Source organism: Silurus aristotelis (genome assembly GCF_946808225.1).
Source record: "Silurus aristotelis genome assembly, chromosome: 11".
Taxonomy (NCBI): Eukaryota; Metazoa; Chordata; class Actinopteri; order Siluriformes; family Siluridae; genus Silurus; species Silurus aristotelis.
In genome coordinates, this window is record NC_139584.1 from 9,404,337 (window position 1) to 9,548,515 (window position 144,179).

At 36.6% G+C, this 144,179-nt stretch overlaps 6 protein-coding genes and 1 long non-coding RNA gene across 12 annotated transcripts; 1 reads left to right on the forward strand and 6 right to left on the reverse strand.

The window, feature by feature from the left end:
* Window positions 1–28,292: 28,292 nt before the first annotated feature.
* On the reverse strand, window positions 28,293–35,030 carry LOC310732962 (thyrotropin-releasing hormone receptor). 2 transcript variants are annotated; one of them, XR_014535594.1, is made up of 4 exons: window positions 34,617–34,849; window positions 33,592–34,469; window positions 30,187–32,260; window positions 28,293–29,694 (listed from the first exon to the last, which is right to left on the reverse strand). XR_014535594.1 is itself a non-coding variant. In XM_083553739.1 (3 exons), exons 2-3 carry the CDS (start codon window positions 34,378–34,380, stop codon window positions 31,844–31,846), a joined length of 1,206 nt encoding a protein of 401 aa, XP_083409865.1. In that variant the 5' UTR covers window positions 34,381–34,469; window positions 34,617–35,030; the 3' UTR covers window positions 28,293–31,843. The 2 variants fall into 2 exon arrangements, 1 of the variants encoding a protein (XP_083409865.1); XM_083553739.1 differs by having other exon boundaries at window positions 28,293–32,260; window positions 34,617–35,030.
* Window positions 35,031–39,814: 4,784 nt separating this feature from the next.
* On the reverse strand, window positions 39,815–43,430 carry ocstamp (osteoclast stimulatory transmembrane protein). Its single transcript, XM_083553363.1, has 3 exons — window positions 43,291–43,430; window positions 40,736–41,744; window positions 39,815–40,467 (listed from the first exon to the last, which is right to left on the reverse strand). Exons 1-3 carry the CDS (start codon window positions 43,320–43,322, stop codon window positions 40,012–40,014), a joined length of 1,497 nt encoding a protein of 498 aa, XP_083409489.1. The 5' UTR covers window positions 43,323–43,430; the 3' UTR covers window positions 39,815–40,011.
* A 2,640-nt stretch (window positions 43,431–46,070) lies between these two features.
* slc13a3 (solute carrier family 13 member 3) lies at window positions 46,071–70,115 on the reverse strand. Its single transcript, XM_083555373.1, has 13 exons — window positions 69,212–70,115; window positions 67,566–67,831; window positions 65,037–65,200; window positions 63,820–63,883; window positions 62,350–62,529; window positions 60,553–60,678; window positions 60,121–60,213; window positions 56,724–56,828; window positions 52,528–52,625; window positions 50,561–50,673; window positions 49,984–50,145; window positions 49,251–49,388; window positions 46,071–48,704 (listed from the first exon to the last, which is right to left on the reverse strand). The coding sequence occupies exons 1-13, from the start codon at window positions 69,317–69,319 to the stop codon at window positions 48,543–48,545; spliced, it is 1,779 nt and encodes a 592-aa protein (XP_083411499.1). The 5' UTR covers window positions 69,320–70,115; the 3' UTR covers window positions 46,071–48,542.
* Window positions 70,116–86,269: 16,154 nt separating this feature from the next.
* mc3r (melanocortin 3 receptor) lies at window positions 86,270–88,912 on the forward strand. Its single transcript, XM_083555429.1, has one exon. The coding sequence runs from the start codon at window positions 86,551–86,553 to the stop codon at window positions 87,646–87,648; it is 1,098 nt and encodes a 365-aa protein (XP_083411555.1). The 5' UTR covers window positions 86,270–86,550; the 3' UTR covers window positions 87,649–88,912.
* A 1,791-nt stretch (window positions 88,913–90,703) lies between these two features.
* On the reverse strand, window positions 90,704–111,106 carry LOC310733936 (uncharacterized protein). Of its 5 annotated transcripts, none has more exons than XR_014535909.1 (12): window positions 110,985–111,079; window positions 108,530–108,871; window positions 108,022–108,164; window positions 105,327–107,142; window positions 100,887–100,978; window positions 100,505–100,620; window positions 99,589–99,811; window positions 96,456–97,346; window positions 95,763–95,908; window positions 95,340–95,559; window positions 93,591–93,775; window positions 90,704–92,319 (listed from the first exon to the last, which is right to left on the reverse strand). XR_014535909.1 is itself a non-coding variant. In XM_083555464.1 (12 exons), exons 8-12 carry the CDS (start codon window positions 96,484–96,486, stop codon window positions 92,272–92,274), a joined length of 630 nt encoding a protein of 209 aa, XP_083411590.1. In that variant the 5' UTR covers window positions 96,487–97,346; window positions 99,589–99,811; window positions 100,505–100,620; window positions 100,887–100,978; window positions 105,327–107,690; window positions 108,022–108,164; window positions 108,530–108,871; window positions 110,888–111,106; the 3' UTR covers window positions 90,704–92,271. The 5 variants fall into 5 exon arrangements, 4 of the variants coding, with proteins under 4 accessions (XP_083411590.1, XP_083411589.1, XP_083411592.1 ...); XM_083555464.1 differs by having other exon boundaries at window positions 105,327–107,690; window positions 110,888–111,106; XM_083555463.1 differs by having other exon boundaries at window positions 110,888–111,095.
* Window positions 111,107–114,192: 3,086 nt separating this feature from the next.
* LOC310733954 lies at window positions 114,193–117,435 on the reverse strand. The gene is made up of 4 exons (XR_014535918.1): window positions 117,224–117,435; window positions 115,465–115,571; window positions 115,152–115,374; window positions 114,193–114,489 (listed from the first exon to the last, which is right to left on the reverse strand). It is a non-coding gene; the product is annotated as an uncharacterized lncRNA (long non-coding RNA).
* Window positions 117,436–133,165: 15,730 nt separating this feature from the next.
* On the reverse strand, window positions 133,166–134,832 carry tcf15 (transcription factor 15). Its single transcript, XM_083555176.1, has 2 exons — window positions 134,133–134,832; window positions 133,166–133,592 (listed from the first exon to the last, which is right to left on the reverse strand). Exons 1-2 carry the CDS (start codon window positions 134,616–134,618, stop codon window positions 133,527–133,529), a joined length of 552 nt encoding a protein of 183 aa, XP_083411302.1. The 5' UTR covers window positions 134,619–134,832; the 3' UTR covers window positions 133,166–133,526.
* Window positions 134,833–144,179: the final 9,347 nt, after the last annotated feature.

The following is a 144,179-nucleotide window of genomic DNA, read 5'->3' on the forward strand; positions in this document are numbered from 1 at the left end:
TAAACTTTTTTAAAAGTAGGTGCTTTGGAGAAGGGATATGCATTTTATTTATATGGGAAACAAATGAACAGTGTCATACATGCACTGTGTGTGGGCTTACATATGTCTTCCAGTGTCTCCAGAAATCTATAAAAAAAAAACATTTGTGTGTGTTTTCTAGTGTTATATGACATTGTGGTAGTAGTAGAAACCACACAAGACAGACCCAGTATCTGGACTCTTAGCAAGAAGAGGATAGGTTTACTTTTGAGTTTAGTTCCACTAAAGGTTACTTTCTCATGTCATTTCAGGGAAAAAGGGTGTATAGTCAGCAAAAGGAGACCACACTGATGTCGGGTGAATGTATCTGTGGTAGTTAACGGCCATGTTTGCTGGCCATGCTGTATTCTAGTAGCTATTGTTTGATGCTGATATAGCATGACAAATATTTTTAACTACAAAAATACAAAGCATTGTTCTTTACTTTTTGCAGTACAAAAAAGTCTTACAGTAAGAGTAAAGGTTAATTATCGACACAGATGTTGGTGAGTAATTTCACTAGATTTACAGTATTAGCCAGATGCCCTTATCCAGAGTGACTTCAAATGATCTTGTTTTTACCACAGAGCAAGGTTTAGTAGTGGCAGTTTGGTAGTTTGAACTCATGACTGTCTGCTCACTTACCCACTGACCTAACACTGGTTGCATGCACACATACAAAAGAGAGTATTTTACCAAAGACAAAATAATAGTGATTTTTTTTTTTTTTTATAAATTGTTTCTTTTGGCAAAACAAAATCCAGAATCAGAACAAAGATCCTCTACTTCTTTTTCTGTCTGATATTATGCAAATCCTATAGCAGACGTGTTATAATTAGATGAAGCCTGAAAAAAATGTATTACTCATAATAATCACATTAGCTTCATAATCTAACCATTATAAACAGCTGCAATCAATGGGGCTATGACGCTAGTGTGTGACATTAAGGACAATTTTGATGTCTAGACATCCATGTGATGCTTGGTTTCTTAGACAAAAATCAAAATAAAATCCCATCTCAAGCAGTTAGATGTTATGGAAGACTCAGATCGTAAAGGACAAGACTAATCAGCTTTAATAACTGCTGATGGCGTGACTAACAGCACTTAGAGACTCATACAATTACAAATAGTGGCTGAGTTGAGGATCACAGATTAACACTGAAAATCTTACTGAGCACAATCATTGAGCTCCCTTTTAATTTCTATACATACATACATACAATAAATCTTTACAAATGTCAAATTGTAATTTATTACAATGAATTTAAAAAATAAATAAAAACATTTAGTGCATTTATTGCCTGCCACTATTTGCTGAAATGATTGATGTCAAGTATATAAAACAATAAAGCTCTAAATTCTCTGCGGTCTTCCCTCTTTTGTGATAATATATTGCGGAAGGCTGACTGGTTCTGCAGAAGGTAGATAAGACTGATGCTTCTCGAGAAGGCGTAAGAAAACAGCAATCAATCCTAATGTGCATAAAAATCAATTTGGGCTGCCAAATGCGAAGCTGAAGCAAATGAAAGAATTTGTGTAAGTCTTGAAATAGCAGTTAAACAGGCCGTCCAACTAACTGTCAACAGTGAAACTGCTGACCTTAAGGAATTTCCTATAGTGTAATAACTATCGCTCTCCCTTTTGGTTATTAAATCCAAAAATCTTATGTGATCTAAATAAAACACTTAAACACAGTCTATTGTATATGATTTTCTGTGTGTTTCGTTTCCCCAAAAAATAAAGTTTACTGTAGAAATTTAACTGAACATATATATACCTTATTTAGACTTGTCAGATACTGTTCACTAAATAGATACAAATACATATACAAATAGGAGGCTCAATATTATTTTTTTCCCCTCTGAAATCTTGCCTAGACTAGAGGTGTTTGTCTGGACGTTTATGATGATATATCAAATACGCTGATATTAATCACAGGACAAAGAAAAGTTCTGTTTATTATAAACATGCAGAGGTTCTTATTAACAGTTTGGTCAGGATTGCAGTGGTTTAAATTAGGAAAAAATAATTAATAGTTAACTAAACATTGCAGGCAGGTACAGTACAAAAACAATTATTTCATTGCAAGTATAAATAATTCAGCAGTCTGTTGGGACCAATTTATGAACTTCAGCAATGTAGCTGAGATTGAGAAAATGTTAAGCTGCATTCACACATGTAGCAACAAAGCAACTGGAGACAATTTAGATAACAGATATAAGATATATGCATGTCCAGTGACATGACAAAGTTGAGAAAAGTTTAACTCTATGCAGATATGGAGCAAATTTCAAGAGACTTCCAATCAGAGTGTTTTTTACATTTGCGCCATTTAACTTTGTCATGTCACTGGACATGCATATATCTAATATTTGTTTTCTAATACTCCTTTCCTGATTTGTGGAATTATAGATAGTTTTGTTAGGGTTGTAAATGATGAGTAATGAAAAATCCACTGGAATTCATGATCACCTGAAAATTATTTTGAGCTATGACTAAACTCCCTTTGTCCCTATCATAATGAAACAAAGCCATGTTTTTCTTCTGCTTCTTCATCTTCTTCTTCTTTGTTACATTTACTGTTTACCTGCATAAGGTATATCTCTTTGCCAACAGAGAATACATCATGAAATAAAATTAAGAGCACCCTTGTGAGACATTTATTATTGACATAATGGTTACTTTGGTTATGCTGACCCAATAGACAGTTGATTACTTTTATCAATCAAGCAGTATCTTAATCATAGGAACAAACACAATCATAATATTTTGCTGAGAGAAAAGCATATTCTATATTTACTGTACTCTGTCTGTGTGTGTGTGTGTGTGTGTGTGTGTGTGTGTGTGAGGATGAACACCTCATTACGATCTCAAATGAAACCAGTCAAAACTTTGCAAGATTCTTTTTAATTAAACATATTGCTTCCTTCATCATCTTTCCAAACACTTCTCAAAGTTGAACAGATTTTGCTGGAAATTTTAATACATTGTTGTGACAGGATCCTCTTTTTTGATGTTTTATTAAGGTATTGTGCACTTGCTTCTGGTGTCTAATTTGCTGTGCTTTGACTTCAATCAGCTCCAATCACAACACTGAACTACAACAGACAATATTTTGGCTGCACCGTTAATTGCTGCTACGCTTCAGTAGGGTCTATTGTAAAGTGCTTTTAAAGCTGTTTCAACATAATGAGCAGTAGCTGAATTAATGATTATTGCTGATATGGTGCAAGCACATGGCAATGTTCTGGCTGGTCAGAATCCAGGGAATATCTTCTTTATCATAGCAAACATGCAATCTGTGGACTCCATGCAATCCGTGGACTCCATGCAATCATGTAACTACTGTCATCTATTATTGTGCATGTACACATATTTCTTCTTCTTCTTCTTTCGGCTGCTCCCATTAGGGGTCGCCACAGCGGATCATCCGTCTCCATACCACCCTGTCCTGTCATCTGCCTCTTTCACACCAACTACCTGCATGTCTTCCCTCACCACATCCATGAACCTCCTCCTTGGCCTTCCTCTTTTTCTCCTACCTGGTGGCTCCATCTTCAGCATTTTTCTACCAATATAATTCATGTCCCTTCTCTGCACATGTCCAAACCATCTCAATCTCACCTCCCTCACCTTGTCACCAAAACATCCTACATGTGCTGTCCCTCTAATAAACTCATTTCTAATCTTGTCCATCCTCGTCACTCCCAACGAAAACCTTAACATCTTCAGCTCTGCTACCTCCAGCTGCACCTCCTGTCTTTTACTCAATGCCACTGTCTCTAATCCATACAACATCGCAGTTCTCACCACAGTCCTATAAACTTTCCCTTTCATTCTTGCAGATACCCTACTATCACAAATCACTCCTGTCACTCTTCTCCACCCACTCCACCCTGCCTGCACTCTTTTCTTTACTTCTCTAACACACTCTCCATTACTTTGCACTGTTGACCCCAGGTACCTGAACTCCTCCACCTTCTCCACCTCTTCTCCCTGCAACCGCATCACTCCACTGCTCTCCCTCTCATTCACACACATGTACTCTGTCTTACTCCTACTGACTTTCATTCCCCTTCTCTCCAGCGCATATTTCCACCTCTCCAGGCTCTTCTCAACCTGCTCTCTACTCTAACCACAAATCACAATATCATCTGCAAACATCATAGTCCAGGGAGACTCCTGTCTGACCTCGTCCGTCAACCTGTCCATCACCACTGCAAACAGGAAAGGGCTCAGGGCCGATCCTTGATGCAGTCCAACCTTCACCCTGAACCAGTCTGTCGTACCTACTGCACACTTCACTGCCATCACACTGTCCTCATACATGTCCTGCACCACCCTCACATACTTCTCTGACACACCTGACTTCCTCATACAATACCACAACTCCTCTCTCGGCACCCTGTCGTACGCTTTCTCTAAATCCACAAACACACAATGCAATTCCTTCTGTCCTTCTCTATACTTCTCCATCAACATCCTCAAAGCAAATAAGGCATCTGTGGTGCTCTTCCTCGGCATGAAACCATACTGTTGCTCACAGATGGTCACCTCTTCTCTCAGCCTGGCTTCCACTACTCTTTCCCATAACTTCATGGTGTGACTGATCAACTTCATTCCCCTGTAGTTACTGCAGGTCTGCACATCTCCCTTATGCTTAAAGATCGGTACCAGCACACTCCTTCTCCATTCCTCAGGCATTCTCTCCCCTTCCAGAATCCTGTTAAACAATCTGGTTAAAAACTCCACTGCCATCTCTCCTAAACATCTCCACGCTTCTACCGGTATGTCACCTGGTCCAACCGACTTTCCATTCTTCATCCTCTTAATCGCTGCTCTTACTTCCTCCTTACTAATCCTATCTACATTCTGCTTCACCAACTCCACATCCTCCAACCTTCTCTCTCTCTGATTTTCTTCATTCATCAGCTGCTCAAAATACTCCCTCCATCTTCTCAACACACTCTCCTCACTAGTCAACACATTTCCCTCTCCATCCTTTATTGCTCTAACTTGCAGTTCATCCTTCCCAGCTCGGTCCCTCTGCCTGGCCAATCGGTATAAATCCTTTTCTCCTTCCTTAGTGTCCAACCTCTTATACAGCTCCTCATATGCCTTTTCCTTGGCTTTCGCCACATCCCTTTTTACCTGCTGCCGCATCTCGTTGTACTCCTGCCTACTTTTCTCATCACTCTGTCGATCCCACTTCTGTTTTGCCAACCTCTTTCCCCTAATGCTCTCCTGCACTTCCTCATTCCACCACCACGTCTCCTTGTATTGCTTTTTATTTCCAGATGTCACACCAAGTACTTTTCTAGCTGCCTCCCTTATCACTCCTGCAGTAGTTGCCCAATCATCCGGCACCTCTTCACCACCACCAAGCCCCTGTCTGACCTCTTCCCTGAACCTCACACTTTACTCTTCCTCCTTCAGTTTCCACCATCTTATTCTTCTTTCAATCCTTACTTTCCTCCTCTTCTTCTTCGCCTCCAAAACCATCCTACAGACCACTATCCGATGCTGTCTAGCTACACTGTCCCCCGCCAACACCTTACAGTCTCCAATCTCCTTCAGGTTGCATCTCCTACACAGAACATAATCCACCTGTGTGCACCTTCCTCCACTCTTATACGTCACCCAATGATCCTCCTTCTTCTTAAAATACGTGTTCACCACTGCCATTTCCATCCTTTTAGCAAAATCTACCACCATCTTCCCTTCCACATTCCTCTCCTTAAAACCATACCTACCCATCACCTCCTCATCACCTCTGTTCCCTTCACCTACATGCCCATTAAAGTCTGCCCCAATCACCAATCGTTCTTTCCTAGGTACACCATCTACCACTTCATCTAATTCACTCCAGAATCTTTCCTTCTCCTCCATCTCACAGCCAACTTGTGGAGCATAGGCACTGATGACATTTATCATCATCCCTTCAACTTCCACCTTCACGATCATCACCCTATCAGAAACTCTCTTCACCTCCACTACACTCTTACTGTACTCTTCCTTCAGAATCACCCCTACACCATTTCTCTTCCCATCCACACCATGATAAAACAGTTTAAACCCACCTCCAATGTTCCTGGCCTTACTCCCTTTCCACTTGGTCTCCTGAACACACAGCATATCTACCTTTCTCCTCTCCATCATATCAGCTACCTCTCTCCCTTTACCTGTCATAGTACCAACATTTAAAGTACCAACCCGAACCTCTACTCTCCTACACTGCTCCTTTTCCTGCCGTCTCTGTAGACGTCTTCCTCCTCTCCTTCTCCTCCTTCGGCCAACAGTAGCCCAATTTCCACCGGTACCCTGTCGGCTAACGATACCTGTGGTGGTCGTTGTTAACCCGGGCCTCGACCGATCCAGTATGAAATTCTCATTTGTGATCCGCATATTTGATTTGGCACATGTTTTACGCTGGATGCCCTTCCTAACGCAACCCTCCCCATTTACTCGGGCTTGGGACTGGCACTAAGAGTGCACTGGCTTGTGCCCCCCTAATGGATGGGTTCATGTACACATATTTATAGGTGTATTAAGGAAAGTTTTCCTGAAAAATTACACACATGCACGCACACACACACACACACACACACACACACACACACACACACACACACACACACACACACACAAGCCAACTGCTCTAAACCAATGCTCTGCAAAACTTTCTTTTATACCTGCACTGCTTTGAATTGTGCAGTGAGAATAAGATTCCCCAGTGCACACATTTAGATCAAATATGCAAAAACAAACTTTATTTCATCTTTATCTTTATTTCAGTATTTATTATCACTCACACAGATTTAATTTTTTTTGTACCTGTCAAAAATATTTTCTCAAAGCCTACACAACCTAGTAGGCTGATGCAAACTCCCATGATCCTGACTAAGTGGATAGGAAGGATGAATGAATGAAGACTGTGGGCTCATTTTAATCAACATTATTTTTGCTTGACCCATGAATGTAATGTCTAACCCCTCACTTGCCTGAATGCCAGTAAAACCTTTTACTTGTGTAATGTTTTTTGCAGTAAACACAAGTTTGCATACCTACAGCTTCTGGTTAGGAAAACACGTGAAATGCTTTCCTAACCAGAAGCCGTGGATGAACTCTGAAGTCCCTCTCCTGTTGAAAGCAAGAGATGCTGCCTTTAAATCTGGCAGTGCAGAGGACTACAACAGAGCCAGGGCCAACCTGAAAAGGGGCATCAGGAAAGCAAAGCTCACATTCAAACTCCACATAGAAGAGCACTTCCACAACTCTGACCCCAGACGCATGTGGAAAGGCATCCAGTCAATCACAGACTACAAACCTACAGCTCAACCAACCAGTAGTGCCTTCCAACCGAACAAACTTAATCACTTTTTTGCTCGTTTTGACCAAAGAACAGGACATTTTACACCAACCACGGACTCTGCTACTGCTTACAGCCCACTTTCAATCTCAACAACGGACGTCTATTTAGTGTTTAGCAGAGTGGACGTGTTCTCAGAGCATGCGCTGGACAACTGGCACAGGTTTTTACTGACATTTTCAACCTGTCACTGGCCCAAGCCACGGTACCAACATGCCTGAAGACCACTACTATCCTAAGTAGTGCCTAAGCACTCAGCTGCTAAATGCCTGAATGACTTTCACCCGGTTGCACTCACCCCCATTGCTATGAAGTGCTTTGAGAAACTGGTAATGAATCATCTCACTGCGGGCCTACCACCTACACTGGACCCATACCAGTTTGCCTATCGCCCGAACAGGTCAACAGAGGATGCAGTTTCCACAGCTCTTTATTAAGCGCTCACCCACCTGGATAAAAGCAACACGTACATCAGAATGCTGTTCATTGACTTTAGCTCTGCATTCAACACTGTACTGATCACTAAGCTCAGTGAACTGGGTATCTGCACCTCCACTTGCAGATGGATTCTGGACTTTCTCACCAACAGACCTCAATCTGTCAGGTTGGGAAACCAGGTATCCTCAACTCTCATTTTGAACACTGGCATACCGCAGGGCTGTGTTCTGAGCCCACTGCTCTACTCCCTGTTCACCCACAAATGTGCTCCTCTATATAACTCCAACATCTTCATCAAGTATGCAGATGACACCACCGTGGTCGGCCAGATCGAAAACAACGATGAATCGGCCTACAGGGAAGAGATCCGTAATCTGGCAGCATGGTGTGCCACCAACAACCTGTCCCTCAACGCCACAAAGACCAAAGAGCTCATTGTGGACTTCCGGAAATCCAACAGCGGGAGACATCTACCAGTCAACATCAATGGAACTGAGGTAGAGCGAGTCTCCAGCTTTAAGTTCCTGGGAGTTCACATCTCTGAGGATGTGTCCTGGCAGCAGAACACGTCAGCTCTGGTAAAAAAAAAGCACAACAATGCCTGTACTTCTTGAGAAGTCTCGAGAAATCTCATCTGTCCCCGGGGATTTTAACGAGTTTCTACCGCTGCATCATTGAGAGCATCCTGACCAACTCCATCACTGTATGGTATGGAGGCTCCACTGTGTGTGAACGTAAAGCACTGCAAAGGGTGGTCAAAACCGCCCAATGCATCACTGGCACCCAACTACCTGCCATTGAACACCTTCACCACAGCAGATGTCTGCGCAGAGCTCATAACATCATCAAGGACTCTTCACATCCCAGTCATAAACTGTTTAACCTCCTTCCATCACGAAGGAAATACAGGAACTTACGCACCAGAACCAGCAGGTTCAGGGACAGCTTTTTTCCATCCACCATCACATTACTGAACTCTACACTATACCGCTAAATCACTACAAAACAAACACAAACAAGAGACTGTATATAACCTCTGTACAATACATGTACATACTACGTATTATATCTTTTTCACTCCTCATTACATCTGCACTTTTATATCTGTATGTATCTTTATCATTACTGTACATTCTGCCCAACATTTCACATTAATTTGTGTATATAATGTATGTGTATATATATATATATATATATATATATATATATATATATATATATATATATATATATATATATTTTTTTTTTTTTTTTTTATATATAGTAGACTGTTTATTCAGCTTGCTACTCCTTAAATGCCATAATCTTGTGATCTGTAACCTTTCATTTCTGCACATTTTTCCTAATTACTGTACGCCTTCATATTTATTCACTGTACTCCTGAATGTCCACACATCTCTGCACTGAAATAGCCTTTATATTTATTCACTGTATATACTTTCATATATACCACTTGCTGTAAATATGCTAGATAGTTATCTGCACTGTAAATATGATAGATATTTATCTGCACTTTTGCACGACTGCTACATTTTGCACTTCTGGTAGATGCCAAACTGCATTTTGTTGCTGTGTACCTGTACTATGCAATGAGAATAAAGTCCTACCTACCTACCTACCTACCTACCTACCTACCTACCTACCTACCTACCTACCTACCTACCTACCTACCTACCTACCTACCTACCTACCTACCTACCTACCTACCTACCTACCTACCTACCTACCTACCTACCTACCTACCTACCTACCTACCTACCTACCTACCTACCTACCTACCTACCTACCTACCTACCTACCTACCTACCTACCTACCTACCTACCTACCTACCTACCTACCTACCTACCTACCTACCTACCTACCTACCTACCTACCTACCTACCTACCTACCTACCTACCTACCTACCTACCTACCTACCTACCTACCTACCTACCTACCTACCTACCTACCTACCTACCTACCTACCTACCTACCTACCTACCTACCTACCTACCTACCTACCTACCTACCTACCTACCTACCTACCTACCTACCTACCTACCTACCTACCTACCTACCTACCTACCTACCTACCTACCTACCTACCTACCTACCTACCTACCTACCTACCTACCTACCTACCTACCTACCTACCTACCTACCTACCTACCTACCTACCTACCTACCTACCTACCTACCTACCTACCTACCTACCTACCTACCTACCTACCTACCTACCTACCTACCTACCTACCTACCTACCTACCTACCTACCTACCTACCTACCTACCTACCTACCTACCTACCTACCTACCTACCTACCTACCTACCTACCTACCTACCTACCTACCTACCTGGTATATGCATCTAGTCTCAGCCAATTTCCCTGTAAACTTTTACACCAAGTTTTCTGGAAAAAAAAAAGAAAATTTGGTCACCATTCTGTCCATATTGCTTTTGATGATCAATTATAAGTTGGTGGGCTACCTTTTGCTTACTGCATAAGACTGTCTAACAAGCTAAAAAAAAAATACAAAAACGCATTCTAGCAAAATCTATTATGTAAAAAAACTCTACATTTAGATATGTGTGCAAGATCAGAATATCTACCAATCCTGCCTGATCTTGGCAAATGCATGCATTCAGAGGTCTAGAAAACAAAATCTAAAAAGCTTCATTAATTAATAATACTTTGCGAATTTGGACAAAATTGATCAGATATAGAATCAGGAAGTGTAGACATCATTGAAATCACCCTTTGATGATGGTTAGATTTGTAGGTCAATAAAATATAGCTGTCTATCAAAAAGTAGGACAAGCATTTGTGCTAAAACAACATTGAAAGAGTTTTTCAAGGTGAAAGCTGACATGAGATCTAACAGGGATGTGCATTGTGTAAACTAACTCTCCTACCATCAGATAGTTCGGCTGAGACTCATATCTCATTAAATCTGCCAAACAGCTCTTTATAACTGACAACCCATTACCTAAAGCTGAATCCAAGACTGTGATGAGACATTTTTCTGCAAAGGCAATCCAACACTTTGACAATGCAGCCTCTTCTACCACTAACTGAACATCTTGGATTTAAATATAAGTAACTTCAGTGTAACTCCGAACCCTTGGTATGTTCATCATAGTGGCATATCTAGGAGTTAGTAAATCTGGATTCATTTGAAAGTGATCTTTGCAGCTAGATAGCATGGATTGCTTGCAGTAAAACCCATTTGTACCTTTATAACCCCTGTCACAAGGACAAGACAGCCTAAAAAATGATGTCTAAATAACACATAAAAAAATAGTGGAATTTATTTATAAAGACCATTATTTCTAGTCAGGTATTTCTTTTCGAGCTACTTTACAGTTATGATTGGTGAGTGCTGTGTGGCTGCCTCATCTAATTTGCATAAATTAGCTCAATATTTCTCACAGTGATATGAGTGAGGTTCTTGCCTCTAGACATTACACAATCCTTTGCCATTTTTCCTTTAAGTCCCTGTTGATAAATCTGTCATTTCACCCTGTACAGATTATCCTGTATAGACCACTATCTGGGTCAGCAGTAATGGAGACTGAATTCAGACAGACCTTATTAACGAGTACTTAGTAAATACACCATCATGACCTGCCAGTTACATTAACAACTCAAACATGGCAAACTGCCAACCAACGAAAAACTCAAGAAAATATTAATATTCTGCATTAAGCATTAAAAAGAACCAAATTTTTATACAGTTTGCAATAGTTGTAGAACCATACTGATAAACAGATCTCAAAAAGGAACAATTTAGCAGTTAGTGCCATTGCATATACACTGGGTGGTCTGTGTGCTAGATATACTGCAAGTATAATTTGTCTTTTTAGAAATTGTTCAGAAAATATCTGCATGCAGCAATATTGTGCACTATATCTTAAACAGGGAAACAAAGTTAAAAGAGCACTCCTTTATGTGCTAAATGATAGCATTGGCTTTTCCTGGCTGCTTGGATCAGTTTTATCCTGTTCTTTGCTTCCAAAATCACAAACAGTTCAGAGTAATGATGTATTTTCCAAAAACAGAACAAAACACTTTTGCAAGCCACATAACATAATGCATATGAGTGTTTGCCAAAAAGTCAGTGAAGTGCCTATACAGTGTGACAGCCTGACATTACTGACACTAATTATTAAATCTGCTTCATTTGGAGCACTCAATCATCCAAGATTTCATATTCTCTTTGAAGAATGTTGACACTTCACATAGACTGAAAAAATGTATGAAAACAACCAGCTTGGCTGAGCACAGTAGGCCTTAAATCATATATTTAAGGCCTGTCAAACTCACATTTGGCCCGAAGTATAATTATATCTTGCCTGCAAGATCATTTTATATAGATCTATTATTATTTTGTTTTATTAATGGCTCGGTGATATGAAGCGCTGATAACGCACAAACTACAGATCCCATAATGCAGCATCAACCAAGTCAAGCTTCTGTTGATGTATTTAACGCTATTGCGTTCGCCTCACAATGGCGAAGAGAAAAGTTAGGAGGCTGAGTATATGTTTACTGACATTGCCGGTAAACCTATGTGTCTTATTTGTGGAGCTAATGTGGCTGTAATTAAGGACTTTAATCTAAGATGGCACTACAAGACATAACATCTGGATAAGCTGAAAAAGCTGAATGATACAGAAAGTAAAAGAGTTAAAGAAGACGTTTTTCACCAGAGCAAAATTACAAAGTGAAGCTGCTGTGAAAGCAAGTTTTATTGTGGCAGAGGAGAAATCAGAGCCAAATCAGCCCAGCCATTTACAGAGGGAGAGTTTCTGAAGAGCTGCATGATGAAGGTGTGCGACGTCTTGTGTTTGACAGGAGATATTTTTATGGAGAGCAAAATATTTTAAGTTATTTAAAGTTTTTATATATTTTTAATGGCATAAGAGCAAATAAATGTGACTGTTTTGATTTGTTGTTATTTTAACGTTTACTTTTAAAAGCACAGTTTTTATTTATTTATTCAGGGTTTTTTTTCGCAGCATGTTCATATTTCTAACTTGTATAATTTTGACAGGAGATAATTTTATGGAGAGCAAAATATTTTTATTTATTTGAAGTTTTAATTGATTTATATAATTTCTGGAATAATATTTCTGTCTTCGTTTAATTCATATTTATGTTCAAAAAACATTTAGTTTTAGTGTGTTTATCCTGTTCGGCCCGCAACCTAAAGTGTGCTTTAAGTTTTGGCCCCCTGTGCAATTGAGTTTGACACCCCTGCCTTAAATGGTCAGGACCAGCAGCTTTCTTCTTACTTCCCTTTTGGAAGACATATTTAATAACATCTTCTGTGACAAGGACAAAGGATGACAGAGAGGAAGTCAGAAGCCATGGGGCTAATGATGAAGTTAAATTATTAAAGCATCCGTCGGACTCATTAAGTTTGATATGTTATCAGCAGGATAAAAGGAAACAGAGCACAGTCTTTCCTCTAACATTTAGTTTTCATTTTTTCCTAATTCATTTTGAATCCATGTTATTGTACTGTCTCTTGACTTTCCTCTTGCACTGGCGCAGGTACCAATATTTTTTCCCCAGTTCTTTTTCCGAATCCTATTCATTTCCTTCAGTTATATGGCTGTTCTCAATGAAACTGTGTGAGAAGCTTTAGTTTAAAACACAGTATGCACAGACACTTTTCTCAGCCTCATCAGCCCTAATTCAAGAGCACTGGTGTAGATTTTAATATTAATAATTAACCTCTCAGCAAGCTCTGCTCTCAGTTTTCCTTTTTTTTTTTTTTGTAGTCAAGTTTCTTTGTATCACTGACTAATTCTACTTTATATCCTCCTCAGAAAAGAGGAGGATTTGTTCAGCTTGTTTATTAGCATCACAATGGTAAGATAATAGGGGAGCTAAAAGAGGCTGTTGCTACGAGACGGCTGACGGGGACTGTCACCAGGGCGGAGGTTTATCTCGTGTTCAGCGGCCAAGGCGCGGGTGGAGAAGGACGTTCTGGCCTTCTCCAACAGGAGATGAGCGAGACATTTGGGCTATTAGTCACTGAGGACCACTACTGCTCCCCTGAAACCTATTCACACATAGCGGGGTGCTGAAAGGAGATACATGAGCACATACTTAAGCCTTTGTTACACATATGACAGGAAAATAGACATACGCGTATTATACGCTGTTAATATATTCCTGTACCTCCATGAATGGAACACATTAAGGGGAACAAAGCAGAAAACATGTACAGTATATGCAAAAATGCTGCAGCACTGTCCATGCCCATTTATATATGAAAGTCACATAATGATTATTTTAGATAATGCCAATAAAGTCAACAATATGAAACAATATGACTGAAAAAAGTCCTTCTACATGTCAAACTCTTAATGGAAACTTGATCTCATGCAAAATGTATTAACTTTTAAACAATTGTAAGTGAATGAAGACAAAATTGTGACCACTGGCCCTGGCCCTGACCTTATCCTTATTAATATTCACCAACTGTCATGAATTATTTATTAACTATAGTGAAACCATTTGAAACGATGTGCAGGTTCAAGAGAGAGTAATGAAAGAGTTTTCAAAAAGCTGAGCACATGTTGGAGACGAGTTTACTTAATAGACATGTGCTTTAGGGTGTTGCCAAGTTTCCAGTCTTTTGCTTCAGGCATGTCTGGACCAGGTCTCCCTGTTGTATATAATGCTGATGGATGGAATCTGCCACCCAGTTTTTCCTGAAATTGATCATTTTATTTCACCTCGTCATCTTATCATAAACCATTTGCACATTGTGTGAACATGAAATAATACCCCCATGCCCCACAACTAGCAATGCTTTACTATGTTTACTATAATTTGAGCACCAAAATAAAAGAAATTTAGCTGTGCATCGTACTGAATTGCACATTGAATTCATGTTCTTTCTAGTGGTGGAAACATTACTGACTGTAACAAAGCAATGACACTTGAAACTCCATATGTCCATAATGTAAATGCAATTATAAACATCCACAAGACTAAGTGAAGCACCCACTATACAGGTTTGTGATTGAGTTTCTAATAGATAACTAGTGCAAGCTCTCATTATGAAATTTCAATCACCACCTTATAAGGAATAAGATTTAAACTATTCAACATTGTAAAACAGCAATAGATAGAAACTGATATTTGGTCCTTGTTATCAGGTAATTTTTTGCACTTAACTGAACCGTAACAGAACAGAATTTTTCAAAAAAACAAGTCTGTGCTTTACTGTAAGTCATAAGTGTACAGAGACTAATACTCCTCAGTTAAGATCACAGTGTGAATAAGAAAGAAAGCATGCAATTGCATCATAAATGCATTGACCTTAATGTAAGAACTAACTAATTGTAAATGTAGACCTACTAGTTAATCACAGGGTCATGATTTGAGTCATCTTTGTATATACAATAAGGGAACTGATAGCGTGAACCTAAAGACTATTAACCCATAGGTGCTTAGAGATAGAGACAGCAGCAACAGTGCACACATTTAGATCAATATCTCCAAAACAAACTAATGCCTCCATTTTTATCTATTTCAGTATTTATTATCACTCACATAGATGTTATTTTCTGTACCAATTCACAGTAACTTACAGACTGTTAACACTTAGATGTTTTGTTGGATAGAGATAGGGATTGCAGCAATTGCAGTTATAGCACACCACACAGAATAAATTAAGTAACAAGTAATGCAGTCAGTGATCTTTTAGAAAGAACAATATTACAACAAATATATGTGGACCAATTGTCTATAAAAAATAATACTTATGTTGCATCTCAATTAATAGGGACCTATTATGGTCAATACGAAGGGAATAAAACATCGTGGGAGGTATTGTTATAGAAAATATAAGCACCACTAGGATTGTGGGCTCTGGCCCAGCACAATGTGGAATGACCCTTTTCAGAAGTACAGTAGTATTTTCATAAGACAGCGCTTGCTGATTTATTCTTTGTATACCATTTGCCAATCTATGCAATTTTTTTATGTATTAAATGAATTCCACATCATACTTCTGCCATTTATAGTAATGTTTAATGATGTGGAACATCCCCAAGACTGTTACTGTGAAAAAATAAATCAAAAAGGAAAACTTACTTAGAGTTACAAAGCTCTGGAAACTCTTTCTATAAAGGTTCAACAAATATTTCTTTTACAGAAAGCTTTGCAATGTTAATTAATATCTGGCACTACTGCCAAAACCAAAACCAAACCAATACAATTTTTTGAGAACACACCAGTGCTGTGGCATAATAAATAATAATTATACAGTAATGTAATGACAGGACAAATCATACACATTGACATGACATGGTAATGTTCGTTCTTCTACACCAATTACTACTGTGCACCTGTGCCTAAAAAAGGGAGCTAAAAGTAGGCCACAAAGATAAACATTAAATCAAAAGCACACACACACAACATGGTGTATGTGAAAGCTCACTACTCACTAGCTCACAACTCAGCTGAATTCAAATGTCTTTTGTACTGAAGCCTACATAAAATATTTGTGTGTGCATCACAACAGTATAGTGATGTAGCTACACACATTGCTTTAAAACGTGAATGTAAATTTAATGAAACTTTGATTCAGGCAATTTTTTTGAGGTTTGGTTTAGATATGTGATGAAAAATCCACAATTGTTACAACACTGTATATCCTTTTTTAACATACATTACAGTGAATATAGAAATAATATTAATTGTCTATACATTTGTATATATTCCAGCCTACATACATACACATACCCAGACTAAATATTTAAAATAAATAAACAAATAACTGGAATAAATACTCATTTATAATTATTTATTTAACCTAAGTTTTTAAGTAGCTGCAAAAGTGCACTTCCCCCTTTACATCCTTTAGTTGTAGTTGTGCTACTTTCCTGTCACTAATTAGCAAATACTTCTTGTGGAAAACATCCAGACTAGGGAAAGTCAGTATTGGTGTTGGCATGCACTAAACTTGGCATAATAAAGAAGGCCATATGGAACAGTCTGCCAACAAACATGAAGGAAAACAAGCACAGGGTCACTTATGCTTTCAAGCATTTCCTGTCAACATGCTCTTGCTTGTCTTGGACTATGGAGGAATTTGTATGCAGACTTTGTATACAGAGAATCTTTGCAATGACTCTGTTGAGGGTGATCAATAATTCCCTTAGAAATCAAATAGATTAATTCCACAATATCTCACTGCAACCAAAACCAATATTATTAGAGCTGGATGACATGGGCCAGCACAAGAAGCTTCTGTGGACAGACATGTCTAAAACTCCAGACATTATGAAGGAGAAACCTGCATGACCAAGTCATGGTAACAACATGAGCTGAGAAGAGAGAGTTGTTGCATTTATCAGATGTATTTATCAAGAGCAACTTAGAAAAGTGTTATTAATCCTTTTCAAAAGCACTTATCTTATGCCCTGAGAGAGAGAGAGAGAGAGAGAGAGAGAGAGAGAGAGAGAGAGAGAGAGAGAGAGAGAGGATCAAGCGCTAATAGAGATTCTGATGGTGTACAATGCAGTGCAATGTGCAAATTTTTTTTTTAAGGCACGCTTTAGTGTTTTAATGTGTAGTTGCAAAGCCAAGTTATTCAGATACATTTTGGATTAGTCACAGAGGTTGGATAGTGTTTAGGGGCCGATCTGCCAAGACTGAGTGCAATTGTCAACAAGTTGGCCATGGGACTGAACAAGCTCCTAAATGGGCTCTGTGGGTAGAAATGGCAACATCAAGGAATCCTCTTAGAGTTGTAATGGAGAAACTCTGGAGCTGTGATATGTAATGCCACCTGTTGTACCAATACCAATCTTCAGTTTGCTTTTACCAACTTTAGAGAACATCCTTCCTACAACTTAATTTGTATAAAATCTACAAAATGTAACCCAGTGGCCATCATTATTTAAAATGTCCTGCATGTCTACAGCTTTTTTTTTTTTTTTTTTTACAAGGAAACTTGTTAGAATAAAAAAGCTGCCAAGATTCTGCCTTGGCCATTAATAGTTAAGTCTTAGATATTCTGGTTAATCAATGCCATCTTAGCCCTACAATGATCATCAGCCCTAATCATGACAAGCATTCCCACCAGACAGTTTGTGGTTTTGATCTCTTCCTAGAAAAGATGAACAGATCAGCTGTTTCAGCCCAGCTGAAGGGCTCTCCATCAACAAACAGCCACAGTGAGGTTCCTCTTCACCAAACCCTTAGCGCTGGCACTGTCCCTGTTCTCACTTTGTATGCTAACACCACTGGCCACACAGTAAAAAAAAAAACAAGCAAATGCATATTAATGAGAGATGGTTGGGGGCACTTGTCTAGCACTTCAAAAACTCTCTCCTCATTCTAAATAACAGCATGATGTAAAGGGCTGTTAGTCTAAGTCTAAAACACAGAGTTGCCATCTTTATGTCTGTGAACTTAGCAGAGATACAGGAATTTAAAGCTTATTATCTTTGGCTAAAGCAAGGTTTATGTAAAGCTTTCTCAGGTTGAACCTAGATTTTAAAATTTTACTTTTAAATATAAAGTAAAGATATAGTATAAAAGATCAGCTCAATTAAGTGTACATAAAAGCAATAATAATAATCAATTATCACTTCTTAAGCAATAAATGCTCTTAACATTATTCGAATTATAACAAATCTTGTGAAAAATATTTTATGAAAAAACAATTGAATTGAAGAAAATATTCTAACCTCATTCTCACCACTGACCTTCTGCTTTGCAATTTTAAACACCATGGTTACTAATTGCAGTTCATAGGCTCTATGTAAATGCAAATCTTCTGGACAATCCTGCCATGTTTTTGATTGGATTTGTAAAAAGCCATTGTTATGTGATTGAGTCGTGTTATTTTTGTGGTAATAAATACATTTGCTGTATTAAATCAATTCGAGTGGTGCAAGAGAGTGTGTGACATTCAAAATCTGCACACACAATTGTCTTTTCAAACAGAGTTTGATCCATATATGAGCATGCACTAGGCTACCATTGTTCAAACATCCCCCTACACAGATGGTGGGATAAACCAGAATTTTCCTGAGTACTAAGTGCAATAAAACTTTGCCTTTTGGCTAAATATTTACTATAATCACCCATCTCCAGTTTAAATACTCAAAGATTATTTGAGTTTATATTATATTATATTATATTATATTATATTATATTATATTATATTATATTATATTATATTATATTAAAAATATTAGTTCATGCGCAAAAAAGGGACATACGGTACATCGAAGAATGTTGAAAATGGAGCAAGCAGGAGGAAAAAGCAGAAGACCATATATATGGTATATGGATCTCTTGAGACATGCAGTTGGTTGGTTTAAAAGAGGCATTTGCAGAGAATGATTTGGAACAGCCGAAATAATAAGAAAAAGAAGAAGATATTTTATACTTATATTAAGATTATATTATACTGTATTATAGAATATATCATATCAAAAATCATTAATAAGGACCAAACTTTGATATAATTAATAAACAATAATATCACTCCATTAAAACATAAAATTTATAATCACTGAAAAATTCATCAATCCTGTATATTCCTAGGCATATATAGATATTACTTATGTAAACAAGTATACTGTATATAAAAAAATTATAAAACAACACAAACAAGAAACCCATAACCTCAGTATGAAGATGAGGAAAAAGAGTCCTGATTCTGACTATATAACAGTGTAAGATTTGATCGGTTATTTTTCTGTAATATTCCGTAAGGAAAGCACACACAAACAGGAAACAAATATGGGCTGTGCAAGTCAATTAAATTAGTCAGTAAATAAAGAAATGGGTAAAAAGAGGTCATTATTATAATTATTATTATTATTATTATTATTATTATAATTATTTGTCTTATTATTATTGTTATTGTTATTATTATTATTATTATTATTATTATTATTATTATTATTATTATTATTAATAATGATAAGAATCTAATGGGCAGCCATTTTTTATACATGTGCTTAATACTATACCCACCTGTTTTAAATCTTTGGTCAACTCAAGTGAACAAATTGTACAGCAATTATGGAGGTAAGGCCTCAGAATCGATGTGCCCTGCTTTTATCATTCTCTCATGCCAAAACACAGATGGATGGACACAACCCTCAGAGGAGATTAGACCTGAGGTTTGACATTTACGTGCTTCGGTGGATCACAGAGCTGTGAGAGGGGGCAGAAATACATAAAGCCAGTCTTGAGTGAAGTGGATCATAGTCATGGCAAAAAAGATGACTCCTAAATGCCATTCTGATTCTTATCCTATTTCTTTCTCTTATCCATAAGGTCATAGTAGTCATTTGGGTGGACACCAGTCTGAACTAATGTGTTTCTGATGCTGTAATCTGCACTGACTTCCAGCAGCACTTTGATGGGTTTAAAGAGAAAGAGACAGGGATCACATGGGATTTATTTTATTCAGGGAACATCTGTGTCCCTCGTATACAACCAACAACCACACACACACACACACACACACACACACACACACACACACACACACACACCAGTAATTTGTTTACTTGTTACTGCCATGACATGTTCAGATATTTATTATTTTAAAATTGTATATATACATATATAGATTTTATATTCACATTTGCCATCACAAATGTCAAAGCAGTTTCTTTACATAAATAATCATCACCTAATCAGATTTAAGAATGTAATGGTGTTGGGCTCTATGTAGTGCTATAAGATGTGCACAGTACAAGCAGGTACAGACATATGCTACCTGGGAACCCTTGTTCAGGTGTTAGCCTAATTACCTGTAAATGTAATTTTCCAGTCTGGCTTGTGTTTTTTTAGAGGTTTTTTTTTTTTGGTTCAGGCAAAAGCCAGGCCTCTTCATGACCATAAATACATTTACAGAGGCTCATCACTGTGGATGTAATAAGTCTGAAAACATTTTATTTTCAAGTACTTCATCTTTTTCACATCAGTCTTCTCATAGCTCTCACCTGCAGTCCTGAGGGATCCATGTTTACTTTCTCTAACAGCTGCTTTACCTAATAAAGGCTTCCTAATTAGTTGCTGAGCTGAATCAGATGTCTAGAGGAAAGAAATGAAATGCATGATGTATGATAGATTGGACAGGACTTTATTAAGAGAAGCACAGTTAAGTGATAAGGTTTGCTGTTCTGCCATGCTAGCAAAGGTTAATAATAAACATGTAAATGTACTCATTGTAAAGTATTGATAACACTGTCATTAGTTTTCTGTTTTCTTTGGTGTGTGTGTAGCAGGTGGGATTATGATTTGCTATAGTTCCGCATCATAATGGAGATGTGATATGTGTGTGTGTGTGTGTGTGTGTGTGTGTGTGTGTGTGTGTGTGTGTGTGTGTGTGTGTGTTTGTGTTTTTCGAATGCATGACTGGGTTTTATTTGTTATGTGTTATCAACTTAAATCCCCCAGTGGTCAGTGATATTTTATCAGTCAACACTTTGGTATATCTGGCAGTCTTTTTGTTCATTATTGTTGGTGGGGTTTTTTTATTCTTCAGCTGCTGTCAATACATTTTTTGTTCAGTGGAAAGAGAACCTTAAGTCTCAGTAGTAACCAAGACTGATGGTGTAAATAACGAATATCTAACCAATCAATAAAAGAAAGTCTAATGTCTAGTCCATTATGTTGCATGCAAACTTTGGCATGTGTGAACTCTTTAGGCAGTCTAGATAATCTTAAGCTTCAACCCTTCTAGCTTTAACTAGATCTACTGACTACAATGCTAGCAATAAATTCTGTTTTACGGTTTAGGGTTATCATAGCATTTTTAATGCTTAGATGTAAACGACAGCTCTGACAACGCGCCAGCTCACAGCACCTCTATTTAATGATCTTGCAGGATAATCTAATGCCAAAAGAATGTAACTCTAAAACTAAAATGACAGTTGCACAATGGAAACTCCCTTTATTAGCTGTTAAATACCTTAGTTATTGTTAATTATACTGACAGTAGTAAGCTCATGGTTCCAGCTGTGACTAACTGGGAGAGCAGATGCATTGTATGTCAGATATAAAATTTCAATTTTATTAAATGCCATTTTAATTTAACATAATGAATTATTTTATTTGAATTAACTCTTAACTTACCCTGGTCAGTGTGAAATCAAAGTTGATGCTCAGAACATGGTGCTTGAAGCTTGAATACACCTGTGATGAGACACCGGTTAATTTCACCCATGAGACTTCTTCCAATATCACTGACAATCAGGTGCAAATTTATAAGTAAGCTCTTCAGACCCAATACAATAAATCTATACTCTTTTCTGGTATTTATTTTTTATTATACAAACATTTTTATGGAAAAGTGTGCAATATGGAATTTTTTTGCGCACTCAATGCTATGCATAATAGCCGTGTAGGATGCACACAGGACTCGGCTCAAAGCCAACATGCAGCCAAAAGAGCTCTTGAGGCTTTTTAGCATCTTCATAGGAAATACAAACACACATGCACGCAATCACTTTGAACTGCCAGTAGAGAGAACCTGAAGGAGTACTTGGGGACTGGGGATGCATTCAATGCATTTGTTTCACAGCAAATTATGCGCAAAGTACTTCAAGGAAGCTGCGCTAACATTTCTCCAACCCCTTCCTTCCCTCATTCCATTTGTCCAATCCTGACTGTCTTGTTTTGTCTCATTCTCCAAGACAGACATCTACAATTTTTATCTGCCTCTCTAGTCATATTGTATCGGAAACATATATTTTATGAGGAGCATGATCATCAATATTCATCCAGTGGCTGTTGAGGCATTAATATTCATGGTGGTTGTCCTTCTTCACAGATTCACCCAGCAACTAGGATTACTGTAGGAGGGAGAGTGGGTCACACACGGGCATTCAGACCACTCTTCATTAGAAGTCCTGTGCAGGCGAGTATAAGCAAGCAAAACCTCCTGCAGTGGCAACCGCTATTTACTCTGTACCACTTTTCTGGCAGATGCACACGGAGAGACATACAAGGAGAGAAACAGCGAGTGGTTAGGGCTGTCCAAAGTGGTAACAATTCAAGAGATGCAAACACTCATTGTGTGCCAAGTTATATAAAATAGACATGATTAGGAGTTTCATGAAACACTACAGATTTTAGTAAACAGACGTTCATACCGTATTCACTTCTACAGCCACTGCGGACGTTATGTTTTTTGTTGTGTGAAATGAAATCTTTTGTCATCATGGTTTTGACTGTTATTTGTGAAAAAATATTCTCTCAGACAAGATCCACTACATGATAAATACTTATCAAGATAAAAAAGGACTATATATTTTTAACTATGTATTAATTATAGCTAATTGTTACAAAAAAACAAAAATTTTCTGTTCAAGCGTGACTGTGTGGGTGAGATAATGACGACTAGTCATGATATTAGAAGTGAGCTCTTATCAGTTGCTTGACAATGGAACAGTTAGGCTTGGGCAATGCATTATCTGAAGAGGTTTCATTGACGGCATAATAATAATGATGTGAGGCAAACACACACACACACACACACACACACACACACACACACACACACACACACACACACACACACACACACACAATACTGGCCCTGTGCTCTTTTTCCTCTGAGGACCAATATGACAAGCAGGACTTGTAACCCTTTCATTGAAACTAAAACCCTAAAAACTCTAAAAACTTAATTACCAGTTCAGATATCTGCCCTTGTGAATACGTACATAGACTGAACAAAGTATATTTCCTTTCTAGGCATAAAAGGAACAAGATTGAGATCAAATGTATACTGTATAATTGGTATGAGTACAAATGTCAGTGATCTGACACTGAATCTACAGCTAGAAAGAAACTAGCCCCCAAAAAAGATAATTAAACAAAAAGAGGGTTAGATCTGCAAAAAAATGTACCATTTATGTCATGAATCTGTTTAATAAAGGGCTAGGGACTATGCACATTTTCATTACATTCAAGTAGCAGCCATATACTGTATAAAGATCCAAATAAAGCAAGTCTCTTTGTATATAAGATTGGACACCTCTGTTGTGAGTTGTTACACCTTGGTGTAATCTTTCCAGGTAAAAAAAAATAATGTAGACAGAATTAGACAGCAGGGAACGAAAAAGTTGAGCTGGTCTGAGTGCTATGCAGATTATCAGATGTATTGCTAGCCAAGTCACATCAGAGTAGAAGCAACACAATTAGTGTTACTGCCATGAAATGCTCCCGGTTAACTGCCTATTACCATACTGCTGGCTCTGCTATAGCTATAGGCAAACTAACCCACACTAGTGCTTTTGCAGCAGTAGGCATAAATTAAAATGGCTATTACATAACATTATTACCTTCATACACTCTAGTCTCTCTGATGATACTTGTTAATTTGTCACCTGCTACTTGCTCTGACAATTTGTAGCTCCTTCACTACTGTTTAATGGATTTTCAGTCACACCAGCTGATTCACGAAGAGCTGACTAATCAGAAACAGAAATAAGTATAGAGCTGACTTACATTGTAATTTTACTAATTATATTAGTAAAGACATTGTCACTCTTGGCTGGACCACTCGAGTGTGTAGAAATGCAATTGCAGGAGGGCATCATTATCGCATGCTCAGATGAAGCCTTTTAATTAAATCTGCTTGTTGAAGGAATGTATTTCAATGGTTTTATGTACAACAACATCATGATACATAACAACAACCAATCATTTGATTCCTTGGCCACTATTGCGAGTAAATGTTTTTTTCACACATATCTGAGTTCATCACAATGCACAGGTGAACCAGATAGATGTTTCTGGAAGCAAGCATAGCTTTCACATTTGGTGCCAAACATGAATGTGTAAAAAAAGGATGTGCTAAATTTATCAGAAATCTTTCACTAGGAAAGCTTAACAAACTATAGATTACTGTATAGTTAAAAAGTGAATTCAATTGATATTGATGTTAGCTTCAAATATGTATTTTTTTCTCATCTCCAGTGAGCAAAAATATAGACACAGATAGTGAGGAGCACTGTAATTATTCTGCAGGACAAAAAACACATATTTAGTAGTGATTGATGAAATAAATAATCTTCATCATCCGGCCCTATATAATATTTCTTTACCCTATACTTTACCAATAATTATGATTTAGTAAACAGGAATAGGTGATACAAGCCTCTTGTCTTACATGATATAAAATTTTTGCCTAATATTTCAGCTATTTATAGCTCTTTACTAAGTGTGACAAGCTGTCAGCCATGACCGTCAGCAGCTCTATTTATATATATATATAACCTCCTGAGTACTCTGATAACAACCTGGCATGTCAATAAAGTAGCTGCACTGTGTCCTTTCCAAGTGACTCACACATTGAACCACACACAGTGGAATATGATGTATTCATACCAAAAAATGGAGGCATGAATTTGAGTCTCTATATAATGTGTAATATTCGTTCTCATGTTATGGTGTCATGTTATGGTGTCTTCGGCAGCGTAGAACTCTAATGAGAAAATACAACCCCCATTTCAGACTGGTTATTAAATAGATCTTTAAAAAAAAGCAACAATGTGAAAAAAATGTACTGTAATAGGTTCAAAAGGGTTCCTTTTCAAAATGCACTTTAATCTTTCATTTGTGAATGTGGTAAAGCGGTAAATTGACATATTTAGACATTTACGGACTGAGAAAATGAAAGAACATTACAATAAATGTTCCAGAACAGATCTTCCAACAAGAGTATTTGCAGTAAATAGCACCATCATAGCATCATTCATCAGAATATCTTTCTAAGTTAGCCAAGGTCCCAAGAACATTGTTGGCATTTAATGCATGGTTTAAACTACCCTGACAATTTTGTATCAATGTTTCAGAAAACCATTCATATATTTCTTTTCACTCTTCTTAAACATTAGCGCTAGTGTAGATTGCATGGAAAATGTATCCAACAATGTCATGAGAAACACTATAGGAACACCCTAAAAGGTTTTTAGAGATGGCTGCTTCTCTTAGACTATTTGTAGAGCTAGCTAAATAAGGCCCATGAAGATTTCCAGAGTTTGCCCAGTTTATAAATAAATCAAAATGATGACGTCTGTTAGTCAGTAGTGTAGTCTTTGCTTATTCAATGAAGCTCATTGTGTCTTTTCTCCATTTCACATGAGGAGTTGGTCTTAGTTGTTAATCAAAGTGGGGGTCTGAGGACACATCAACATGGCATCCTTTTGCTCAATAGTCTTATCTCATAAATCATTAGTTTTTGCTAAACAATGTCTGCCACTAAGTCAATGTTTCATCCTCAGGGAAACTCAGACTGTTTCTGGGCTTCTGATGCATATTAATTTGTTGCTAGGCCTGGGCATTACAACAAGCAGGCTGTTTGTAGGATCTGAGCTAGATTTATCTCTAAGCCAGGGTTTAAATCTACAAGCCAACCATGCTCTGTTAACATCATATACACAGTCAGGCGGGGTGGCTCTCCAAGTCAGAAACAATGTTGAAGTTTAGGCGGTCAATATACTGACAAACCTGGCTCCCCAATGATCTGCTGTGGCTGATCCACTGATCCACTCATTACCCACTTAAATATTATTTATATACAGTCAAAAATAACTGATTAGCAATATGATGCAATGTTTGTTGTTCTTAATGAGTGATAATAAGCCTGAATGGGAGCTCAATTCATACACATATTAATATATAATATTAATATATAATTTTTTTCTTTCTTTTATCTATTGTAATTTACGGAAGCGCATTGCATTCACAAAAAAAAAAAAATTCACAGCCAGGATCTCATAATTATGACTTAGTATCTCATAATTATGACTTTTCATTCATTCACTCCTGCTTATCTGTAATTCCGGTCGCGGGGGCAGTAGTCTAAGCAGGCCCCCGCCTTTGACTGCTGCCCAATCCTCACAGCACCGCCCTTTAAGGTCCCTCCTGCAGGTGGTGAGCCCACGGGAAGGTGGCCCCACGGGAAGGTGGCCCCACGGGAAGGTGGCCCCACGGACCTTGATATTTCCCTCGTAAGGGACCCCCAGAGCATAGAGGGTTAAGGGCCTTGCTCAAGGGCCCAAGAGTGGCAGCTTGGCGATACCGGGGCTTGAACCCCAAACCTTCCAATCGACAACACAGCGCCTTAACCGCTGGAGCCACCACTCCCCCTCTCTCATAGTTATGACTTAGTATCTCATAATTATGACTTAGCCTCTCATAATTATGACTTAGTATCTCATAATTATGAGATCCTTATCTCATAATTATGACTTAGTATCTCATAATTATGAGATCCTTATCTCATAATTATGACTTAGTATCTCATAATTATGAGATAAGTTGGGGCAGTCTGTGGCAGGGCAGCGTGAGATACTAAGTCATAATAATGAGATGCTAAGTCATAATTATGAGATACTAAGTCATAATTATGAGATCCTTATCTCATAATTATGAGATACTAAGTCATAATTATGAGATACTAAGTCATAATTATGACTTACTAAGTCATATTTATGACTTAGTAAGTCATAATTATGAGATAAGGATCTCCTAATTATGACTTAGTATCTCATAATTATGAGATCCTGGCTGTGAATTTTTTTTTTTTTGTGAATGCAATGCGCTTCCGTAGAAGTAATTTGTTTGCCAAAAAAAATAAAATAAAATAAAATAAAATAAAATAAGTTTTTTTTTTTAAATTAACTAATACAGCAAGTTCACGTACACAAAAGAAGAACAGAACATTTTTGCACACATGAACTTCAATACCCACATTATGGGGCAACTTCTATCAGAAATTTTAATAATGTATGACTAAATATGACACAAAAATGTGTTTCATTTGAAGGAATATTTATCGTCAATATATAGTAAAGATGTTAAAACATTCATGACATACTCTAAAGAATTTATGAATACAAGATGCCCAGAGTCATGCATGAATTTCTTATCTTTTGTTACTAAAAGTTATACAGAAAGTGCAATTTTGTAACCTGTTTTGCAAAACCAAGTGACTTTGTTTGCTATTTATTTCCTGAAAAGTAGCACTCACTCAAACTCTATTAGTCAGCTGTGTTTTATTCTGTTTGCTGGTCTACAGCTTACATTTGTCCTGAACAAATGATCAGGCATTTTAATCACACCTTCAAGATCATCTAAGCAATTAAACTAAAAGATTCTTATCTAGTCATTGTTTTTAATTATAGTATTCTGTAATTACAGTAAAATGAATAAGGAAGATGAACCCATTACTGGAAACTATGATGTAAGCCTGAACCAGCTAATGATATACTCCTAGTCGAGTAAAACATAAAGTATATACATGCAAATATAACTGTTATTTTATTCTTACGTATTTTTATAGTAAACCTTGCACACTCTCACATAATACTAACACAATATTTGTGAATATATTCACTGTAAGAAACCAGGCAGGAAGATTGACACAGTTTTCCCTGAAATTCTTATCTGTTGTCCACAGATCAAGGCGATCCACACAAAAAAATGTTTTTTTTGTAATTTTATTTCATTTACACTTTTCCATCAAAAAGACAACAGTAAAATATACAATATTATAGGAAATATGATATTTCACAATTCATGTATGTTTTCAGTTCAACAACATGAACGGCCTGTGCTATAACAAAAATCCATGCCCAATTCAAGATTACCAAGTGTGAAATGGACACATAGTTCCATCTTTATTCCCATTTCAATTCTCCTCCCTCAAGCATTGTTTCGCATCACTTTGTGCAAAACATAATCAGTCCTAATAGACTGTTAGTAAGATAATTTCGAGTCTTTTTCCATGCACAAGACATTTTGCTGCCACTGTTTTAGGGATAAACAATCATTTTGCTTGCTACAAGCAACATTTTTTGTGTCATATCTCTAACATGTGCAATCTTAAATTCATGCATCCATAGGGCATATTATTTGTTATTATAATTAATTACAAATAAAAAGAATTAAGCAAAATCTGAAAACTAGCTACAAATTATGCATTTAGTATCAATCACTCAGCATGGTCAATGTGATGTTGAAACTTTACCATTTTAAATGTCATGAAATTCTAAAAAATACATGTCACACAAGACAAAATAATAATCATGCAACATAACTCATAACTCCATATACTCGTTTTGTTTATATTGTACAGTGCAGATTGAGCCATTTAATTTCACATGGAATACTCACACCTAGAACTTAAGAATACAGCATATTAAATCAATTTTCACAAACAGATTTGGTTTACAAAGTGTTCCAAGTACCAATGTACAAAAGTGATGGTCCAAAGGTAATTTATATTTCATCAACAGAATAAAATGGCAATCAAGGTTTGCATATCTTCTCCTAATAGCTTTGCTTTTCTCTTCTGTTATGTTTGCAACAAATTGCATTTTGAATGCCACGTTGCGTTTGTTAAATTAGATGAGGGTTTGCTATTAGATGAAAATGTTGCATTGGATCAACTAATGGTCTAAGAGTTTCAGCGTATCCTCAAAACCAAACTGCCAATCATTAATAGTGTTATGAGCTTTGCCTTCTTCAACAATTTGTATGTTCTTCAACATTTGTTTTTGCTCTCATTCTGTGACTGGCCCTCATAATAGACTGACATTTCACAGACAGTTTTGTTGGCTCTAAAACAATTCATAATCAAAAATATATATACATACAATTAAAATCTAATTTTTTATTAGAAATACTACATTATTTACACCCATTTCACAATTGTTCAACAACTGATATGAATCTGAACAGTATCAATTGATGGGAAAAAATGTTCTGTTTCCTGATATATTAAAAACAAATGATTGAGTTCCACTGAGTCGACATGTAATATAATTATAACTGTGTGGTAGAAGGCTGTATGAAAATGCTCCTACACAGCCCTAAAACATAATGTAAAAACACATGAATAAATAAATAAATAAATAAGATAAAAGGATAAAACAACAGATTATAAGCTTTTTATTTTTCACATATTGTTCCACTATGTTAATAACTTATAATAATAGTGTACTGATTGCATATAATAGTGTACTGAAATTCACAAAAAGAACAAAGGAAATCTGAAGGACTTTTGTAATTAAGGTAAGCAGTATGGGTGATGCTTAAGATAAACTCTGTGCATTTAGTATATTTTTTCTTCTTGTTTTTTAATTAGGTCACAAATAGTTTTATTATATTTCATCATTCATTCAGTGGATGAGCAAGGAATATAAACATGTGACACATCATCAAACTGCTCTCCTGTGAACATACTGACCAAATGTTTTGCATTCCTGCATATAGATTTGACATTAGACAACAGAAAGGGAAAAAAAGGACAAATCAAATGTATTTTAGTAAAATAATTGGAATTGTCTAAAGATTTTACTCACTTGCCATTTTTAAATGAAAGTATAGGATGAAAATTGACTTGATTAAGGCTTAAACATTATCTACATTTGAAAAGAACAAAAATATAGAAAATTAAAGTGAGACGTTTTAAAGTATATTTTGTTTAACCCTGTATGACTATCTAGTTTGCCAAGCGATTGATCCTAAGAAAAATGTTACGCTCAGACAAAATAGAATTATCATATGTTTTTAAAACTGATTAGCATTGAATATTAGGCATATCAGCAAAGTTAGCTCATTTAGAGAGTGAACACCTAACTAGTGACTTAATTTAACAAACTAAAGCACTAATCTAAATGAGCTAATTCAACTAGCTAAAATGCTAAATGTATCTAGCTAGTCAATTTACCTAGCAAAATTATAAATCTTAACTAGCTTAATTAGCAAATTATATATATTTAGTTTTAATGGTGACATACTTTAATTAAGACACTACATTCTGTATGAATCAGTAACTACAGCAAAAGAAAACATCTTACTAAAAAAATAGCAAACTTAAAAATGAAAACTTTTTTTGCTGTATTTTTTAGGTCAAAATGAAAAAATGTAAGGATTAAAAAGTTTAAAATACAATGATTTTTTTTTTTTCTTTAGGAAATTTACTTGAGTAAGAGTACAAGTATTCAGTTTTAATAATCCACAAGAAAGGTAAAATATAAATTCTACTGCTTTATCGAGCCTCTTCATGGTTATTATTCTTAGAGTTTACATGTTTTTTTTCTCTCTTAAGAAAGGTGCAGTCTCTTTCCACCACTTTGAGAACAACAGCTACAGATGACCCCACATCTAGAACAGTAAGATCAGCATAGCTCAGAAACAGCATGTGTCTATAGTTTATGTTTTTTTAATGTGTACTCAACAAGTTGTTAGAAAGGTCTAAATATAGTAAAAACACTTTACAGCATCATTCGAATTAAATGGGAAGTTCAGCTCAAAACTTAAACTTGTATTCAATGTATAGTTAGTCCAAGTAATTCCAAATCTTAGCATTTTTTAAAATATCATAATGAAGATCTTTACCTAGGCAACAAATCCTAAACCAGGTAACACTTTATTGTGCTGACCTTGAACTGAAAAGGCTGAAATTGTGTTAGTTTAAAAAGACGTATATATGTATGAAATATACACTGTATACTAGCTATATACAAATGACTGATTGTTGGCAGCTATTCAAGGACAATTGAAGTTTGATATTTATTCCAGACAAATGTCATGATGCTATTTCAAGAAGCTTAAATGAGGTAAATTTGTTAGTAAATGTAGTGTCTAGGTATCCAATTTGCTAGATTAGGTTTCTGTTTCGAGCTATTCATGTAAAATATTCATCTTTCTTGTTTATTCAAGTGGAAAAATCAGTTGGCCAATTGGAAATTTTGCATAGTGGAATAAAAAAAATGAGTCAGCTTTCATAAACATGGAAATACTATATGGATGCCTTAAGTGACTCCCATGCATTCACATGTCAAGCATGCATCTCAGTTCAGTCAGGCAGTTAGTCAGTAAAATAATTCATCCTAGCTGGCAAGATTTTTAACAGCCCACGCAACAATATCTACTCTCAAAACACTTGCCAATGCTGAAATAACGGCCTCTACTGCTGAGCTGCAGCAAAACTGTGTCTTTTTTCAGGAATTTTACTTAAGCAATGCTAAACATCCCCTGAGCAGTTGCTTCTTCAGTCTGGGCTGAAAAGTTCACTCGCTTGGCAGAGACACTGTATGCGCTAACGTCCTCCTGCTCTGTCTCATATTCAGGACTTGAGGAGTCTTTAATGACACTGTAGTAGACTGGGGCATTGTGTTTTGATGCCTTTTCCTTACTGATCGTGGTCTTGCAGTGGCAGAGCTTCTTAAAAGCTGTGCGGAATTTTTGCGACATGGCGTTGTATATGATGGGGTTGATGGCACTGTTAGTGTAGATACTCATGCGGCAGAAGAGCAGAAACCACGTGTTGAGATACGGAGGGTCCATGAGAGAGTTCACCACAACCAGGGTACGGTAGGGCATCCAGAGCAGAGCGAACAATACCACCACCACTGCCAGCATTTTAGTCACCTAGAACAAGAAAGGACAGAAAGGAAACACACCCATAGTTTGTATTTAATACATGAAGAGCTGTTGCATTTTTGGGCAGCAATTATAATTGAATCGTAGACTAGTTTTGTTTAATGAACAAATTAACCACTTAATGAGCCATTCAAGTTCAGTTTTTGAAGGAACAAATACTTGAAATTTCCCATGGCGATTGACTAAGGCATTCTCATTTTTCTTTTATTCATATTCATTAACCCCTATGTCCTGGTCAGGTTCACAAAAAACCTGCTGTGAGACATGAATACACCCTAGATGTGATGCCAATTTATTACAGGTCACTAAGCACACAACTTCACACCTTAGGGAAATTTAGTTGCCAATCTAACTACTGACCTGCCTTTGGGACCTGAAAAGGAACTATTAAGTACAGAAGAAACCCACAGCCTAAACCCAGGATTAAACCAAGAGCTGTGAAGTGGCAACACTATTTGCTACACCACCATGCTGCCCAAAGCTCAGTTATTCCAATAAACACAGAATAGATTGCCGTGGAATGTTTCATAATACTTTCAATAAAGATCTAGTAAACAGTATCTTTCTGGTTTTTGCTTTATTAAATTGATGTCTAATGCTTTCTGGCATTGGAACAGCACCATTTTCTAGTGCTTAAGCTAATAAAAAGTCATTAACTTTTTATGAATTCATACCATAATCCATTTTCCTCGCTCTGCAAACCATATCATCGGTTATTTTGCGACGAATAAAGAAGTTCTTAGGTGGGTGAGTCCTGCAATGCATATTATTCTGCTTGATGCCTCCAAATGCACAGATTGGATTAGTGGAAAATTTGCAATTATAGTACAATTATTATACAGGAATACTGTACTTTGGAGGCTAAGCAAAGTAGGTGTGTGGTGTTAGAGGTAGTGTAATTTTAGAGTGTTAGACAGAAAGCTTTTAAATCTCTTGCTAGAATAAGTGTCTTTAATTGGCAACAAAATAAGTTCATACTTGTCTCTTTTGCTTGCAGCTCTGGGTGGAATATTGTATTTTTTTTTTTGTCCATGCCTCACACCTTTCTTTCTCCTAAAAAACTGCTTTGGCAGTGTATGCAGCACTTTGTATGAAATGACAAGTTATGTGACACTTGAACAATTGCATTGGACAATTTAGAGAAGGCACCAAAACATTTTTTTTCAGACGGAAAGATAGATAGACTACACCTCAACATTGTAAAGCAATTCACATTACAGCTAATCATTAAAATCAATCATTGTCAATAATTTTACCTTAGTGACATTTAATGCTTTAGGGTATTAAGTTCTCACTACTCATATAAAATAGCAGCACACCTGTTTTCTGGAGGACACTGCACCCTTATTTGGCTTGCAGGAGACTTTCACCGTGCTGTTCATCCGTCCTTGGTGGATTGAGTCATTTCCTCTTTCAGACAAATTTGCTGGTAAAGGATTCATGAACAATATTCTAGCAATCAACCCGTAAAGTACTGTAGCAACGACCAGAGGAATGACATAAAACAGCGTGAAGTCCAAAAAGTAAATTGGCATGTAGAGGTTCCTCGAGACCCGATAACCACACCTCACAACAACACCGTTGGCATAAACCATCTCATGTATATCAACGAGGAAAAACCACATGATGCAGTAGAGTGAGGTGAAAATCCAAACGCAGCCGATGATTTTTTTAGCTCTGGATACGGTGCATATAAACTGTGCTTTGATGGAGTGGCATATTGCGATGTAGCGCTCAACAGTGAAAGCTGTGATGGAGCACGAGGAAACATTGATGCCCAGATACTGCAGGTAAGTGATACACAAGCAGCCAGCATAGCCATAGATCCAAGAAGAAACTACCTCAGAGATGTTGGGCAGTCCAGCTGCCAGAAGGACGATGAGGTCAGCAATGGCCAAGCTGACAAGATAACAGTTAGTTGGTGTCATCATGTGTTTGGTCCGGAGAACCACCAGGACGACCATGATGTTCCCAGCTATTCCCACCCCACAAATGAGAAGGGACAGGAGTATAGTGATGACTTGGACCTCCAGTGAGTTCTCAGGCATATTGCTCAGAGGTTCCGAAATTGTGAAGTTAGTCATAGCACTCAGAGTTGCATTCTCCATTGTAATCGCAGTATGTCCCCTTTCCTCTTGGTTCCCTGGATAGATATGAGAGATCGCTTGGATATTTTTCAGTTGACACGATTAAAATCCTGTAAATCATAAAATAATATTATCTTATTTGAAAGTCTTACAGTCATATTTATAAAATGTAAAATTTTTAGATTTCTATTCACACAAAAACATCTGTAAAATCCTAGAAGCACAAGTAACTAAGAAGAAAAAAAAAGAGATCTTACCATAATTACATTCTGATGACTATAACCGGGTTTCCTCTGATCTTGTGGGATGCTCTGTGTGTATAATGCGCGCATGTGTGCCTGCAGATATTTATTTCAAATCAGTGTTCCTCTGCATCTAATAAGGTGGCAGCACGCTGCAGAGTGCCAGCACTCTCTATCGGCTTCCCTCTTTCCTTCCTCCCTCCTTCTTACTCTAGCGCTCTTACGGTCTGTTGGCCAGCCCCCCTTTTTACCCCATCTCTCATGCTAATTACCCTCACACTCCCACTCTTTTACTGTCACCACCCTTTTTCCTTCTTCTGACTTCCTTTTTAATCTTTTCACTAATATTAGTTTACCTTTTCATGACCTCACTATCACAAAAATATAAATTTCGTACAGCCTATACATTCTATATCTAAAATAAATTCCTAAAAACATATTCCAAATTTTATTATTGCTTTCTGTTTAAATCCTGTGTCCATTAGATAGTTAAGCTTTAGAGAATAACAGAAGCTCACCTTGAATTGATTTTTGAGCCAAACACCCTTTCAGGCAATTTGTTATGCAGGAAAGGCATATGATCTACACTCTGTTTGAGGTATTTTTTTACTCTTTTGTACTCCCTCTTTGTAATCAATGGTTATTAATAATAATAAGCAGATATTAATGATCCAAGATTTAGTTGTGCATTTAGAACCTCACGAATAAGAGTCCATTTATTTTGGCATATGATGAACCAATTAGTCTGTCAGTAGCTACAGCTCCATCAATCACCCCCCCCCCCTCTCTCTTTTCTTCCTCATTTCTCTCACATACACACACACACACACACACACACACACACACAAGCACACACACACACACACACACACACACACACACACACACACACACACACACACACACACACACACACACACACAAACACCCTCTATCATCCTCGTTCTCTTATTCTTCTCTTATTCCTCACCCTCTGTCTCTCTTCTATTCTATTCTGTGCCACCAGTCACCACTTTTGCTTGTAATTTTGTGTGAGCTGTTAGCGATAAGACATGACAAGAGCCTTTCATGTGTGCCGTTGGAGGAATTTGAAAGGGTCTCCTGAGCCGATTCCATTTACCGTGTGTGGTCTTTTCCCCCTGCCATTTAATCTAAAATACAGCATAAATCTACTTATCTCAAATGCGGGCAAGAGGGCCAGAAAATGTCATATCATTGTTTACAAACAACTTAAATATAAAGTCTGAAAAAAAAGAGCGTCTTTGTGCTGTTGACGGCTAATTTATTGCACTCACTGCTCTGAAATCTACAATTTATAACTGAGTGTGCTGTAGATTACACTAACTAATCAGTTCTGAGTGAAACAGACACCTAGAAATTAGACAAAATACACGAGAGACAAATAGGCAGACACAATATGAAAGTCAGTGAGAGAATGCCTTTTTATGACAGGGAGAAGGAAACAAAATGATAGAGACAAATGTTATGTGGAATAATTTCTTATAAGCCCCTTTTTTCAACATTATAGAAAATAAGATGAAAGTGTTTTTCTTATAGAATCACACTTAATCCATTTTCAGTGCAATAATAATAATACCCAACATCTACTACTTTTAGTATATTTCTTATATATTTCTATCTTATTTTTGATAGATGTAATGAATTGCATGCCTTAAGCCTAACTGTGTCCTACACTGATGTGCAAAACGTGTGCCATGCCAGTCAACATGTAATAATCAAGCAATAATCTACTCATTCAAGTTTAGAACATGTATGAACATAAAAAAAAAATTATTAGGCTAGCAAGTGTCAGTATTCATTTGACTTTGTATTAAATCTGAAAAAATAAAAATAAAAATTGGTTATAATTATTTGGGAATTTATACAGGATTAAAGTCATAAACACGTCTAAAACTGTAAGGTTGGAAGAAACTGCCAGTGGTTTGTTGCAATAAAGGGATGAGAGGTTTAAAATGATGCAGCCCTAGCAACCATAAAACATTTTGTACCACAGCTCCAACAGGGTTTGCTGGAGTATGAAATTATGCCCAAAAGTTGTCTTCTCCTTCTTTAATAAAACTGTGGATCAGCCGATCCGTGTAAGAATCTGAAATGACTGACAGCTGTGCAGATTTTTTTAACTGCCCCTGATCCCTGCATCTTTTACACATCTTACTTAGTCACCTGTCATCTTGACCTGTTTTCCTCACTTAAAATATTATTCTTTCTCACTTTCTCCCACAGTCATTGGAGACAAGACTTTTAATATATTACTTTGTAAGAAAATCCATCAATGTGTTTAAGTTGCTAAAATTAGACACGCATATATAGTTAGCCTACATTAACAAATATATTTATTGAAGATTTACAGAAATATTTAAAAACAATAAAAGGCATAAACTATTGTATAAAAAGGCTGAATTTGTAAAAAGGGACACAGCAAAGTGCCAAGTCTAGTACATTGGAAATAATTAATTATAATTAGACAGTGAAACACCCCTTTTTTACTCTCCTGCTCTCAATGCTGAGAAATGTTGAAACAGTTTAAACAAAATCAGGGTTATGGAGGGTTGATGAGGGGCAAGCTGTTAAAAATTGGGAAGTGGGTCTCATGGGAAAAATCTATTGTGCAGTAGATAACTTGTTTACACTAACACTTAATATAACCATCAAAACTTTGCTAATTTATTATTAGCAATAATATTAGTATTAACACTACTGACCATGTTTAAACATGAGCTTAATCATGAGGAAATGTTAGTATTAACAAAAATGTTAGTTTTTACATTTAATTTCTAGATATTTAACTGACATGTTTTTGTAGCTTTATGGGTGTATTATTGCCTTATAATGTTGACATGGTTGTTTGAATTGAATTCAATCTAATAGTGTAATTAGGCTTAAACTGACTGTCAAATAAATTTGAATAACTATTTCGAACAAAGCAGACTGAGTCGTAGTTGCAAAATCATGCTATTGAATTTTTCTAAATTGCACGGTTGTCATAGAATTTCCCACACACATGTCCAGCTGTCCTCTGACATTGTGTGAGAAGCTGTTTAAAATGATGTAGTGGCTTCATGTACCTTAGAGGAAGTTGTCACCATTTCACTTATCACATGATAAGGGAGAATAAGTTGGTGAATGCGTAAAACAAAGCTTATATTTGAGAGAACTTTGTCATTTTGATATTACTGAATACTGAAGACATGTTATAGTATATGTGGATTATATGCAGTAAATAATTCTCTGTCTGAGAAAAAGAAAGATGTTTTGGGATTAATTAATTCATTATTGTTAATAATTTTGGCATTCTGGTGCAAAAACTTCTGAATGCAAGTGTTATGTGAGTTTCTTTTTTGTTTCTAGTCAAATGCTGTGGGATAATGAATATTTCTTGCAGGTCTTATTCATTAAGTAAAAAAAAATACAATTAAGTGTAACGCAACAGCTCTTTATTGCCACCTAAACATGTAAAACATATATGGAGGCTTGCAGTCATTAGGGAAAGAAATCATGGCTAATATAGTTTTAATAAAATTACTACATATTTAAAACAGAATCAGAAATATACACATTTACTTTGTAAAATCACCTTATTTTGGGTTGTTGTTCAAGCAACACACCTCCATTTGGAAATTTGAAAGTAGATGTTAAAGTTAGTATGGTTGTCTTGGCAGAATAACAAACTTAATTGTTGAAATTATTTTCTACATATATTGTATATTGTATTTTTTATTTTTAAGTAAGGTAACAGGAGGGAAAAAATCTCCAATAGCTGTATCAAATGTGAAGGGCAAAATTTATTTGAAGAGCAAAATTCCCATGGCTAATTTTAGAAATTAGCCTATAATACTTGCATTTATCAGGCTTGCACTAATATTCACATTCAGAAACCAGAAAAACTGATTGCATGTTTTAAACAGGATTTAAAAGGATGGCAAGAAAGTGGATTATACCTCTGAAAACACGGATGAACATATTTTTAGAAAAATAACATGCTTTGCTCTTAAAGGGTTTTAGAGCTCTATCCAAAAGATATTAAGGTGCTGCAGTGACAGTAAAAATAAAACGTGGAAGAAAAAAAAACATACTAGAGGCTTTTAATAGATCTTAACAAAAGTGGAAGTGCATAGATCCGAGACATGTTTTGATCAGTTTGAAAAGGGATAATGCTATTGAAGGTTAAACCAGTGTGTGTGTGTGTGTGTGTGTGTGTGTGTGTGTGTGTGTGTGTGTGTGTGTGTGTGTGTGTGTGCGTGCGTGCGTGCGTGCGTGCGTGCGTGTGTGTGTGTGTGTGTGTTTGTGTTGAATGTTGAATGTTGAATGTATGTTAAATCCAACTATTCAACCAATATATATATATAACCAAAACATTAACAGTTACCTGGGAACAGAAATATCTACTATGTGATCTTTGTATAAAAACAGATTCACCACTGAAACCATTTTCTAATTACTGATGAGTAATCAGTAAAAAATGCATTATTATATTTTAATTAATATCCTGTTTCCTGTACCCTTTTACCTGCAACATGTGGACAGGTACAGATCTTTGCATGAGGCCGGGTTCTTTTTTACTGTTTAACAATGACAGTCATCAGCAATCTGAGATTTAATTTGTAAAAACATGGCTAACATTAAGGTACAAGACTGTATTAAATAATGCAGAAATAGTAAATAACTGCATCATTTGAATGTTTGGTAATGCCAACATTTGATTATTAGCCAGACACAAATATTTATTATAGTATAACACCAAAAATGCTGTTTATATTACAGTGGAAATAATAAATAATAATAACAACAGGCATTCTCTTGTTAATAGTATTAGACTTCTATGCAGGTAACACTACACGGCACTTTCACACACATGCACATACTGTATCTGTACACGTTAACATGCATGTAGATAGACCAAAAATAATTAAATAAATAAAATATGTTAAATCCTAAACACCATCATTCATGGACAGCAAAGCAGATTTTAAATGTGAAGCTACTGACATCATGTGGACATTTGGAGTGTAATGCTTTTTGTTGGACCTGTAGCATTATGTGCTACAATTCTTCTTCAAAAAAATTATTCCAGTAATTTATAATAATAAATAAATAATGGCATGTAATAAATCCATATAAATATTATGTTAAGAATATAATTAAATCAAATAAGGCATTAATGGTACAAAATGTACTTCTTTTAAATATAAATGTATTTCCTTTCTTACCTACCACAATTTTTTATTGAACTAAGAAACGTGGAGAAACCCACATAGACACAGAGCGAAATCTGCATAGACACACTGACTGATTGTAATTCAAGCTGAAGTTCAAAGCAGCCATGTTAACACTCTTAAGTCTACATTAAATATTGTGTAGTCAAATGTTCATATTTAATGGCGTTCACTAGTCAGTTCAAACCAGTACAGTCAGTTGGGTGTTTTCTTGCAGGAAACCATGCATATAATCTTGAAAGTGGATTAAGCACAAATATGAATAGTATCTTATCAGTTCCATGCTTACTGTTTTCAGGACTTTCAAGATCTGCTTGTTTGGCCTCCCTTCTCTTTTTCTTGATCACAATTTGATCAAGAAGAAATTTGATTCTCTTCTCCTCCTGCAGCTGGAAGAAGGAAGAGGCAACTTTTCTGCGAAGGCGTCGAGCGTAGACCTCTAGGAATGTGAGACAGTAACTGAGGAAGTAGAGCAGGAGCAATGCAAAAATCACCCCAGCATTCAGCTTGCTTGGCTTCGTCGTGCACTGAGTCACATCAGAGCTAATGGTGGCATTGTACATTCTGACGAAGTTCACCATTAATGAGGATTTGCAGCCAAATATCTGACAGATGTTAGGTTTATAATAAACCTATTTGGATTGGGCAAATACCAAGCAAAAAAGAAAGAAAAAGAAAAGAAAGGAAGAAAAATGTTAAGATTAAGATACGGACAAAATGGATGTAAAATAAGTTTTTACAACAACTTCTAGGGTTAATGGTAGTTCTTAGATAAAAAAAAAGCATACCTCCACCATAGGTCAGGTGAAAATGTTAATTTTGTTATGTAATGACAAGCCGATTATATTGTTAGAATCGAGTCAGAAATAGGCACGTTCTTAGAAATGTTGCCAGGCTTACCTTGAAACTGATGTTCATGGAAATGTCAGTAGGTGGAATATCCAAAAGCCAAGGCCCACTAGTTACCACAGCATAATGCACTGTATAGTCAAAGACTAGAAGAACAATTGTCATCAACAAATACCACGTGATTATGAGAAAGGGAAGTAAACACTTAAGGAGTTCTCTTTTTGACATTCTGAAGCTGGTGACGTTCACTCCATTTTTCACATCCTTTGCCTCCACTTGGATTCCTTTAATCTCTGCATTTCTTTTGAGCAGTCTTGTAATGTAGACATTGTCAAATTTCACAGATGTCAGGTATGACTTCAGGTAAATGGATGATTCCACAAAAAGGTAAATCACTAAAGCAGCAGCGAGTATTCTGCTTGAAAGGAGCTTCAGTTCCTCGAGATGATGTATGGCCTTGGAAAGATCCTGCCCAACGTGTTTGCTTAAACTTTTCAGATTTTCTCGGAGACCAGTCACATCAATGTCTGTCTGATGGTTAAAACTACTTAGCTGCTCAACAAATGTCCCAAAACCTGAATTCTTCATATTTTGAACTTTAGAAACCAGATCACTTTTTATGATGTTGCTTAATGCAGATGAATTGAGGACACTATGAGCAATGTTTTCTGATGTGCACTTCACGATATGTGTAAGTGCAGCTATGTTGGTGGCAATGTTCGGCAGAACGTAAATCAGCACCATCATGACACACAATGAGAGAACAAGTTTCCGTCCCTGTTGGGTGCCCAGTGTTGGAAACATCAATGTGAATGCACAACGAAAAGGATGTATGAGAAATGAAAAGATCAAGATGGCAAGTGTGTAGATGCCTGCAGCGATGCCGGCAGGCTGTAGGTTGTATCTTAAAAGGCCACTTAACCAGTGGAAGAGTAGTGCACCAGTGCTCATGGAGATGGCCAAACAGAGAAGCAGGAGGGTAAACACTTGTTTGGCATTCTGTGGACTTGGAGTAGAGTAGGCCGACCAGAGGAACCCAAGGCCATTCATCACTGACTTTCTGTAAGGCAAAGTTTATAGGTTAGGAGATAACTGCAAGCAGTGGGATTGCAAACCAAGATGGCCCCTGCCCCTTAAAATTAAACTGTTAATATCAGAGTATAAAAAGCCAATTACCCAAGTCAGTATACCAGGAAACATATATTTGTTATACCCTTTGTTTCCCACTTTTGGTATCTACCTTTATACTATGATATATGTTGTGCTTTACCATTGTAACCCCTTTAATTGAGCCCCTAAATCAATTTGGGTATATTAGATGCAAAATAAATGCTAAAATGTGCACTACGTGGAAACTGGAAAATACTCCACAGATAATTTAAGGTAAAGTTTTGTAAAATCCATATTTTATCATTCCATGATAGCAAAACCTGAATATACACTAATATACACGTACAACAAAAAAAGGAACTGAGACTCTGAGGCTGAGACTTTTTGAACCAAATACTTATTATTTTAAATAAAATTAGATACGGTTTTATACAATGTACTTTCTGCCTGTGGGTCACTAAGCAATCATTTATTTTATTAAATAACTAATAATTTGCCAATCAGTAGAGTTTGATAATTAAATTTTAATATAGAATAAAAACTGTATATATATATATATATATATATATATATATACACTGACCAATCTGGTATGTTTCTAAAGATATTTAATAAGATTTGCATATTTTACTTTTAAATATATTCATTTTAATAGGTAGTTTACGTCAAAACATTTAACGATATAGTTTAAACATTATATGTTAAAATACAATAGTGCATAAAAGATTCTTTTAAACCACATACATACATGAATTAAAAATGGTCAAGTCTACTATCTTGAAGAAGTTGATTAGCCGATTTTCAATCTAAGTTAAACTGGAATATTAAGTTTCATTGCATATACTCATACTCACAAATCCCACACCCCAGAGTGCCCAGTTTGTGCAAAATATCGTATAATTTAATATGATTAGTTATGTGAGAACAGTTATGCACACAGCATTATTATATTTTACCCAACAGAAAACATTTCATGTCAGAATGTGATTTAATAATTTAATAATAATAATAATAATAATAATAATAATAATAATAATAATAATAATAATAATTTCAATATGCAGAATGAAGACCAGTTAAAATACAAATTGTGCTCTCTTGGACCCTCACCACTAACAAGTGTAATAATTAAAATGAATTAAAATTGTACTGTATAAATATAGTAGATGTCTGTCTTTAAAGACTATTTTGTCATATGGATTATAATTTAAAATGTGAATTATTTATCATAACCATATAAACTAGACATACAATATCTGTACAGATGTTACAAATGGGTGTAGCCTATATGACATTGACTAAAATACTACCTGGAATGAAAGTTCAAAAAGTTTTTTAATGTAATACAATATATAAAATATATGATTAAAAGGTAGAAATTGGGCAGCAAGCACATAAACATTTTCTATAATGTCAGTAGTCACATTAGATCTGACATTAAATTTAGATAAAATGTAACTAATATAAAAAAAAGTAAAAAAAAGAAAATGACAAACCTGAAGGCATTCCAGTTAATACTTTGGAACATCGCAATGTGTAATAAATCTATAACCAGATAATGAACTTGAGTGAAGAAATTCAGAAAGTAAAATGAGAACAACACTGTGTGCCAATCACATGGAAGTGGAACCAATCCCAAAAACACATACAGCTGGTTTAAATGCACTAAACCTTGAGTCATCAAGTTGCTCAAACTCACATGATAAGCATTCAGCGTAAGCACACATCACTCATGTACAAATAAACAGTAGCTTGTGACCAGTGAATCACACTTTTCGTAAATAAATTGGTCACTATTTGTAGCTAAACAGTGTATATCAGAATATATTGGTTGTAAAACAGTATTCATGCTTCCTTTTGTTTTTGAAAAAGAATTTAGGCCAGAAAAACTTTTTAACAGATTAAAATCCTCTGATGTATGCCACCATGTGATATGTCATAACCTCAGCACACAGTGTCTGGAAACGTGTGTCTGGAAACTTTTATTTATCAGAAAAAAATAAGGGGGGGGGGGGGGGGTCTGTAAGCCATAGTCATCGAAATTAGAAGAAATAAACACTTGAAATATATCAGTCTGTGTGTGAATATATGAGTTTAAATTTTTTGTATTTTTGTAAAATTTTTTGTAAACAGACACACAAAATTAAAAACCCAAATAAAAGTGGCTGTGAAGCCTTTGCACCTGACCTGTTGTGGCGTTCCTTCTTCCCGCATTCATACGCTCTCCCACAATCACACTCTCGCTCTCCCTCCTCTGCCTTCCAGCATGGCAGAGAATGTCACTCTACTGTCTGGTCTGGCTGAGGATATTTAATTTTTTTCACCAAAACTTAAATTTTTAATTATTTCATAGTTAATGTGATTGACATGCCTTTTTATTATAGCCTTTTTCGTCAATCAATCAATCAATCAATCAATCAATCAATCAATCAATCAATCAATCAATAATGCAACCAATCAATCAACCAATCAATATTAGTTGTAATATTGAATGTAAATATTTTTAAAACGGTTGTAAATGGTTTTGGATTTATATTACAAAAGTTATAACAATATAAAATCATGTTTCTTTTTTTTTTATTTTTTAGATAACTGTATTAATATAATAAAATACAATAAAATAAAATAGAATAGAATATTTTAAGAAGAAGGATCATAGGGTGACGTATAAGAGTGGAGGAAGGTGCACACAGGTGGACTATGTTCTATGTAGGAGATGCAACCTGAAAGAGATTGGAGACTGTAAGGTGTTGGCATCGAACAGTGTAACTAGACAGCATCGGATGGTGGTCTTTAAGATGGCTATGAAGATGAAGAAGAAGAGGGGAAAAGTGAGGACTGAAAAAATAAAAAGATGGTGGAAACTGAAGGAGGAAGACCGCAGTGTAAGATTCAGGGAAGAGATCAGACAGGGGCTCGGTGCTGGATGATTGGGCAACTACTGCAGGAGTGATAAGGGAGAGGCAGCTAGGAAGGTACTTGGTGTGACATCTGGAAATAGAAAGGAAGACAAAGAGGCGTGGTGGTGGAATGAGGAAGTGCAGGAGAGCATAAGGCGAAAGAGGTTGGAAAAACAGGACTGAAAAGTAGGCAGGAGTACAGGGAGATATGGCAGCAGGTAAAGAGCAAAGGAAAAAGGCATATGAGAAACTGTATGTGAAGTTGAACAATAAGCAAGGAGAAAAAGTGGGACTGAGCTGGATGCAGATGGAAGTGGAAGCCAGACGCATTATTTGTTTTGAGAATGTTGATGAAGAATGATAGAGAAGATCAGAAGGAGATGCATTGTGTGTTTGTAGATTGTGCCAAGAGAGGAGTTGTGGTATTGCATGAGGAAGTGAAGTGTGTCAAAGAAGTATGTAAGGGTGGTGCAGGACATGTATGAGGACAGTGTGACTGCAATGAAGTGTGCAATAGGAACGACAGACTGGTTTAAGGCGGAGGTTGGACTGCATCAAGGATTGGCTCTGAGCCCTTTCCTGTTTGCAGTGGTGATGGACAGGACGAGTTTATTAGAGGGACAGCGCATGTAAGATGTTTTGGGGACAAAGTGAGAGAGTCACGATTAAGATGGTTTGGACATGTGCTGAGGAGGGACTGAGTGCTGAGAATATAGCCACCAGGAAGGAGAAAAAGAGGAAGGCCAAAAAGGAGGTTAATGGATGTAGTGAATAAAGACATGCAGGTTGTTGGTTTGAAAGAGGCAGATGTAGAGGACAGGCGGGTATGGAGACAGACGATCCGCTATGGCGACCCCTAATGGGAGCAGCTAAAAGAAGAAGAATATAATATAATATAATATAATATAATATAATATAATATAATATAATATAATATAATATAATATAATATAATATGGGTACAGACAAGAGCTATATATTTTTATGTTAACTCTCTCCTTTTTAAGGATTGTTTACATGTCAGGAATAAGCTAACATTCAGTAAGTTACACATCAGTTCTGCATCAGAGAAAAAGGAACTATGACAAATAAACAGATGCTTTGAATATTTCCCTTCTCAAACCAAAACTGGACAATATTATGCTGCATAATGCTTTGACTCAGTCTTGTTGAAGTAATTTAAAATAAGCTAATAATTGAGGTAATGGCAAATAAGAGCCATACATATACATTTGTTTATTTATGTAAAAAAATGTCTTGTCTCTCTTAAGAAATTAAATAGACAACCCTGCAAAAGTTATTATAATAGCAATATTTAATTAAAGTGCATGTGCAATAAAATATGCATGTGTGTATAAAGGACAATGAAACAGAGGTTTTATGTTACCTTTTTATTGAATTCACAGCTTCATTTTCCATGTTCCATTTTCCAGCAACAAACCAGATGTGTAAACATTCACAGTAATAATGAAGTCTTATTGCATGGTATGTCAGAGGAAATAGGTAGTGTTTATTCGGACAGTAAACAACTGGCTGTTCCCAGCTTATACTACCATTATACTACCATTATACTACCATTTTCTTCATATTTCCTGAAGGCATAAAGGAAGGTTTTAAAGGAAATATACAATATTGTGTGTTATACGATTATGCAATTGCAAGTCCTATGTTGCTTCATACTTTCCTCCACAGTTTTAACAATACACCTGAATTCAGACAGTTTCAAACCTAATACCCAATGAAGCAAAGATACAATTTGACCATTATGTTATTGCACAAATCATGATTTACAGGTTGCAATTGCAATGAATCCAAACACAAGTGTGTTTGGGTTCACATGAAGACACGTAAGAGTTGACACTTACATTTGACATCCTACTTACAATCATACAATTCCTTAAAAACAAATCTCATGTGTTCACATTAAGTCTATTAATTATACAGTAAAATCGGACAATATATCCATAAACTAATAAAAAAAAAAAAATCATAAAGTTCGTGGGATTTTATGAACATGTATACATATATAAATGTAAGATAAATTATTACATTAAACAGCAAAAGTGTGTGTATGTGTGTGTGAGAGTGACCTCTTTTAATTTGTCTTGAAATAAATTGATCAGTAGTGAGTATTTAGTGGACAGGTGGTTTGAAGGTCAGTGCTTGTTTCTGTTAAATACAGTATGCTATACTACTAACAATTACACGTGTGTCCACACAGCACAGTGACTTTACTCATTTCGTAAAAGTGTGAAATCCCAAACTGGGTCCTGTCATATGCTGACCGGATAAAGTATTGCGGCATGTTGATAAAGGACTAGTATTTACCAAATCTTTACTACGTATTTTCCCCTTTACCTATTCATGTAATGACAATTACACATTCCCTCCCACACAGTCCAGTGACTTTACTCATCTACATAAAATTGTGAAGACATCATTTACATTTGGTGTAAATCATTTACATTTGGTCATTTACATTTATGCTGACTCAACGAATTATTGTCCAATAATCTGCATGTTGAGAAAGAGCTAGTGTTTAAAGGAAGTAAACCATGGAAACATGTATATATCAACAAAAAAGTGTAAATAGGAATAAGATTTTACAAATGTCCAATAAACCAATAAACCATTTATAATAATTATAATCATTGTACTGTCTATAGAATTGTCTCATCTTTGGCCTTTCCATTTCTTAGAAAGTAAAGCTGACTGTTCACAGATAAAAATATGTAGAGGACTTATTTTTATATTATCATTATTAACATTTATAATTTATTTAACAACGTTACTGTTAAGATTTCTCTACTCCTATAAGTAAGTTAATAACTGTAAAGGCTGTGCTGCTATAATGGATTAATGCACAAGGATTTGAAATGCAGTGCAATGATATTTTGAAGTGAAGCTACCCGCTTTAGTAAAGAAAGTCAGATTATAAAAATCTAAGAATCTTACAGTTTTTTTTTCCTTAACTTTGGTTTAACAGTTATATTTTATAATATTTTGCATGATTTTATATTAAATAAGTTTTAGCTTGTTTTCATTTATTCTGGTTTCATACACTAGGGGGCACCATTTTCTAAGCGCTTGGAAAGCAAGGTTCCCCAATCATGTAGTGTGGGAAAAGAGAGCATAAAGCTAAGCACTTGTTTTAACTCATAGTCATAACACAACAACACACTATAGCTAAAAAACAACTGGGTATATCAAATATAATTAGCAAATCATTAAAACAGTAGCTGACATTTGACAGACTGAAAACAAAGAAGGTGACTATATGCAAATTATGCAAATTAGCACTCTAATGCATCCATTAATATTTTTCTGTGTGCTGTGTTCAACCTGGCTAACCTTGGATCCTACATATAGACATTTTTTGTGTTAAGTTTGATGATTCACAGTATTTATAATTCAGTATAATAAATATACTGACTACTGTAAGGCCAAATTATTTCGTCACATCAAGAGTTATGAGTTCTTACTTTTGAAATATATTGCAATACATTAAAAAGTGATGTGCTGTAGATATTAACATATTTTTTTTATGATAGAAATAATCTGTCCTGTTCAAAATTTATATTTTTGAAAGTTTACATACATTTGATTTTTAGATGGCCAAGGCATAATGCAAAAACCTTCCTGGAATCTGGACCAAGCTTATAGTCTAACACTGTTCTGTGTTTGCTGGGAGAATACTGTTAAAGTATGTTTCCCATGTATGCCATTGTATGCCATGCCAGCAACATAACTGGGAAACACTTTTACACTATAAACATGAAACCAATAAACAATGTTATCAACATTGATTATTAAATATTATATATAGTGTTTGATGTGTGAGGGTGTGTTTATCCAGTAAGGTTAACTACTGGTACTTTAAGTTCTGTAGTGTTTAGAGGTTTGGCCCAGTCCGGGTATGTATCCAAGTTGAACATGTGAAGTCCCCAAGTGTTCATAGCCAAAGATATACAGAAAATCCCCAGAATGTTCATCATAAAACCCGTTTTCACCTATAAAAAAAAGAGCAATATGATAAGATGTTATTACTAATGCAGCAATGACTTTCCAATGACCTGCAAGAAATGTAATTATGTACGTAGATAATATGATTTCTGGATTTCTGCAAATGTATATTGTTAACCAGACTCGGCAAATAAAAAAAACAATTATTTGTTGCCAAATTATGTTTGCATTATATATAAGAATCATAAAAAAAAATAGTTGGTTTTGATAGAATTTAAAGTGTAATTTTATTTATTTATTTTTTTAAGTTTACAAGTTTAAATGCTGTTGATTCTCTATTTGGCATTTAATTGCCAGAATAAGAAGTTGTGTAGGAGAGTGTGTTCTTACATTTGATACAAGAACATTTGTTGCTAATGTGGGCAAATTATAATTCATTAAGGTCTTGCAGCTCAAAGTTCATTTAGATACACTGTAAGAGTGTGGTGGGAGTGAATTTATTACTTTTCCGCATGACTAGTCGATACACGATGCCAAAAGATCAAGGTTGCTTGTGATTCAAATATTCTAATTAAGTCTTTTGTATTGCTCACCATGTCTTTGACCATGAGGTGTCCAGAGGCAAATGCAATAGAATTGGGTGGAGTAGAAACAGGAAGCATGAAGGCATATGAGCAACCTACGGTTGCAGGAATCATGAAGTACAATGGGTTCACCTTCACATGGATGGCCTGTAAACAACAACATCAGATGAATTGCCCTTTGCTTTACATACATTTCACTCAAATTCACTTCAAATAATATAACAGGCATTCAGTTCTAATATGTGAACTACTCTGGCAAGATAAAAATCGCTGATTTGTTTCAATTACACACATGAATGTAGTGAATATTTTGTAAAAATATATAATATATAATAATATATGTTAGAGACTGAAAAATAAATCAATCCGAAACACACCCATCAAAAGACGACAAAGAACACTAGCTATTGAATTAGAACAAAATAAATGTCTTTATTTGGGAAATGAGTCACTAGGTGCCTTCAGCAGCCTGAGCTGCCTTAATGGAAATTTTTGCACCCTCAATGCTGATAGAAGGCTTTCTTTCACAGGTAGTCACTATTTTGCTCTCTTTGAGGCTTGGAAATGTTTCAGCTAAATGCTATTTTTCATGTACTTACAAATGTGAGTACAAAGTAAATCGTTTTTGTATATCTTGTATTAAGATTTTGTTTAGTTTTGGTTCTGAAAATTCAATTTCATTTATTAAATTTTAGTAAAAAAAAGTACCGTTTCAACCAAGCCATGAATCACAGTCACTCACCAGTTCAGCAATAACCGGAAGGAAGATGATGATGGTGGCGGTGTTGCTGGCAAACTCTGTGAAGCAAGCAATGAAGGCTGTGATGAGCATCACCGCTACCGGAGGGGGAACCTTAACTAAAGGCTGCAAACGTCCTCCAATCCACACGGCCAGACCTGATTCCTGAGAACAAACAAACATAACATAACTTGTATAAGTGAAGTAGACTGCATGTAATCGACCTGAACGCACTTACTAATGGTTGTTATAGCTCTAAATCACTTTCATTTCATTACTTAGTAAGCAGTCTTTTTAAACTCCAGATTTTAGATAAAAATGATGTATTGGTTGTTTTTGTTCAGATGTTCATTTAATTGTTTAAATTTGTTATGTACTAAACATAACAAATAGGTCATGATGACCTGCAAAAAGAAATGCTTAAAAACTGAAAATAACGTCAATACTTAGTGAGCTCTGACCATAAAAGATAAAGAGAGAGAGAGAATGAGAGAAAGAGAGAGACAGAGAGAGAGAGAGAGAGAGAGAGAGCGAGAGAGAGAGAGAGAGAGAGAGAGGTAAGGAAATGCAAATAACCTACCTCACAGCCTTTAGCCATTGCAAAGCCTCCACCCAGTAGGATGATAATGTTCCATGGCACACATTCCTGAACTCTTTTCCAAGATAACAACGGCACATATGGAGTGTTCGAAGCTGTAAACGAAAGTCAAGTCAAGTTCAAGTCGAAATGCTTTGATTGTTATTCCATCATATTTAGCTGAATCGGTACACAGTGAAAAGAGACAAAGTTTCTCCAGAACCCAGTTGCTCCAGCACATAAAAAAACACAGAGCACCATAACAGAACACCGTTCAGATGTAACATGTTTAGTTCAGTTACAGTTCAGTTAATAAATGTAATTATTCTCATGGAATCTTTTAACAAGTATTTCGTGGTCATTGGCTGTGGACCATACAGCATCTGTTAGGCATTTTGCATTGTCACCACAGTTATAATTTAAACTGTACATGTTACTCACAGAACCATTATTTAAAGAAACTGAGAACATGCAAACATGTAATGATTAAGTTGCTGCCCAAAGGTAACTTTACTATTTTAAAATTCATTGCTAACTCAGTAAAATGGCAGAAAACATTTTTTTAAGTATTCCAGACAGGAACTAGTAGAGTATTATGAAATGTATAAAGAAGTAGGCCACCTTTGGGTGAGATTACTATAATCTGTTAATAACAGTGGCATTAGAGTGTGAGCCTTTGGAAAGACATAATAAGCTAACTCGTTAACATTCCACATCTTATTTACTGAGGCTCCAATCAATGCACACAAACAGCTCTCACAAAAATGTCTCAGAAACAACAATCTTGAAACTACTTTGCTAGATTGTGAGCTCTCAATAAAATAATTACATTTAGCATCCACTTAGCGAGGAATAAAGTGCTGAAAGTACTGCAGGCGGGATATTTTTATTCATTCAGAAATCTTACATTGATCTAATATATATTATACTGTATATGTATTATAGCATGTGAGGGCCTAATCATACCTCCATATACAGTACCAGTTCATGTCACTTTAAACTAAACATTAAACTAAATCTTTATCTTGTTAAGTGAGGAATAAGGTATGATGAATGAGCTATTATAGGAAAATACTCACTGATAAAGTGCACAGCAAAGGGCTGTCACTATGACAAAGTTCATTATATTCCATAGCAATTTAGAAAAAGCGCACATTACATTGCTGATCTGTTTATAGCTACAATCAACACAATGATTTATTTAACTTGGTTCCTGATATTACTTATATTCTATCTTTTAGAAACCATAATTCATTTAAAAAAATAAAAAGATATATATATATATATATATATATATATATATATATATATATATATATATATATATATATACATTTATACTCATATCCTATAAACCCCAAAGTTTAAAGTCCTTTGTCCTACTACTACTGCTTTACTGACTTTACTTTTTCAAGCACTGACACTATTCATTTAGGGTAGTTGGCAGAAACCCTTATCAAGAGCAACATTATCACCTGGTGTTACTGTAAGTTTTATAGTTATTGTACTGTGGTTAATTTTTATTAAAACTAACACTTTTCTCTGAATGGTGCAGTTATAAAACACTGAACTGAAATGTTCTATAAGAACACATATTTGATAATATTTCTGGCTGTAGCATTAATTCCAAATTTATTTTAGTGTGCTGTTTTGTATATAATTACATTCATATATTCAAACAAATGTACATTCTTACATTCACATTTAAGTACTCACAGACATTTACAGTGACTGTGGTTACTTAACCACGAAAAACATATAATTGCCCATTTTTGATAAATATTAGAGTGATGTTTTATAATCATATGCAGACTGTGATGGTATCAAAGGAATAAAACATGGTTATTTGCATTTTGTGCCAAGTCGTATTACACCACACTGGTATAGAAAACTAACAGGTCTAAAAGTGACGGATTAAGAGGACTGTAACTTTAACTCCTGTTTGGAGCTAGTTTGGGTAATGCTCTGACCTCTAGTGTTCAGCCACCAACGCAGTGATGGACACTTGGAAGGGAAAAAGAACAGGATGGAGATGATGGTAACTCCAGTAACGGCATCTGAGACATAGCTTTAATCATGAGAGAGGGGGCGAGAGAGAGAGAGAGAGAGAGAGAGAGAGAGAGAGAGGGATAAAAACAAAAAATGTATATATATATATACAGTGAGGAAAATAAGTATTTGAACACTCTGCTATTTTGCAAGTTCTCCCACATAGAAATCATGGAGGGGTCTGAAATTGTCATCGTAGGTGCATGTCCACTGTGAGAAACATAATCTAAAAAAAAAAAAATCCAGAAATCACAATATATGATTTTTTAACTATTTATTTGTATGATACAGCTGCAAATAAGTATTTGAACACCTGTCTATCAGCTAGAATTCTGACCCTCAAAGACCTGTTAGTCTGCCTTTAAAATGTCCACCTCCACTACATTTATTATCCTAAATTAGATGCACCTGTTTGAGGTCGTTAGCTGCATAAAAACACCTGTCCACCCCATACAATCAGTAAGAATCCAACTACTAACATGGCCAAGACCAAAGAGCTGTCCAAAGACACTAGAGACAAAATTGTACACCTCCACAAGGCTGGAAAGGGCTACGGGGAAATTGCCAAGCAGCTTGGTGAAAAAAGGTCCACTGTTGGAGCAATCATTAGAAAATGAAAGAAGCTAAACATGACTGTCAATCTCCCTCGGACTGTGGCTCCATGCAAGATCTCACCTCGTGGGGTCTCAATGATCCTAAGGAAGGTGAGAAATCAGCCCAGAACTACACGGGAGGAGCTGCTCAATGACCTAAAAAGAGCTTGGACCACCGTTTCCAAGGTTACTGTTGGTAATACACTAAGACGTCATGGTTTGAAATCATGCATGGCATGGAAGGTTCCCCTGCTTAAACCAGCACATGTCCAGGCACGTCTTAAGTTTGCCAATGACCATTTGGATGATCCAGAGGAGTCATGGGAGAAAGTCATGTGGTCAGATGAGACCAAAATAGAACTTTTGGGTCATAATTCCACTAAACGTGTTTGGAGGAAGAAGAATGATGAGTACCATCCCAAGAACACCATCCCTACTGTGAAGCATGTGGGTGGTAGCATCATGCTTTGGGGGTGTTTGTCTGCACATGGGACAGGGTGACTGCACTGTATTAAGGAGAGGATGACCGGGGCCATGTATTGCGAGATTTTGGGGAACAACCTCTTTCTCTCAGTTAGATAATTGAAGATGGGTCGAGGCTGGGTCTTCCAACATGACAATGACCCAAAGCACACAGCCAGGATAACCAAGGAGTGGCTCTGTAAGAAGCATATCAAGGTTCTGGCATGGCCTAGCCAGTCTCCAGTCCTAAACCCAATAGAGAATCTTTGGAGGGAGCTCAAACTCCGTGTTTCTTAGCGACAGGCCAGAAACCTGAATGATCTAGAGAAGATCTGTGTGGACGAGTGGGCCAAAATCCCTCCTGTAGTGTGTGCAAACCTGGTGAAAAACTAGAGGAAATCTTTGACCTCAGTAATTGCAAACAAAGGCTACTGTACCAAATATTAACATTGACTTTCTCAGGTGTTCAAATACTTATTTGCAGCTGTATCATACAAATAAATAGTTAAAAAATCATACATTGTGATTTCTGGATTTTTTTTTTAGATTATGTCTCTCACAGTGGACATGCACCTACGATGACAATTTCAGACCCCTCCATGATTTCTAAGTGGGAGAACTTGCAAAATAGCAGGGTGTTCAAATACTTGTTTTCCTCACTGTATATATATATATATATATATATATATATATATATATATATATATATATATATATATATATATATATAAATCTGTTCAGTACACAAGATGTTTTTGTAAGCAGCACACATTAATGGAGACCTGACCAGATTGGGTCCATCTATATTAATTCACCTGAAACCCTCTTGAAGACATCTCCTCTACCTTTTTTCTCCCTACCTTCTTGATGGATAGATTATGAGGCCGATCCTAATTTAAGACAACAGATTAGGTAACCTAAATTAGGCTGTGAATTGGACATAATGCTCAAGATTAGCTGTAAGGGATAGTAATCATCAGAGTGTGCTTTTGTCCTAGATCTCTTTTCTCCAGCTAAGCTTAGTATGCATGCTGTGCTCCAGTGTTAATGCAGCTGAGTTTCCTGTGGAGAGAGTTTTCTCTCCTTCCTTCACTATCTCTGCACTTCTCCACATATTTAGCTATTTGCTTACAATTACAATTCACTGGCTTCATTCATGCTGTGTTTAATCAAAAACACGTCAGTTTCCAAAAAAAAAATGTGTACTAATACGTATTTTCTCAGACAAAATTAACACTGGAGTGAACCTGAATGGTACTTCTTTCACACTTAGCGTATGGCTCTTCAATTGAAAATGTGTATGTAATGTATTTTTAAAACTGTTTACATGTTAAAAGTGCTGTAGTCAACATTTTACATGAATTTAAATATCAAATGAAATATATAGCATCTTTCTGATGCCACAATAGTGTGTATCTGTATTTGTTTAAAGTTTCTAAGTAATAAATAAAACACAGCACATGAGGTTATCATTAAATCATAAATTTTAGGATTATGTTAGGGTGATTTTAGGATTATGTAATAGTGATTTTTCCTTCAACAAGATGTCCCATTGTGTTTGATTCCTCAAATAAAAATTTTAATGGACTTTTGAGCCATTTGATGCCAGGGAATCTCTGCAAAACAAGTCCCTGTTATCACTATTGTAAAAACAAAAGTCTTTTAAAATGTTCTTGAAGTATATGTGACAGAATATTGCAGCTTGTTGCAGGACAACAACAAAGTATGTATTCTCAGAGAGAAAAAAAGATATGTTACGTCTTTGCTTGTCACTAGGGTGACCTGAATAGTACTTCTCTTGAATTTTGACTATGTATTATCCAGTTGTGTATAAAGTATATAGTATAAAGTAACTATAAAGTAATATACCATTATTTACTTGAATAAATGCTCAAATCTCCAACTTAAATAATACTTCAATAATTAAATAAAACTTCAGTAATAGTACTTCAGTAAAAAGCCCTGGTAATAACCAATGGTTTAGAAAGTAAAATTGAATTATTTGTGAGAAAAGTACAACAGCAAGCATGACTGAAGGTTACAGTAAGATTACTTTAGTAGTTCTAGTAGTAATACTGAAATTTATGTTATTGGCAATATATTGTAAATCATAAATCTACACAAAATATCCCATGATATTACATGAGAGGATATCTATATAGTTAGGAAAATTATTGCATTGACTGCTGATATTTTTATACAAACTGTTTGTATTGCATTCACAATATGTGTGTGCATAAGTAATCACTGCGATGAAAACCCTAAATTTGTTATGAACGAAATCAGGAAATCAGGAAATTTAGGAAAATACTATCATTCAGATTTTGGTTTTAATACTTTTTATTTATTCTTATACCCTGCAGAGCACCATTTAACATTATTTATAAATAAAAAGAATATGACACAATTTTTAGCCAATTTCTAAAATAGGCTGTCCTGCAGATGCTGGTCACTAGGAAAAAAATTTATATATAAATATATAATTAAGGAAATAATTGAAGATCAAATTTAGGGATTTTAGAAGCACTGGTGCTGAATACACAATTTACATTTTAAAGATTGAGCACACAAACATTCTGACCAAGTTTGTGTAGATTCTTGACTTGCAAACTAGAAATTGTAGTTCTAGTATTTTATTTGTCAATGTATTTGGTGAAGAGCCCAAAAACAATCTCTTTCTTGTTTTCTTCTCTTAATGTAAATCAGGCAAAGTGAGTACAGACAGACACCCTGCTGTCAGAGGAAGGTTGGTTTATTGGAAACTATATGAGAGCTGGACCCCTGCACATCCCTGTCTCTGGTCATTAGCATGATGTGGAGCAGAAAAAGTAAAGAGACAAGGTGATGGGTGACTGACACACTAGGTCATCTATTCTGGGATCTTTTATGATGAAATGTGTTCAATTTCATCTTTCCCCATGAATTTCCAAATGATTTGCCAGGTACAGTTTATGGGTGATAGATTAAGTATGTCTTTATTAGAGCATGTTCACAAATTATCTCTTTTATAGTACTTTAAAGTCATAATTATAAGAGAGAAAAAGAGAAAGATTCTGTCTTACTCTTTTCTGAAGAATATGGACCAGCCTGTGACGAATTTCGGGTCTCTGGTGAATAGGAGGATAGCAAACAGGATGAAGAAGAAAGAGATGGATTTCTCAGCAAAACTAAAGAGGGGAAGAAAAAGAGATACGAAATCCTGGAATTACTGTTTTATGACAATATCACTAAGCAACACATAAGAAAATGAGTGCTATAATGGTATGATATTTAAGAACCACAAATAGAAATACAGAGCTCTATTACAGAAAAAAGGACTTGCAATAACAAATAAGAGAGCTTGCATTTGATAAATTATATTGACCCCAGTTTTGAAATGACTCCAGTTTTACTTCACAGTGGGTTCCCACCACACCCACCACCCTTAAGAGTTGGTCTTGATCCAGAAATAAGACTAACTGTTTTTGTAAAATGATCTGTCTAATGTTGGTGTGTGAAGATCTACATGCTTAGGAAAACAGTCATACTTTGTTTGCCCTCTAGGGCAGGAGTGAAAAGTAATAAAATGTTATGTAAAAATATTTAGTGTTAAATATTTTATATATATATATATATATATATATATATATATATATATATATATATATATATATATATATATATATATATATATAATTTTTTTTATTTATTTTTTTTTTTTTATATATATGATTTATTTTAAATATTATTTTTTTGAAGTTTATTTATATATAAATGCATGGCATGGCCTAAATGAGAAGAATTGTTTATTAGTTACTACTTTTTCTAATATGAGCCCTAACACTATACCACAGGAAAAAACTAAAAAAATCCTTTTTTATAAAAAAATAAAAACTGTCTTTACATTTTGACTCTTATAGTTTCCTTTAAGGCTCTAAAGCTCTATCTATAAATGATCTATCTGATGTTGGTGTGTGAAGCTCTACATTCTTTTGAAAACATACTTTGTTTTCCCTCCAGGGCAGGCGTGTAATGTAATAAAATGTAATGTAAAGAAATTCTCTGTATATGTATATTTAGTGTTAAAAAATGTGGCAGTCCCGGCAGGCACTCTTCAACAAGGGCTCTTGCAAACCCGATAGCGAGGAGCTCCTGGAGTTTGTGACACATGCCGTCCAGAAGCTGGATATAGCTTGGCTGGCCGATAAGCATAAAGCCCCTCGGTCCAGTAAGCTCAACGAGTGCTTTTTGCTTCTGGCGTCACAGCCTCCATATCGGAGTCTGCCATTTTTCCCTGACCTGCACTCCAAGGTGTCCAGGTCCTGGGCACAGACTTTCTCGGCCCGCCCCTTTAGCCCCAAGACTCTTTGAGCTAAGGGATTATGGCTATGGGTTAATACCAAGGGTTGAAGAGATGCTAGCAGGTTATCGCTTCCCGGGTGTGGCATCCTCTCTCAAGCCCTCAACACTACCCACCAAGCCCCTGCATACTACATTGGCGCAGGTGGGAAAGGCTTATACCTCAGCAGGTCAGGCCGCTGGATGTCTGCACACCATGGCGGTGTTACAGGCATACCAAACCGACCTGCTGCGAGAGTTAAATGTGGGAGACATCATGGGCGGTCAGATACTAGAGCTCTGCCGTATGGCGGACTTAGCCCTACGAGACACTAAAGAGACTGCTAAGGCCATTGACCAGTCTATGGCCACCCCAACCACCACAGAGAGAACCACCATCTGTGGCTCACCCTGCACGAAATCCCTGACAGGGACAAGGCATGCCGCTGGACTCCCCACTATCGCCCTTAGGCCTTTTCGCGTTATTTTAGACGCCAAACACATTTTAGAGTGGCCTTTTATCGTGGTCGGCCTAAGGCACACCTGTGCAATAATCATGCTGTGAGGTGGATGGATTATCTCGGCAAAGAAGAAGCGCTCATTTAACACAGATTTAGACAGATGTAGGGAATAGGTCTTTTGTGTACATAAAATAAGTCTAAAAGTCTTAGATCTTTGAGTTCAGCTCATGAAAAATGATGGCAAAACCAAAAGTGTTGCGTTTATAATTTTGTTCAGTATAAATGCATTACATTGATGTAAAGTTTTAGTTTTTAACCATATATATATGGTTAGACTTATCTCAATGTACCTTCTCATTGATTTGTCTAGATACCTGAACACAAGAGTGCAAGTGGTGTCTTTTATTACTGCTATTTTTTTTCTGCCACAAGTCAACATTGCTTATAATATTGATCATTTGATTTTATTGCATTTTTTTTTTTTAAATACTAAAATGAAATGTAAAGAAATGGCGCTATGTTAATCCTATTAACCTGAACAAATCATTAAAAAAACATCAGTGAAAGGTAAAATCAGCAGTTGGAGGTGTTTTTTTTATTTTTATTTAGAATGCATTTAAATAAATAAAAATAGAATATAAAAACATGTGGGCACTGTAGAACTGATCAAAAAGTCATGACTTTAAATCCCAGCTACACCAAGCACCACTGTTAAATTATTAGAACCCTTTAATGAGTCTTTTAAACTTCCTCTGCACAGTTTTATTCTATCTCAATTTCTTTTGGATAAGTATCAGTTAAAAGCAGTTAATGCTAATATAAGAATGTGTTTGTGCTTTTGCTTTTTAAGCCGCAAGCTAACACTGCTGTTTAAACTTAACTTGTCTACTGGCCGAGAAGATAATCCCATATGCAGAGAGAAAACTACAAAATTACTACAAAAACACACATTTGCTGTTTGCTGTTTGTGATTTAGATCGAGGTCATTTATAACAGAACTATGGCACATGTCTGGTGAATCTACTGCAAAATAAAATATTTGATTTACCAAAGACACCCAGGTTTGGTTAACTTAAAGGTAAGACCTACCACTACAAGAACATCTTTCATGCTACATGTCCTTTCCCCTTCAGAGAAATGGATTAGGTGCTAAGCAAATTTCAGATATGCATTTGCCATATAGACTTAGCAAGAGTTTTAATGTTTCAAACAGTATGCCTAAGCAAAAAATATTGCCAATCCTGCATATTTTTAGGGTAACCGCAGTCGAAGAGATGCTGTTCAAATAATGTATTTCGCAGTCTACTTAAAGTTTCCTGCCAGCATAATGTAGATTTACCAGTTGCTTGATATTGAAAGAACCAATACTGTAAGACAGGAATCTATGCCACACCTAAACAACACCTGAAGTAACACCTGAAAGCAACATCCACAAACTCAATTTACAGCAAGAAATATAAAAATTATATATACAATTTTATACAAATTGAGGCAGTGATATCATCCTACTGACTCTTTTTTCCCCTATGAAATATGTGTGTATGAATTAGGGGCATATTAGGCAAATATATTGCAATTTACTGTTTGCTTCAATACTTTTAGCCTGTATTGTATCTCTAAGCAAATATGGCATTTTCAGCAGTGTCTGTAACTGCCTAGTTTTTCCAGCATGCAGTCTCACCTCATGGGTCCCAGCTTTTTGTAGTCTTCATCAATGACCGCGTTGGCCTTGGCTTCGGCAGCTGCACGGTCATTTCGTTTGTTTAAACATAATCTAAATACATAAACATGCACATGCACGCATGCAAACACACTGAGTGACAGTAAACATAATAATAATAACAATAATAATAACAATAATAATAATTAATAATAATAATAATAATAATAATAATAATAATAATAATAATAATAATAATAATAATAATAAATAGAGCAAACAAATGCATTCAGCACAGACAAACACAGAATGAGCATGCACGTTTATTTGGACCATTTTATATAATAGTAGAAATAATTTGTGTGTGTGTGTGTGTGTGTGTGTGTGTGTGTGTGTGTGTGTGTGTGTGTGTGTGTGTGTGTGTGTGTGTGTGTGTGTTGGGTTTGATTGTACCTTGTGGTGATTCCTCCATATAGGAAAGCAATCCAAATCCACGACACAAGAAGGAAGATGATCATTAATGGAAAAGCAAAGATGAACCATGAACCAAAGTTGATGAAATCACACTCTGGGAAATAACTGAAAAATGGTTTGGTTTCACAAATTATTTGCAAACATATGATTTATACATTAAGTAACTTACTGATTCATTTTTAGGCAGGAAGGTATTACAATTCTTTATTCATGAAAATGTGGATTTCTACACACCAGGTGCACAGTATAATTGTAATAATTGTGTAAAGCAGAATATTAATCTAGATTGTGTACTGAATTTAATAAAACTAAAACATAATAATTTAATTTGCATCAATTTTAATGTGTCTACATGATAATCCAAGATTAGGAATATATGTAACAAATAAATGTGTTCAATAAAATGCAATAAAATTGCAAAGTAAATTAAAATATAAAAAACTGTGAACAATAAAGAAAATGAGTTTTATTTTTTGGTAGTGGGTCTCGTTCTCAACCTTTGCTGTTCAAGTATTCTGTTTGCATTTCCATGTGATAACTTATTTTCCTAACATATTTTTCTAAGCAGCAGTACATGAAGTACTTACAGTAATTGGCCAGCAAATTCTAAATGGGGTGCAACATGCTGCCATAATCAAAACAGTCTGAACAAAACACACAATGATAGACAGACTAAAAAACACACCATTATCAGCAATATCATATTTATAGGAAAAAACATGGTTTCCGTTACTATTTATCACTTTTTTTTTAACTTTTTTCTACTATTCATAATGTAAGCACTTTCTTAAAATCAATTAAATTTCCTCATGCATTATTTGAAAATGTGCATAAAAAGATGGGAATTGCATTTTTGAATGGCTCATGATTCATTCTAAAACATCAATGTGAACAGAGCTTCTCTCTGTCACACTTTGTAATGTCAGGTTGTGATGGGTGGCACTGTGAATAAGCTAAACTCCAGCACCAGGCTAGGTAAATAACGATATGAAAGTTGTTTATTATGGAACAAATTGCAATTTGCTTGATGAACAATTAGAGTTACCGAGGCTTTCTTCCTATGCTTTTAATCATCATAAATTAATATTAAACATGTCATTTTAAACCATTAATGTAGCAGCAGGCTAGATAATTGTACTTGTTGAAAGTCAGCATGAGTGGAATTATCTGAACCTGTGAAGTGCATTTTCCTGTCCTCTCCTGTTTAGTTTTTCAAATACAAACTACCATAGCAATTCAAGAGTTGTTGTTCGTCATTCACCATTACCATAAACTGAATTAGCTATCTAGCCTAGCACACAGGTAAAAAATGAGCTAGGATCTGCCCTATTCTCTAAGCTTGCTTAAAGTCTTTTGTGGAGTACATTTCATAACATGCCTAACTGAGCTCATATGCAACACTTCCTGGTTTCGTATTACTGTAAATGCTTGCCTTTCCATTGGACCTTCATGTAAACTGATTTGTTAAAAACTGATTTGATTTGTCCTGAACACGTCTATATAACAAGAATCACCAAACTGTCAAAAAAAATTTTAATCCATAAAAAAGTCATCCAGGAAATTCACTCCATTATAGCGTTAACATTTGATGTGTGTTTAAAAGAAATTATTGCATTTTATGGACTCACAAAGATAATAATATTTAAAATTGCAAGAACATATTCAGATTCCCTGACTGGTGATGAACTTTTTTTTTGCTTTTTGATGGACAGCAAATGTGGAACTTTTTTGTGTTGGAGATGTGGTGATGCCTTACACCAGTATTCCTACACTAACCTCTTCAGCTGTCCAATGAATATAAGGTTGGGTGCGGTTCCTGTCAGAGTGGCTGTTCCCCCAATGCTGGCTGCATATGGGATACAGATGAGAAATCCTTTCCACACTTTCAGCTGGTATTCTGCCTCTTTCCTCACCTCCTCCTGATTCTTCTGCTCTATCTTCTCTATTCCATCAACCCTATGAGGTTAGCATAGTGTTAGAACAGATTGCACAGATTGAAGAAAACTTTTTTGCCCTCTATTTTCTTCCTAATTTGGTCACCTTTGGCCAATTCCCACCCACTCAAAAATATCATATGACAACTATCTACCAGTAAGGGTGAAAGTAATATTTTACTATTTTTCTAAGTATCATATGACAGCTATGTACCAGTATTGGTAAAAGCAAAATTTTAAAGCAAAATGCTTTTCCAAGAAGTTGTTATCATCGCTTCCGTCTAAATACACAACATTTTGCTTCTTTGGCTCCTGGCCAAAAAATAGTTGTAGGAGAGAGTCTTCAGATTTTGTGATTCGTGTTAGATTGACCTTAGACAAAAAATGAGACTTTCTAAGGCAAAGATCAAATCACACACTAGCGACTTTTGTAACCAGGTTACACTTTAGACACAATTACTGATTATAGTACATGGCTTAACATTTTGTGATGATTTGCCATTTTTGTGAAAATACATTCTAAGACACATCATCATTAGTCATCATTTTTTTTTATTATGATCTTGCAATCCTGACTTGTATAGACTTTCTAGCATTAGCTTGATGAAGCTAATCTCTCAATGAGTACACTAGCTATAACAGTGCCTTTCAAAAGTTTTGAAACACTACAAACAAACAATTGGCAAAGGAATGACTGGAAAAAAGTTCTGTGGTCCAATGAGCCTAAAATTTTAGTCTAAATTTAGCATTTCGGTCTAAAAAAAAACTTATTTTAAATGGTGGCAGACTGCCTCACACCCACAATCAAACATCGAGGTGGAAGCTTAATGATTTAAGATTGTTATAGGAGCAGAAAAAGGTTGGAGATTTTTTCCAGGTGAAAGGTATACTGATGCAACATGGCTACCATTCCATAATTCAAAGCCATGCAATTTTATCTGGACTGCAGCTAATTGGAACCAACTTCCCCATAAAACAAGACAATGACCCGACGCATACTGCACGTCTGAGCTCCATAAGCATTATTAAGATTTAAATAAACTGGCCTACACAGTCACCACACATAAAAATAAATATTTAAAGTAAAAAAACACCTTTGGCAAGTTTAACAGAGGCATGGCAAAGCATTTCAGCTGAATGTTTGGAGAAATTAACTGACTGGATCCCAAGAGTGTGCAAAGCTTTTTGGTTAAAGTAAATGCTGCTGAATGAAAACAGAAATAACAAACACGTCTCTCATAAATGATAAAAGTCTTGGTGTTTCCAAACCTTTGACAGGCACTGTATAATAAAGCATTCTTTAGTACTTCACCTGTCAACTGCAGTCAGAGTGTGTTTTTCAGATAGTAGTACATGATGCTTCACTTGGGCCTGATCTGCAGCAGAAGACAACAGAGTTATATCTGAAACACTTAAAAAAGAATTAATAAAATAACTTTTGTATCCTTGTACATCCTCAAATCTGGTTTAGCTGGTTTCCTCAATGTATGCTTACAGAGTGGCATTAAGCTGCTTGAAGTAAAGCCAAGCATGACTCTGGGCCAAAATGAGACACGGTTTCAAAGTGATATCCCCAATTTAGCAGCAGACCACACTGTGTTGTCTCACACCCACTACATGTCATTGTGCGTATTTGTTTTTCAAATGTGCATAATGAAATGATATTATTATATTATTATATAATTATAATATTATATATTCCTTTTTTTATGATAACAGTCACATTAAAATGTTATCAGTCAAAAGCATCACTAAGCCCAACCCTTATCATTATAACAGTCATTACATGCTACTGTTTAATTGACATTATTATACCTTATACCTATACCTAGCGTGGAAGGACTATCTATCTGAATGAAAAATAAAACATACAAAAAAAACAAGTCTATTATGTCTGCTTTCATCATCATCCCATCAAGTCGAAGAGAATAAGATTTGTTGAAATGTTTACAATAATCACATAGTAGACTACAATCTTTTAAGCCAGCAAGAAAAAACAACAACAGGGTAGACTTTAATATGAAAATAATCCACAGCAATATGACTAAACATGAACCCAATAATAACAAATCACGACATGTATTGCTGTGTCTGTTATACAGAAACAAACTATAATTATTATAATGGCTTATTAAATAGGAAAATAACATTTTGCATTTTATCTATTTATTATCGCTTGTCGTTTTAGCTCGTTTTATTACTGTCAGTAGTAATAAAAAGCTGTTCCCTCGAAAGAGTCTCTAGTTTTTATTTCTCTCTAAAACAACTTATTTGCATTTGATTTGCAAATGTGCAATTCAAAGTCTTTATTTTAGTCTATGTCTAAATATAAACCAACACCCACTGACCAATCAGGCTTAAACATTTAACAGCACTATTGTACACTGTGTAATGTGTTCTAAAAATTGTGTTTTTAAATTATGAGTCCTTATGTGAGTATATGCATGTGTGACTAAAATGTCTGTGACTCCACAGGCAGGGACAGCTATAAAGGACATAATTGCTTGATCATTGCATTCTTATGCATACCCTCAAGGTGGTCCGTGATCTTACACTGCTCTTTAAGTGTCTCCAGGTCTCCAAACAGGCTTTCCAGAATGGCGTTAGCGATGGGCAGCATCATGGCCGTCGTAGCAGAGTTACTTAACCACATGGACAGGGAAGAAGATGTGATCATCATCCCCAAAATCAACCTGATGGAAAAGACACATCTGTTTAATGGCAATTTTTGACAGAAGAGGCCAACAGTAGCATATATGTTACATGCATATTATTTATACATGTTCTTGGTAACAGAAGAAATGGTTTATAAATAAATTGAACATTTGGTAGGGAACAACTTTTTTGGTGTTTGTTGTCTGTACCAGTTTAAATTTATTACAGTACACTGAAGAACTAGGAATTATATGTTTTAAGTGAAAAAACTGAGATGACTTGGATATTAAGTAAAGGGTTCACATTAGGGTCAAGGCAAGTACAATCATTTCCTCAATATTTATTAATCTTTATCTCAATTTCTATTTTTATTTTCTATATTTTTGTCAACAATTTCATACATTGTACACTATAGTGGAAAATATTGAAATTTATTGCTGCAGAGTATAAGGTTAATGAGCTGTGACCATTAACAAACAAATAAACAAAAAAAAATACATAATTGTCTGCAAGTAACTGTGTCTGTGCATGTCCAACTATGTAAGAAGATGAGAGGTGGAGTTTTTTTGGTAAATGTTTGATTATGCAACCGGGCCATATGACTGCAAACTAGATGCAGTTCCTCTAAATTGGACTTACGTCTTGTGGACTTTTCACATGTTATATTGACTTTTCAGCCACAGTGGAACTTCCAGATTAATATCACTTCACGACATTTGCAGAACTTGTTGACTTGTTTGACATTGACAGTGTTTAGACACTGAATGTTGGAGTATTTTACTTTGTAGTGCAGGATTAGCTACAATCATTTAATATCGGAAAGAAAACAAAAAACTGTGAAAGACTTACAATGTGAGACACAGGTCAGAATTGTACAGAGAATGTACAAAGATCACGTGTTTCAATACACCTTTCAATGCATTAACATGGATTTGTTTATGGATAATTCAAATTGTCTCATCTGACTTGCCAAATGCAGTCTGGCAGATGCATTCATTTGCATAAAGTTGACTTTCAATGAAGACATAGCACCAGTCACAAGATTGCTAGGTCTCCATTTTCCCAAACAAAAGGCATGTGAATGTTGCTGCATTTTTCATTAACTTTTTTTAATCGGAAAGTGCCACCTCAGATAAATCTTCAGTGCTTCCGACAAGTATGTATTCTAATTTCTATCCAAATCACAATGGGACTGTAGTTGACAGCTTCTGTGAATGATGGTTCACAGTATAAAAATTATTTAGAGTTTTTAAAGGAATCAAAATATGTCTTTAAGTATTGCCACCACTTCATTTGGCAAAAATCTATATATCTAAGCCTATAAAAATGTCCTAAGCTCAGTACTATAGCTAAAAAGGCCACCCAATGGCAGCCAATTACAACATGCAGATGGCTATAGGAATGTTTGGCAGTATGTAAACCATTCAACACACACACACACCTACACTCTCACACACACACACACACACACACACACACACACACACACACACACACACACACACACACACACACACACACACACACACACACACACTCATTTGAGCTGTTGGATAGATTGCCATGGCAATAATTTATGGGATTACCAATAAATTAAATAAAAGTGGATTACGGTGGATTGAAGTTTTGGTTTTGATTACAGAAAATATGTTTGGCACAAAGCAGACTGCAAAAAAAGAAAGAAAGAAAGAAAGAAAGAAAGAAAGAAAGAAAGAAAGAAAGAAAGAAAGAAAGAAAGAAAGAAAGAAAGAAAGAAAGAAAGAAAGAAAGAAAGAAAGAAAGAAAGAAAAAATGCCATCACCAAATTCCTATTTCTAAGGTCAGGCATGCTGGTGGACTGTGGAGTAACCTAAAGGAGGTTATGTTGAGATTATTCATTCATTTATTTATTATTCATTCATTGATTGATATAGATAGATAGATAGATAGATAGATAGATAGATAGATAGATAGATAGATAGATAGATAGATAGATAGATAGATAGATAGATAGATAGATAGATAGATAGAATAAGAGTTTTGTTTCCCATAAAGAGCTGTTACCTACATAATTTAAGTGTAATCTTCTCAGAATTAATTCTGAAATTTCAGTGCATACTGACCTTGGATCATTATGGTCTATTTTGCTGTCCTGTAACAAGTTACCCCCTGTTACCGGATTTCATATGTGACTATGTTATGCTCCAGCAAACTGACCCCTTGCTTGCTTTTCACTTCATTCCCTTTTTCCTATATTGTTTCTGTGCTACGTGCTGTATTGAAGCTGTACACACACACTGAATGTGGAATCTCATTAAAATATATAAAATGCTTAATTGAAATATACAATATATTGAATATACAATATACAATTGAATTTTTATTATGCAAAACTGCATTTTCATATTATACTGTAACTCTTACCAGGCTGGTTTCACGCCAACAATCTTGAGAACTCTCAGGGCAATACGTCTGTGTAATCCCCACTCCTCTATAGCAGTTGCCATTACTAGACCACTCAGGAAGAGGAAGTTTGTCTCTACAAAGTACTGAGGACAGACCTTCTTAGAGGGTAGAATACCCATAGTGGGGAAGAGGCAGATTGGCAGCAATGCAGTAACTGATAGTGGGAGAGCTTCTGTACACCAGTATATTGCCATCAAGAGCACCACATATAGACATTTTCCCTCCTGCAGGAAAGACAGAAAAGGGATGTACAATTACAGATTTGATAGTTGGGTGGTGAAAAGGTAGATTAATGGATGGGTGGCAAAGTTTACTGTATGCCAGGTATTCACCCCCACCCTAAATTATTATCTATGTACAGTATGTTTTTCTTTTTCCTATGAATCTCACCCTTACAAGTGCCTGCATAAATAATTACTACTAAGAAAATTATATATTAGAGCAAATACAAACTTTCCAGTAAGAACTACTGTCCAATAAAAGCTGTTATGCAAGGAATAATATACAGGCCTCATCTTGTTAATGGGAACACCAGGCCCCATTTAACCGACCATGTATTAGTTCTTTCTAATTGATTTGCATCAGTAATCCAACCACAACATCTTAATTGAAACTTCTATTTGGAACCTTAGTTATTCTGACACTGATTAGTCTTTCTCACAGCGTTTTGAATGCATGCAGATTCACTGCCCTACCATGACCTCTCAACAGATCCGCTGATCCATTGTGCTTGGGCCCTAACAAGCACAGTATGGTCTCATCTCTTACTGTGAAAAAATGGTGTGCTCCCCACTGCGATTCCACAACAATCCAAATCAGTTTATTTTGTTTTGTCAGAGGTGAATGTCCCAGACACCCAGACACCTTTAATTAGGTATCTTCAGACATATGGATGTACAAATGGGACAGTGACGGACATAACAAATCAGATCATTGGGCAAAATTGGCTATAGCTTTCCAATAGCAGGTTACTTTGTCTATTTGTTTGATTCTTTCTATTATCCTGAACACTGATTTGATGTCTTGACAAACAAAACGTAATATTTTGCCATTTTGGTCCACATTTAATTTTTATTTTATAATTATTTAAAACTTAAAAAATAGATAAATACATGTGCAAAATCTGGACTAATACATTTCCAAATTCTGCACACTTTCAATGTTACTGTGAGAAAATTTGGAAATGTTGGAAATTGACATGTACTGAGGCACATGTCCACATGACACATTGATGGATTTGATGTAAGACTGGTCAGTCATGCAGTTTTACACAACCCTGTATTCTATATCAGATCAAGATAATCAGATAATAGTAAAACAAAAATACCAAGGAACAGTCATTGGAGTTGTTTCTGAAAACCTTTGGGCCAAACTCAAAAGGAATGCCAAACAGGAAAATTTTTACTTTTGTTTGTCCACATCATTAGTCATTTGGTGCCTCTGGCTGTGCGCCTCCACACCGCACACTGCAAGGCCACTCAGGCAAGTACAAACTCGTGATCTCGTGTGTGCACTTGCTCTGAAAAACCCGCACTAAAATACCGGAGCAGTGAGTGTCATCTAGTGCTGTTGTGATGGCTGAGCATGAAGATTCTACGTCCTACCTTTTCTGGCAGAACGAAGAGCAGAGGAAGCAAAAGCAGTGGTGTGATGATGAGAACCAGATGTTTACGAACGAACCAGAGTTTCTTGACAATTATCAGCAGGTCCATTGCGCGAGAAACCAGGATGTGTTTCTTTTTTTTTTTCTTCTTCTTCCTCCTTTCACCAAGTTCGTCGCTTTTCTACTCCAACCGATGCTCCTTCTCCACTTTTTATCACGCTTTCTTTGTTGATTTTTGAGGGACCCTGGGAGAAGATTAACTCTTGGATTACTCGTTAACTCGTCGCACGTAATAAATGATAAAACATGCTGTCGGGACACTCGTATGTACCTGTTACAGCCTCGAGCCGGGCCGCAGGAGTCAGATCAGCGTGGGAAACATCGATTATCAAAGGAAACCTAAACGTTCGTTTACATTAATGAGCGTTCTATATGGCTTCTCTTTTGTTTGCCCAGGAGGGTGGATCGTGAAGAAGTATTGCGGAATGCGCACTGGTGGAGATTAAAGAGTCGTTGGGTCAAAAGTACTGAAGGATGGGCGCATCGAAACTGAAACACTGTAGCTGTCTGCAAAGATCCTTTGGAGATGTTAAAGCAGAGATACAACCTAGAAAGCCTATTGATGTGATATTTAAGATCATATATAGTTTAGGAACTAGTTCCTCCCTTTCCCCTTTGCCCAAATGCACACGCACACGTACACATACACGCCTCCAAGCATGCAAAGAATGACTCCAAATACCAGCACTATATTGTTATATATTTTCCAATCATAAAGCACTATTTGTTTTTATTTCACTTTCCAACACTGCAACAGTTACACACACCAAAGACAAGTTCCATATGCAAGCTGTCTTTTGGCTTTTGTTATTAGAATACTTCAGATTTCTTGCTTTTGAAATATAAAAATAATAATAATAATAATAATAATAATAATAATAATAAAACAAAAAAAACAATCATGCTATAGTATAAGAAAAATAAAGTTTTCCCTCCTCGAAACATTTCATTCCATCTTCCTCGGAATGTAGACTTTTTTTGATCATGTCTATATGAAGTAAAACCCGACAATCCTCCTGTTCCACTTACCCCTTTTTTGGTGGAAAGTAAAAGCTTTCATTTGTTTTAGTATAAAATTCATAAGCAGACAATTCCTCCCAGTGTGTTTTATTTCCAATGCCTTCAGAATCTTTCTTACACATAAAAAATACATTACCATCCAATTTATTCATAAGTATTTCTGACAAGGGTTTTTTTTTTTGTTGTTGTGGTAAAGATTCTGTGAGTTGTGATTGAAAGCACAGTTCATATCTGTATTATATATTGTCCATATTGTATTCCTTTGCTATTCTTTTTACTACTTTTTCCCCTAAACTAAATACTATACTGTAAACATATGAAGTTTACAGTAAAAAAAAAAATCTGTTCGTCTGTCTTTTTTTCTCAAAATGAATCTTTCCAGATGTTGCATTTTTATAATAAACCATGGTTATTTTAGATTTTAATGGATTTTTTATTAATAGGTCTTTCTAAAGGACTGTTAGTCTATGAAACATTTGAACAGCTGATAGATTGTATGAAATATCCATGGACATTCTATTATTTGGATTTAATTGAGCACATGTGACCACATTAATTATTGTGTGTTCTAATGCTGGCAGATTATCTGATTAAAGTCTTTTTGTGGGTTTAGCTAGCAGAGTTTCAAATAAATGTGTATGGTGTGTATTAGGGATATAAATTAACATGATTGATAATGTGTTCTAGATACAAATACATATGAATATGAGGTGCACTTTTTTTATTTTTTCAAAAAAGATTTGATTGAGGCTAGAAATGTGAGCATATCATAAAAAAACCTGTAAAGTGTGTGTGTGTGTGTGTGTGTGTGTGTGTGTGTGTGTGTGTGTGTGTGTGTGTGTGTGTGTGTGTGTGTGTGTGTGTGTGTGTGTGTCATTTATTTATTCATTCAGCTTTAGTACATCCTTGGCCAGGGTTAAAGTCTTGCACCGACCTCTTGGCCAGTATGGCAAAATGTCAGACACACCATTTGCAAGGCCAACTATGTGGGCAGTGCTTCTGGGTTTGTTTTCCAGTTTAAAGTCCTATAAAACATTAAAAATAGTGCTATCTGAAGCAATGGATGCAGATAGTGGTGTCAGGCAGCAATGTATGCATGCACATATACAGACATCGAAAATATTTCATTTATGAACATTATTTTCACAAACACCCCAGTAAAAGATTAGAGTTTAATAAAAGAATGCACAGTAAAGGTGCTTGTGGTAATTTAGGTGGATGCACTTTTTGTTCTTGTTTTTCTTCTTTATAATGAATATTTAGCTGTTGCACCAAAAGCTGATTAGCAATGATTCATAATAAATTTCTTAAATAGAAGGCCAAAAAAAAAAAAAAAAAAAAAACATAACACAGCTGTATTCATGTAATAACAAGTCTGAGCAATGCTTTTTCAGGTGCAGACTGACTATAGTCCTGTTCTAAATAAACAATTTCCGTTGTGAAGCCCCAGGCTCTGTCATTATCGTTTAAACAAGTTCTGAAAGTTTTCTTTGCATAAATCCTGGTATTTTCAACAACAGAAAAAAGCAGTGAAACTGGTAGCAGAGACCAATACACCATTTAAAGATGAAAAAAAAGAAAAAAAGTAAAATGATGAGTTAATCTTTTAAAAGGCAATTACATCAATGTAGTCCATTAAAGAAAGAGACACACTTGATTAGCTTTCTACCTAACGTTATTCCCATATAAAGTATAGCTTGAACACACATCACTATTGGATCTACTGTATTCATCAACATCAAGCTTTAATTTCATGGTACAGCTGTGAATCAAAGAGAAACTGAGGAGCTAACTGTAAAAATATATATGTAAGATGTGAGCATATAACATTTAAAAAGTTAAAATATAATATAATATATTTATGGTATATTGTAGGTTTTTATTGTGCAGTAAATGTTCTTTGGTGGATGAAGTTCACTATTCTTGTAATTGAGTAAAGGTACAAATCCCTTGCTTAAATATTACTCAAGTAGTAGTAAATGTTTACATTTCTACTTAAGTAAAAGTACAAAACTGCTATCTTTTAAATATTCTTTAGTATCGCATGTAAAAAGAACTTGTCACAGAGAAGTATATTTGATAACTTTTGCAATTTCATTTTTAATTTTCTTGCGCATTAAACCTTTTTAAAGAGAGAGTTTTCTATTGAAACAGGCACACAGTGGGAGTACCTTTTTATCATGTAACACATTTACGTATTCATTCAAAGCAAAGAGGACCAGCATTTTTCTTGTTGTTGAAATGGTGACATTTCAGAATTGACAATGTAATATATGTAAAACTAATTTAATTTAATCCGAGCTAACAGATATTATTTCAGCAGTCACTGTGTTTCATGGCAGATCATTTACTTGTCCATTTAACAGTCCAAAGGCAGACTTTTTGAGTCAAGAGAGGAAGTACAATTGTGACCTAAAGCACATTTGTTAATCACACTATACTATAATGCATTTAAAAAGATGATGTTTATATGGGAAATCCATTAAGGAAAACCTAAATATGTAAAAAAAATATATATATATAGAATTACATGATAAATTATTGAAAATTATATCTTGCTTTATAATCATGTTAATTTTTACATTATGGATGGGGTAGAAATAAGCTAATATACTGTAAATAGCATAAACATGTGTTAAGTATATAAACAATGTTACATGTTGCTTACAAAATAGATAGTCTGTTCACATACAACATAGACAATAGAGATATAAGCCTACTTATAATTCCATTTGGATTGAGCCTGTAAATTATATATAACCCATGATTATATGGTTTGACAGATGAATTATGGATTAAGATGCTTTTTATTTATTTTTTTACAACTCAGGCCTTTCTGATCTTAGCACTCTTTCAAGACCATGGCATTTTCTTTAAATACCACACTCACAGTGAAAATGTTGAATAGCTACACAAACTGTCATCTTGCTTGTGCAATGTGGAAAGAAATAAATCTAATGAAACAAGCACAGACCTCTGTTCATGTAAATGTCAAATATGTGGTTAAACACACTTTGCATCTCTACTCCTGGGAAAAATAAATGGACCCAGTTTTTAATAAAGAAAATATTAGAAGTTTAATAGTCTTTAAAGAAATGAGAAAGAATGAAACCACTACTCTAAATCTCTTCCTGCTTTATCAATCCTGGTCCCATTTATAAGATTGACATCAGGTCCTTGATAGGCTGTGACAGATAATAAAAACAATATTTTTCTGAAGATTCTTTTTTACTATGATTTTACTCTTGCATACAAGAAGTAAAATTCCATGTTTCTTGCTTTTTCTCCAAATAGTTCACTACAGCAAAAGTAAACAAGCAAGTGGTAGCACAGGAGTTCTCAGGCATGCATTTGTTAAATTCTTGCAATTTTTCCTGATCATTGACTTATTGTTAAGACCATAAAATAGCTAAAGCAAATGGCCAATATTTTTACAAAATGTAAGGTGTTGTTCACAATGTTGGAGGTTCAAGCCCCAGCATTGTCAAACTGACACTGTTGTGTTCTTGAGCAATACATAGAACCCTAACTGCTCCAGGGATGCAGTCATGGCCTACCCTTTGCTGTGACCCTAACTTCCTAACAAGTTGGGATATGCAAATAAAATAATTTCACTATGATGTATATGTAGCAAATAAAGCCTTCTATCTTAAAGCTTGATATTTTGAGCTTGGTCCAATTTTTCCTCAAGAGTATACACTACACATAAATTGGAATTAATGCTTGTGGATTGGCATCAATAGAAATGCAATTTGGACATCTGGACATCTTGACATTTTAACATGCTCAAACAGCACCATCTTTTGATAGAAGTCTATTTAATTTTCTCTATGAATTTTAGTTTCCTGTTAGTTGCATAATCTAGATTTACTTTTGGCAGTTCAAATTCTTGAACTTTGACTTTGACGAGCATTTTGACTAAACTTACTTCAAGTCAAGTCAAGTCAAGAAGCTTTTATTGTCATTCAACCATGTATAGCTGATGCAGTACACAGTGAAATGAGACAACGTTCCTCCTGAACCCAGGTGCTACATAAAACAACATAAAACAACAGTAAACAACAGTCACAGTACAGAAGAACACAGGGCCAGGAACTAAGATCCTTGCCACATAAAGTGCATGTGTGCAACTGGTGCAAACAGTGCAAAGACATCACAAGACAGTGTGAGACAACACAGGACAGTGCAGGACAATACAAAATACACAAAATATAAGAATAAAAACAACAATAGCTCCGCCAGTAAAACCTGTCGTAACAGAATAAGGTGCACAGTAGCAGAAAAATGTAAACAGAGAAATGTAAACAATTGTGCAATTCTACAATAGCAGCAATCAAAAATAAAGTGATCAGTGACCAAAGGATTTGTACAGAATATTGTGCAAAGAGAGCAAGTCCCGGAAGATCAGCAACAAACAACAAACGGCATGTAAACATTATTGCGACAATGAAAGGTGTAAACGGTGTTGAGACCTGGGTGTGCGAAGTGTATGTGTGTTGAGTCCGGTTGTACAGATCAGTCACACAGTTGTGTGTAAGTGTGTGTGTGTGAGTATGTGTGTGTGTGTGAGAGAGAGTTCAGTTCAGATGTTTGTTGAGGAGCCTGATGGCTTGCGGGAAAAAACTGTTGCACAGTCTTGTTGTGACGGCCCGAATGCTTCGGAACCGTTTTCCTGATGGTAGGAGGGTGAAGTGTGTGTGTGACGGGTGTGTGTGGTCATCCACAATGCTGTGTGCTTTGCGGATGCAGTGTGTGGTGTAAATGTCCATGATAGAGGGGAGAAAGACTCCGATGATCTTCTCAGCTGTCCTCACTATCCTCTGTAGGGTCTTGCGATCCGAGACGGTGCAGTTCCCAAACCAGGCAGTGATGCAGCTGCTCAAGATGCTCTCGATGGCCCCTCTGTAGAACATTTGTTAAGTGACCAGGTGAGGTTATCCGCCAGATGAACACCAAGGAATTTGGTGCTCTTGACGATCTCCACTGAAGATCCTTCGATGATCAGTGGAGAATGGTCTCTCTGTGCTCTCCTGAACTCAACAACCATCTCTTTGGTTTTGTCCAGGTTCAGAGACAGGTTGTTGGCTCCACACCAGGCTGTTAACCGTTGCACCTCCTCTCTGTATGCTGACTCGTTGTTCTTGCTGATTAGACCCACCACGGTCGTGTCATCAGCAAACTTAATGATATGATTCGAGCTGTGTGTTGGTGCACAGTCGTGAGTCAGCAGAGTGAACAGCAGTGGACTGAGCACACAGCCCTGAGGGGCTCCAGTGCTCAGTGTGGTGGTGCTGGAGATGCTGTTCCCGATCCTGACCGACTGAGGTCTCTCAGTCAGGAAGTCCAGGATCCAGTTGCAGAGGGAGGTGTTCAGGCCCAGTAGGCTCAACTTCTCAATCAGGTGCTGAGGAATGATTGTGTTAAATACTGAACTGAAGTCTATGAACAGCATCCTTACATAAGAGTCTTTGTTATCCAGATGGGTGAGGGCCAGATGGAGGGTTGTGGAGATGGCATACGCAAACTGCATGGGGTATACTTGATACATTCAATTAATATACTGAATATAATTTGGTCTTTCTTTCTTTCTTTCTTTCTTTCTTTCTTTCTTTCTTTCTTTCTTTCTTTCTTTCTTTCTTTCTTTCTCTTTTTAATATAGTCTGTGATCGGACACTAAATACTTAAAAACAGCCAAATGTGCACTTTTTTCTATCAGAATGCCACACTATGAAACCACTCAAAAATGTACTTGCTTATTGAAAATGAGTGGCCAAAGGTGTTACAAACTTTTAACATCACCTAAACTATTATATTTGCTATAGAAAATGTCAAATTTTTAGCTCTAATCCACACCCAATATTTAAGCTAAATCTGCAGGCTTGAGCTTATAGCAGAGATGGGTACTGAAGAACAAATACTTTGTTAATGTACTTTGTATTTAATTTTCTGGCAACTTATTATTTTTACTCATTACAATTTCATGCAAAACAAATATATGTACTTTCTACTTCTTACATTTTCAAAAAAGGCTCATTACTTCAGATTTAATCTATTTGGTGACATGATCAATAGTTTTTTTTTTTTCTTTGCGTGCCATTTTTCAGCCCATAAACCTATTTCTTGTCATTGCGTGGCTTTTTTAATCTATTACTGCTATATCATTTTCTGGCTCTCACACACCACAGACAAAGGACAGTTTACAAAGCTAACAACGAGCAAGACAGAAGGCAACAAGAAGTCTGTCTAACATGGATGAGACAGTGGGAGTCAGCGATGTAAACATGACTGAAAACAGAGACATTCCTGATCACCTGATCATTATTCTTTCCTTTTTATAATATTTTTTTTATTTTAACTTAAGTGGAAAAGTGTAGTCAGTACTTAATCTTTTACCAGAGTATTTTAAAACATGAGTATTTGTACTTCTACTTGAAGGATGTGTGTACATTCTCTGGCTTCTAGTGATAGTTGAATAGAACACAGAGCTGCCATGCTGCCAGATATCACATAACACTTTCCATTTGTCTTAAATGCTTACCGTATATTTTAGAGAACTGTTATAAAATAAATGAATGTTACAAAGATAGATTTTCTCAAGCATGTCCTTTTATGGCTCATGGCCATTAAGAATGCTGTTCTATTCAGTCTTTTGAAGTCATCCTAATAATCAGTCATTTTAGAATTAAATAATATGTGTATGTAGGAGTGCAAAAAAATGTCAACTGACTGTGGCTCACCAAGGATGGCCTTGTTTTTAACTTTAAACTGATTTTATAAAGGAAAAAGCAAATAAAAAACAAATGATTCAGTATTTTCACATTTATAAAAGGAAATTGCTAATTACTGTTATTGCCAATTGGTTTTAATATAATTCCTAAAGCATCACCTACACATAGGACATACAAATGTAATTTTGTATAGTCCATGTGTAAAGGTTTCTTCATATTAATCAATAATTAGTGATAAAAAAAAAAAAGAAACATCCTGGGATTCTGCTAGTTAATGAAATGATTTGGTATTAGCCATTTTCTTTCCGTAGAGTCCGTAGTGGTTCCCATTAGAAATACTCTGCGGTGTGTTTCCCATTTGATTATATGTTTGCCTAATACTAGAGTCATGTCAGGATAACCATAACAAACACAATGCACCTGAGCTCAGAAAGGTTTTAATCCACAATTTTTTAAATGCTCACAAATGTACAAATTATTTTAATTTTGTCATTTAGGATTATAGTGTGTAGATTAAGGATCAAAAAGTCCATTTAAACTATTTTTGTATTTCAAATACTTCATTGTGCAAAAAAAAATCCATTTTGAATACTTTCTGATTCCAATGAGTATGTAATCTTTGGATTCTCAAAAGTCATACAAGGAATTAGATTCACATCATTTGAATATGTTAGTTAATAGATCTTAATTAGATTTGAATGGGTTAAAAAAAATAGGAAAATTTATACTTCCAAAACATTAGACAGATAATGTGGACCACTACATATGTGAGTGAACGAGACACTGTGTCAACAATGCTTTGGGAACGCTTTCCATGCTCTGAATCACATGTGTAATCGGTCCAACAGAAAAGCACATGCTGTGGAGACGGCACTAGCTTTGAAAGTGACAGAAGCGCTCGCAGGGATGCAGGGCATGTGGCCTAGAGACGCAGCATCTTGTTCCCTCAGGAATTAGTGTCCGATACCCCCATACTGACCAATCCCTGCCTAGTGTGGATGGGCACAGCTAGGTCAAAGGACTGAGGGGCCAGGAGTGGCACTAAGGTCAAGGCTGCAGGACCTGATAAAGATCTTGAAGAGATACCCAAGAAACCAAGGCCTTAGTGGCCACCACAGTTGAGTGAGCTCTGACCCTGTAAGGGAGGGGAGACCAATGGACTCATAAGAGGAGTGGTTAGCATCCACAATCCACCAACTAAGGGTCTGCTTAGGGAAAACCCTTTTTATACTGACAGTAGGAGGCAAATAGATGGTCCAACTTTCTCTACACACCAGTTCTGTAGATGTATGTGTCCAGTGCTCGCACCAGGCACACCTGGTTAAGCTTCTTGAGGGCTGAAAAGGAGGAGGACAGAATGTCTGAAGCACGACTGGACGTAGGACCGCCAAGGGCACCTTGGGGACATACACTGGTCTGGGGTAGAGGAAGACACTGGCCATGCCTAGGGTGAACTCCAGACAGTAGGGGCTCATGGAAAAGGGTGTGAAGGTCCCTACTCTCTTTAGTGAGGAAATAGTCAGTAGAAAAACTTTTGACTGTTAAAAATTTGTTAAAAAACTCAAGAGCACATCAAGCAGGGGCTTGAATCGAGGCTTGGACAAGGCCTCCAGGACAGCTTCTCTTGGGCCCACATGAGGATCTGTCATGCCAGCTTGTAAAGGAGGCATGGTTGATGTAGGAGACCACCAATGTGTTGTCTGTACGGACCAGCACTTGGTGGTCCCTTAGGTCTGAGAAGAAATGCTTCATAAATCTAAAATGGGACGCAGCCCCCATCCTCCTTGGGAACAATGAAGTACCAGCTGTAGAACCCAGACTCTCTGTCGAACAGAGACCACCTCGGTTGCTTGCTTGTTAAAGAGAGTTTCTAATTCTTGTTTCATAACTAGAGCCTGCTCGGGCCCCACCAGAGTGGGACACACCTAGTTGTACTGGGGCAGATGAGACCTGAACTGAAGTGTCCCTAGTTTCTGGGTAGGGTGAGTGGTGACACTCCATCTCTGAATTTCATGATGCCTAGCACATGTGTTAGGCTGGGGCGGTTTTTGGGGCTGCTCTCACAACAGGTTGGCCTGATCTTTGAAAGAAGAGAGGTGGAGCACAGCACACTACTCACAGGGGGGAAAAAAAACGCATGCTTTAGAACCCTGGTAGAAAGGGCTGAATATGGTAGGTGAGGCAGAAGAAACGGACAGGTCCGTCTCCAAACCCTCTGCCAGATTCAACTGTGAGCCCCATGACCTCAGTCACCAGAACCATGAGGAGTGGGAGCACCCTCCTCGAAGATGGACATGCGGTCGCAATGCGGGCAGCTCTGCTCCCAGACAAGCTACACATAGCCTGAAAGCCTGCATGCCTTTATATTGTTGCTTTTCCACTTTTTTCAAATTTCTTATGAGTCCTCTGGTCTTCCTGCACCTTTCGGGGTCAGATCTTACTCTACTCGGAGTGTGGCAGCCTCTAAGGTTTTGTCCTCTGAAGTTTCCCTCGAAGACATCTGCAATGCTGCGGTCCACCCTGCTGACCTTTATCAGGTTTTACAGCATTGACCTTAGTGCCACTCCTGCCCCCTCTTTCCTTTGACCTAGATGTGCTCTTCCACACTATGCAGGGACTGATCAGCATGGCATTATTGGACACTCATTCTCAAAACTTTGTTGACGCAGCTTGAATTTCCTCATGGAACGTCTCCAGATTAAGAATGTAACTATGATCACGTTCATAACCTGAAGACGTTAGTTGTGTTATCACAATACAAAAAGATTTTGAGTGAAATCTATCCATCCATAATCATTAATACAGTTAGGAACATTAACCTCTTCCAAAATATGTGTAATAAGCTCTGAAATTTAGTAGATCTATATAGAACTATATTGGTGTCTGGTTTTAGAGCCTGTTGAGTTAAAAAAAATGTTTCATAAGCACAGCATTGTGTTTCTTTGTGTGTATGTAAATAGGCATCTATGGGTAAAACTTATATTTTATATACTGTTTTTGTTCTTTTTAATGTCTTTTGAGACATTAAGCTGTCTGTGGCCTTGTGCTCGTCATCCCTTTGAAATTGTTATGCTTTAACATGCTGTTATGCTGTTAACTGCTTACCCCTGGTTGCTTGCTTTAGTCAGTAACGTAGCTAAGTAATGATTTGGTATTTATGAAGGTAATTAGAAGTCATAAAATGCTGTCAGGAACTGAATTACAAGTAGCTACAAAAGAGCTACACTTTAACCTTTGCTCTGATTAATTCAGCACTTGGAAAACTGTCAGTTTAATAACAATTAGAGCAGCTGTGATCTGATTATACTTTTTTAAACTGGCATCTGTTAGTATGTATGTGTTATAGGATCCTTATGTAGCTCGGTTTCTCCTTGACAACCAGCCAGAATGACCAGCTAATAGCAAAACATCAGTGCTTGAGAAATGCGGAATGAGTTGTGAGCATATGTGTGTGTGTGTGTGTGTGTGTGTTTGTGTCTGTGTTTGTGTGTGTGTGTGTGTGAGTGTGTGTGTGTGTGTGTGTGTGTGTGTGTGTGTGTGTGTGTGTGTGTGTGTGTGTGTGTGTGTGTGTGTGTGTGTGTGAATATGCAGGCGTGCTCGAAGCTGAAAGGCTCCAGTGGTGAAAAACATCCATTTTATCCACAGTTAATGGTCTTGGTGATACCAGATACATTTCGACTTTCCTGTCACAATCTTAAAATGTCAAGTTCTGTATTTTTTGTCACATTCAATTCCTAATGGTACATTTGTATAAAGAAGGTTTCTAAAGGTCTTTTCTCACCTATTTTTTTACTTCAAGCACACATTGCATCAACTAGAATTAGAGGCAGTCAGTGAGTGCTAATTATGAAATAACTACACTATATAGACAATGGTTTGTGGACACCTCAGCATAAAATTCATATATGTTTTGAAACATTTCATTCCACATTTAGTCCCCATTTGCTGTTATCATAACCTCCAGTCTTCTAGGAAGAGCTCCAACTTTGTGGTAATAATTTGGGGATAAACCATATATGGATGGTCACGTGTCCGAATACTTTTTTCCATTTAGTGTATCAACCGATAGTTTTAAGCATTAGCCAATTTATGATTTTTTAAATATTTTTTCTTTTTTTTTGGGGGGGGGGGTGGGGGTGGGGGGTTGTGCAGGGAAAATTCTATTACTGAAGCACTCTTACTCTTGCTTTTTGGTTGGAGAAGTTAAAATTTGGTGCTTTGAGTACAATTCTTTCATACTGACCACTGGATGTTCAACATGGCACCTCATGACAAAGAACTTTCTGAGGATTTGAGAATTTGAATTGTTGCTCTTCACAAAGATAGCTGAGTCTATAAGAAGTTCAGTAACACCCGGAAACTGAGTTTTGGTACAGTTCATTGAGCTGTGGTTCCTTGAGAGAAACATGGATGCCAACATGTAATCTGACATTCTGAAGCAGAATATGATGCCCTCCCTTCATAGCCATAAGCCATAGTTTTACATTTGTAAACTTAATCATGAGCTCAGTTGTGAAGATCTGCACCCAGATTTTCCTAAATTTACACCTAGCATAAAGATAAACTCATCCTGTTTCTGATGTTTTTTATGCATTTTTAGAAAGTTACATAGAAAATAATAAAACACTACCTCCAAACAGTCACCATGAAGAACAACACTAGCACTCAAATTACTAAAATTAATATTTGATGTAAAAGGATGGCGAGCCACTGAGGACAGGTTATATGTTTAAAAAATCAAATACACCTCTATGTTTACAACCCTGATTCAAGGAAAAACAACATAAAAGATTTGCAAATTTAAGTTAGTATACTACAATATATTACAAATGTTTTCCCATCATTAAAGTGACATTCAACCTTTTGCTGTGATTACAAAATAAGCAGCCAACAACCATAGTAAGAGAGGTAATAATTTTCAAACTGAGCTCTGATTGCAATCTGCAAATATTCAAATTGAAAATTTGATTGCAGTCGAAACACAATTTGTCCCTGATAATAACTGTATATTATGAGAACCAAGCAGTATAATTTGTTAAGGTGAAAACTGAACACAAATTCCTATGGTCCTGTCAAGCAGACATAAACATGAACATGATGAATAGGACATGTGGCTTTGCATGGTTAAGCGACATACAACTGTTATCACTTAGGGTGTACTCACTTTTGTTGCCAGCTATTTTAACAATAATGGCCGTATGCTGAGTTATTTTTAGAGGAAAGTAAATCTATACTGCTTTTTCAAGCTGCACCTTGACTACTCTAAAATATATTAAAGTTAAATTGTTATATTATTGTCCATTTTAGTATCTTCTTAAGGGACAATGCTATAGAAATTAAACTATATATACTGTATCTTTGATACTATATATATATATATATATATATATATATATATATATATATATATATATATATATATATATATATATATATATATACTGTATATATATACTGTATATATATATATATACTGTATATATATATATATATATATATATATATATATATATATATATATATATATATATATATATATATATATATATATATAGTCTTTGATACAAATTGCCTTGACATATTGTAGTAGCATTTGCCCCCTGTCCTCTCCGTACTCTTAACTAAGTTCAGGTCAGAATGAGTTCATTTTAAATGCCAAAGCTCTACTGACAATACACATTCCTGTATTTATAAATGTACAAAAAATTACATTATGTAACTCTATTCTTCGTGAGTGGTTTTAGCTGAGATGGGTGAGCATTTGTCCAAATTATTACCAAAAATGGCAGGTTCAAAATCTTTCAGGTTTTTCAGGACATTTACAGTTGAGCCGTTTCTTCTTTGAATTGGATTCTTAAAAGATGTTTCCCAGGAATCAAGACGGTTGATGAAGAATTATGCACTGGAATGCATGTGTTGGTTTAGCGATTTCTGCATTGACACTGGGAAAATAAGCAGTGTGACATCTGATCAATAACTAGGTTGTATGCATGCAAACATTATATTGATTTCCCACACACCTGCACTCTCTCTCTCTCTCTCTTTCTCTTACTCTCAGATTTCAGATAAAGCTATTAACCATTTTCAGATGCGTAATAGCACATTATATAGCCAAAGGTATGTAAACACCAGACCATCACACTCATATGTGGGTCTTCTCAAAACCATGGAGCACATAATTGCATAAGTGCCAGGATTATGGACAGGGACTATGTTCCCCACTAATCACTCATGCATCTCAATGTACTATGTTTTTTATGTGCACTTGTATTTATGGACTCATATTCAGGTATGTATTCATGGACTGTATTGTATTCTGATGTTTCCTTGTGTTTAGATTCATTTTTGTTTGTCAATACATTTGTATGTTAGTTAAAAAATCTATCCCCACTAGCACCCGCCTCTGCTTACTTACATGACAATAAGGTTTCTTTGTATACTGTAGCATTACAGTTTCCCTTCACTGGAACGTCAAAGATTAAACCTTTTTCAGCATGAGAATGAGTCTGTTTGTGCACTCAGCAAAGTCATGGTCAAAAGACATGGTATGCTGATGCTGATGCTGATGTGGAAGACCTCAAATGTCCTGAATTCAACCCCAGTGAATACTTTTAGAATTATTTTAAATGCTGGCTGTGCCCCAGGCCTCCTGAAATACTCAAAGCATATATTAATTAATGAATATTTATTTTTGTAGACTATGTAAAAAAATGCACTTCTAAAAATGTTTGTCAGGCCTGAAAGCTTTTCAGTTTGTTCAAACTTGCATTTAAGTCTGTGATATTAGTGTTTTAGGGACAGTATTATATTTTTATTCTATCCCTTTTTTATGTTTTCTTTTGTCTGATTTTTTTTTCCTTTCTTAAATATTAGACTCATTGCTTGTCTTTTAAACTGCACTTTAACTTACTGGGAATTCTGGAATTGTTTATTTGCAAAATAGCTTTGATGAAAAAATGCACTATAATAAATTTAGCAGAAGCTTTAATTTTAATAGAACATTAGGCCACAAAACAAACTGACAAGAAATAACAAATAAATTGAAGTGAAGTAGAAAAACCTCTTATTATAGGCTGCATTTTTGTAGTTAAAGAAAAAAGAAAAGTGTTATGTTTTTGTATTTCTGGCAGAAAATTGTCAATAGATTTCTTTTACAGTGCCTTGCGAAAGTATTCGGCCCCCTTGAACTTTGCGACCTTTTGCCACATTTCAGGCTTCAAACATAAAGATATAAAACTGTAATTTTTTGTGAAGAATCAACAACAAGTGGGACACAATCTAAGTGGAACGAAATTTATTGGATATTTCAAACTTTTTTAACGAATAAAAAACTTAAAAATTGGGCGTGCAAAATTATTCAGCCCCCTTAATTTAATACTTTGTAGCGCCACCTTTTGCTGCGATTACAGCTGTAAGTCGCTTGGGGTATGTCTCTATCAGTTTTGCACATCGAGAGACTGAAATTTTTGCCCATTCCTCCTTGCAAAACAGCTTGTGCTCAGTGAGATTGGATGGAGAGCATTTGTGAACAGCAGTTTTCAGTTCTTTCCACAGATTCTCGATTGGATTCAGGTGTGGACTTTGACTTGGCCATTCTAACACCTGGATATGTTTATTTGTGAACCATTCCATTGTAGATTTTGTTTTATGTTTTGGATCATTGTCTTGTTGGAAGACAAATCTCCGTCCCAGTCTCAGGTCTTTTGCAGACTCCATCAGGTTTTCTTCCAGAATGGTCCTGTATTTGGCTCCATCCATCTTCCAATCAATTTTAACCATCTTCCCTGTCCCTGCTGAAGAAAAGCAGGCCCAAACCATGATGCTGCCACCACCATGTTTGACAGTGGGGATGGTGTGTTCAGGGTGATGAGCTGTGTTGCTTTTACGCCAAACATAACGTTTTGCATTGTTGCCAAAAAGTTTGATTTTGGTTTCATCTGACCAGAGCACCTTCTTCCACATGTTTGGTGTGTCTCCCAGGTGGTTTGTGTCAAACTTTAAACGACACTTTTTATGGATATCTTTAAGTAATGGCTTTCTTCTTGCCACTCTTCCATAAAGGCCAGATTTGTGCAGTATACGACTGATTGTTGTCCTATGGACAGAGTCTCCCACCTCAGCTGTAGATCTCTGCAGTTCATCCAGAGTGATCATGGGCCTCTTGGCTGCATCTCTGATCAGTCTTCTCCTTGGATGAGCTGAAAGTTTAGAGGGACGGCCAGGTCTTGGTAGATTTGCAGTGGTCTGATACTCCTTCCATTTCAATATTATCGCTTGCACAGTGCTCCTTGGGATGTTTAAAGCTTGGGAAATCTTTTTGTATCCAGATCCAGCTTTAAACTTCTCCACAACAGTATCTCGGACCTGCCTGGTGTGTTCCTTGTTCTTCTTGCTCTCTGCGCTTTAAACGGACCTCAAAGTTCAAGGGGGCTGAATACTTTCGCAGGGCACTGTATGTAGCTCATTTGAAATGCCACATCTCTGACGTCCCTCCTGAGCAACAAAGAAAATATTTTGTTTATTAATTTGAGTTTTTAAGCATTTTTGATTTTCCAAAATCCAAAACAATTTATTCAATTTAGTATGTAATCTTTTAGTTTTAACTTCATCTTATTTTAATATTAAATGTATCTCATTTTAAGATTTTGAACTGAATCAAAATAGGACAGCATGGTCATAATAAACATCTAATCTTTATTATTTAAACATCAACAAAATTACCAATAGCAGAGTTGGTCAAGCCTTTCATTTGTGTGTGTGTGTGTGTGTGTGTGTGTGTGTGTGTGTGTGTGTGTGTGTGTGTGTGTGTGTGTGTGTGTGTGTGTGTGTGTGTGTGTGTGTGTGTGTGTGCGGCTATTCAATAAAATCTGACTCATCATCTCCATCTGCTTAAACTATCCTTACCTCATCCTGCGAGACCTATTAAAAGTGTGTTAAAAATCTCTTATCTCTTACATTTTAATTTTCTCAGAACAACACACACACACACACACACACACACACACACACACACACACACACACACACACACACACACACAAAGAACCAAGGACAGACAAAATGCTTCTTTTTGGAAAAGTGTATACAAAGATGCAATAGACACATGCACAGGCATATCCATGCACATGGAGAAATGAGAGAGAGAGAGAGAGAGAGAGAGAGAGAGAGAGAGAGAGAGAGAGAGAGAGAGAGAGAGAGAGAGAGAGAGAGAGAGAGAGAGAGGAAGAGCATCAGGTGGAGCCAGTGTGAGTAGCAGAATCAGCCAGTGAGTCAGTTTGCTCAGAGCATCACTGAGCAGAACGAGAGGACGTGTAACTAACCTATGCACCGTTGTCTGATCTCATTCATTTAGTTTTTTGGCATTTTGGTCATAGATTTATTTTTCTGTACTGTCATCTGAGTTAAACTGATTTCTTAACCTTCTTGTTTCTTCCCCACCAACTCTTCTTCTCCATTTCACTCCACATCACTTGATTAATAGTTTTTAGCCAAAATTCTTTCTCCATATCCCAATCCTTTTTTGTGGATACTCATGAACAGATCTTACCATCACATGCTTCTGCAGGACATCTCCCAAAGCAACCTCACAGAAGAACCAGAGAACGAGAATGGGAACACATCGCAGTGGCTGTCCAACGGTAGCATCGCTCCTCCTCCATCAGGGGCGCTGTGCCAGCAAGTTCAGATCCAGGCAGAAGTTTTCCTTGCACTTGGGATCATCAGCCTACTGGAGAACATCCTGGTTATTTCTGCTGTGGTGAAAAACAAGAACCTCCATTCGCCTATGTACTTCTTTCTGTGCAGTCTGGCGGCGGCAGACATGCTTGTGAGTGTCTCCAATTCCCTGGAGACGATTGTGATCGCCATTCTTAGGAACAATCTGCTCAATATCAACGACTACTTGGTGCGTTTGATGGATAATATTTTCGATTCCATGATTTGCATTTCTCTGGTAGCATCCATTTGCAACCTCCTGGCCATCGCAGTTGACCGCTACGTCACCATATTTTATGCGCTACGATACCACAGCATTGTGACTGCGAGACGTGCATTAAGTGCCATCGGCACCATTTGGCTCACCTGCATCATCTGTGGCATTGTCTTCATCATATATTCAGAGAGCAAGATGGTCATCATTTGTTTAATTACAATGTTCTTCGTGATGCTGGTGCTGATGGCAACACTCTATGTGCACATGTTTCTGCTTGCCCGACTTCATGTCCAGCGCATCGCCGCGTTACCAGCTGCAGCTGCCGGTGATCCAGCGCCACGGCAACGCAGCTGCTTGAAAGGAGCGGTGACTATCAGCATCCTGTTGGGGGTGTTTGTGTGCTGCTGGGCCCCTTTTTTCCTCCACCTCATCCTCCTTGTGGCATGCCCACGCCACCCACTCTGCCTCTGTTACATGTCGCACTTCACCACCTACCTGGTTCTCATCATGTGCAATTCAGTCATCGACCCCATCATCTATGCTTTCCGCAGCCTGGAGATGAGAAAGACCTTTAGGGAGATCCTCTGCTGCTTTGGCACAGGATGCCCAACTCCGGCCTGTGAGCGAGAACGAGATATGGTGACGGAGAGACCGAGGGTGAGGCCACAGGAACAGGAGAAGGACAGTGAGACAGAGTGAGATAGAAATAGAGAATAGCAGAAACAATGGGAGTTTGAGTTTGGAGTTTCAAGCATGAAGTCAATTAAATTCAGTATGGTGTGTGTGTGTGTGTGTGTGTGTGTGTGTGTGTGTGTGTGTGTGTGTGTGTGTGTGTGTGTGTGTGTGTGTGTATAAAACATTTAGGTCAACTAAAAAACTATGAGTAACTAAAATGTTTTTTTTTGTTGAGGACAGTAGCATTATTATATTTTCAAAGTGAATTATTTGCAAAAATTGTAGATGCTATGTACACGTGTTCCCAGTTGTGGCAGCTTTGTAGATATGTACAGTTTATATAGGTGTCTCAGGATTCAGAAAATTATATGCACTGCAAAACTCTTAGCAAGTAGAAATATTTTGAACCTGGTCAAATTTTGCATGATTTTCCTTTAATAAGAATAAATAAACCGAGTATAAGATTATTAAACCTATTTCAGGCTAAGTATTACAGGCTTAAACCTTTTTTTAGCCATCTGTCTAAATAAGTTTGCTCATTTTAATAATTTATTTCTAGAAAATAAACTGCCAATAGAATAAGAAAACTATACATATAAAATAAGTAATGTCTAAAGATGGGTAGAATAAGCCTATATTTGGTTTAAAAAAAATTGAAAGACATTTTGCAGTGTTTGAAAACTATAATTATTCAAATCTTTTTCAGTTCATAGAAGACATAGATTTTTAGATGCTTCAAAAACAGCCACTAAATTTGATCAGTTCAGGAAAAATACCTTGTCATTGTTTACTGTGATCACTGTGAGTCTCACTACTGAAAAACAATTTGTACTAAATGCTACTGCAAACAATTTTTTTCTGGATGATCTTGACATTTTTGATCACATCATAAAAGAATTATATAAAAATGTAAATAAAATAACAGTTCCTAGTTGAAGCAGTGTTATCCTCAAGAGAGCAGTTTGTGTGTGTGTGTGTGTGTGTGTGTGTGTGTGTGTGTGTGTGTGTGTGTGTATTGGGGTGGGAATCAGGTATGTATGAGTTAAAAGGTAAAAGGTATGTGTGCATTTGTCTAAACTGTTCGATCACTAGTTTTTCACTGTGAATTTCGAGTACATTTCTTCACAAATGTATACACTTCTTTATTGTTTGTTATCAATGACATTGTGAATACCTTTTAGTGTTTTAGTGTTGACGTTTTATTCTTATGTTGTAGAACTATTTGTGGTGTCATATTTCAGATAATGAATGTGTAAATAAAAATTATGGATAATATATGAAAATAAAATGGTACACTTTAATAATGGATGCCCTGTTCTTAGATGCTCTAGTTCTCAACATATTGGTTTATCAGCATTATTTTTTACAGGTCCACAAAGTATGTTGCACTAAAAGCCATAGAAAATGTCATTCTCTGTAAACAAAAAAAAAGTAATTAAAGCTGTGAACAAGATATTGACGGTAACACTGCTTAGCCCATTTCAACCCATCTGACCCTGAACCCTCTATTTTCGCTCCAAATTGCTCTTAAGTATTTAATTTAATTTCATCTTCTCCCGCTTATCCGTAATTCGGGTCGCGCGGGCAGCAGTCTAAGCAGATTCCCCAGACACTTCTCCGTGTCCAGGGATCGGGCTGTTAAGGTCCCTGCCTTCGACTGCTGCCCAATCCTCTCAGCACCGGTCCCTTACGGTCCCTCCTGCAGGTGGTGAGCCCACGGGAAGGCGGCCCCACGTTGCTCCGACGTCACGGTCCTTGATTTATTTTTCTCGTAAGGGTCCCCTGGAGCATAGAGGGTTAAGGTCCTTGCTCAAGGGCCCAAGAGTGGCAGCTTGGCGATACCGGGGCTTGAACCCCCGACCTTCCGATCGGTAACCCAGCGCCTTAACCGCTGGAGCCACCACTCCCCCGCGCTTAAGTATGTTTAATAAAAAAAAATAAAAAATTCTAATTCAGAATCGACAAAACAGATGTTGTTTTGAAGTCACTTTCTGCAGCCAGCCTATGTCATTGGGTTTTTTCCCCATAGTAATTAATAGACAAACCAGCTTTTTGTGTGTTAGTGACTTATGACGCAGGGCACCGATTCAGCTGATTCTGTCTTAATGAATTGTGTGGGTGGTCTGTTATTCAGTTCTTAGCAAACTCATTTAAAAGAAGCATTTGCTTGCATATGTGAATATGAGGAAGAGTTGGACTGTGCCTCCCTAAGCATGGACATTAGAGGGTAGACATGAAGAATACTTTAAAATAAGTGGAACGAATGAGAAAAATATCCGTGTTTACTTTAAACAACAAAAAGTGTATTTTTTTGCTGTTGAAAAAAAAAAAAAAAAAACACTGTTTATTAAAGGAATTGCCGTAGATAAAATAGTTTTCCTCTGACATCTTTAAGTGTCCTTTTATACCACAGCACATTTACAATAACAGTTTTTTAATAAATTAAATGATTGATACTGCATGGTTCATAATCATTTATAATTACATATAATGCCATCGAATGTAACATGAAACAAGTTATTCAGTAAGTAGATGTGTTCAATATCTTTCTCACCAGCCTCTCTTTTGTTTATAATAAGACAAATATTTGACCAAGGTATCAAAAATGTAAGAAAAAGAGCTGAACATTTTTTAAGATTCATGCACTGTATGAACAAAAGTATTGGGAAACCTGACTTTTTCAGCTATATGTGGTTCAAACTGTTACACAAATTTGGAGGTACACAACTGTATAGATTGTCTCTAGACGCACTAGCATTAAATCTATCGATCACTTGAAGAAGGAGACCCTCACCTGTTCCAATGTTCTATGGTTTACATGGATTGAAATGGATGATCTTGATTAGCCTGCCATCCTATTGAAGACCATATAAATTGGCACACTGACTGCACCTTAGGCCTTCTGAGCCTGCATCATTATCTGACTGGACTAGCACTCTTGTGTCTGAAATAGCAAAATTTTAAACAACCACACTCCAAAATCTAGTGGTACATCTTCTCAGAAAAATGTAATGTGGAATTATGTGGAATGGGATATTTAGGAAGAACATATGAAAATTATGCTCAGGAACAGCAATCGTTTGTCTATATAGTGTATTTTATAACATAAATTACATTCAGTGGTACATAGCAATTGTTCACTAGAACTATGAATTGTGGTTAGAATATTCCAGAACACTCTAAGTTTATAGCTAGGATATAACAGACTCATACACCAGCATCTTTTCTTTTCATCTGATTGAATTGAACTGCACTTTATAGAGCTGCATCATGCTGAGAGGCCATATTTCAGTGACTCACCCAATGCAACGCCTTAGTGATTGTAATAAACCCCATGGTCGGTATTCACGACATCTATATATGCCTTTGGACTTTTTATAGATATATATTTTGGATGTGATCATTACTGTCATTAAGCACAGTGGGGAACTGCTGAGTGTCTCCGCTCTTTTTGGCACCCTGTGATGTGATATCTGTCAACACCGGCCCAGCCTTTGATATGTATTGATATGCATTGAAACATATGAACACAAAACAAAAATCCACAAACAGTTCTTTATTGCTGTAAAGTAGCTACGTTAATATAATGTATTATAAAGTATTTCCTGGAGCCATATACAAAGTTAGTACACATTTTTTTATAACAAAAATATTTTTTACACCCAGTGTAGTTTTTCTTTCATCACAGAACCAGATGTTTCACTAAAATATTCGACAATACAGAGCTCTTTAATTGCACAACTGGATAGTAAGGTCTCTAGTTGTAACTATTTGTAAAATTAAACTTTAATTGTGTGACTGTTCAGTTATTAACATGACTTGTTTCCATATTCCAGTGTAGGAAGAAGCTGGAAATCATTTCACACACTGACTCAGGGATGGAAACAGTACTTATAATTATATTGTGATAGTACTAATGTTGTGATTAAATATTTCTCAGTTGAAATTGGAAAGTAACAGTTAATTAGCAAAATTTGTTAAAACTAATAATACATCAATATGCATATTTCAAATTAGTTCATAGCTTGTAGAAAGACAAGGGCAGGTCATTGTATAATAGTCTTGGCTTATTCAAGCATATTAAACTTTTTTTTTTTTTTCTAAGGTAGGGCCACAGCATCTTTGTATGCCATATCATATCTGGTGGCTTATTTCTTTATTATGTAGATGTTTGTAGATTCGGTAGATATATTATTTAGCATTAAGAATAGGAACGTCAACACAGATAGCAAATTGGCATAATTCTTGATCATATTTTGCTACATGAAACTTTATTGGCTGCTGTAAACTGAATTGTTGCTTTGTAAATGAACCTAAGGTTTTTGAAATATTTAAAACTCAAAAACTAAATGTTCACTATCTTTATTGGCAAATGTGCAAATTTGCAAATAATGACTATTAAGTCATGACATGACTATAGTGGCACAGTTATAAAGTTATGATAATTAGATAGACATCTTGATGTTATTCAATATTATATATTGCATAAACTATAATATCCTTACTGCATCATAAATATTTACAGCTGATGAATCAGTTGGATTAATTGAATTATCGCATAAAGAATAACAATTAATTAGTTCTTCTCTGGCCAAAATGTATATGCTGTATTATCAGCAAGTCCAGGAATTCTTTGCTCTTACTTGGTTAACTCCATAATTTATTTCTCTGGTGCTTCTTGTACACTGTCATACCCTGTTAAAAAAAAAAAAAAGATAGTAGTATATCATTAATGTGAATTAATTCTATGCCTTTCTGTATTTTTTATACATAAATTCTTGAAGGCCTGATGTCACGGTTATGATTTCTGAAAACTCTTTTTTAAATGCTTTAAAAAGAAAATATTTAAAATTAATTAGAAAATTCCACTTCTACTGGAAGAAATGTTGAGTGTGGGTGAGCAGAGGGTTAATCATATTTTAGTCATCAAAGCTGTCTTCACCTACTTTCACACCCTTCTGAAGAAACAAAAGACGTTTAGGCTGAGATGTTTTTTTTTACACCATTTGTAAAGAATGGAAAATATAAATACGTAAAGGTCAATTTGTCATGAAACTATAGAAATTAAAGTTGATGAGTCAGCAGTAAAATGGCACTTTGAGGTGGTGTAGTTTCCACAGTAGAAATGTAAATTAATGTAATAATAACAACAAAATTAAATATAACCAAAAGATCTTAAAGACAATGTATACTATTAATTACACCATACTAATGTATTAAACATTATCTAAAAAAAAGAAATTTGATTTTTCTTCTTAAATTTAGCTAGGAAAAGTGAACAACTTTCACTGAATAATGCTAAAAAATGATTGGTTGTCTAGATTATGGAATACAAATTTAGCACATATGTATCCAATAATATGAAACATTTATTTTTTATTTATTTTATGGGGTTTTTTTGTATGTATTTCTTCCATCTTGTAGGATACCTGTAAGATTTCTTAAGATGTGACAGTGGTACCTCTGACAAAATCTTCAAATTGTTTAATAATTCTAACAGGCTTATCTTGCTAGTTAGCGAACATGACATCATTCAAGTCTGTGTAGCTTGCCTAAACCAACACACATATACTAGATAGCTAACACTAAAGTACACACCTAATAAATAGGAGCCAATAATATACATTCTTAATATATTTTAGAATGTAAATTTTAGGAAAGTTAATATTTCAGTTAGACCATGACCAAGTACCATCATTCAGTTGTTTTTCATTTGTTAAAAACATTTAAAAGGTCTGTAATTTATACATAAATTACTTTACATGCTCATACTGATTCTATTGTCTCTATTTCTTGATTCTGTCACTATTATTTATTTATTCCCTTGAATATTTGATCCATCAGCCTGTCCCATGTTAATTGAAGCCCCATGAATGACAATGGAAGGCTTCTTGAAATGATTGCACTGGAATGTTATTGAATACAGTTGTTACATGTTAAAAAGGCATACAATACAAAACACTTACCCATACACACATGAAACAGAGTAGAACTTTGCTCAGACTTAGGCTGAAGAATCCAACCAGGACAGATAATGGGTTCACATCCACTGGCACAGCGAGAGCCAGCACAGATGAGTTCAGTAGAGTGGAATGAAGAGCAAACTCGGTGGTGACATTCAGAGTGGTAGGTGTTGTTTTAGAAACAGTCTCTATATAGTGAAAAGAATAACTAAGTTATAGAAGAACAATGGCAAAATATTTAAGTACAAATTTAACATAAAAAAATCTTGATTTGAATAAACATTCTAGACATAATGAACATGATAAGAGCTTGCTGTTTGCTAGAGATTGAAGAATATACTGAACTGCAGATAACTGGTTTCTGCTTCTTATGTGATTGATTAGGAGTTCATGGGGAGCAAAACTGCTCTGATTTAATTATTGAAAGCAAAATGAGCTAAATCAATTTAAATGAAAAAACTACAACACTGCAAATACTACAACATTTTGTATTACTAACCAAACACATCTTAATAACCCTCCCTGGAGTATCCAAAAAATAAACCCTTGCAAAACATGTGATTAGAAAGTGAATTTTTACATGAAAAATAAAATAAACTCAAAACCTTAAAAATTACCCTTGGAACTGTGATGCAGATTAATATTCTTGTTTTCCAAAACCCATAACTATATGTGAACTTTCATCTCTTCTTGCATTCTTGGCCAGGAGGGTGAGCTGTTTGTTTGCTAAGCATTCAATTTTAAAGTGGCTTCAATTATCATTTTGACTGTATACTGTAGGTACTGTACAAAACAACATAAATTGAGATTAGATGACACAAAACTAACTAGAACATAAAGCCCAATACACAGAACTACATGAAGTGCACGTGTGCAAACGCATGCCTACAGCATTTAGAGTAGGCTGATGGACGATAATCATTGCACAAATTGCCTGAGAACAGAACAAATTTATCCAGCACATGCAGAGTCTTTTCAGCATAACATGGGAAAACAAAGCTTGCAGGCTATGTAAAACCTGCTGACTAATTAGTATCCTTCCTCTAGCACTCTAAGTCAAAGCAGAGGGTAAAAAAAAAATGTGTTACTATGCTGTTTTTTTGTGGCAGGAACAGGATAGCCAGAAGCCTCAGTTACTTAGACTTGGTAATTGCAAGAGTGAGCAAGATACACTGGAATAAAGAGTTGGCAGTGAGCAAGATCAGATTGTTTTTTCAATCACTGTGGAATTAAAGCCATTTTTGCATTTTGGCAGATGCAAAAAAGGCTGTTGTTTAGTGCACAACCAACTGGGTGGTAGCATTTAAATAATTGACTTGTTTTTCTGCTGAAGTTTAATATATGCTTACATACGTGAATTCAGGCAATTATATATATATATATATATATATATATATATATATATATATATATATATATATATATATATATATATATATATATATATATATATATATATATTTGCAAAATACCTTGTACCAGGTAATGACAATGTAATACATACTGTAAGTGAAAGACAGGGCAGATGATGAGCCCGAAAATAACATGAAAAGCATCTTAGTTTGGCACAAAAAGCTATGTATATAACTGTGGTTCTATCTGGCTCATTGGGTTGATTAGAATTACAATTGGGAATTTATACATCAGGCCATAGTTAGGAAGTATTAGTACTTGGTAAAGCAACAAGGGAAGTTTTAAGTTCAAATTTTATCACAGTCATACTAAAAGTGATTCACATTCATACAAACTTACCTGTCACACTTAGCATAACATATGACACATTATTTCTGTATCCAACTTTTCCAGCCAGGTAGCATTTGTATGTTCCTGCTTGTGAAAAATTAATCATCTCCAGGACAAGCGAACCTTCATTTGTAAGGGACACATCTGTACGATTCTCATAGTACTTATAGAGCACTGATGTGTTTTGCTTGGTAGATATTCGAATAATGCCCTCTTTGTTAGGAGAATCCTATTGAAAAATAAATTATAAGATATAATTTGTGATAAATACCAGAAACAGAAATACATCAGGGTGCATATGTAACACTCACACAAATCACTAAATTTACAAGCTCTAAAACATTCATAAAATATATTCACTTGCTGTATGTTAAAATAATGTAAATCAGATTTAGAGGTCTATTTAAACTAGTTTATAATATTGCATTGTACCTTGTACCAGGTGAGGGATGTGTAATGATTACTATAATTCAGTGCAACACAGGGTAAAGTGGCGGTTGTGTTGAACTCTGATTGGACTGTGAAATGTGTTTCTTCACTGGCATAACACAGAGCTGTGGATATAGCCAGACACAAGGCTGGAGAAACAGTTACAAAAATGTCAAGATTCAAGCAGAAAAACTAAACTTTTCTCGTTAAATGCACTGTATGTTTCCTGAGAATAAATAGGTATGTGTCATTTCAAAGTAGTATAAGAAGGAAACTGTTGACCACAACCTGGTTTTACTTATATTTAGATTGTGTCATTCGTTGAACCATTTACTGAGAAATGCAGCATAAATGTAACGAAACTGGTCCAAATAGATCAAAGTGCTATTACAGTATCTCGAACATGACTTTATAATTGTCTCAGCCATGACTTTTATCGCATGGCTCCCTGCTAACACTAGTAAACTACAGAGATTCAAAAACCCAGACAAACCCAGTAATGCCAAACCTGTAAAAAACCCTCTTTTAACATACTATCCACGTTTAACTTAAGCATTTACAGATTTAATTACAAATAATAATCAGACCTTTGTATTAACTAATTTTTTTATTTATTTTTTTTAGCCTTTTGTAGCATTAAGACTATACATAAAATGGAAAAAAAAAAAAAAGTTAAACAGAAATCTTTTTGCTTACCAAGAATTTTGCAAAGTTCGTAGGTCTTCATATTTCACAAGTTGTACATACTACTATGTTAAGTTCGGATGAGGCATCGTTTAAGGAAGTGAGAAGGTAACGTGAGTGAGGAAGAGGAAATGTTTTTGCTTCTTTTGAAGGGTGGAAAAACGTTATTTGTAAAATTAAAGTAACAACATAATGGAAAAAAAAATGTAAAAACAGCAGTTTGTGTAATAGAAACACGTTGCGTTCTATCAGTGTAGTTTTGGCAGCTCATTTGAAAATTTAAAAGCAGTTATACTGAAATAACTTCTTTGTACACATTTCCAGAGAAGATGATAATAATGATGATGGCAATGATAATAATAATAATTATAATAGAAATAGTAATAATAATAACAACAATAATAATAATAATTATTATTAGAAAAGAAAACTTTCTCTGAAGATATCTTTAAATTTGAAAGAATCTCAAAGGACAATTATTTTTATTGTTAACATAAATATAGAAACATGAACATATTTTTTAATTAGATTTATAAAATATGATCAATAAAATACATATACAATGCATATACAGTAAAATAACATTATATAATATTTTTATTACATAGACTGTTTGGGCAAGTGTATATGACAGAAAAAAAAGGTGCGTTTTATTGATTAAAGCAATATGTTTACCCAGACAATAGAACATTAGGTTAAAACCATTATCACACCTTCACATATATTCCATATCTGGCTTTTTCTTTTTATTCTGTATTATCTTTTTGCAGCTGAGATAAACAATCCCCATATTACCAACAGCAAGCAAAATTGAGATTGCAAGAATCACAGGAAGATTAAACAATCTCAGTGTGCTTTTTTCACCTGGGAGAGTTGTAGTTTGCTGAGGATGTCTGGAGCAACCTGATTGTAAAACACAAACCAACAAATAAATTGAAAGCATTAATCTGTGTCAAAATGGCTACAATTGAGTTTTTAACTAACAGATTGATCATGTTCATTTGTACACAAAAAGGCTAAAAACCACATATAGAAAAGACTTAAGATCATTTAACAACCTGAAGCATTTGTTTTAGGAACATAATGTTTAATCAGATACATGCAGTAGGAAATCCTAATTCATTTAGGAATAATATCTTCTTCTTCTTACATTATCATCTCTCAATTAAACCTAGTAAAAGATTAAGTATGACCTAGATATCTGCTACCTAGCAGCACACAGATACAACTTTACGTAATGTTTCATTTGAAATGGCTGTACTTGAATAAAAATACATAGCCCTTGTTATATGTCCCTTGCTTAATATTACTTCAAGTACTCCTTAGACATTTCTATTTGAATGAAACACAACAAAACTTTAGGAGTTTTGTGGCAGCTAAAAGTGTTAGATTTTTTATCTGAAGGTCATGTTTTTAGATTTTAGCACCACCGACCTGCCACAGTTGGACCCTCAAATATATAGCTGTATAAATGAGATTATAAATTGCTCTGTATTAGAGCATTTTCCAAATACAATACATGTATTCACTTTGAAGTATTGAGGAACAAAACAATTTTTCAATAGTGGATTCCCAAAATGAAAATACTTTAAAAAGTTTAAATACATAAAAAATGTAAAAATGTTTGAAAGTTCACAATAAATAATGTAATAACCATAGATTTCATTTAAAAATTGGTTCTAATGACACTGAAGCAGTTGCTAATTAACATATTCTCATAGAAATAATTTTGAGTTAATTCCAGCAATTTCCTTATAATAGACTAGCAGAATAAACGTTTTTTTTCAGCATTTAAATGGTGAAAATTATTCATAATCAGACAGAGTTATGCAACTGCTAAGGTACATTAATTAGATGCGGCATTTACATTATGCAAATTGTTCACATATAATTCATGCCAAAGTATTTTCTGAGCGGAAACATCTGACACAGGATATTTCAATATCTATATCACCACATTTTAATAATGTTTTAATATATTTACATCCCAAAATAACAAGTAAATGTCAGCATAGCACATTGTGCTCACAATAGACAGTGTCACTAAACATATTGTTAAAGAAAAATATTATTTCAGGGTCATGCATTTATAACCGCATTCTTGCTACATACTGCTTAGTTTAGCAGTTAATCAATATTTCAATACTAAACATTTACTGTTTATTTTCCCATCTTAAAATGCAAATAAATGTAAGGCCATTTTGCAAGTTATTGCTATCAAGCAAGCTAACGTTGAAATACACATTCGTCTAACTAGTGAAGAAAACATTCAAGATGTTACACCATGTTTAGGGTATTGTAATGTTAGAAAAATGTTTAGATTATTAAGGCAAGTTTGTATGTTTCTGTAATTCAAAAAAAAAAGGAACAAATGCTATTCACCTTGAGAAATATAGTTGTCATGGTGACAGAGTAGGATTTTTACATCTATTTCTGTAAAATGGCCCCATGTATGCATGATGCTAATTGGAGGTCTTAAGGTTTTGTATCTTGTTAGCTATGTTACCTTTGCAGCTGTCTGATTTACTGCATTTTGTATGAACACATCCTTCAAGCTTTTACAAATTCTTCTAAAAAATTATTTTGTGCACCAGTCTGCAGTCTGTGGTTGCTGCGTGGTTTTAGTTTCCTATTAACACATATGATCGTTAGGGAAATCACTTTTTTTATTTTTTTTTATTCATTTTGAAAACAAGTTAAAGTTACAGGAAAGCACATTCTATTTACCAGCAGCCAAAAAAACAAAACAGAAAAACTGCTGAATATAATAACATGCTAAAGTTTAAGATAAAGCATTAAAAAATAAAATCTTTAAATACTCTGCTAAAATCTCTTCCACTGATATGTTGCATAGAAACCATGAAAAGAAAGAAGCATATTTAACCAGAAACTGAATTAATTTCATTGGAAATTTTATTAAAAGACAAAATTGGGTAATGTACTAGTAATGATATCTAACCTTAGAAAGAATTTTCCAAACTAAAACTAAAGCAAAGAGTTCAAATGTCTGTGCATATTTTTGACACCTTCAGCACCAAATCATATATTACCTAGACCTAGTAGTGCATGTTTGAAATATATTTTAATTGAAGCAGATATAATTTTAAGGACTATAATGATAACATTGAGAATAAGTAAGAATTACCTAGTGCATACAACTCGTAGTCGCCCTCCTGGATGTAATGACCTACGGGAGGCCACAGAGTGCAGCGGTAATGACCACAGTCACTCTGCCCAGCATTGGGGAACAGCAAAGAGTAATCATCTTTCACTTCATACGACCGGTCAACAAATTTATAGAGGACAGTTTTCTGTGTATGCAGGTCTTTTGTTACAAGACCAGTTAACACTTCAGACCCCTTTTGTACCTGTAAAAAAAAAGATTCAATCAAATATTTAAAAAATGTATAATGCTTCCAGACAGTAGAGGCTCAGTCATAAAGTCTGGCGAAGGAAGACATTGAATTGTAACAAATGTTCCTCTTCAGAAAGCCTTCATTATCAATTATTTATGTTTTACATTTCACTGAAATATCAATCAAAAATTCTTTTTTTTTTCTAAAAATTATTTATTTGAATTGTCTTTCTATTTGTTGCACCATAATGGGGCCGCATGCATGATGCCATATTAATATGAGTGCTATGGCGCCAAACTGTTGTTGTTACGCCTGAAGTAAAAAGAATTTAAAACCGAAGCCCCGCCTCTATCGACATTGATTGGTCGAGAGGCACAGCCGGGTCCTGCGGAAGGTCTATAAATACCAGACTCGCTGTAAACAAAGTCGGGCATTTCGTTGTAATATTATAAGCTGTTATATAAAAGATCCTAAATTCAAATAAATTGTAGTCTAAAACCTCTAATTGCACATGAGTGTATTCAATGGCAGCATTTCCACATTTTACAACGCAGAAATTTCATAATCAGTAGGTTATACAATGTCGGTGATCTCTTCCTGGATTTCAGGCTGTCAGTTGTTTTGCTATGGTTTGCTAGAACTTGAATCTGAACCATTTTCCGCTGTTCTTTTGTCTCTCTGCTAATAATATATTTTTTTTAATACCTTGTACCAGGTGATTCTCCGATACTGAACTTCTGATTCACGTTTTGCTTGGCATGGGATTTCAGTGAAGCTCTTATTTTCCCGTGAAGACATACACAGCTCGAGCAGGTTCACAACTGGAAAGAAAGAAAGAAATACTTCAAATTGATTCACATGATAGGATCATTCAATGCATTAATTTCTTTATAACAACCAGTATACGTATTTTGCATATTTCTGCAGTGTGCAAACTGCGCCTGCACTTTTGTTTTGTTTTTTTTGGTTTCGTTTTCGTTGTTTACATTCGTCAAAATGGAAAATACCCGGGTTTTTACTGTTTTTTTTTTGTTTTGTTTTTTTATCGCAAAAGCATCTTTATGAATAACTGGAAAAAATTACTCACTCAAAGCAATGCTTAGTCGCGTCATTTTCCAGCTTTTTGCGCACCCAGGGTTGGTTGGTTGGTTTGCAGCAGCTCCAGCAGACCTGTACTTCCTGCACCCAAATTAAAAAGGCGTCTATCACTAGTACACATTACCCAGCCCAGTCATCTCTCAGAACCACGGTATTAAGTTATAAAATCTATTTAAAATCAAAACAAACAAAAAATTTAAACTAGTTCAAAATATTGGCCAGGTTTTTACAGGTGTTATTGGGCCATTTGCAGCTCATGGGGTTTCCATCATCATGATTTTACAAACAAATATTTATAAACTGTATAACTGTTTTAATAAACCTGAATCATAATGAAAACCTCTTCTTCTTCTTCTTCTGTCGGCTGCTCCCATTTGGGCTCGCCACATCGGATCATCCGTCTCCATACTACTGTCCTCTACATCTGCCTCTTTCAAGCTAACTACCTGTCTTCCCTCACCACATCCATAAACCTCCTCCTTGGATTGGGTCCGGCACTAAGACTGCACCCTCTGCAGAGAGCAAACAGACGTTCATCAGTCAGACAATGCTGCACCGAGAAGCGCATCGATAAACGTTTCTCACCATGCTTTTATGCTGTTATTCAACCTTCGAGACCACATTATTATTACGACATTGCAATATAATCAATTGTTTTCTCTCGCTGTTTAAGACAATATTATTATTTCTCTTATTACGACCTTGCAATATTATACTGATCGGTTTGTTCCATAATAAAACTAATCATTTGTTTCTCGCGCTGTTTTAGTTTACTTTGCCCTAGTGACGCATTTTGCACACAGATGTTTTCCCATTCTGTACAAAGATAATCTTTTATCTTTCTCTGTTTTGCTTAGGGAGAGAATAGCTCAATGTGTTAAGGCATTGGTTTAACTATCAGCAGGTCCCCACAAGGTTGTCGGTTCAAGCCCAAGACAAGGTAAAAAAAATAAAAAATTTGGGGGAGTGGTGGCTCCAGCGGTTAAGGCGCTGGGTTGCCGATCGGAAGGTCTGGGGTTCGAGCCCCGGTATCGCCAAGCTGCCACTCTTGGGCCCTTGAGCAAGGCCCTTAACCCTCTATGCTCTGGGGGTCCCTTACGAGGGAAATATCAAGTGATGTGTCTGTGATGTGGGGCCGCCTTCCCGTGGGCTCACCACCTGCAGGAGGGACGGTGCTGTGAGGATTGGGCAGCAGTCGAAGGCGGGTGTCTGCTTAGACTGCTGCCCCCGCGACCCGAATTACGGATAAGCGGGAGAAAATGAATGAATGAATGAATGTTTTGCTTAGCTGAGAGCACAGTGCCCGGTCAAGAGTATTGTGTTCAGACATGCAACCTTGATCACGCTCTACATTGCAAGCTTTATGGATTATTTGCAGTTCAGCTTTGAAAAGAAAAACTTCATACATACACTGATTTTAACAAAATACATATAATTAAACAATATTATAATATTAATGTAAAAATTTCACCATATAAAACACTTATCTATCACATCAAGAATATAGGTCTTCTGTTTAAGATTTTCCCTATTTCTTTCATTCCATAAATTCCGTTTTACGCATAATCATCCTCCTCGCTATCATCTTCTATGATAACCTGAGTGTCGTCACTTGGTTCAGTTAGAGTAAGGGCTAATAAGCGGGTACTTACAGATGATGATATGCACGCCCGTACCGCCGTAGTAATGCAAGGCACATTTACACATTTTGCTGAAATTACACATTTGCTGAAACATCCGGCAAGCTGAAACAACAGGATGTTCCCAACATTTTGCATACCCAAGAAGTCAAGAAGTCAAGAAGCTTTTATTGTCATTTCAACCATATATAGCTGATGCAGTACACAGTGAAATAAAACAACGTTCCTCCTGAACCCAGGTGCTACATAGAACAACATAAAACAAACAGTACAGAACAGAAGAACACAGGGCCGAGAACTAAGATCCTCGCCACATAAAGTGCATGTGTGCAGCTGGTGCAAACAGTGCAAAAGACAACACAAGACAGTGCAAGACAACACAGGACAGTGCAGGACAATACACAATACACAAAATATAAAATTAAAAATAGAAATAGCTCCGCCAGTAAAACCTGTCGTAACAGAATAAGGTGCAGTGTAAACAGAAAAATGTAAACAGAATTTGTGCAATTCAGCAGTAGCAGCAATCAAAAATAGAGTTAACAGTAACCAAAGGATTTGGACAGAATATTGTGCAAAATAACAAGTCCCGGAATCAGCAACAGACGGCATGTAAACATTTTGCGATCGTGAAAAATGTGATTGGTATTGAAAACCTGGGTGAACGAAGTGTATGATGGGTGTTGAGTCCGGTTTGTGCGGATCAGTCACACAGTTGTGTGTAAGTGTGTGTGTGTGTGTGTGTGTGTGTGTGTGTGTGTGTGTGAGAGAGAGTTCAGTTCAGTTCTTTGTTGAGGAGCCTGATGGCTTGCGGGGAAAAACTGTTGCACAGTCTGGATGTGGCGGCCCAAATGCTTCGGAACCGTTTCCCTGATGGTAGGAGTGTGAAAAGTGTGTGTGACGGGTGTGTGTGATCATCCACAATGCTGTGTGCTTTGCGGATGCAGCGTGTAGTGTAAATGTCCATGATAGAGGGGAGAGAGATTCCGATAATCTTCTCAGCTGTCCTCACTATCCTCTGTAGGGTCTTGCGGTCCGAGACGGTGCAGTTCCCAAACCAGGCAGTGATGCAGCTGCTCAGGATGCTCTCAATGGTCCCTCTGTAGAACATGGACAGGATGGGGGGAGGGAGATGAGCTTTCCTCAGCCTTCCCAGGAAGGCCCCCTTTCTCCGCAGTTAACATATCTAAAACCAACCTAATTTGAATAACTGCTTCTCTGATTGTATGTAGTTCTGCTGATATCTCAAATAGCGCTTCCTCTGTTTCGTTGGCCAACCTTAACACTTGCCAGGCAAGTCCATTTATCTTTAATAGGGCTGCCGCGGTGCCCCCCTCCCAAGACTAATGACCACCCTGTCATCGCCTCACGGCTAGTCCAGGGGTCCCATAGTTTAGTACCTTGGTAAAATTTAGGCATAGTTGACAAGTCACGCTTTGCCCGTTTTCTAATTTCGTAGTAACAGTCAATAGTTGTTTCATTTCGTTAGTGAGTTGGAGACCTGCCCCAACTACAAGAGTCTTTGCAAAAGTACATCGCGATACCCCATTCATAACGAGATTGCTCAGTATTGGATTGTGGTCCTGCTTTCCCTATGGGGTCACAGGTAAATGTTGCAGAGCGACCTTCTACAAATTCTATTGTTATTCCCGCTTCTGCTTCTGTTAGAGCTAGTTCTTTTGCCCTTACCAAAAAGATCAGAGCTATGCTAATTACCGGGATACATAGCAGTCGCATATTCCCACCTGTTTATTCGCCCCCACAAATCTGGTTGTATAGATTCAAACACAAGCAGTCCTTGTCTCCACAAGAACAAAGGCCGTAGATGATGTTGTGTCAATATGTAGATATTCGCCTTGTGCTCGAGTGAAAACTACCGCCAAGACAGATGCGTCTGTGGCACAGAGTGTTTCCGCTCTATTCCACCTAGGATCTCTCACGTTGTTGTGTTGAGCTATTTGGCAACGCCACCGTTGTGGGAGATGTTCAGGTCCTTAAACCAGTCTGTTGTTCCTACTGCACACATCACTGCTGTCACACTGTCCTCATACATGTCCTAAACCACCCTCACATTCTTCTCTGACACACCTGACTTCCTCATACATTACCACAACTCCTCTCTCAACACCCTATCGTACGCTTTCTCTAAATCCACAAACACACAATGTAACTCCTTCTGACCTTCTCTATACTTCTCCATCAACATTCTCAAAGCAAATTATGCATCTGTGGTGCTCTTACTCTGCATGAAACCATACTGCTGCTCACAGATTGAATCATGATGAAAACAAAAAAAAAGTTTTCAATATTTGTGCATGATTTAAATGTATATTATTTTGTTACAATAGTACAGTAACATTTCAGAACCTCAATTACTATTAAGATACCATTTAGCTATTAAATAATAAGAAAATTATTGATTTAAAAAAGTGCTTGGAAATGGTAAGAATGTGGCACTTTCACCTTTGCAGCATTTCTTCACTGCTGGCCTAATAAGTGTCAGTCAGTCAAAATGCACTTTGCTTTAACCTTTTAATTAAGTAAGACACAGCTTCTTTTTCTGTTTATTTTTTATTTTTTTTCCAACATATTTTTGTACATAATACTTAAGACATCAAAAATATGAAAGAACATGTATTAATTATTTAGTAAATAATTTGGTAAACAAAAAATGTTTTATATTTTAGATTGTCCAAAGTAGCTACATTTATATTATTTGTTATATTATATTATATATATTATATTGGCAAACTCATAACATTCTCTCATTAGATTCTTGAGGTAGTCACCTGTAATGATTTTACAATGTTTCCAGAGGTGTTGAGTGCTTTTCCTTCACTCTCTCTGCTAACTAATCCCAAACCATGTCAGCTGCATTTAGATTAGATGATTGTGCAGGTCAGGTTATCTGATGCAGCACTCATTACTCTTCTTCCTACCAAAATTTTCACATACTGTATCTCTAATGGATAACACACTATATATAAGATGTACTATAACAACAAAATTAATATACATTTACTTTAAATCATGTACAAATCTTGTAACTCAAACATTGTATGGTATTTCCATTATGATTTATTTTCATTGAGACAATTATAAACGCAGAACCAGTCACGCAATGAAGCACCTTAATAAGTAAGGAAAATTGAGAAATTGAGTTTTTTTGGTATTTAGCTTTCTGTGGCTTTCTTCTGGGATTATTACTTAATCTGTTCCTACTAAAATAATTTGCTGTGTGAAATAAATAATAGATTTATTCCCAGACCAATACTCTAATATTTAGTCAATTTACTGAATGTTTGGAATTTTTGAATAATGATGATAATTTGGGAGTCAATTTTTTTACAAAAAAAATGGTTATTTAAATGTCATTTATTAATTGAATTAATTATTTTATTGCATTCACTGTGTTGCACTTGCATAAAGTGCAAGTGAACTCAGCTTTCAGAGCTCTTAATGTATGAAAACAACAGTTAAATATATGTGTTGCACAAAGCACCCACCACACACACACACACACACACACACACACGAACACAGGGTCCTATTGCGGAAACACAGCATGTGAACCACAAAAACTAAAAGAAAAAGAAAAGTCACACATTCTCATTGTCACTTAAGCAGAACACAGGAATAGGTGACTAAAACGCATGATAGACAAACCAACACAGGAAATACTTGTGGTTTTCTTAATCAGGTTTTCTTTTAGAAGCCTTCTGGTATGTTGTTGCAAACAAAATCATCAAATAAAATGAGAATTTTATGTCCATCTGATTGTTGCCTTGGCCTTATGGTTTGGGTCAATGTCGTGCTGGAAGTTCCATCCAAGACCCATCTTCATTGTTCTGTCTGAGACCTGTGGGTTTTAATCTAAGGTTCTACGGTACATGGTTGTGTTCATGCTGTGAAGTTTCCACCTCTATGTTTGACAGTGGGGATGGTGTTCCTGGGGTAATATTCATAATTTCTCTGCCTCTAAACATGGTGAGTAAAGTCATTGAGGCTTTTTCATCACATCTGATCACATCACATTCTCCAAAGCCTTCTCTGAATCATTCAGGTGTTCATTTGCAAAATTTAGATGGCCTGTACATGTGCCTTCTTGACCTTGGTTTTCATGATGACTATGGGCCCAGTTCCCTTGAGATCATTAACAAGCTCCTTCTGTGTAATTCTGGGCTGATCCCTTACCTTTCTCAGAATATCCTTAGCCCATGAGGTGAGTTCTTGCAAGTACCTGCAGAGCGAGGGCGATTGATTGTTATCTTGTACTTATTCCATTTTCAAATTATTGCAGTTGTTTCTTTGATGGTCTTGCAGCCCATTATGTCCTTTGACAGATCTTTGGTCTTGTCCATGGTGGTGGGGAGATTTGAATGGAAGAGATTGATTGTGTGACAGGTGTCTTTTATACACATAAGTTGATATTAGGAGTACTTTTCTTAAGGGACAGGACTAATTTGAATCTGTGGGGATCCGAATTCTTGCAGGCTGGTAGTGGATTCAGATGTGCTTTATGTTTCTGTGTTTGTAAGAAACATTTCTCCGTCTCCTGCTTTTGCTTCTGCTTCTTGCTTCACTTTCTCTCTGCTTCTTGCAAATCTAAGCATAAACAACACGATTAGTATGCAAAACTAAAGCTTGCCTCTATATAGTAAAAGGTACAAGTGCAATGATTTGCAAGCTTCCTTTTTGTATAATCATACTTCAGCTTGGAACAAACTATTTGAGCCATACATTTAAATAGGCCTATACACTGACCAGGCAATGATGAGGCATAACATTATGACCACCTGCCTAATATTGTGTTTGTCCCCCTTTTGCTGCTAAAACAGTCATGACACATCAAGCAATAACAGTATTTATTTCTTCAGCAATTTGAGCTACATTTACTCGTCTGTTGGATTGGACCACACGGGTCAGCCTTCGCTTCGCACATGCATGAATGTGCCTTGGTTGCCCATGAACCTGTTGCTGGTACACCACTGTTCTTTCCTTGGACCACTTTTAATAGATACTGACCACTTCAGACTGGGAACAGCCCACAAGAGCTTTCTGAGTTTCGGAGATTCTCTGACCCAGTTGTCTAGACATCACTATTTCGCTCTTGTCAAACTCACTTAAATCCTTACACTTGTCCATTTTTCCTGCTTCAAACACACAACATTGGGGACAAAATGTTCATTTGCTGCCTAATATATCCCACACACTAACAGGTGCCATGATGAAAAGATAGTTAGTGTTATTTACTCACCGATCATTATGATATAATGTCATAATGTAATGCCTGGTTGGTGTAGATTTATTTATATTATGACTACACATGACTATATGAACACACTATGTATGGCATGATTACCAGTTCTATGTAGAAATAAACTCAACAAAACATTTCATATTACGTAAAGCATTCGTCACAATTAATAGATCGCATATCATTATCATTTCGTGTAAAAATAAATTTATGTTCTGTGTACTCACTATGACAGTTATAGTGCAGAAAAGGATTTTTGCCAGGCTGAAAAAACTAAAACCAAGCAAAGACCACAGAAGAGGAACTTCTACTACATTAGGAATGCACAGTTTTCCAGTTGTAGTCCAAAATGGACTGACAGTCGGGCACTCTGGAAATGAGAGGATGATTTAACTATTACAAATATATAGGAACACTTTGCACAGTAACCTACAGTTGAAAACTGTATATGTTTAATATGTAAAACGTATTGCATGCTATTGCATGTAACATTGAAATAATATTTATAACACTAACTCATTAGTGTCAGAATTTTGAAACAATCATAGTTAAAACTGTCACTTCAACTTTTCAGGACAAACGGCTTAATGACGTTTTGGTTTCTTGGTTGTTTGTTTTATTAAGATTAAGGAAGAACCCAACTTGTTTAATAGGAAGTTTTATTTCTTACATGATGAATTTTACATACTATAGACATATGATATAGAAGTATAGTCAGAATGAACTTACACACACCTGAAACTTTGAGCAAGACATTTGACTGCATGTCTTTATAGCCAACGTTTGCAGCCAAGAAGCACTGGTAGAGTCCAGAATCTGAAGGCTTCACATTCTGTATCACCAGTGCACCTTGAACTCCCAGAGATGCAGGAGATGACTTGTTATAAAATGTCACTGTATTTACATTTCTTTTTATTATGGCGGTTTCATTTCTGTACCAAACGATATAGCGGTAACTGCTACTTTGATCACTGACTGTGCATGGCAAACTGATGTCCTCATTGCAGTTTGCTTGGATGAAGGGCACACCTTGACTCAGACCTTTCCAGACATGTAGAACAAGCCCCAAAATGCAGGCTGAAATAACAACAAGAATTTAGAACTCTTATAACATAGGAACACACCTTTTCTTTCAAGAGGTAGTCATGCTAAGTGACATAAAAACAGAGGGAAATTCATGTCCATAAAAGTACGTGACTATATCAGAAAATGCCGTGAGACTGTGTTGAAATGTGATGTAATTTTCTGGTTCCCCTGGTTCTTATGCTATGCTTTTTCAGTGCCAGTGTCCATTCATTTGCAGCAAAAAAGTTAACAAATGTATTATGAGAGAAATGAGACAAAGAAGCTGCTGCTCAAACTATTTGCTTCATTGTCCGAACTAATTCATGAGTATGTTAATTATGTAAAATTTTTCAAATGTTAACATGTATCAGATCTACATCAATGAGTAAAGATATTTTTCTTGTTGTTAGAAAGGGCCCAAAATTTGTAGCTTGGGAGCACTGGGACTTGAATTTGAATTTCAATCCTTGAGCCGTATTAAATTACCTAAAAAAAATTATATAGCAACGTTGAGTTCAAATAGCTGACCATATGCTCCTGTTGTTTCATAGTGAGAATAAAGACCAAAATATCACCATATTGTAGATGTACTTGCAAAATATTATTAAATTTAATATAAGATAAATATAAGCCCTGGAATCAGATGCTAAAAGCGAAAAGCAAAAAAAGGACAAGTGGAAAAACAAGAAAGAAATTTCTTTAGAATACGGTTCTACAGAATGAGAGTGGAAAAAAGATAACTGCTCCGGAGGCCCCACTGCCCACAACCTGTTTCACTCTTCCATCTAAAGCATAGCCACACCACAGCACGTCATTTCTATATATAGAGCTATAGACCGATTTGTAGGTCATTTTCATGAACAATGTTACAAAAAGGTCTATTAAAATAACTATACACAAGACCCTAAACACAAACGTCTTTCATGCTTTGTGCGGTTGTGCATAAATACAGTGCACTTAAAATAAAGACTACCATTTCGAAATGAAACAGAGAAATTTTTAAATTACCCAGAAATATTGTTTTAATAAATAGTTGTTGCTATATTACCTGCATTTATATTTAGGCACTTTTACTTTGCAGTACATGCCAATAGTACATGTACTATAGATTTCTATAGTACATGCCAATATAATTACTGCTTTAGAGCTAAATCATGAATAAAGGCTTCAATGTGACATTGGAAAGACTCCCTCCATCTGTTCACTTAACATGTAACAGGAATTTTATCCTTTAATGAGTCAAAGGATTTTCTATCTAAATGGCGCCTGTTTTTTTTCTTTTCCGTTTTCAGATGCTAGCTTTAGTCAAATAAAAATACTTTCAAATACACTTCAAGTTCAGCCCAAAACAAATAAACTGACCCAACTGTTAAAAAATAAATAGTACAAAAAATTTCATTGTTCTAATTATGAAATAAAAAGCTAATAAATTTGTTGATTTGAAATGGATAATTGTCTAAATAATAAACTGACCCTTTTAAATTATTTATTACATTTAAGTGACCAAAATAAGTTGTGAAGAAGTTAAAAGGGGGTGCGAATTCCTTTTTTATTATATGGTTATTTATGTACTGATGATTCTATTTAGTTATGTAACACTAAGTTACATTCGCCTCTGTTTTAAGCCTATATTTATGTAAGGGTAAGGGAACAAATGTGTAGGTGCACGAAGACATTACGGTGTTATCGAAAAAAAAGAAACAGTGAGAAACTCACTGTAATCGAAAACAAATACAACACTCTGTTTAGATATAGTGATGAAATGATTTTGGCCCTTGAAATATTTGTTGTTGAAAAAGCAATATTTCTGTAAGGTACAGCAACATTTCTAGATTTGTCTTAAGATAATTTTATCATAATCACAGCTGGTTTATTAATTGATTCACTGATAGATATATTTATTGTAAAATCAATGTAGAACAAATATAATCAAATAAACAAATTATGAATTTAGTATAATGCAATACTTTTCATAAATTGATTATTTAAAATGTCTGTTTAAATGAAGTAGTTCATCTATTAACTTACCCCAAAAACACTCATGCATTGTGAGATCTCATCAGCTAGACAAATTTTAAAATGTAAAAATTGTCATTAAAAATTTTAATTAAAGAAGTAAAATTACTGTATTCTTTCTTCATTTTCTTCATGCAGCAGCAGATGCTTATATGTATTTTTCTTTGAGATCGCAAAGATGCTGACGTAATATTGAAACTAGCCATGAGATAGGTTGCACCGGCATTTTCCTGTCCCTGCAAGCTTGATTTGTTTACACTTCAAAACACAAATCGAAAACTAATGTGCACCCAAAATGGCCCCCACTGACCAGGTTTCATTGAGGAAATGTACAAGTGAAAATTAGGAAACAAAACTATGCCACACTCATTTTATCTCAACATAAAAATATCAAAGGAAATTAAAACAAATAATACAATAAAAATCAAGAATTATAAGAATCATTAATATAAGAATACAAAGTATTAAAAAAAAGTATTTACCATGATTTTTTTCTGAAGTTCTTCTTCTTCTTTTGGCTTCTCCCATTAGGTGTAATTTGCAGATCATCCGTCTCCATACCTCCTGTCCTCTACATCTGCCTCTTTCACCCCAACTACCTGCATGTCTTCCCTCACCACATCCATAAACCGCTTCCTTGGCCATTCTCTTTTCCTCCTTCCTGGTGGATCCATCCTCAGCATTCTCCGTTTAATTTAACTTCAGTTATTCAAAATGCTCATAAGTGGTAATAAGTGTAATGTGTTGATTCATCTAATGAATTGTTTGTTTCAGAACGAAAAAGGAAATAATATATTTTTGAGTGCATCTCAATAAATGAGAATATCATTAAAAAGTTGATTTATTTTAGTAATTTATTACAAAAAGTGAAACTTGTATATTACTATATATACATTTATCACACACAGATTGATATATTTTCAAGTGTTTATTACCCACCAATTCACTCATCTCAAAAAATGTTTAAGACCAATCAAAAAAAAAACATTTTTAGTGAATTGTTAGCCTTCTGGAAAGCATGTTCATTTACTGTATATGTACTCAATACTTGGTGGGGGCTCCTTTTGCTATAATTACTGCTTCAATTCGGCTTGGCTTGGAGGTGATCAGTCTGTGGCACTGCTGAGGTGGTATGGAAGCCCAGGTTTCTTTGACAGTGGCCTTCAGTTCATCTGCATTTTTTGGTCTCTTTTTTATCGTTTTCCTCTGGACCCTCATAGATTCTCAATGGGGTTTAGGTCTGGTGAATTTGCTGGCCAGTCAAGCACACCAACACCATGGTCATTTAACCAACTTTTGGTGCTTTTGGCAGTGTGGGCAGGTATCGAAATGAAATGCACAATTTTATTTCCTTCCATCTGAAAAGAGGACTTTGGCCCACTGAGCAACAGTCCTGTCCTTTTTGTTCTCTGCCCTAGTAAGACACCTCTGACGTTGTCTCTGGTTCAGGAGTGGCTTGACACAAGGAATGCGTCAGTTGTAGCCCATGGATACGGCTGTGTGTGGTGGCTCTTGAAGCACTGACTCCAGCTGCAGTCCACTCTTTGTAAATCTCCCCAAATTCTTAAATTGGGCTTCGTTTCACCTTTTTCTACCACATTTTTTCCTTCCATTCAACTTTCCATTAATGTGCTGGGATACAGAACTCTGTGAACAACAGCTTCTTTAGCGAGGACCTTTTGTGTCTTACCCTCCATGTGCAGGGTGCCAATGATCGTCTTTTAGACAACTGTCAAGTCAGCAGTCTTCCCCCATGATTGTGTAGCCTAAACCAGAGTGAGACAACTCACTCCTTTGCAGGTGTTTTGAGTTAATTAGCTGATTAGAGTTTGACACCACAAGTCTCCAATATGGAACTTTTTCACAATATTCTCATTTTCTGAGATGCTGAATTTTGGGTTTTTATTGGCTGTAAGCCATAATCATCAAAATTAAAAGAAATAAACACTTGAAACATATCAGTTTGTGTGTGTTGAATCTATATATTACACAAGTTTCACTTTTTGTATTATATAAAATCAACTTTTTAATGATATTTTAATTTATTGAGATACACCTGTATATTTATTCATGCAAGCAAGTCTTTGCAAAAAAAAAAAGGGTCAATATAAAATTCTCTTTTGAGCTTCCATTTGTACAGTGCATATGCATTAACTTTTTTTTTTTTTTCACAGACTTCAACTACCTTAAATGTGACTGATTAAATGGTATGAGGTTAGCCAACGGAGCCACAGGCTTTCTTATCTTCAGATGACTTTTATCACAATAGGAACCTTTGAAATTAATAATATGCTTTGTTCCAGATATACTTTAAATGTCATTTGTCTCATTAAGTGTCAAAAGGATTGCTGGTATTGCAGTTTCTGACAGGAAAAGTCTTTTGTCACATTATCAAGGTGTCTGTGTGTCCTTTCTTTGCTTTTCCGCAGCAAATATGCTTTTCTTCCATTGCACCGCTGCTGTTCACCATTGAACAGACTAGGGAAGTTTTGCTCTCAGTCTTCAAGATGCCTGCATTTATCATTGTTGTTTCACTCGGTAAAAGTTGAAGCATTCCTTTTCTTTACCCCTGACTATAGTAACCTCTCTTCCTGCTCGTTCTTCACATTTTTCAGCCTTCGTCTACATTACCACTCAATACATTAGTCTGGATATTTTGTTTTATATAGTAAAATATAAGAATAAGAAATTAATTTTTTAAAAGTTTTAATTAATTACATATTTTGGTTATTATTTTACAGTTTTATATCTTACAAAATGATGTCTCACTTGACCTAAAATTATCCTGTAATGTGCTATGACAGAAACTGGAGATATATATTTTTTTTATATATGTTGCATTGTAACGCTTTCATATATTTCTGTAACAAAGGATATTTTATTAAATTCAATTGCATCAATTGAAAGCTTAATAATGTAGCTTTACCAGTAATATTCACTCTGTGGGTCATTCAAAACAGTATTTAGTTATGACGCAGGCATAAATATTTGCCAGGAAGTCCAATCTCATAAGATGTAATGTAACAATATGTGTTCTGTCCTAAATTACCCATTTTGTGCTATTTTTTACTGGAAAAAATCCCATTGAAAAGTAATGAATATACCAGTTATCTATGATTCACTCCAGTCTCCAAATATTTCTACTATTTATCTTAGCATGTTTAGGTAAATAATTTGAGAAATTGCACCCTTTGCAGGTGGCAACCTGCATCATGTTGGATAAACCAAATATGGGTTATAAACCATGTTTATATGCTGATTTTATATATAGATTTTATTCTTTTATAATCCAGTCCACTTTGTTGAGCTCTCTAAACTTTTAGCACACAGTTTATTCAGCAATGTGCCAATTATTTACAGATAAAAAACACGTTTATCATGCATCCTAAATCCCCAAACAAATCATTTACAAAGTCTAAATGCTAAACTTTAAATAATTACAGGTAACAGTATTCGGGTGTGCGTTTTTTTCCGTTTGCATAAACATACAGTTAGAACACTCACAACTAGAAAACTTACTAACAGAAATCCGGAAATAATTATGTATTGATTGTAGATCTCTTGTGTACCTTGTAATTGAAAAGAGATTTCTGTTTTTTGAACAGCACTGCAACCTGCAGAACAAGAAATTTAGAGAACAAGGCAATTAACCATATGCCATTATATACTGTATACAAATATACACATTATCTATCTATCTATCTATCTATCTATCTATCTATCTATCTATCTATCTATCTATCTATCTATCTATCTATCTATCTATCTATCTATCTATCTATCTGTCTGTCTGTCTGTATATGAAACAGTTAATATGGATCATTACCATTTATTTATTTATTTATTATTTATACTTTAACCATATAATACTTTTTACATGCTGTTTTTTGCACCTCTCGACTGCTGCTACTGCTGTTTTTGCACTGCATAAAATTTGTTTACATATACTCTTGGTTATAGTCTTTATAGTTCTCTTTGCACAGTACTGTATATTAAAAGTATACAGTAGGTTTACTGTTCGGCGTTATCTTGTATTATGTGTATTGTCTTGTGTTGTCTGTCTGTCTGTACTGTTTTTCGTCTGCACTGTTTGCACTAGGTTGCACTCGATGCACTTTATGTAGCTTTATGTTGTGTGTTGTAGCTCTATGTTGTTTAGTGTAGCACCAGGGTTCTGGAGGAATGTTGTCTTGTTTTTACTGTGTACTGTGTAACACTGTGTATAGTAGAAATGACAATAAAAGCCTCTTGACGTGACTTGACTTGACTTGATTACCTTGTGGGAGGCTGTAGTCACTCTGCAAAATGCGGTGTCCAACAGGGGGCCACACACTGCAACGGTATATCTCACACTCTTCCGGGCTGTGTTCAGGCACATGCAGCAGCGACAGGTCATCTCCAATTTGATATGAGTGATTGGCAAACTTGTAAAGCTGTGTTTTGTTGCTGCGGATGTCTTTTATTACCAGACCCACCAGCATGTCGGACCTGAATGACACCTGGACAAACAACAATACAGCAGGGGTGATATTTAATGTGCTAATCTTGTTGACACTGTATTACTGATTGTTGAAATGATTAGCTCTTACCTTATACCAGGTTATTCTACGATACTGTACACCCTGCTCCAATTCTACTTTACAGGGGACTTGCCGTGATAATGACACTTTGAAAATTTGAAAGATGAGACACAGCACTATAAAAAAAAATAACCAAAATCAGCCATGATGCAAAAAATGTGGGGCAGCTTAAAAAAACACTTTTCAATGTTAAACTTTTACATTTTCTACTATGGCCTGAATTCCGGGGCGAAAGAAAAAACAGATGAAACAAAAGGAAAAATTTTAATCTCCTAATGTTTTAAACACAAAAAAAAAACAGTATCAGAAATGTAGCAAGAATTTAACAAATGTACGCCCAAATAATTCCCGTGCCACCACTTACACGTATACTTTTACACAGTTTGGAGAAAAGTTAAGGAAATTCACTTATATAGCATATGCAAAGGTAACATTTAGCTGAAAAACATAAAATTGTGTAAAATTGTGTAAAATTCAACGAGATAATATTTATATATTAGATATTTGCCACACCCTAATAAGGGTCCGGTAACAAGCTCATAATATATGACAGTATGTGACCAAATATTAGTTTGTAAGACCATTTAAACTTTAATATTTTAACGTTTGGGTGAGAATGCATATATATAAGTTTATATATGTACATGTATATACAATATTTCAAACTGAAATATTATAACCTTTGTTAATACACTATTTTAGAATCCATTTACCTCTTTGTAAAGAGAAGACATTTAGCCTTTAACATTTGTTTTAATTCTACAAAAAGATGTCTGTGTACTTCACTGGCTATTTTTATAGCAGAATTATAATAAATTCAAACATATCAGAATCTGTATGATCACCTTAGGGGAAAAGTTACACAAACCGCCTCACTGCAGTCTCTTTATTCAAGTGACCTCTAGTAACATCTGTACTGATTTATTCAGTCAGGCCTGTTGGCTAAATGTTCTTGTTAGGCATATCTTTGTATTGGGTCATTGAATTATTTGAATTTTCTTTTTTGAAACCATCTTTACTGAGCATGTCACGTCAATTCGTAGTTTTTTTGTTGATAAGGTACAGCACAGTCCCCTGGCAACCATTTTAAACCAGTATCTGATTACAAACTGAAATTGTGTTGTCATTGTGAACTCTGTATTTCTGGCTTCTTATATGTTAAAATGTAAGCCCACTAAGAACAATTGACTTCATTTTGGTTAAACATATATTGGTTTTGCTTTAGTATAGTAAATAAATATACATCATCATAAAACTACAGTTTAATATTTACAGTTTCAGCAGAAACACACTGTTACAGTAACTAAAGTGTAATCCACCTCTTCCCAGTGAATATTGTGTATCATGGTTTAGGATATGAGAAATTATATCTGTAGTTATTTTGTTTTTAAGTTGTTTTTTAAAGTTTAAAAGTGAATAATATGCAAATGTTAAGAAGAAGGTGTGTATTTTTAAGAAAAAGACAAAGGAAAGGGCGTGTAAGAACTGCGACCGCCTCAGCGAAAATGAGTACTTATTTATACACCTATCTATTTTATGCACTTTATCTGCAGAATTTACTTTTTGCTTTCATTCCCAATGTTAAATAAATACGAATAGGACCATTTCTAAAGTAGGCTTTGAGTTATCAGGAAGTATTTCCGCTTTTTTTATATATATATATATTCTGTAGGTGAATAATGAACTGGACAGTTCCAGTTCATTATTCCGCCCCCCCAGGTTGTAAACGACTAACATAAACCACACCGGTAGTGAATATTTTACTTACTTATATATGGACGCATTTTTGTCTGCGAATTCATATTTCATCAGTTACAGGAAGAAATCACCTCTAAGATGAAGTGAAACTGAAAACATTTTAAAAACGTAACTGAAAGCTGGTGAAAAGAGGCCAGAGAGAGGGTGTGACTCAGCTCTGTAAGGTCTGTCCCTGCATTTAGGACTTTTATTTATATCACGTTAAGGGTCTTTACTGTCATTTTACTCATGAAAAGCATAGCTAATGCACGTTGAAACAAACCGGGACAGGAATTTTTGAAAAATAAAATAAAATCCAATAAATGGACGCTTTTATAGTTTAGATTCTAATTAATTAATTAATTGTTTCCGTCTTGTTATTTGTACTCAGGTGGCCATATTTACAAGGAGGAGTAATATGTGGTGCACTTAATGTCGTGTCCCAGTTAGTTCTGTATTCTGTTTTTTGTTTTGTTTTGTTTTATTTTGTCAATTTATTTTTGCTTTACTGTGTACTGTATATGTTTGGAATGACAATAAAAGCTTACTTGACATGACTTGTAATACTAATAATACTGTGATATTGGGTGATATACATAATTTACCCCTTTTTAATTAGTCTACATAAATAGTATCTAGTTGCAATATTAGCTTTCCCCATTTATATGTCAGTAAAATAATGTTTTTGGGCAATTTTGTTACATTCATTTGATTCATCTGCTTGAACTCTTATTTGCATGGTTACGTTTTCATAGTAATTCAAAACCCAACCGCTAGATGGTGGTGTTGTATTTTGTCTTTTTACTGACTGCTTGTTTTCATATGCATTGCCATCGTTCTTGAGAACGTCACAACTTCATCCAGTGTCATATGAACTACAGCTTTGTGGTAGTCAGGAGATGATCCGGAGATGGATCAGTGATGCTTTGGGCTGATTTGTGTCTGAGGGATCAAGAGCTCCTGGGAAGATTGATAGTATCATTAATTCTGTTAAGTACCTAAGATATTTCAGCCCAAAACCTGGTTGATTCTGGCAGAAGGTTCAGAGTTGGCCATAGGTGGATACTTCTAAATCAAAACAAAAATGGTTGCTGGAAAAATAAATCAGTGTTTTGCAGTGGTCATATTTGCAAGTTTGTATTCTTGTGTATAAAATAGAATAATACAAATAGTTTGCCTTTTTGCAAGTGAGTAAAGACACCACTGTGTAAACTCTTCAGTGAATGGTTAAGAGAAGAACAGAATTTTCCAAAATATTTCTAAAGACATACTTGATTTGTTGTTTCCAATTTGGCTCCAAAATGTTTTGGGTTTGCTCTGCTTTCAAATCATAATCAAAGAAATACATCAGTCCTCAGACATGTGCCTACATCTGCACTCCTCTTCCCTTCTGCATATCTCTTACCCCTGATCTTCTATCTAATTTCTTACCCCCTCTTTTTTTCTCTGAAGTTCTTGGTATCCTCTGAGGCCCATTTGTAGGTCACAAATGGTTGAAGCACACAGCCATAAACCTGTGTTTCCTCAGCAGTAAATTACACCACTGCTGGAGCCTCTGCTAGCGGAACTCTCTCCTCTCCTCCAACGAAGGAGAAATTCCCTCCTGTGTGTTTAACTTACCGCAAGACATCCTCACTTCCATCCTGTTGTTGGTCGTTTAGGGGATCCCCTGCTCCCCTAATCTCCTTTTCTCCCCTGATTGCTCACGCTGAGACTGGATGTTTTGCACTTGTCAGTCTTTTTAGACAGAGAATCGGGGGGATAATAGTTATTAATAGGAGGCTGAGCAAATGGAAAGAGGAAGACAGAGAGCACCAAGATCACACCATCTGGATAAAACAATGCCTGAGCTACTTCAGGATGGAGCGACACAATGGAGGAGAAGGGGATAGACAGAGAGGATAGAAAGGGGGAGAGGAGATCAAGAGTGTTTACTTCACTAATTACTGCCTAGTTTTGGTTTTTATGCATTTTTGTTCTTAACAGTGATTATAATATAAACAATATTAGTTGATCACTACTTATGTTTATATTTTAATAAGAAGAATGCATCAAATAATATTTTCAAATTACATATGCAAGAGATCCATTGTTTTATGTTTAACTCCATGTATTTGTTTAATACAAATCATAATCATTAAATTAATCAATGAGTTGCTCTACGCTGAGCTCAGGTTTCTGTCTGTGCCGGGTTTCAGATATTCTGTCTGTTTGTGATTTTGTATAGGTGCACAGGTTTCCTGCAACCTCCCCAAAACATACATGCAAGCAGATTTGCATGTATGCATGTATTCATGCAAGTCTATGATGTATTCCTATCTTGCACCCAATGTTCCTTGGACAAACCTACCATGGCCAATAGCAAAATAAACTGGTTACTGAAGATGACTGGATGAACGCATAATGCTGTCTTTGTCATGGCACTGCTATTTTTCTGTGTCTCCCAGTTCCTTGACACAAACCACAATCCCAGGTGCTGCTGATGATAAACTCATGGACTATGAGCAACAGATTGAGATTTCAGAATGCACAACATGTTAAACCTTTCCTAGAAGAAGATTAGGTCTGTATCCACTTTTGCCTCAGAATCTGTTTACTGCTCAAACTTGATTTTTGATGTGTTTGTTTGTTTGAGATGCTTTTCTGTTCATCACAGTTGCAAAAAGTTGTCGTTGTCTTTCTGTAAAACTGTTCTGGCCATGTTCTTCTCTCATTAACAAAACCTTTCAATCCACAGAACTGCTGCTTACTGTATTTTTACTTTCCATTCTGCATAAACTCTACAAAGTGTCATGAAAAATGTAAGAAATGTATTAAATACAAACCAGCTGACTGGCAGCAACAACAATCACATGCCGTTTTAGACCATTCACTTTCATAACATTAACTGAAGCTCTGAAATGCATTTGCATGATTGTATGGATTGTAACAGCCCCACAGGCTAATTCAAAAGCAGCATGAATGAACAAGTGTGCAGGTGTGTGTATTTAATTTTCTTATTTATAAAACCCAGGCCATTTTGATACTTGAGAATGTCCATCCATCTTCTCCCGCTTATCCGATGCCGGGTCGCGGGGGCAGCAGTCTAAGCAAAGATGCCCAGACTTCCCTCTCCCTAGACACTTCTTCCAGCTCTTCCGGGGGGACACCAAGGCGTTCCCAGGCCAGCCGGGAGACATAGTCTCTCCAGCGTGTCCTAGGTCTTCCCCGGGGTCTCCTCCCAGTGGGACGCGCCCAGAACACCTTCCCAGGAAGGCGTCCAGGAGGCATCTGGAACAGATGCCCGAGCCACCTCAGCTGACCCCTCTCGATGTGGAGGAGCAGCGGATCTACTCTGAGCTCCTCCCGAGTGACTGAGCTTCTCACCCTATCTCTAAGGGATCGCCCAGCCACCCTGCGGAGAAAGCACATTTCGGCCATCTGTATCCTTGTCCTTTCAGTCATGACCCAGAGCTCATGACCATAGGTGAGAGTAGGAACGTAGATTGACCGGTAAATCGAGAGTTTCGCCTTGCGGCTCAGCTCCTTCTTCACCACAACAGACCGGTACATCGACCGCATTACTGCAGAAGCTGCACCGATCCGTCTGTCAATCTCCCGTTCCACCCATCCCTCACTCCTGAACAAAACCCCAAGATACTTAAACTCCTCCACTTGTGGCAGGAACTCCCCACCAACCTGAAGTGGGCAAGCCACCCTTTTCCGACTGAGGACCATGGCCTCGGATTTGGAGGTGCTGATTTTCATCCCAGCCGCTTCACACTCGGCTGCAAACCGTCCCAGTGCATGCTGAAGGTCCTGGTCTGATGAAGCCAACATGACAACATCATCTGCAAAGAGCAAAGACGAAATCGTGTCGTCACCAAACCGGACACCCTCCGACCCCTGGCTGCGCCTAGAAATTCTGTCCATAAAAATTATGAACAGAACCGGTGACAAAGGGCAGCCCTGCCGGAGTCCAACATGCACCGGGAACAAGTCTGACTTACTGCCGGCAATGCGAACCAAGCTCCTGCTTTGGTCATACAGGGACCGGACAGCCCTTAGTAAAGGGCCCCCGACCCCATACTCCCGGAGCACCCTCCACAGGCCGCCGCGAGGGACACAGTCGAATGCCTTTTCCAAATCCACAAAGCACATGTGGACTGGTTGGGCAAACTCCCATGAACCCTCCAGCACCCTGTAGAGGGTATAGAGCTGGTCCAGTGTTCCACGGCCTGGACGAAAACCACATTGTTCCTCCTGAATCCGAGGTTCTACTATCGGCCGTATTCTCCTCTCCAGTACCCTGGCATAGACTTTCCCAGGTAGGCTGAGAAGTGTGATCCCCCTATAGTTGGAACACACCCTCCGGTCCCCCTTCTTAAAAAGAGGGACCACCACCCCGGTCTGCCATTCCAGAGGCACTGTCCCCGACCGCCACGCGATGCTGCAGAGGCGTGTCAGCGAAGACAGCCCCACAACATCCAGAGACTTGAGGTACTCAGGGCGGATCTCATCCACCCCCGGTGCCTTGCCACCGAGGAGTTTCTTTACTACCTCGGTGACTTCAGCTTGGGTGATGGACGAGTCCGCCTCTGAGCCCTCAGCCTCTGCTTCCTCAATGGAAGACGTGACGGCGGGATTGAGGAGATCCTCGAAGTATTCCTTTCACCATCCAACGACATCCCCAGTTGAGGTCAACAGCTCCCCACCTCTACTGTAAACAGCATTGGTGGGGCACTGCTTTCCCCTCCTGAGGCGCCGGACGGTTTGCCAGAATCTCTTCGAGGCCAGCCGATAGTCCTTCTCCATGGCCTCACCGAACTCCTCCCAGGCCCGAGTTTTTGCCTCGATAACCACCCGGGCTGCAGTTCGCTTGGCCTGCCTGTACCCGTCAACTGCCTCAGGAGTCCCACAAGCCAACCAGGCCCGGTAGGACTCCTTCTTCAGCTTGACGGTATCCCTTACTTCCGGTTTCCACCACCGGGTTTGGGGATTGCCCCCTCGACAGGCACCGGAGACCTTACTGCCACAGTTCCGAGCGGCCGCTTCGACAATGGAGGTGGAGAACATGGTCCACTCGGACTCAATATCTCCGGCCTCCCTCGGGATCTGGTCAAAGCTCCGCGGGAGGTGGGAGTTGAAGATCTCTCTGACAGGAGGTTCGGCCAAACGTTCCCAGCAGACCCTCACAGTACACTTGGGTCTGCCGAGTCTGTCCAGCTTCCTCCCCCGCCATCGGATCCAACTCACCACCAGGTGGTGATCAGTTGACAGCTCCGCCCCTCTCTTTACCCGAGTGTCCAAGACATACGGCCGCAGGTCAGATGAAACGACCACAAAGTCGATCATCGACCTACGGCCTAGGGTGTCCTGGTGCCACGTGTACTGATGGACACCCTTATGCTTGAACATGGTGTTCGTTATGGACAAACTGTAACTAGCACAGAAGTCCAATAACTGAACACCGCTCGGGTTCAGATCAGGGGGCCGTTCCTCCCAAACACGCCCCTCCAGGTGTCACTGTCGCTGCCCACGTGTGCATTGAAGTGTCCCAGTAGAACGACGGAGTCCCCAGTCGGAGCACTGTCCAGCACCCCTCCCAGAGACCCCAAGAAGGCCGGGTACTCTATACTGCCGTTTGGCCCGTAGGCACACACGACAGTGAGAGACCTATCCCCGACCCGTAGGCGCAGGGAAACGACCCTCTCGTTCACCGGGGTAAACTCCAACACATGGCGGCTGAGCTGGGGGGCTATAAGCAAACCCACACCAGCCCGACGCCTTTCACCATGGGCAGCTCCAGAGTTGTAAAGAGTCCATCCTCTCTCGAGGAGTGTGGTTCCAGAGCCCAGGCCGTGCGTAGAGGTGATCCCGACTATCTCTAGTCGGAACCTCTCAACCTCACGCACAATCTCAGGCTCCTTCCCCGCCAGCGAGGTGACATTCCATGTCCCTAGAGCTAGCTTCCGTGTCCAGGGATCGGGTTGTCGAGGCCTCCGCCTTCGACTGCTGCCCGATCCTCTTAGCACCGGCCCCTTACGGTCCCTCCTGCAGGTGGTGAGCCCACTGTAAGGCGGCCCCACGTCGCTCCCCGGACCCTGTGGGGGAAGGCCCGGCCACCAGGCGCTCGCATACGAGCCCCAACCCCGGGCCTGGCTCCAGGGTGGGGCCCCGGCTGCGCCATACCGGGCGACGTCACGGTCCCTGATGTAGTATCTCTCATAAGGGGTTTTGAACCGCTCTTAGTCTGACCCGTCGCCCAGGACCTGTTTTCCTTGGGAGACCCTACCAGGGGCATATAGCCCCGGACAACATAGCTCCTAGGGTCATTCGGGTACTCAAACCCCTCCACCACGTTAAGGTGGCAGTTCAAGGAGAGGTACTTGAGAATGATGCATTAGAAATGTTTAGTAAATATAATGATTCTGTATAGTATATTGTCGTTATACTGAAATACAATAAATGTTTTAGTTACATAGAGTATTGTAAATAACATTAGGTCTGCATGTTACTTAATGTTACTGTATATTACTGACCTTATTACTCACCATTGGGTTTGGGTATTAATTAATACCCAATATTAAATAGTGTGTAATGATAAAAGAGGTTTATAGTGATGTAAAAGTTTTCAAAATCTGTGTATGTGTGTGTGAGTGTGTCCTACATTAGGTCCCCAAGGTTGTTAGCAGACTCAGCTGTGTAGTTGTGTGTGTGTGTGTGTGTGTGTGTGTGTGTGTGTGTGTGTGTGTGTGTGTGTGTGTGTGTGTGTGTGTGTGTGTGAGGGTCTATGTTTCTGTCAGTGAGCTTGTTCAGAGTGCACTCTCTGGCCTTGATTGAGGATATCCTCTGGACAATCGTTCCCGCTATACACACACACACACACACACACACACACACACACACACACACACACATTTGCGCACGCTCTCTCTCTCTCTCTCTCACACACACACACACACACACACACACACACACACACACACACACACACACACACACACACACTACAGAGGAACGCCCTGATCAGTTCCTTCAGCACACTCATACAACCCTTCCACAGCTGGGAGACTTTCCCATGTGAAAACATAGTAACTAGGACTAGTAACACACACTGACATGCACATACACACATGCACAAATCTTTTTTATTTTTTTTAAAACAAGGTTTCAAGATACTAATTTATTTGTGTGTGTGTGTGTGTGTGTGTGTGTGTGTGTGTGTGTGTGTGTGTGTTTACTGCAGAATGCTCCTAGCACCTGAACTTGTGCAATTGCATACTTTGGAGCAAGGCATGATGCCTACTAAATGGATGAAAAGTGATGAGGATGATTGCTGTTCGTCTTTCTCCACCCTCTCACAGCATGTCTCAATTGTTCAATTGTTTTCTTTCGGAAGCTTTATCCGCACGACACCATGGCTGACTCCTCACCTCATGGACACAACTGTTGGTGCTTAATGTCTGGGTGGGTCACGTCTCCAAGTCGACGGCTTCTGGAGCTGATCAGGGCGCAGAGTTCGCATTGTACAGCAATTCCCAAAGCAGGGAATTCCTTTACCACTTCCCCACCCCAACACATAGCACAAACAATGTGTGTGTGTTCGTGTGTGTGTGTGTGTGTGTGTGTGTGTGTGTGTGTGTGTGTGTGTGCAGTACTTAAGAGAAAGAGAGACGCAATAACAAAAGTTTAGTGCTTTTCTTCTTTCAAATCTCCTTCCTCCACTTTATATCTCAAAGGAATAAAAGAATATCCTGAAAAAAAAGGGAAGTAGGAATAATCCAAAACTTCTTTTTGGAAAAGAGAGAAGTACAGTATGCGTCTGTAAGTCATTAGTATCTATGACGTGCAGGTTGACTGAATGGCCGTCTCCCTGGTCACTGGGTGTCTGAAATATGCATGTGTATATGTGTGTCTGCATGTTTCATGCGTTGGGAGTATATGATTAAAATATTATTCCCTCTCCTGCAATTTGTCCAAGATCTTTTTAGCAAATTCAGCCATGCAGCTTGTCTTCTCCTAAGGAAAGCATTCATTCAGGGATTATAGCACTGTGTGTATCTGTATGTGAGTATGTTCATCATATGTGATGCACTGTGCGTGTATTCTTTCTTCTTTCCTCACTCCTCAAGAAGAAGTGGAACATTCTTTTACATTTAGTCAAGCAAATCTTTTTTTTTCCTTTCTCTCCCAGGAAGAGAATGGACACTGGGTCAATGACAGTACTGTCAAAAAAAATTATTTTAGCATCAAGTAAAAGATTTAGTTTAGTTCAGTGTTTTTAATAAATGAATGAATGAATATTGATCTGTTTCTGAACACCCTGGTTTGGTATTCTCCCAGATAATCGTTTCAGTCTTACTTCCAGCTTGCAGCTGTTGCTAGTGCAGCCAACACACAAATCTTACAATTTTGGTGAGATTCTAAATGATAAGCTAAAGTACTCAGATCACATAAAATCAAGCAAGAGATCATGCCTTTTCACAGCTTCAATATTTTTTAACTATAGAAACTGCTTTTATTCTCATATACATGCTGTTTTTTTTCTCTAAACAAGCTCTCCATTAGTTCGCTTTTATATGTAAATTCCTTCTACAGACCTACTTTTGCTGTTTTGGTGAGTCAACGCCAACACTATAGCCTTTCCTATAACACTGTCTATGTGGCTTGGTTCAGCCATTTAGAATGTGTTTTTTTTTTTAATTCAGCGCTGTTGGTAGGCTCTTCTCTGAGATCTAAACAAACTAAATGTCTTTCATTGTCATTGACTACTTTGGTGTTTGTTTTTTCCCGATACAATGAGATTCTTTTTTCATCCAAACAGCCCAGTGTATTCACTCATTCTACTCCTTCTGGTCTAAAGACCTACCTTTTAAAATGATAATCAAGATATATGTAGAGCACTCTAGCCATGTAATCAAGTAGAACACACAAGCACTCATTATTTTATCTACTAAAATCTCCAAATGGCCTCCCACCACAATACTCCACCATCACACCATACAATCATTACATAAAAAAGATTATTAACACATTTATTAATCATTGCAAAATTGCCTGAAATGAATATATGTAAACATTGTCATGTATCTTAAAGCTCATTACAAAATTCGCTGAATGGGCGAGGACGGGGGTGGCGGCAAGGCAAGGGGTTTCACACTAGGCGACCAAGTAGTTTGCCTATGCCTAGAAACAGTGCTGAAATTAAAGCATCCATTTGTAACAAGTGAGTGATGATTCGAGTATGTAGACTGCATGAGGTTAATCATGCATTAAACTGAAGAAATGAGGTTAATGTTTGCCTCTTGCTCCAGCTAGACTAGACATTTATATTCTGTCATCTTAAATCCTTGTCCAATGATGTTGGATTTATTGGTCTTAGTTGCAGGCATTTTAAATGTAAGTCTTTGAGGAATACAATTGCAGTTTGGTATCCAGTAATATGTTATTTTCTAGACATACTATATTGTTTTCCTCAGGGCAATTCCCACTATGCACTACTTTAGAAAGCTGTAGTCCAGAGCGCCAAAGAGAGAGAGAGAGAGAGAGAGAGAGAGAGAGAGAGAGAGAGAGAGAGAGAGAGAGAGAGAGAGAGAGAGAGAGAGAGAGAGAGAGAGAGAGAGAGAGAGAGAGAGAGAGAGAGAGAGAGAGAGTAGTCAATGTAGTGAAAAGCCCAAATGTATTGGGCCTAATTTGTCTGGAATTCTCTCTATATATTTCTCTCTAGTGTCTCCATTCATTTCTTCCTGTGCCATCAACCTGTCTAGTGAATTTGTTGTTAAAAAAAACCGGATGCTTGTCTTCTTTCAACCACACACCCCTCACCCCCCACTCCCACTCGTTTGCCTGGGTTTGGCATTTGGGAGCTATTCGTCTGCTGAGTCTGCCGGATGATGTCAAGACTGGAGCTGACCCAGAGCAAGGTGTGTGTATGTGTGTCTGTCTATGTATGTGATGTTGATGAGGGGGGGTATCCGTGGTGCGGTCGAATGCATCTGTTTTATTTTCCGGTGTGTCTCAGACATCTTCCTGCAGAACAGCAACCTCGGGGAGCCATCTTGGATCAGATGCCTGGGCCAGCAGTACACCCGTGCACACACACACACACACACACACACACACACCAATACTCAAGCACCCACACACACACACACCAGTGAAACAGTAAGAATGACCCGCAATATTGTACTCCATTATAAAGTAATGAAGTTTCCATGCGCTTGTGAGCACCTGGGAGTTCCCTTCCCTTCTTTTTTTTTTTTTTTTTTTTTTACAATCATTTAGTCTGGCTTAGGACTGGTAGGCTGAAAAGAGGACCAGTGCTTGTGCATGTGTGTGGGTGCATGTCTGTCCAACCTGGCTGAAATCATTTCCTGTCGGAACCTACAGAAGTTAACTCTTCTCAGAGGTGGGCAGGCAGGATTAAACAACACTTAATGGTTCATAAATGAGCAGAAGTAAGTGAGACTGGCATGTGTGCTGCTAATTATGCTGCCTTCCAATTTAGGAGCACAATAAAACACAAATATAACACCTAACCTGCATTATGTTTGCTCGTAACGTCAAAACATATGATTAAGACTGAGTGTTGCCAACTGGCTGGTGAGGTATTTTAGTGGAAGCAACCTGAGTACATGGAAATATACTGTAGCAGTAATTGTTAAATATATAAAAGCAAGTAATAGTTTAATGACTAGTTTTGTAAACATAAAGTGTCATCAAGAAAATGAAAATGAAAGAATAGTTGCATAGCAAAACACAATGGGTCACACAAAAAGGGAGAGTTTTCACAGATTTTCTTAAATGTTTTATATTATTTTTCATCTCTGTTTTGTTTAGTGATTTGGGAATATCTACTAAATTAAAATACATAAAAAAAAAAAAAAAGATTTAAAATGAATGGAAGAAAGTGTGTTTAACGCCACATGCTAATTCAAAACATATATATCTCAAATGTCACACTGATATGTGTTAGACTTTAGAGATAGGCATTACTCTCATTGGCATTCCTTTTTGTCAAAATCTGTAAGCAAGAACTTGTTTGTAACTAGACAATTACAAAAATTAGTTAAATGTCCCTGATTCAGGCTGTTATGATAAAGTATGATTTATTACCTATTTTTTACAGCCTATCATCAGATAAGTAATGACTTGGTATACAAACTATGTAGTACAGCTGAGACAGTGGAGGCTCTGCACTGCTGATCAGAAGGTTAAGTTCAAACGAACATGTCTGTATCACTTGTAACTGTCTCTGCTACAAACATATGGTGTCATGGCTCACTCTGTGTTAAGCTGGAAATCATTATCATCTTCAGTAACAGCATTATTTTTATTATATTTAAACACTGGCTATGAGTCAGGGGTTGCCCCCTGGGTGAGACACTATTCCAGTGCAAGGCTTATTTTTCTTAATTTCTACATGTGGACTGTTAAATATATACAACAGTGTCATCATTGCTGCATGTGCATGTAGGGTAGGGATTGTGATAGAATCCCTCCTTTACTCAGTAAGGTGTTCCTGTAAAAATATATTTTGGTCTTTCTAGACGTGCAGAGAAGATCCAAGGCATTTGCATGACTGCGCATTTTTTTAACTACTGTAATAATAGTTTTATGTAAACTATGAAAAATGTCCAATCAGTTCAATTTCTGTGGTGTCTTGGTAGATTACGACTTTAACGTTGTTCGAAAAGACTTAACACATTTCATTAAGTTAAGGTATAATTATAAAGTGACAATTGAATCAACTAAACTTATTTTTTTTATTTATTTCTAACTGTTTTGTGGGGAAAAAATATGATTCTCCAAACTTTTATCCATTTATTGTTATTAAGCACTTTGTTCTTGTCAGAGGTATTGTGGCTGTGGAGCCCATTCCAAGCACAATGGGAATAAGGCCAGAGAATTGACCCCCTAATGTGACACCAGTTCATCGCAAGGTACCACACACATGTACACACTTATTCACGCATGCTTTTGGACAATGGGAGGAAACCAGAAAACCCTTAGGAAACCCAGGAAGACATGGGCAGAACATCTATGCTTAGGATCACACTATGGATCATCTTTAGCTGTGAGATATTAAACGCTACCTGCTGCCCACTCCAAGATTCCTAAGTTGAAAAAGCACTGTGCTGTACTTTAACGACTGCATGTGTATGCTTGGTAAAAGCAAGTGCTTTTTCATCGCTGCATGATTAACATGTCAGCTAAGTATGTCTTCAAGAGGCAAAGCATTTGCCCTGTTTACTCTAGTAAAGCCAAGGTGCTGTCACATTCCCCAGTAACGTCTCAGTACGTTTTCGACATTCTCTAATTACATCAAAGATTGCTCTTAATCGTGTTCCGCCTTCTGTTTGAGCTTAACCTCCTTCCTTTGATTCTGACAAATGTGGAATAATTACTGAAGACAATGGGCACTAAACGTATGTCAAGGGACATTGGGTTGAACTGATCCAACCTTTCTGAGTTATCAGGAAATGTTAGAAAAATGCCATGACCACGTGTGCAACAATAAAAAAAAAAAAACATACACAATGTACAGCTTTATTATAGAACTTACACTGCTGTTAAGCAATCATTCCTTGACTTGTGTTTGTTTAACACAAAGATTGAAAAATCAAAAACCCACTCTGCCACATGCTGCACATCCTGGTTAAGGTTTCATGTGCAAGAGTTTCTAAATCATTTCTAAATTAACTACCTAAACAAATCTGTTAATTATTAAGTAATGATTAAAACATGATGGGGCATGCTGTAACTGAAAAATAATCTATAACTAAAAGGCATGACATGGCACAATGCGAAGCCTGAAGATGATTCTCTTATAATAATAGAATAAAATTTATTCTACTTATACCATGGCAGGGTGCCAATAATTGCAATTTATATTTGTTAAAAAATGACACATCAAGCATTTTAATTATTTATACTTAAGTATAGTTAAATGTTGTGGATTGTCAACAAGGCAAGTAGTTCCTGTTGTCACTTAAAGTATATCATGCATTAAATGATATTAAACAAAGAAAAGACATCTATTGTATAGACTTTTCCATATCTGAACTCTTATTGACTCTTACAATGTGTGCCCACTTTAAACTCATTGCCAAATTGAAAATTAATAACTTTATAAAACCCTTCACTATATTAACAATTTCTTTGTTAAATAACAACCCTTATAGATTATATGTAGCGTCCACAATACAGTTCAAGTCTCTGGGAATGATTTGATAATACAACAATGTTAATACCTTATCATCTGGTTCAATGCCTAAAAAACTACAACTGTCAGGGACATGCTGTTATAGAAAATTAATATACATCATCTGAGCACCAGAACATCAGATTTAATAATTAAACAGCATCTGGAATATAGATGCATACTTTACATATTCTGCATATTTTCAACTGCACTGCGTACATTATAATAAGTGCACATCTAATTGTTTTAAATAAAAAATCCAAGATCACTGTTTTTTAATGATTTTAATGAAAGAAAAGGCATGTTACAGGATTGAAGATTAGTTGTGGATGTTCTGTAACTTTACACTAAAATGGTTCATATTTATGTATAAATGTATATATTCTATAATATTATAATACTAAAAAAAAGAAAGTGTTTATGTTCTGGGTTTTTTTTTTTGGCTGGCGTCAAGCAGCTAATGATTTAGTAGCGTGAAAAATGTAACATTTGCATAAATCATAGTGACCTTATTTATAAAGGTTTTCTGAATAAGGGTGTTTTTTTTTTTTTTCGGGAACCTGCAGCTGATGCGGTAAATATGTCATGAGTCAGAGGATGCTGAGAAGCTTTTTTGTCTTGAGTCAGAATAGTGAAAGGGTCACTGTGGATAAAAGTGTGTGTGTGTGTGTGTGTGTGTGTGTGTGTGTGTGTGTGTGTGTGTGTGTGTGTGTGTGTGTGTGTGTGTGTGTTTGTGTGTGTGTGTGTGTGTGTGTGTGTGTGTGTGTGTTTGTGTGTGTGTGTGTGTGTGTGTGTGTGTGTGTGTGTGTGTGTGTGTGTTTGTGTGTGTGTGTGTGTGTGTGTGTGTGTGTGTGTGTGTTTGTGTGTGTGTGTGTGTGTGTGTGTTTGTGTGTGTGTGTGTGTGTGTGTGTGTGTGTGTGTGTGTGTGTGTGTGTGTGTGTGTGTGTGTGTGTGTGTGTGTGAAAGAGAGAGAGAGAGAGAGAGAGAGAGAGAGAGAGAGAGAGAGAGTGAGAGGAGAGGAGAGGAGAGGAGAGGAGAGGAGAGGAGAGGGAGAGTGGGGGACTTTTTATATAAAAGCAATATTACTTGTGGTGGCCAAAACAAATATCACCCGAAAGCATAAAAAAAAATCTGATAGTTTTGACCTTGGGGACATTTGGCATTATTATTTTTTTCTACAGATTTCTACAGCTTTTTTAAGAATCAATTTATAGTCAGTAAATGCTAAACAAATCAAATTCCAGCTATTTAATCTCTTATAAGGATAAATTAATAAGTTAATCTTTTTTTGTCCATCTTTTAGAATTGCATTCTATCTATTTATGATTTTACTATTATTAAACTCACATCAAACACAGTAGTTCAGTGACCTTGTCCATCATCCAAAATCTCCCATTTTCAGCCTTGCCTTATTTACTGGTTCACATAACCGCACTAAAAACTCTTACTCTTTTTGGGTACACTAATATTCCCTCTCACACTCACCTCCTTTTCTCTCCACCCCTTTGTGCTTTCACTGCTCCCTCCGTCACTCCTTCTGACCCCACTGGTGATTTATACAACTTGCAGACCCACAGCTGTGTCAAGGTCCCCACACTGACCAAGGGGTACTATTCACCATGACTAATCCATCCCAGACTTCAAAAAGCAAAAAGAAAAAGAGAGGAGAGAGGGATATCATCAAAGAGTGAGATATGCACTAAAGTGCAATAGTGCGCAGGAGCCTTTACTGCTGCTGTATTACTGTATACTTTACAGACTGTACAAGGAAAAAGAAGATTTTTAAATCAAAATAGAGAGGGAAAAAAAAGGGCTTCTTTGCAAAATAATGACATATTTCTTCATTGATTTATTAAAGTCATAACTGGTCTATATATAAACTTTAGATTTAATTTTGCATCCTAATATTTACTTTCACATAAGACCGGATTGCTTGCTCTTTGATGTGCAGTGTCCATTTTTTACTTTACCTTCCTCACCAAAGCCTGTGGGTGTTTTGCTGTATTAGCAGGCAGCTTTCAAGCTGCCAGCCTTAGTGCCTTATACAAAGGGAGTCTAACTGTTCTTTTCCTGTTTTTCACCTTTGTGCCCACTGCTATTCAAAAGATAAAAGGACTTTTACTTGCCCTTTTCCAGAGCCACGGCTGGTGTACTAAAAAGCCCCTTAGCTGTGTCAAGACAGTGGGCATCAGGGGAAACCCCTTCAGTTGTTTTAATGATGGTAAAAAATATAAAATCTCATGATACCTTTGTATATGTAGGCCATGCATTCCTATACAGGTGTGAAATGTAACTGTATATTTAGCAAGGATAAGTATTGAACTTTTTCATAAATAAATCACGAGACAGGCTTTTCTATGGGTAAATGGTGGAGAATCTTTATACTATGCCCCGGGGTAATTTGATATTTTTTTTCAAAAACTGTACCTTTTACTTGCTGTTTAGAGGGAAATAAAGTAAACAAAATTATATTCATTAGCATAAACCTGGCTGTAAATATGATTCTCTAATTGTAGGATTACTGCAAAATAGTTTAATTGTAATCACTGGAAAATGTCCTCAGAAGCTGTAAAGCATGGCAGAAGAAATATATGCCATGGACGCATTTGAAAACAAAAGCTGACATACCATACTAGTTAAATTAATAATGCTAATAAAAACAAAGGTCAATTAATATCATCCATATTCAGTCTGTAAGTATTTGCAATGGTGAAGGGTCACATCAAGGATGTCGTTAATGATGCAATAAAACGTGCACTTTCATAAAAAAAATGATACTGATCAATCTGATAAAAAATATACTTTATTTATTGTGGGATTCGCACAATTTCTGTAGAAAAATCTATAAATTCTCTTTAGAACAAGAACAAAAAAATAAACCTAGGTTTATGCACTGCATCAAATTTTTCAAATACATGAAAGAAATCAATAAAGAGCTGTCTTGAATCTCTTGCGAGTCCTTGAGTCTCTGCGTGCTCCAGCGCAACTTCTCAATGCGCCTCAGCTCCTGCGCTTCTCTCTCTCTCTCTCTCTCTCTCTCTCTCTCTCTCTCTCTCTCTCTCTCTCTCTCTCTCTCTCTCTCTCTCTATCTGTCCTTCATGCTCCCTGAGTTTGGCCACCTTCAGCTGTTCCGGCTACCGGCTACCGGCTACCGGCGACTCATGCGCAGAGAACCGATTCCCCGCATCCTGAGACAATCTTTACCATCTTTTACCTGCAAATAACACAAATATGGCTTTAGGGGGTGTTACATGACATATTTGTACATGAATACTACTTCTAAAATAATAATAACAATAATAATAATAATAATAATAATAATAATAATAATAATAATAATAATAATAATGAGAAGAAAGAAAACAGCAGCCATCACCATCATTATTATTATTATTATTAATATTAATATTTAATTATTATTAATATTATTATTATTATTATTATCATAGCAAAACGTTTCTCTGCAACTGACAAGTATGAAAAACTTGATGAGTCCAAATAATATCTAAATGAAACTTTTTACCAAACACACATGAATCAGATGTCCGGGTACCATTTGGGTAAGTTACAGAACTATAGAAATGACATTCAAGTATTTAATGGAAATGTCTAAATAAAAAATTAAATGCATGTCCATGAGAAAAAGAATACACTTTGTTTAAAGTAAATAAACAGACTCATTTTTCCCCCAGCTATTCTGTGAGCACTGCGAATAAACAAGTTAGGAGTGCACTTAAACATCCTGTTTCCTTACCCCTTTTCTCTGGTTGCTGAGGCAGAAGGTGCAGATGGTTCGAGGCTGTTTGCCCCCGGTTTCCCCCTGCGCGCTGCAGACGGCGCTTAGACACGGCTGCGCGTCCTCGTCGCCGTCCCCTGTGAGCAGCACGTTGGCCAGGTGGGAGATGTAACTGGAGGCAAGGCGCAGGGTCTCGATCTTGGAGAGCTTTCTGTCCACCGGCTCGGTGGGTATGAGAGTCCGTAAAGCCGTGAAGGCGGTGTTGACGCTCTGCGTGCGGTCGCGTTCCCGCGCGTTCGCCGCGTTCCGCTGCTTGACGATCACCACGCTGCTCACCGCCGGCTTGCGCGCCACGCGCCGCCTCTTCTCCGCGCAGCAGCCGTAACTCTGCTCCGAGCTGCCGTCGCTCTCGCTGCGCGTCTCCTCGTCCTCCGACAGCAGGCTGCTGTGGTCCGGGTACGCGAGATGAGTCGCCATCGGCCGCAGCATGGCGAACGCCATCATCAAAACGGACTCTTCTATTACACAGTTTATCGAAAAGTATCCAGGGTGTCCAAAAAAAGCCGCAGGCTGCCTTTCATGCGCAAGTTATACAAACATTGTGCAAACTCTGAGCTCGGAGGAGCTTTTCAGCTGAACATTTTTCCGTTTATCTGCTTTCTCCAGGACAATCCGTGTAAAGCACAGCTGCTGTCAGTGTGTCACACAGCAGTGTCTTATAGACAGCTGGGAGGAGCCGGGAAACAGCATGCAAATGTAGAAACTGCCAAATATACACACACACACACACACACACACACACACACACACACACACACAAAGAAAATAACAATAATTATAACACAAAAAATAATAATGATAAGGAGAAGAAGAAGAAGAAAAAAGAAGAAGAAGAAGAAAAAGAAGAAGAAGAAGAAGAAGAAGAGGAGGGAGAAGAAGAATCAGAATGATCATTTTAATTACAGAGCAGTATTTATAAAAATGATTGCGAGATTATGATTCTTCTTCTTCTTCTTATTATTATTATTATTATTATTATTATTATTATTATTATTATTATTACTATTTGTTGAACTTGCTTAATAGCTTTTGTACATTGTTTTTGTAATTATGAATATCATGAAATGCATACCATGCGTACCATGAAATAATGACCCTAGTAAATAATGAAATAACATTTATTTTTTTATTTTTTTTATAAGTGTTAGAGAGACTTTATAAGAGGTAAGTATATAGCACGAATAAACACTTTGCAGAAAGAATGAGGAGAAAGTGTGTAGACACCACGGCTAATTAGAAAGCGTTTGGTATCCATTTGGAAAAAGCTCACGTTTGGTGTGAAGCTGTAATGTTGTGAAAGTTTAGGACCATTTGACGCGTTCGTGTCACCTCCAAAAGTGTGGACCCTCACTGTGTTCCCCTTATATCAACTCTCCTCCTTTTTCTCTCTCTCTCCCGTGTGTGTGCTTGCGCGCGTGTGTGTGTGTGTGTGTGTGTGTGTGTGTGTGTGTGTGTGTGTGTGTGTGTGTGTGTGTGTGTGTGTTTGTAGCAATTGTATTATTATTATTACTATTATTATTATTATTAGATAGATAGATAGATAGATAGATAGATAGATAGATAGATAGATAGATAGATAGATAGATAGATAGATAGATAGATAGATAGATAGATAGATAGATAGATAGATAGATAGATAGATAACTGCAGCTGGAAATACCTAAAGGAGGTATCTCACACACACATACACAAACATATTTATCATCTTTTCGTTTTAACCCAGAATATCCAGCCAGCCTCACAGCCATTCTGTGTTACAGACAAACCCATAAACCCATAAACCTATAAACATATAAACCTGTTATTTCCAGGTTCTTTTATTTTTGCAATGCAAATGAAACTCGAACTTTAAAACTAAAAAACAATTTTTTGTTACCATTCATAACCCCCTCAGTACATAGCTATTTCATGAATATTACAAACATTTGAAAAACTATTTTTGTTTTGAATGTATTTATTCATTTATCTGTTTATTTGTTTATTTCATTTATTTATTTATTTAATTATTTTTTTTTTTTTTTTTTTTTTTTTTTTTTTTTATTATTTTGTTTGTTTGTTTGTTTGTTTGTTTGTTTGTTTGTTTGTTTGTTTGTTTCTGTTGGTGCAATAGAACTTTCTATCCCTGAACTTTCCACAGTTGCGGGTCCATAGAATTGAGGTTTAGAATAGACATATTCAGTTAAAGAGTACAGTTAAACAGGTTAATCACTATTTTAAAAAAAACCTTAGTAATACATATAATATCTTTGGTATAAAAAAATCACAGACTTCCTGGCTTTGCTTTGTGATGCCTGGGGACTCAACTGAGTTCAAAATGAAAGCCTGCTGTATAATTCTATACTACAAGCGAGAAAGAGAGATGCAGGAAAACTCTGTAAGCTGTCTGACTCCCCATGAGGAATGAATGTGCTGGTATGACTAGGCTATGTGACGTGATTGTAGGCTCACATGCTGGTTCTCAATGGAAATGAATGACTAAAAGTCTTGACCTATGCCTTTTCAACTTTGCCCTCTCTCAGCTTGTGTGCTTCAGTTGTGAGGTCATTTCTACAGGACACATTTTAAGTTAAATTAGTGTATTTGTTAAAACAATTTACACTGACATGGCATCACATCCTAATTTCCCCATACACAACATTGTATGACAGTGAATCAAATAAATTATAGGAATCAAATTAATCATATATTAATAACAATGCATACACTGCAAAGATTAATTACTTAACCACAATAAATAGTGGTTCACTAATTCATCATTTTTTATTAATATTGAAATATTTATTAATATTTTCGATATAAATATTTATGTGATGTGCTAAAAGTATATAATTAGAAATATATAGAAACCTTTTCTTATTACATTGTTGCCATTTCTAACATTAATAAGCATATATTGATTTAGAAATACAATATTAGCATAGTTAAAATGAGGTTGTTTGACTAAAATGCTAGAATATTATAACACATTAATTAGAAGTAAATTATATTTGTTATTATAGTAATCGTTTATCAGACAAAATACATAGGCTGAGGCGGGGAGTCAGGACAGAGTTATATATTTTAAAAGCCAGTTGATTAGTTAATTTCAAGAATATATAAAACAAAAATATATTTGAATGATTTAATTGTTGCACTTATTATTATTTACTAAAGCAACTAAGTATATAATGCCTTAAACAAAACTGCAGTAAAGTTGTATGACTTGTGAATTACAGTTTTACAATGTGATTGTGAAAGAATTGCCTTTTTTAAGCAGGTGTATTCAAAATATTTTTCCAACATTCCCACAAACTGTTGTCATTTTTCAGTTCAGAAAGGTCTAAAAGCTTTTGAGATCTGTTAAGAGCTAAAATAATAATAGTTGACTGGGTTTTTATTATTTGTACTATAAACATAGCAGTTTTGAGATAAGAGCTATAAGCAGTGGACTGGTAATGAGCATAAAAAGAATGTTATAATAGACAGTTGTTTTATTAGTTAAGTGAGTGAATGTTTAAAATTGGATGATAGCATTATGAAACCTTGAGAAAAGCTTTGGCATTGCTTGAAGAAAATATGACTGCCAACATATATAATCGTTGTATGCAAAATCCATCATTTGAGTGCTATTATGTCTGTCTTGGCTTTAGATTGATAAAATGCTACTGCAAATATAATTTGCATTCTCTCAGAGCATCAAGGGTTCACTTCTGCAAAGCGAAAACACACACACACATGCACTTGCTCCAGAGTCACTGCTCTGGGCCTTTTCTCCCAAATGCACCACAGTGGAAGCTCGTAAGCTCATAGTTCAAAGTGATGCTCTCTCCAGTGGCTTGTGATGATCTTGGAGATACTGCCTGTCTGAGAATCCAGGCTCCGGCCATTTCCGCTGGAAGCATTCAGCTATTCTGCATTCAGCCATTTAATAAATTCCTCTGTCTTTATTTTTATTCGTGTTGTCATTTTGTGAGCAGATGACTTCCAGACAGAGACAAGGTCAAAGAGTTAATCTAAGAGGTCTGTAGCATCTAATCTTTAACCAGGCTCTCATTTGTAGGCTCTCCTAACTCATAATGTAGTCATTTTCCGGTATGTGCAAGATGGGCCCCAAAACATCAGATAAAATGTCAGTCATCCTGTCTGCCTACACAAGAGTATAGAGTATGTAGAAAGTAAGGGCTGGATATGTTATTAGATTAATACAGGGGACACCTTTTTATATTGTTTTCTTAACCAATTTTAAACTTTCTGCAGATTGACATTCTACAATCAGGTAATTTTAGAGTGAATTAGTGAATTTTTAAAGGTAATCATTAATGTACAATTAAAGTTAACCATATAGATTTATGTTAGTATATCTTGAATGAAAATAAACAAGATGTTATTTTTTTAAAGTGCTATAATAACATTTTCTAAGCTGTTATAAGTGAATTTTCTTTATTAGTTAGTTGAATTCGTTTTCAAATGTGATAGTATAATATATAAATCTGATTTAGGTAGTAGAATAAATAATACTATTTGGTCAGGTCATGATATATATTTGGAATTGTCAGCCTGTTTTATTCTGGCTGGTATACACTAATAAACTGAGGCATAAGTGAAAATTAGATGACTAAATCTATTCCTTTAATTTGCTTAACAGGAGGCAAAGTAGTTCTGTCAGAGTGTGTGACATTAGTTTTACATCGTTGTCCTGCTTAGCCACACAACATGATGCCCTTTTCAATCAGTTTAAAACCCTCCCAGAATTCCCACAGGTTTACAGGCTTGGAAAAAAAAATCTTCTTGTTTAGCTTGAGAGTCACCTACATGATTGACCCAGGGACTAACAGTAATTCACTGCAGAGCCACAGTTGCATGCTGGTTGTTGCTTTAGTATTATAGAAGCTTCACGCTCGGCAGTTCTTGTGTGGCCAGTCAGCATGGTGTTGAAATACTAGGATTTCTCTGGGTCTGCAGTAGTCCGAGCAGCTAGAGTCCACGTAGATCCCCTGGAGTGCAGGTTTGTTTGCAGAACTGGGGAAAGTTAAGTGTTGGGTAAATAAATATGAGGCAGATGTTAAAGCCTACAAATGTGGAAAGAAACAAAAACAGAAAAATGTCATGAAAAAGACAGTAAATGTAAAATGTATGCATATGAATGTACAAGCCGGTGTGCATGCAAGGAGTCAGTTCTTGAGCTACCTCACACACAGAAAGTTATAGCTTTCATAAACCAAAGAAAGGGAATCCAGAGGGCAGGAGCATGGGGTGCAAATGGCTTCCAGGCTATGTCTATTTCTCTCTTTCTCTCTCCTTCTATCTATCTCTCTCTCTCTCATAAGATGTCACTAATGGGGTGCTTTGACAAACATGCCACAGTGTCACTTCAAACCACAGCACCCTGTCCCCTCAGCTGCACCAACAAACCCCCACCCCGCTACACACACAAACCCTCAGACGCCCAATACCCACCATCTACCTCAACGTTTATACGAGCGACAGGAGTCAAAGGGCATGGTGGGTACAGAGATCCCAGTGATCGTCAGTGATTGTAAATACCACATGAATCACAGTAAAAGCAGTCAGGAGCTACATTCAGCTTTGCTTCACTGACAAGCTGAGAAACAGTAAATACAGTAGCTGTACTTTGTTATCATTTCTATACATTCTATTCCAGGACATATTTCAGACACTCACGCATGCCTTGTACAAGCAAATAATTAATGACTAGAAGAGAATGAGCACGCTGTTGTAAATAGATGAGTCATACTGTTCTTCAAATTAATTAATGTGTTTTAAAAGCTCATCGGGATCAACATAAACCTAAAAACTTTATTCTTTTCAGTTGTTCTGCAAATATTGAAAAAGTCTTATGAGGTTATGAAGTAGTTTGAAAATTCCAGCATGCCTTCACTGATTCAATACATGTTAATCATCAAGCTCTGTAACGTGCAATTTTTCTGCACATAATTTCTATTCACATTCCACCCAAACAACTGTTGTTTTTCTGATATAAAAAGATTAAGAGATTAATCATATTAGGTCATGCTGTTATGGGAAAATAGTTAGCAATGCAATATCAATATGAAATGGTTTCCAATAGCAGCACACCACAGAGTGTTTTATTCCTCTCAAATAAGATCAATTTGGTTATAATTACACTGTGTATGTATGTAAGAAAAGAAACAGATTAGTTCATATGATCACCTACATTACCAACTATAAACAATTATTCCCTCACCATCATCTTTATTTCTCATGTTTAAATTTAATATAAAACATTGCCAAGAAATCTGAAAGCTCAAGTCTTCTGTCCTGAAGACTTTTTCATGTAGGGAAACTGACTGTTAAACAATAAATAATCATATCTACACATAAGACATAAGAAACATTTTATAATCTTTATTAAATATCAATACACATTTAGTCTGTTTCTTGTGATTTCTTGTGGATTCTGTGAATTATTTCTTACTGTAGAAAGAATAAAATATTTGTATAAAATAAATATTAGTATAACCCTGTGATTTGAACTGCACATGACATTTTTAATTAGCAGTGCTCTTATATAAAATAAATTAAAGCCTTTTAATCAAACAGAATTGAGAATTCAGCAGCACTGTGGTATATGGAATACAAGCACATATGATATAAGCAACATCATTTGCATTTTCCTTTTTTTAGTTTTAAATTAATGTAAGTCACATTTAAACAGATGAAGATGTTACAGGACTCAGGAAAGTTGTGAGGCTTCATGTTCTGAAAGATCCGTAGAAAAAGAGCCCTCACCACTTAGTCAAGTGGTCCTGTTGCTAAGGCAGCTTAAAAGGATAAATTAACCAGAAAAACACCAAGAAAACCAAAGTGTCTTTTTTTATATAAATGATATTGTCCAAAAAGTAATATTCTTATAGTTTAAACAAGAAGGAATGAAAATGTTAGGCTTTTCAGACTATTGACAATGCATTTAATAATATTTCTAATTCAAGTTTGAACTAATTGTGTAAAGAAACAAGGAAGACAAAGTCAAACATGTTTACTGTGACTAAATGTGTCAGGTCTTTGTAGTGAAGAAAGTATGAAGCTGTGTAAACACACTATCAGCCCTAAGTGTCATTAGTGCCATTCAGCTATTTATTGAGCTCAGCAGGGAGCCGACCTGTAACCAGCCTTACGGCTTTAGAGGCAGAAAGCGACTGGACAAATAGAGAGAGAGAGCGAGAGATAGAAAGAGAGAGCGAAAGAGAGAGAGAGAGAGAGGGGGGGAGAGAGAGAGAGAGAGAGAGAGAGATAGAAAGAGAGAGAGCAAGAGAGAAAGAGAGAGAGAGAGAGAGAGAGAGAGAGAGAGAGAGAGAGAGAGAGAGAGAGAGAGAGAGAGAGAGAGAGAGGGAGAGAGTTTGATACTTCTATATTACACCACATTAGAAAAAAGTGTAATGTGTCTGACTGAAAGGAACAGGTGTTGGTATGTGCATTTCTGTATGGATCACTGAAGTAGACTGTTGGAATTTCCCAGATTTACCGCCTTCACCATGTATGACCCCCTCACCACCCCTGGAAGCACACCTCACTAAACACACACCTTTTCAGGCTGGACCCGTAAAGCCAACACCTCACCTAGACTCAGTCACTTCCGGGAGTGTGAGAGTGGCTCATGACGGGGAGGGGAAGCTGAACAGCCACTAACACGCTTAGTAATGATCATCCTGTTATGCAAATGGCATCCTGTTATGCCTTCAGTGGATTTGCAAGGAACTATTTTAAAACTTGCTTTCCCAAGTCTCTTGTGCAAAAGATGCATCCAAAGCAAATCTTTTCATTTTTTTTCTTTTCTTTTTTACAATTAATATATGAATATTGTGAATATTAAATACTATAAAAGAATGATCAGTAATGTCACATCTAACAGCTGTGTATGAATGTGTTTCATAGCAAATCTGCTTTAAGTTAAACCACGCTCTGAATGACCTTGGTCAAACAGTCTGTGATTAATCACTCTCATGGTGCATGCTGTGGCCATGTGTGTGTGGGTAAAAACGTAATGTGTGTTCGGGACAACTCATTTTTCATAGCATTAGCCGAGGGCCCCTTGCATTTTTTTGCATGGTGAGAGGAAGTATAGGCAGTTAACCATGTATATGTGCATGTGTGTATGCATGTGTGTATGTGTGTGTGTGTGTGTGTGTGTGTGTGTGTGTGTGTGTGTGTGTGTGTGTGTGGTTAGTTACCTAGGATGCAAAGCATTCCTTGTGGATGGTACAATCAGCATGCAGCTCGGTCTGTGCACAGTAGCGCAGTGTTTGAGCAGAAAGGCTGGAGCTGTCAAATGCAGGTTCTGTATTCACAGGTCAATGACCTCAACAGGTAAGGGTCAATGGCAAGATCCTTCCGGAAAATGGACAGGAAAAGGAAAACCATTCTCTTGCCCTTATATCTATCTGACCCCATCACCACATTCAGAGAGCTATAATTCAACCGAGTATATAAATAAACATTCAAATTAAAAACTGTGAATAAAGCATCAGAATCACAATTGAGTCTAGACACATGGTAGGAGTCAGTCTGGTGCAGATTACATGGCTCGAGTGGGAGGGAAGATATTCTCAAATTTGGGAAGCAGCATTATTAAGTGGAACCAATGGATAAGCTGCAAAGCAGGAAGTTGGTGTTACTGTCCATGCTGTGTGAATTTCATAGAGAGAAACCAATGTACCAGGGCCGCTGGAAGTAATTTTGAACAGGGGGTGCTGTAAATTTTATTTATTTATTTTTTTTTTTTTTTACAGAAAAACCTATGAGCCTATGGGCCTATTTAGAATACATTTTTAAAAATAACATAGGGCTGTGACGATGGCACTTTTTTTTTTTTACCACCGCGGTGGTACTGGACCAAATACTGGCGGTGTTGCGGTGGTTGGGGGGTTGTTTTGAAATAATAATAAAAAAAAAAAACAAAGAAACAACACACTAAAGCCTGTAAAGCATTGAAATAAATATCAGTAAATACTGGTAACTTACATATTATAATACATTTGAATCCATTTAAAAAAAAAAACAAAACAAAAAAAAAAAAAAACAGTTTTATATTTCCACACAAAGACACGTTATATCCTACCGCTCTGCGCTTTGAGAGGGATGTGGAACACGAGCAGGAAAGAGACCACCGATCTCTTTTTCTGATATCTTCATGTTGTTGTAAAAGGTACGAAGAGCTAATTTTATCTTCCACAAGGGCAAGGCATTTAGGCTATGTTTGCGCGCTGCCAGAGAAAGCCAAACTAAAATCACCCGCGCGTGTGAAACTCGCTTTACAAATGAACTTGAAAAATCAATAAAATTAAAATCATCAAAATAATTAAATTAAAATCCAAAATACACTTAATAGCCTACGTATGTCAAAATCATTTCCTAAAATTCATAAGGAATTTATAAATTGTGCAAAATATTTTTAATAGGCCTACATTTTAAAAAAATCTCTCTCTCGCCAATAGGGGGTGCTGCAGCACCCCCAGCACCCCCAATTCCTGCGGCCATGCAATCTTCTTCTTCTTCTTCTTCTTTCGGCTGCTCCCATTAGGGGTCGCCACAGCGGATCATCCGTCTCCATACCACCCTGTCCTCTATATCTGCCTCTTTTACACCAACTACCTGCATGTCTTCCCTCACCACATCCATGAACCTCCTCCTTGGCCTTCCTCTTTTCGTCCTACCTGGTGGCTCCATCTTCAGCATTTTTCTACCAATATAATTCATGTCCCTTCTCTGCACATGTCCAAACCATCTCAATCTCGCCTCCCTCACCTTGTCACCAAAACATCCTACATGTGCTGTCCCTCTAATAAACTCATTTCTAATCTTGTCCATCCTCGTCACTCCCAACGAAAACCTCAACATCTTCAGCTCTGCTACCTCCAGCTCCACCTCCTGTTTTTTACTCAATGCCACTGTCTCTAATCCATACAACATCGCAGGTCTCACCACAGTCCTATAAACTTTCCCTTTCATTCTTGCAGATACTCTTCTATCACAAATCAGGGTGAAGGT

Bases quoted from the DNA above. Each gene is read 5' to 3' on its own strand.
- LOC310732962 (XM_083553739.1), bottom strand. From the start codon at position 34,380: ATGGAGAATGCAACTCTGAGTGCTATGACTAACTTCACAATTTCGGAA. The intron at 32,261-33,591 runs GTGTGCTGCTAT...TTCTTGTTCTAG, and splicing joins CAGTGTCCTCCAGAAAACAG to GTGACTAAAATGCTGGCAGT.
- ocstamp (XM_083553363.1), bottom strand. From the start codon at position 43,322: ATGTTCCAAAGTATTAACTGGAATGCCTTCAG. The intron at 41,745-43,290 runs GTTTGTCATTTT...TTTGCCTTACAG, and splicing joins ATTAACTGGAATGCCTTCAG to AAAGTCAGTGATGAATGGCC. The intron at 40,468-40,735 runs GTAAGCCTGGCA...CAATCCAAATAG, and splicing joins CCATGAACATCAGTTTCAAG to GTTTATTATAAACCTAACAT.
- slc13a3 (XM_083555373.1), bottom strand. From the start codon at position 69,319: ATGGACCTGCTGATAATTGTCAAGAAACTCTGGTTCGTTCGTAAACAT. The intron at 50,146-50,560 runs GTAGGTTATTTG...GTTTGTTCTCAG, and splicing joins CAATGGCTAAAGGCTGTGAG to GAATCAGGTCTGGCCGTGTG. The intron at 48,705-49,250 runs GTGAGCAATACA...TTTTTTTTATAG, and splicing joins ACCTCATGGTCAAAGACATG to GTGAAAACGGGTTTTATGAT.
- mc3r (XM_083555429.1), top strand. From the start codon at position 86,551: ATGAACAGATCTTACCATCACATGCTTCTGCAGGACATCTCCCAAAGC.
- LOC310733936 (XM_083555464.1), bottom strand. From the start codon at position 96,486: ATGAAGACCTACGAACTTTGCAAAATTCTTG. The intron at 95,560-95,762 runs GTACAATGCAAT...ATTTTTCAATAG, and splicing joins CATCCCTCACCTGGTACAAG to GATTCTCCTAACAAAGAGGG. The intron at 93,776-95,339 runs GTAAGTTTGTAT...TTCACTATATAG, and splicing joins TGTTATGCTAAGTGTGACAG to AGACTGTTTCTAAAACAACA.
- tcf15 (XM_083555176.1), bottom strand. From the start codon at position 134,618: ATGATGGCGTTCGCCATGCTGCGGCCGATGGCGACTCATCTCGCGTAC. The intron at 133,593-134,132 runs GTAAGGAAACAG...TGTTATTTGCAG, and splicing joins TCAGCAACCAGAGAAAAGGG to GTAAAAGATGGTAAAGATTG.